Genomic DNA, 143,668 nt, shown 5'->3' on the forward strand with positions numbered 1-143,668 from the left:
TCATGTCTCTGTTGATGAAAAGTTAATACCTGTGTGATCAATGAAGCATCTGCAGCCTGCAGAATCACCCCCATGTTATTGCTCCATGAAATTATCCTGCAAAAAATCAAATGTCATTTGTATTCTGAAATGTAAATCTGTAAGTTGATCAATAAATTGTAATGTTATTAAATTCTTAAAAACTAATAAGCTTCACATTGTATGAATTTCTATATTTTGATGTGTTATAAATGCAACTTTCATATTTTTAAGGACGGGCATTTAGGTAATAAAGAGTTGCAGGAATCTGTCTTCTAAACGGCTTTACGTGCACAAATACATCGCCCAGAGAGAGAAACATTAACCGGTATATTCCAGGCAGATCTGAAGGCATGAGATAAACAGTCGCATGCCGTTTTCTCTGTTATGTTTTTTTCCCCAGATGACAGAAAAGTGCCTTTCAGTGTTTCCACTCCCTCGGGGATCAATAGTCTGCTGTCTGCTTCCTGTGGTGAGTCATCTGAACGCTGGATTTGGCCTTTACTGGGGCTGAGATGTGATCGCACCTAGTTTAGCACAGCTCGTTTCACAAACTGTCACATGCTGCGAGGCTGACCCACAAAGACAGTTAATCCTAATTATGAGTCATGTATAATATGGATTAACTCCTCCTGTCTCTGATTTCGAATCATGCCGTGTGCTTGCTCGCTGCATTCTTCTTCTAATCGATAATTGCTTTATTAAGGATTTTATAAGAACACATGAGATCTTGGAGGTTTTTTAATCGTGAGTTATCCCTGTGTCTGTAAATGTTTTGCTTCGATACTAAAAATTATCTTAGGCTGAAATGTGATTATTTGGGGAGGAAACAAGAAAATAAAGAACAACATGAGATTTAAAAATATTCTATTTCACACCTGAGTGATTGTTGGACATCCTTAAATTCTTAATTTTAAAATAATAAGCTTTTCCTCAAGTATTAGGTGGAGTTTATTTTTCAGATACATACAAAGGATCACACAGAATGACCCTGCAGAGGGCGCTGAAGACCTCACAGAGCAGTCTGCAAAAGAAACTAGCAACGTGTTTTTCACAGGGTCTCTTCATGGCAATCAATTGATTTTATTTCCAAACTAAAAGCAGGTATGTATAATGAGTAACTGTCAAAGTAAAAAACACATTTTTATAGTGTTTATTTAATGATTTTTGGGAGACTTACTGTAAATATATGCACACAGACCTACATTGTGCAACTTCATGGGATGTCCTTTATATGAGCTGTGGCTTCTCCAAAAATCACACATTGTTTTATTAGAACAGTTCGTAGAGGCAATTGTGTTTTCACAATGCAATTTGTTTCATATTATAATTTAAATATCAGAGAAAAGTCCATTTATCCATCCATTATCTATAGCACTTCAGGGATGCAGGGCTGGAGCTGATCCCAGCTGTCATTGGTCGAGAGGCAGGGTACACCCGGACTGACACATAGATACAGCCACCTTTCACACTCACACCTATTAGATTCACCAATTAAACAAGCATGTCTTTGGACACGCATGCACAGGGAGAACATACACAAACTCCACACAGAAAGGCCCATTAATGCAAACCAGGATTCAAATCAGGAACCTGTAAAGCTGAAAAGCTATTAGAACAGGACCACTTGCTGCAGCTTCATATTTACCCTACAAACATGGCAGGGGTATCAATCTTCTCATCTAACTCTTGGCAAGAAAACACAGAACAGAATTTCCAAAATGGTTAAAATAGTCCTTAAGTTTCTTTCAGATTAAGATAGTTGGCATTTTCCTCAGCTGTGTTGTTACTTCCGTCTTTTTTGTACACACGGTAAAAATACTTAACTGGACAGGGATTTATCCTGCGGATTCCCCTCATTCAGCTCATGCTGTAGTCTTTATAGGGTTAATATTTATACACCTAGTCAGTCTAGCACAGCTCAATTAATGTCTGCCATCTTATTTCAGCCTCAATACATTTCCAGTAGAGAGGAGAAAGGAGAGAAAACTGGCTGATCCACCTGCCAAAAAGTTACTGGACAAGTCTGTTAAAGTGTGATGATTGCTTACGATCTATTGAAGGGTTACTTTAATGTGTCGTTGCACCACAAACATGTCAGCCAAAAGCATAATAAACTCAATGGGAACCTCCACACACACACACCCCTTTATATAACGGCACATTAAGGCATGTGTTGCATAATGAACCCATTGTAATATTGTGAAAGAGCTGGTGACATAACTGCAGTAGATTAAATAAATGGTTGGGAACTGTTTGTCTGCTAAATTTACTGTAAGTGCAGAAAGAAAAACATTATTGTGGATGTCTTTGTTATGACAAGATTGTGACACTCACTAAAACCACAAGGGCCAGATACAGGAATCATAACAATGAATGTGGCCATCACAGCCTTGTTACCGCTGCATTTTTTAAATACTAAAGCATCCTATAGTTTAGGATCATGGTGGAAATAACACAGCGTAAGAAGTTCTTCCATATTGTGGGGTTCTGGACACACAAACTCATTCATTGCCTGGATGCTTTTAAGGTGGAAAGAAGGAGCAAGGTGTGATGTGTTTTAGTTACTGAAACTCAATAGCACCCTAACGTATGGTTTCTTCCATAATCACGTAAGTAAAAATAGACATTGAACTCAATAAAATAGTACTCAATACTAAGATGCTATCAACCTGCTTTTTAATGGAAACATGAGGGCAAGTCTAATGGTTGCAAAAAGATTTGTGTAAGAAACTCTACCACAAAATAAGCCTACTTCTCAATTGATTTATTACCTCAGTAAAAATGTTCTGTTCATGAGTTTAAGGTCTTCATCACTAGTTTTAAGTCTTCTTCAGTACAGCATGATATTCATTTTGTAAACGGAGGTCCCGTTTAGTCATCTTACAGTGGCCGACAAGGGCGATCATGCTGCAACAGCACATCAATTTCCATTCGAAGAAACAATGACGATTCAAAAACACATGCAAAAGTGCAAAACAAATGCAATGATGGAAACTTGCTGCAAATAAAAAAAAATAGACACTGAAACATTAAACAATCACAAACCCAGAAAACATATGCAAAAGACAAATGCTGCAAATGCAGTCAATACACTGGAAGTTCTCTAAGATGAGATAGATCAGTGGTTCTCAACTGGTCTCGCCTCAGGACCCACCTCCACCTCCTTAACGACAAATCGCGACACAAATTTTGAAAATTCTCAATCACTCAAATTTATTTAATAAAAACTGGTGCAGTTTGGAATTTGAGACAGAATTGAACATCACATGTCTGGCACAGTCGTACATCACAAACACTCATCCTCTGGGTCCCTTGGTGGACACGCCCCCCTTCTCTCTGGACGTCCAGTGTCACCTAAACAGACAGCTGTCAATCATTCTCACTCAAATAATAAAATCAAAGAGCATGAGACACTATTACAATACACTCTTAACTCATTATAAGAAGGACAAATACAAAGGAAATGTTTATCCCATGTTCTTCAAAATAAAAGCACAGCGTAGACTTTTTGCCACGTTTTTTTTTCAAGCACACATCCATGACCCACTGAAAACAGCTCTGCAACCCACTTTTGGGTCCTGACCCACCAGTTGAGAACCATGGATATAGATTCTAAAGCAGGGTATGCTTCAGGGTGTGGCTACCTGTGATTGACAAGTGGCTAACACAGCCACCTGTCAATCAGGATAGAGGCGTTGCAATGCGTATCCTCCCTCTGGTCCAAATTTGTCTCTTCTGGCTGCTAAAAACTTAAGTTGGCCGAAGTATCATAACAGTAGTCCACAAACCATGGATGTATCTGTTGTATGATGCTGGTGTGTTTTGTCCTTGTGTGCATAGGGTCAAATCGCCAAAATTCTAGACCTTACCTTTCCCTTTCCCCCACATTAGACGCTCCCTGCATGATGAATGCAAAAACTTTATACTCGTAGCTTTGCAGGCTTTGCAGGCTTTCTGTTATCAATGTATAGTCTCTGAAACTGAGATGGCATCACTATGGCAACCTCAGGGGTATTGGTCTCAGACTTGCTCTTGCTCCCAGAGCCATAGAAACACAGGAAGTACACACTGTACAAAGTACACTGAATATAACTCCCTGTAACAGGTATTGAACTTCATGTGCAGATTAAGTGAAGTGCTTTGAACAGTCTTCCTCATAATGCTCGCAAGATGTCTTTCCTTGTTTGAATTGTGTCAATATTGTAGCTGCCATCAGAGTCAGTTATACCATGTAAGTTCATTTAAGAATTTTGAGTTCAAAGGGAGAATAACTTATGTTTTATTAAAGAATATTTTTTTGTTTTTCGCATAAATACAATTAAGAACAAACACGAGAATACGTGTTTAAAAGGACCTGTCTAATATTTTCATAGCGGAGCCAATATTGTGTTACGTTGAGGTCACACGGCACCTGCCTGGTACTGCAGAGGATCACGATTTAATCACGTTGCTGTTGTGATGTTGTGTTCATGAAGACTGTTAAAGCTGGAAGTTTTCTTCTAACTCCCCTTTGAGTTAATGCGGCCAATGAGTTCTCATGTTTAACAGCATGTTTGACGGCGTGGATGTGCAAATAAATGCCAGTAACCAAAGGAACGCCTTGTGTTCGTGATTCAAAACAGAGGGAGCTACAAATATACTGTGTGACGCTTATTCACTCAGGACCAACAAATGCGACAAAACACAAGCTAGTCCATCACAGTCAACTACACTACAGTGAGCCCCCTGACCTCTTCTAGAGCTCATACACCCACACTCTAACACCTTTGCCCTCGCAGCATCATAACGTATTCCAGTCAGGTTATTGTTCTCCCTCCTTTTATCCAGGATAAAATAGGTGCTGCTCTTTTAAATAGGCTTGAACTTGTATTTGGTGATTGACTGTTAATGTACAAATCAATGTATAAGAGAAAACATTTTGCTTTAAACCTCTTGTTCCACATTTTGGGGGAAGTGCTCATTTGGTTTCTTGTGGAGAGATATATAAGTCAGCAACACTGTTACATATGTATTTATTAAATTAAGCTACAGCCAGGATACACTTAGCTTAGCTTAAGTAAGTGTAAAGACTAGAAGCAGCTAGCTATGCTGTAAATGTCACTCATTAAAACGTTCAGTAAAGTGCTTGTTTAACATAACAGTCATATTTGCCAAGCCTGCTTTTTGCCCCTTCTACCAGTCATAATAACAAGCTATGCTTACAGGCTGCTGGCTGTAAATGTGTATTTACTGTATCAACCCCTCCCTCACTAACTCCATCACCTGTGTCTCCTTAGCTCTCACATCTGTGCCTAGCTAATGCAATTATCTACGAGCTTGTCTAACCCCTTCTCTCCTGTTTGTCTGAGTTCTCAAAACCCTCCTCCCCCCCCAAACCCCATCCCTCTCTTCTCTCCTGTATCAACGCAGGAACCACAGGGGGGGTGCTGAATCAGAAAGTGCATCGAGACGTGCCTCCACCCTGAGTCTCGACCCCCAGGTTCCTGGCGGCTGCAGCTAACTCAACCTTTATCGACCCCCTCTCATCCCACCTTGCCTCAACCATTTATTTAATCATATCAATAAGATTCCAGCATATCTAAAGAAAGATAAAAGTGTCTAATGAATTGCTAATTTCACAAACAAGACCGTGGTGTGTTCTGAGTGTTTGTGAAGAAGTGAATGAATGATGTATGTAGGATTATTGGAGTTTTGGGGATAAAGAGGGGTCAATTGGGAAGAGATAAGTGGGGGTCAAATAGAGTCTTGATTTGGAGCAGCAGGACCCCAGGAGTTGAGACTCAGCGGGCCTACGTGTGGAGTGGGTGTGAGTTGTTAAACCCTCTAACGGCATCTTTGCTGACTTACTGAGCATGTGCAGTGATGTGTTGTGTTCCTCATGATAGACGTCAATGAAAGTTCCGTGTTATTACCCGTACAGACGTAAACTGCTTAGGATAACCAATTCGGTAGTATTGTAAAAAAGTTTATATTTTTAAGTTTACATTATATTCAGGATCTAATAAACTATTTTCTTGTCCAGAAAATGTTACGCTTGAATGTGATATTTATTTGTTAGTTTATTTGTCACGGAAAATGCAAAAGACATTGTGGCAGGTTACAGTAACATGAGACATAAGGGTTTCTAGGCAAGGCTCATTTTGCAACCCGTCCCTGGTGAAGCTTTTCTACTAAAAGGTCAGTACAAATCATCATTTAATAGAGCACATACATAAGTTGCATTCTGATACATACTTATTAAGTTTAAAAATTACAAAAATACACATTACAAACATTATTTAGTTTCAGCCCGTGTTTCACCTTTTCATTAAGTGTCAGTTTGTGTTTTTATTTGCGGTGGTGGGGCATTCCAGTAATGTGTTCCTTTTACTGAAAAAGATGATCGACCTAAAGTAGTTTTACAGTTGCAGTTTGCTGATCCCCTAGTGGCTATTCTATTGGCATTTGTTTTTTGTGACATATAAATCGAAGTATATATTGAAATGTTGTACTTTTGGGTCGGTGGGTGTGAGTGTAAAGGCCCAGAAAAGCCCAAGGTGGGGCACGACTCTATGAGCCTTCTGGTTCAGCATCCCCAAGTGCTTCGTGTGGTAACAGAGATACAGAGATGGAGGAGGGGAAGGGGACTTGTGGTTTGGGGGTGAGAGTCAGAAGTGAGAAAAACAACAGATTTGGCATGCTTATTTAGGTGGGCACGGGTGATTCAATGGCTGTGTTCCTGGAGCTTCGTGATAATAACTTCATTTATCAGTTTAATCAGGAGTTAGATAACACTTTGGAGGTTGCAAGAGATGTTTGTGTGCTTTTGAGTAAGTGGTGCTGCAGGAAATTATAAATCATGAGACACATCTGCAGGCAATCGTGACACACTGATTCATGTATCTGCATGTGTCCTTTGTTCAAACAGGCAGGAGCCTTTTTATCAGACTTGTGATCGTGCCATAAGCTTCATTACAGTGTTCCAGAGGAATACTGCTGAGGGCGGCTGCATGTGAAACTTTGTGGCTAAGGTAGTTATGATCACAGCCAACATACTTCAATGTTATGTCATAAGAAGTACAGGAGTGTTGTTATAGTTGTGTGTGTTACTGTGTGTGTAATCTTGTAGAGGCATGGTGGTACGCCCCAGACAGGGGCTGTGTGAGGAGTGTGTACAGTACACAATGAGGCAGAATGTGCTGATGCAGCTGTAGGAGTGATGGATCCAGCCCTAACCTGAGGTGACTGCTGGAGCTCAGAGGAGAGATTTGTGCCTTCCCCTCCTGTCAAGCTGCCACATGGGAGTCTGAGTGATCTCACAGTCCAGCTACCGGCAGGTCGACACCAGCACAGTCTGACTCAAACATGTCCTCACAATGTTATTGTTACTGAACCACACACAAATGTGCAGATTTTATTACCTTTAGGCAGAGTTGTGCTACTGTTTTTGTCTTTGCACTAAGCTAACATAAGCTAAGCTAACTAACTAACTGCTGGCTGCATAGACTGTACAGGCGTTCACCATACAGACATGACAGTCTCTCTGTAAGTCAAACATTGTCTTAAAACTTAAAATATTCCTTTATTGATTAGAGTGACAGTCATTGTCTCTTTACTTGATGGCAAATCAGCTTTGTGTGCAGTGTTATTTTTAGGTTACATGGAGCACGATAGTGAGTACAGGGAGCCAGCAGAACTGCCTCCAGTTAAATGCTGGGAAAACCAAAGAACTGGTGGTAGATTTTTGCAGGCACAAAACCACCCCTCCCACACCGGTGAACATCCAGGGAAGGGACATCGAGATTGTGGACTCTTTCATACCTGGGTGTTCACCTGAACAATAAACTGGACTGGACAGATAACATAACAAGCCTTTTTTAGTGTGCCACTGAAAAAGGCTTAAGGGTTTTCTACTGCAGAAAAGAAGCGTTTCTATTCCGAGTTTGATTTGTCATTCAGCGTTGTTACATCAAATCCTATGTTATTTCGCCCAGGATTTGTAGCTGCATTAAAGGTGTTATAATGCAACCCGTGCCGTGTGCACATCGGGTTGGGTCGGAATGCGGCTGGACACGCCTCTCCGTCAGAACACGGATGTTTCTGCAGCCTTTAAAACAGAGCTGAACGCAGGCAATCTGGGCGGAAACCTGGAAGAGCAGCCGTGCAACAGAGTCAGCTTCTCCACACCCAGCATCTGTCTTCAGTCATCACCAGGTAATAAAATAGTTCTTATTCATCCTCTTTTAATGCTGTTAAAAACTTCCTTTAGCTAATCAGACGGCATCGACAAAATTGTAGCCCAAATGCACGTTTTCCTATTGAGAAGAAAGTTGTTATTCTCCGGAAACTACTCATAAAGCAACAAGTCCCTGCAAGCCTATCATGCTAACATGAACAAACACTTAACGCTTTACATTATGCATATATAAACTTATTAATAATAATAATAGTTTCCTCTTGTGCACAATATATGTGACACTGTGAATCAACATCATTTTAAATTTTGATTGAGTGAAAACGTTGCAGGGCAATAATAAGATAGCAGAGACATTGGTTGTCTTGCATTGGGGAGTGGCGCTTTTCTTAATTACCAAACCAACACTGTATTGTAGTTCTGCAGTAAGTTGAGAAGACACTCCATGGCACATCAGGTGATACTTCACCAATTTATAACAACACACTTCTATTAATCACATGATACCTGAATTACAGGTTAAGCAACAAATGCTGCAGAGAAGATGGACCAAGAGAATGTTTAGCGTTCATACTTGAAAACAGACTGTTTCCTGTTAATTTCTGTCGATGAGCTATGTTTTTTTTTTTTTAAGTTGAATATTGTACTTAGGTTAGTTGATAATGAAGATGTGTCTCCTCTAAGGCCCTGAGCAAGATGGTGCACCACAAAGAGTTCGAGGCTGCAGGGAAGAAGCCCGGCCTGCAGGTGTGGCGGGTGGAGAAATTGGATTTGGCAGCTGTCCCTCATGAACTCATTGGAGATTTCTTCACTGGAGACGCTTACATACTGCTCAACACCAGCAGGACCAGCCCTCCTTCTTACAACCTTCATTCATGGATAGGTATTTAATTCTCCTCTGACCCCTCAGCCAAATATTAGGCATACCATGTTTATTCAACAGTCATTCATTGTTTGTCTTCTTGCTTCTATCTGTTATACCACAGGCGCCGAAGCTTCCATGGATGAGAAAGGTTGTGCAGCAATCTTTATGACTCAGATGGATGACTTCCTGGGTGGCACCCCAATACAGTTTTCTGAGTTTCAAAACAACGAGTCTGGTGTCTTTATGGGCTACTTCAGGAACGGCATCAGATACAAGGTGATAATCACAAACCATTCAAACATATTTTCACAGAAATAAAAAAGTAACCTATACCTTTAGGAACCCAAAGAGATTGATTTATTTGTACCAGATAACAAACTCAAGTCTTAAGTCACCCTGTGAAAATAGCTAAAGAGGTTGTTTAAAGGTTGTATGTTTACATGGGAAAGAGAACTCTCCACGGTGCTATTTTGGGAACTGTTTGGTCTTGGTCGTGGCTCCCTCAGGTTTTCCACTGAAGGTTGTCATGGAGAGTCTGAACCGGGAAACAAGCTGAGCAGGAACATCCAATCTTAAACAACAAAAGGGCTGCAGATGTCGACATGAAGTTGACCACTGTAAAACAGATTATAGCCAGTGTTGTATTTTACAAATATAAAAAATAAAGAATTTTAACATTGCAAACTAACACCTGTTAGTGTTTCAGAAATACAAGAACTACAAGACTCAGTTTTTCCTTTTGAAAGTGCTTTGTAAGCCAAATTTCTGCCAAATTTCCTTTCAGCAACCAGTTTCTAATTCATGCTTCTCACCAACTCATAGTGTGAGTGATTCTGGTGCAAAATTTGAAAAATAAAATAACAGTGAGACCATGTTTGAGTCAGAGAACAAACCTGTAGGCTGATTCTTTAAACTTTGAAAAGAACCGTCGAGCTGTTTCCCCTTGCTTTCAGTATTTCAGGACCCAACCAGGAAAAAGTCAGGTGTGTAATCCCTGATAAAAAAGCTAATTGTCTTTCTACACTTAAGTTGTTTTACATAGTAAACAAATAAGATATAGTGTGTTAAAATATAAATGGGACAACACTTAAAGGTACAATCTTGAACTTTTTCATTTAAATAAATGTCTGTTAAGTCACTATCTATCACCGAATGAGTTAACACAATGGTGACTGAGCCTATGGCCCACTGATGAAAGCCTTTGCATTTGCAGAACATCGTATTTTTATGGACTGGGTGTCTATGGCGACAATCACAGAACAAATCACAATCGCCCAGTTACTGACACGTTTTCCATCACCCAGCAGTGGTTGGTCTGCCAGACAGTCTAGGCGAAGCTAAGTGGCGGCACTTACGGTTTCTGTAAGCATTGCGAGGAAACGATGATCGATGACTGCAGATACAACTTCGAAAATAATCCAATGAAAAAGTAACAAATTCTATACTCAGATGAAGGCAAACAGACTAAAAACAAAAGTGAGCAAAATCAAAAGTTAGAACCGTGACAAAGGGAGTCAGCCATAGACGTCCAATGAAGTTGGGACGAGTGCTCTTGAAGTTACAAATTATTGCTAGTAGGAAGCGCTCAAGAGCACTAAATTTTAAATTTTAAATATTTTATCTTTAAGTCTGTTCACTGACTGATTGTTTAGACTTTGGTTAAAAAAAAAAAAAAAACTATGCTAGCTGTTTACTTCTGTTTCCAGTGTTTTAACACCTAGCCAGGAAATAATCCCAGATGAAACTGCTCATTTTCATTTTACAAAACTAGATACAATATCTTATTCAGAAAGCTTTAGAGGGAGGTGGTTTATGTTGATTTTGAAAACAGCCAGGCTTGCTGTTTCCCCATCTACCCTGTCTACGCTAAGCAAAGTTAAGCTAACAACCATTGCTGCCTCATATGTAGCATGGGCTAACGGCATAAAAGTGGTATTTCTATTGTCATCGAACTCCTGGCTAGAAAGAAAAAAAGTATATATCCAAAAATATCAACTAAATGTAACTTTTCTCCTGTCAAAGATGGGAGGAGTGAGCTCGGGCTTCAAGCTTGTGGTACCCGAAGATATCCAACGCCTGCTGCAGGTTAAAGGTCGACGATCAGTCAGAGCCACAGAAAAGCCCTTCTCCTGGAGCAGCTTCAACAAAGACGACTGCTTCATCATTGACTTGGGAAAGGTAATATATAGTGGAAGGACTTGATACCCAAAATATGTTCAAATGAAATAGACAATGCAGGGTTTCACTATTACACACTATTTTCTTCTTCTTGTCCTCTGCTAAAAGGACATCTACCTCTGGACTGGAAGTGGCTCCAATATGTTTGAACGCCTGAAAGCCATTCAGCTGGCCAACGAAATTCGTGACAATGAGAGAAAGGGCAGAGCTGAAGTCCACATCATTGAGGAAGGCAGCGAGCCAAAAGAAGTCCTTAATGTGAGCTTTGTTTTTTTGTTTTTGTTTATTCAGGAAATATCTGGCAATTTGAAACTGTGGCTTTGACAAAGGCTTTATCTGACTCATGTGGCTGCTAGGAAGGATGTAAGTTACACGTAGCAATGGGTGTGTGTTTTTATTCATAGGTGCTTGGACCCATGCCCAGCCTCCTAGATGCTCCATCTGATGATGTATCTACTGATAAAAAGAACAAGTACAAGGCATCACTCTATTTGGTAAAAGCACACAAATATTAATATTCTGGGAATGGATTTTTTACAGCTGTACCATTACCTAAACTATTCACATGATAAGTTGGGATCTTATCTCTGTTCTTTGTAGATTTCCGATGCAACTGGCTCCATGAATATAACTATGGTGCAAGATGAAAGCCCATTCAAACAAGCCAGTCTCTCTCAGAATGATTGCTACATCTTGGACAATGCAGCAGACAGCAAGTTATTTGTTTGGAAAGGTATTTGTTCATGACATCTGTACATTTCTGTGGCCTCTTGAGCTTCAGAACCACGGCACTATTAGAATTTAAGGTTTCTAACTGTACCAAACCCTAAATTGCAGGGCAGGGAGCAAGTAAAGATGAGCGTCGAGCAGCATATAAGGCTGCACTAAAATTCATCGAAGACAAGAATTATGCCCAGAATACTCAGGTAATGTGGCCATGTATTTAAAGTCTCCCGGAATTGATCCATCCTGTTTTGTCTCCCTGCTGATGAATATGCTTTTTCTGTCTACTTTGAAATGAGCAGGTCCAGATATTGCCAGCAGGGGCTGAGTCCGTGCTGTTTAAGCAGTTCTTCTTCAACTGGATGGACAAGGACGAGACCACAGGCCCAGGTAAGGCTTACACCATCGCTCGGATCGCCCAGGTGGAGCAGATTCCCTTTGATGCCTCCACACTCCACAGCAACAAAATGATGGCCGCCCAGCACGGCATGGATGATGATGGCTCTGGAAAAGTCAAGGTAAGGTTACAAGAACTAACAATGCTTGTGCTGTTAATCAGTTTCTCCAAATACCAACATGTAGACGTGAAAATGTTGGGTGTCTTTAGATCTGGCGTGTGGAAGGAGGGGAGAAAGTACCTGTGGACATTTGCACCTATGGACAGTTCTTCGGAGGTGACTGTTACCTCGTGCTGTACACCTACAACACGGGAAGCAGAGAAAGGCGTATCATCTACACCTGGTGAGTGCAATCTTTTCCCTGTATGGATTTACTTCTGACCAGGAAAAGGGCAGAACAATTGTTGCAGAGACTCTACTGACTCCCCTTTATTCAGGATTATTACACATCTTTTTTAAATACTCATCTCTGATTGGTCAATCACAGCATTCTACAGTCTGACATGTCTACATAGCAGACCTCAATGAAAACCTCAATCAGGTGCAGCAACGATTAAATTGGTCCTGCTCACCTGACCTCACTTCACATTTAATGGAAATGTTCAGTTTAAGGACCAGCTCCAGTCATGTTTTAAGACACGTAAATTGCTCTGCTTGAAATAATAAATTGTGTCCGATGTGTTTTTTACCTCCAAAGGCATCTCCTTCTTCTCCCTCATTTAAAATTCCTATATCTGCATAGTCCCCGCCCACAATGCACATCCAACCGGCCCCTCCGTCTCGAAAACAAAACATGTCTCTGCAATTGTTTAGTGGCAACTTGTTGAAACTTAGCTAGCTTGAAATGTAGTATTTAGAGGTCGTAGAGTCAATGTTAGTAGTGAGTAGTGAGACGGGCAGCTGGCTTGCGCATCACCAAAGTGGTTGCCATTGATTGCACATAATGATATGCATAGCGTCACCCCGTCCATTAATAGGATTGGCTCCTTAGCTTTGTGACATCTCAAACCTGCCAATCTAAAAACGTGTTGTTCAGCCTGTCCATGGTACACTGCAGTTTAAAAGCAGACAGGCCCAGCCATGGAGATGACTGCTTATGTTGTCCCTGATATGTCTTTTAGCACATGAAAAACACCACATGGAGATGTATACAAGGTTAAAAACACTGGTGTCTTTAATGTGAATGTTAATAGCTTAGTCTTATTTTAAGAAGACTACAGAGTTAATTGTTGCTATGGACACATTTCCATTCATGGAAGCTAACTTGCATTTTTTTAGCAGAAGAAATAAAATATAAGACAGAGCCATAAGATTTTGTGATAAAGAAGGAACCATCTTGCTAGATGTTTAACTTTAGTCGTGCAGATTCCTAGTTTTGTCACCAACATTTTATTGGTGTTTTATCCCAATTCACATATAAGAGCAGAAACTTATCTTCATTTATTCGACTGGCTTTTAAATTCAAGATGGGAGAAATGTTTAACACTGCTGATAAACAAGTGTTCCTTTCAAGAGAATATATCACCAGTCATATGGCTCAGTTCTTGTTTGAGGTATGACGACATTTCATCTTTTTGCTGTCTTTAGGCAAGGACAAAAATGTTCTAAGGACGAACTGGTAGCTTCTGCCTATCTCACCGTCAACATGGACGATACCATGGGTGGAGCTGCAACCCAGGTAATATATTCTCTGTCATAGTTATCTGAAGGGTTTTCAGGTTTTCCTTTCAAGAAATAGTTTGAAGCAACTCTCATATCTGTGTACATTTAGAGCAAACAGCTACTTAGCTTAGCATAAATACTGGAAACAGGGGAATGTAGCTAACTCTCAGCATGAAAGCAAGTAAGAAGGAAACTCAAACCCTTATTTTTGAATTTTGAATATTGGTTTATTGATTCAGTGCCTCTGGACATTAGAGTGGCATGATTTTTCTGTATTTTTAAGGAAGTTAAAGACTTATCTCTTTATTCTGTCTTTTAAATTGGTGTAAAGTTATAGCCTGAATGATCTAATTAATTGTTGTTGATAGTTTTTAATACGTTTTTTTTTTTGCATTAAAGTTGGTGTATGAGTTGAGTTTAACTTGACTACATACACCTGCCATTGAAGCATTGGGTGATCGATTCCTCTAACTGTACACATTAGTTAAGTTACTGCTATGTTTCCCTACAGGTCCGTGTCACTCAGGGCCAGGAACCAGCTCAGCTTGTGAGCATATTTAAGGACAAGCCGCTGGTCATCCACCTGGGTGGAACATCCTCAGAGCATGGCGAGAGCACACCTGCCAGCACACGACTCTTCCACATCCGCCAGAGCTGCACCAGAGCCAACCGGGCCGTCGAGGTCAGCTTTGTTTATTACATTGAATGTGCATTAACTCATGCTTTGGTTTGTAATGAATGAGTCACACCATCCTTCTTGTCTTTGTTCCTCACCCAGGTGCAGCCCACTGCATCCTCCCTGAACAGCAATGATGTGTTTGTGCTGAAGTCCCCTGATTCTGTGTTCATTTGGAAGGGAAAGGGAGCAACGGCAGAGGAAATTACTGCAGCCAAGTATGTTGCTGACCTTCTTGGAGGAACTGCCACTGAGGTGCAGGAGACCAAGGAGCCTAGTGAGTGCTGGAAAATTAGCTTTGATGTCTGCAGCAAAACAGAGTGAAATATTTCCTGTGGAAAACTGATTTGGTTCTCGTTGTCAGGTGGTTTCTGGACAACACTGGGTGGGAAGAAGGACTACCAGACTTCTGTGACCCTGGCGAGAACAGTCAGACCTCCAAGACTGTTCGGCTGTTCAAACAAGACTGGCAGGCTGATTGTAAGTGTTTGAAATGGCATCTATTTATCCGAGCAACAAAGATTATTTATTTTGATACATACAATAAAAGGTTTTTTCAACCTAATCACTTGACAGATTTTTATGCAGCCACTTTAAAAACATGTATTGTTCAATGTTTAGGCAGAGGAGGTGTTTGGCGACTTCACACAGATGGACCTGGCACCCGATGATGTCATGATTCTGGACACCTGGGATCAGGTATGCTGCCTGCACGTTTAAAGAGGGAATTTTTGATCCAGACCCTTTTATGAGAAATAGGCTGTAATGGCTTGAACATTATTCTTGGGGGGAATCTCTATTTACAGATCCAACATAAAAATGTAGAATCTGTAGGCCGGGGCGGGGATTTTTAATCCGGGAAGTGTTCTGGTTTCTGTTTGTGGTACACCAAGTAGTATTGACCAATCACGTATCAGCAGGCTGCGGCATATGTAAGAGAAACAGTCCATGTGAAGAGCAAAAGCATGCGAATTGAATTCGCCGTATTGACATATCGGCTCCTATCAGCGGTCATCTGACAATGATTTAGCTTCTTATTAATCTCTATGAACAGACATCTGCATGCTAACATGCAGTTCAACCTTAAAAATTTAACTTGAGACAAATTCCCTTGAGCTGTGTCACGAAAGCCGTTCAGCCTTTAGATTTCCCGACTTCCTCGAATGCATCAGAAATGATCGAGCCGACCTCCGTTCAACAAACAAGCATTTTAAAAGTAGTTTTCTTCTCCTCTTGAGGACAGACCTGACAAAGCTTCATTTAAAATTGTGGTAAGGCCCGTTAATTACAAGTAAATCATAAAAAAGGCGGGGTTTTTTCAGGTTTATACCATTGAAGTAAGCCACTGTGCAGCCTCTGTGTAACTTACTATTTACAGTGAAAGTGAGACTCACCAGAAACGGATGAAAATGTTTAATGAACCAAGAAATGACACTGTTTATTTTGCTGACATATCACTTTTGATTTTAACACACGGTTGCTTCTCAAGTTTCTAACTGGACTGTTAACAATGCAGCACACGGAAAAGGAAATCCTTATCGCTAATGCTGGCTAAGGCATGTTCACGGTTGTCCCCAAAGGCTATGTCGTCGTCAGACTATAGCCGATGGGTTCAGAGATTGTTCTTGGGGGTAAACACACCTGTTCAAAGGTGGTCCATTTTGTACTTTTTGCTCAGATTGTCATTAAAAGTGTCTGACAAAATTACAGATCCAGATACAGGATCCCGACAGATATTTACCTTGCGTTAAAGATGCCTTTTTTGAAATACAAAATAGCCATTAATATTAAATTATAAAATAACTATAGTGTCTGGTGGCTTTAAAGAGAGCTACTTAGAGCAGTTATTTGTTGTTTAAAAAAAGCAGCTCTTGACAAAAAGGTCTATATCTGTAGGGTTCCTTTCTGTTATGTAGTCAGACACTTAGAAAAATGCCTAAACCAAGCACTTTTAGCGGACGTATTTTGATTGGGCCCATTTTGCCCCAAGGAATAAGTTGCAGCCATTACAGTCCGTTTTGGAGCTGCTGCCGGAAGCGTTCATTCAAAATATCCAAACAAATTAAAAAGTACCGGAATTCCCCTTTTATGGAACCATTCATTCTCAGCTGTTTGAATTCTCCTTTTATTGCTGCATTATCCCAATTTCCCTGTGCTTATTTCTCTCAACAGATTTTCGTTTGGGTCGGAAAGGATGCCAATGAGACTGAGAAATCCGGATCACTCAAAATAGGTAAAACAAACAGCACTATAAGAGATTTGGAGAAATTACGTTAAAGACCCTGTTTACAAATGTGTTTCCCTTTCAGCCCAAGATTATGTCGGCTCGGATCCCTCTGGACGCCACGGTATCCCTATCAGTAAGATTAAGCTGGGAGAGGAGCCACCCTCCTTCACCGGCTGGTTCCATGCCTGGGATCCCAAAATGTGGGACAAAGATCTTTTGCAGTGCGTCCTTTCCCAAAAGCGTAGCTAGCAAAACACAAAGCAGTTGCCTCAGCATACACCGCCAAATATCCATTACTTTTATCCACCTGTAAGATATGCGAGCTTGGAATTTCAAGTTCTGTTTGGTTGGAAGATGCAGAAATAACATTATACAATGTTTTTTAAAATGTACACATTCATTGGGCAATATAAGAAAACGACTTAAACTTAGGTCATGTACAAAATGACAAAACATTTTCTTTCAAATAAAACTGTAATATTCATACAACATAGACAGGCTTGGATGATGCTCTCCCGATAATATCGTGCATCCCTCATTGAAAGCATCACAAATGCATTTGTTAGCAACAAATATGATATGTATTTTTACATAACATTTCCAATTTACAGGCTGCAAAGACAATTATGGTTGTGAAACACAGAATTTTAATAAAAGTATTTTTAGAAATCATCTTTTCTGACAAGTTTCTTTATTCTAACAGCAACATGCACTTTTACAATCAACTCTTTTTCCATGCTGTTCACATGATTAAATGCAATTATTATCATTGGCCTAAATCCTCATTCTGCATCAGCACCATGCATTGGCCATGCTAGATGGTAATCTTCGGACTATGTGCACAAGGCTTCTGCTGAGTTGCAGACCTGTGGATTAAGGTGGGAGCTTTAACACAGCCGTTACCTCCCCTCTTTTGTTCTCTTCCATTCTCTGCTGCTGGATCTGCAAGACAAACACTGACAGGCACAATGAACCAGAAGGTGGTACTCATCACTGGCTGCTCCTCTGGGATTGGCCTTGCCTTGGCAACCCGCATAGCGAAGGATGAGAAGAAAAGGTTCATGGGTAAATTTGACACATTCAAAAAGATTTGTCTTAATTTAACTGACCACTGTTTTCTAAAACTGTATCACAGGTATGTGTGTAGACTGACGAGCATAATAATTCTTTATTGTTGAAGAAATCTTGGATGTTTGGAAAAAAGGAAATTTAACAGCTGAAGGAAGATTGTGTATTTTTGTCCTTGCTGGAGGGGAGGATTGGATTCTTTAAAATTATAATCAACTCTGATGTTTATTTAATCCAAGCCTTCCTTTTGGCTGCACAGACAGTGCCTAAGCACGGATGATTCAGTTTAGATTGAGATGCAATTGGATCAAAAGTAGAGTGGCTGCAATTTTTGGCATGCAATCTTTTATAGTTGGCATTAATTATAATGTTAAAGTTTGTTGTTATGAAAGCTATTGTCGAATTTACATATCACATTATTCTACTGATACCCCTCAGCTAAAGTCTCTGCCCACATCTTTTTTCTACAGTCCCTTACTGAAACTAGACTTTAATAATGATGAATAATAATGATGAATATTCAAGATTGTGGTGATTTCAAATAATACGATTGGTTAGTGATTTTTTTGCTTGTGAACTTTATTAATCCTGAAGGAAATTATAATGCCAGGTAGCTCCAAAAATACAGTACAAATAGAGAATTGCAAAGAGCAACTCAAATATAAGTGAAAATATAAAATATAAAGTGTATGGGTTAATGCAAAAGAGACGCTGCCTAAAATGAAATACAGTTATCTAAAAAAGTAGGCAGGAAGTAATGTTGGCAGTTAAATTGACAGTAGCATTGACAGTTATAACGTAGTAAGAACTTCTTTATGAATTTAAAGATGAGATGCATAGAGATGCATGCATGATATTGAATATAATTGTACACAATCATTAAGAAAAGATTATATTGCTCTTGGTACTGCACATGGTACTAATAAATAAGCGGCAGTATTGCACATGATTTTATAAATATAAACATGAATACAAATATAAAAGTGGCAGGAATAGTATTATTGCATATAATGAACATAATATAGCCAGATATAGAAAAGTAATATTGCACAATTGTTCATAGTTAACATAACAACCTCATACTGGAAGTGTTATTGCACATGGTATCAGATCAGAAGTTGCACATGGTGATAAAAAGTCCCATCATACCTTTGTTTAGCAGGCTGCCGCCTGGGAGGAGCCAAGTCATGTCAGAAGCACCTTAGTACAGAGAAGTAGTGAATAGTGTATGTAGCCTTAAAAATGGATACTGTCTTGAGCTTTTCAATGCTATGAACAAGAGTATGAAACAAAACAAGACGTAATTCTATGTAAGTAACATGTGGCAGCAGACATTTAGAAACATAAAATAACATTAAGTCTATCTGCAGTGCCAGACACCACTAGGGATAAACTGAAAAATGTGTTATATTGTTATGAATGTGTGATAATACGTGCACTGGCCCTTTAAGTATGCTTGATGGCTCTTGATGGACTTTAAATTCAACAGAACTTCTGCATTACATAGTAAACATAAATAACACCTCTATGTGGGTTAATTGCGTTTGTTGCAGTCTATGCCACCATGAGGGACCTGAGTAAGGCTAAGGTGCTAGTCGAGGAAGCGGGTCGGTCTCTGGGCAGGACTTTGGAGATCAAACAGCTGGACGTCTGTGATGAGGACTCCATCAAAGCCTGCGTGGACAGCCTGCCTGAGCGCAGGGTGGACATTCTTAGTAAGCCCACACAATTTAGTTTAATGCACTCTGAAAGTGAAAAAAATCTGCATGTGTAGCTATTCATTGGTATTTATTCTGCACCAATACTTAACAATTGTACTGTACTTGTCATGCTTGACTTCCTGTCACAGTAAGTAATGCTGGGATGGGTCTGATTGGACCAATCGAGTGTCAGTCTATCGATGAGATGAAGACCGTCATGGACACCAACTTCTTTGGGTTGGTGCGGCTGCTGAAGGAAATCCTACCTGACATGAAGAGGAGGAAAAGAGGCCATATTGTGGTCATTAGCAGCGTCATGGGAATTCAGGGTGAGGACATTAACTTAAAGGTTTTGTTTTTGACAACAAAACATCAACAGTTTCTTACTCTGCTCTGGTTTTCAGGAATTTTATTCAATGATGTCTACGCAGCATCAAAGTTTGCAGTGGAAGGCTTCTGTGAAAGCTTGGCAGTGCAAGCCTTGAGGTTCAATCTCAAGTAAGATACTGATTCTGTTATTCTGCTTCTACAAACTCCTGTAGACTTTGATCAGGGCAGTTTGTGCTAGTTCCTCAGTGAGATCCAGACTGCGCTAACAAAGATGGGATCAGTAAGGGAAACAGATTTCCACTCCAGAGCTAACATGAAAATGCCTGCAAATCTGCACTTGTTCAAGTCTGACATATCAGCACATTCATATTGCATAACCATAGCAACCGTTGTTTATCAGTGAGGGGAAAATTGCCAAAGTATGCTGTGGCAAAAACAACCGCAGCACACCCTTTCCTGAGGGCAAGTCCTAACACATCACTCACTAACACAATATTAAAACTCTGCTACTCTGCAGGATAGTGTCAAAAAGATGCCAGTCCTTTATACAAATGTTTCGTCACTGAATATAAAAAGTAAAAGGCTCAGTTTTATCATGTTTTTACATCACATTTCTCCTTTTCTTTCCTTAGTATCAGCCTGATAGAGCCAGGTCCAGTGATAACAGAGTTTGAGCGTAAAGTCTACGATGAGGGACTGAAGACTGATCTTAGCAAAGCTGACAAAGTGACTGCTGACATGTTCACAAACATCTACCTGAAGAACTACAAACAAATCTTTGAAACCCTCGGGCAGACTGCTGAGGATGTAGCAGAGGTAAAATATTGTTAATATACAAATGTTCTTCCCTTGATCTTATATTGCTTTGATATTAATATACCTATGATCTGTACTGATGGTTTGTTTTTGTTCTGTGTTTTTTTCACCTAGCACACTCTTAAGATCATCACCATGGACAATCCCCCTTTCCGTCATCAGACAAACACGCTTTACACCCCTATGACCACACTCAAATATGCCGACCCCAATGGTGACCTCCCAATTGACACATTTTACAAAATGGTGTTTGAACACGACAAAGTCTTCAGCGCCAGCCTGAACTTCATCAAACTTCTGCGCTGGAGAAGTCGAAAGAGTTTTACCCTGGAAAAGGACAAGAGCAACTGATAGACTGCATGTCTTAGTTTTGTTATTTGTCGCAAGATATATTCATCCACGTAGAGTCCTGTGTTATTTTCCTTTATTTTATTTTAAGATGTAAGACTTATATTTCTTTAAAAGGTGAAACAAGGCTAATTGGGGAGAAATAAATAAATAATTGTGACCATGCAATCTTATTTTATGTATGTCTGTGAGCTTCTGCTGCAGGTGTTAAACCACACACTAGTCTATTCAGCAAAGTACAATAACTCTCTTAAGTCGTTAATCCTCCAAGCCCTATATTACACAAATGTCAGCAGCAAGCAACACTATGAAGGGCAGTAACAAAGTCAATGTTTCAGATGAAGTATGCATATAACTCAGATAGATACACTGTCTTATCAAGGGATGGAATGCATTTTTGGGACTTTATAAACATTAATATAAATATAAACCATTTTTAAAGATAAACCGTTACATTTATACTCAATCCATTTTGTTTTAAAAATTAAAAATTAAATCCATGTTATTACTTTGAAATTCAGTTTTGTAAGACTTAATGGGGGATTCACTTGTTTGTTCAAGCCTCGCATCACATGGACTTGAGAGATAAACACTTTCATAAAAAGATAGGCCTATTTTTTATGTTGGCTGAGAACAGATAACAATTGAGTGCAGAATATAAATAGAGAAGAAAAAAAGTGTGATTTCCTAAGTGAACCGTAGATGGCGCTAGATAATAGCAAGGTGACCTCAAACGCCTCTTGGTGACGCCATATCCGGTTTTTTGTTTGACGTTGTATCCGGACAAATTAAGCTAACGCTAAGCTAATGTTTCCCAGAATATAAAACTGCAAATTAATCTCTGTCAACCACAACATTGTTTGAATTAATTTGGTCGATGCAAGAAAGAGTAACTTGCGGTGTTGTTGGGACTTCTCTCTACTCTTTGTGTCAACCCAGTCAGCTACTTAGCCACATATGGCAGGGGCAGTTCATTGTTAGCCTAGCATTAGCCATGCTCTCACACTGCGCTTCCACTTGTCTACTGGATTGCGGCTTACTTGCGACAGGGACCAGAGCTACTAGCTAGCTTAATAGCTAGCTAGCTGAGCATATTTTTCAAGTATTTACGTTTTTGTCTTCTATTATTTGTGCTTTTGCGTGTTCCTGAAATTTAATTATCTGTCACATTCCGTTTGCCAGCAGAAACTGCACCTCTTTCGTTTTAACACGTAGCTGAAAATCGCTTTTAGCTAAGTTGGCAGTCTATCCAGCCGGCTAACTTGAGTGAAACGTCTTTTTTTGTTGTTGTTGTTGACATTTAAATTGGTGTTGACGTTGTCTTGACTGGGCAATCAACGTTAACTCCGTAAACTCAAGAAAGCCTGTAAAAATTTTCACAACTAAGTAAAGATCCGGAGCTTTCAATTCTTTGGCTTGTGTTAGATCGTCTGCCACGATGGCTTCCTCCTCTGGAAACGACGACGACCTCACCATCCCCAGAGCAGCAATCAACAAGATGATTAAAGAAACTCTCCCTAACGTGCGAGTGGCTAACGACGCCAGGGAGCTTGTGGTTAACTGCTGCACAGAGTTCATACACCTCATATCCTCAGAAGCCAATGAAATATGCAACAAGTCCGACAAGAAGACCATCTCTCCTGAGCATGTCATCAATGGTGAGTGCTGGTCTATGTTTGCCCTGTCTTTGCAAAACAACTAGTGTATTGAGGTATATGGGAGGGGGTGTGTCCAATTCCCTGCTTTGCATTTTAAACCACAGTGAATAATTATTTTGCTTTTACCTCTTATTTTGTCACCACAGCACTTGAGAGCCTTGGTTTTGCATCATACATCACAGAGGTGAAAGACGTCCTGCAGGAGTGTAAAACTGTAGCCCTGAAAAGAAGGAAGGCAAGCTCTCGGCTGGAGAACCTGGGCATCCCAGAGGAAGAGCTGCTCAGACAACAACAGGAATTGTTTGCCAAGGTATGATCTGACAATATAAGTCACTAACAATTCTATAATTCTCCATGTATTGATGTTTTCCATGAGAAATTTCAATGAGCCTCCTTTTTGGAGCCGTTTGCTGGAAATCGTGGATTAATGCAGTATGATCAAGTGCTCAATAATATTAGGATTGTTATTATGGGAATTTTACAATGTGTGGTACACAGTCTTCATGTGTATAACTTTGTATAACTTAATATTTCTTTCTTGAAGATTGTTTTAGACACTTTTGACCGGATGACCCACTGTAAACATAATTTAGTAATACATTAGTTTACACATTACGGGATTGTATACAAACAGAAAAGGAAGTAAACATTTACATCCGCAGAATAGTATTTATAAGTAAAATCTACCTTTTAACGGAAAAAAATAGGACAGTTGATCACACGTGTAAGAAATGACTAGAACTGTAAAAGAAGTGCAGACCCTCAAGTGTGCCGATTGAGATATTGTCTTGGCAGATATAGGCAAACAAACACCTCTGCTTCAGTGTCATGAATGATTATGTTGAAGTGTTTTTTGGCAGCTATGTGTATTGCCTGCAGCCTAAGACAAAGTGCACATTTTTGGAAATGTAACTGCATGCCAGGGTTTGGAAGTTATAAATTATTGCGAGCAAGCGCAAGAGACCCTTTGGTTTGGAAATGGTAGAAAGTAGAGTAGAAAACCGCAAGAGTAAGCTGGATTTTGAAAGTATCTAATTGAAAAAAATGTCAAAGCCACTTCCCCTAAAAATATGCAATCATGTAATATGTGCACTGCCTCTCAAATGCTACAGGAGGAGTCCAATAGAGTGTTGAAGTTAGGAGCTCAGTGCATTGTTGCTTTAGGGATGTAAAGAGAATTTCTACAAATGTAAAATAAATGCATCTGAAATAAATTGATTGCCCACCCTTACGTTAAGTATTTCTTTTTGTTGGAGCAAATACAAAATACAAAAAAAAAGCAACACATATCACATATTTTGTTCTTACCATGTAGCCATGGCATGTAGTTACATTTCTGTAACGGCGCACCATACCAAACATAAGATCCCTGCAGCCACTGCTAACAGGTGCCACAAAAATTCAACAAGTCCAAATGTGACACGAGTGACAAAAGTTTGAGTGACTGGAATTGCTTTTCTTGTATGTAAAGCTTTTATTGCATCACTACATGTATTCTGTTGCTATTTTTATGCTACTTAGAGGTAAATGTTCTGCACGTGTTTGTTACCATGTTCATTATCTCAAGACTAACGCATGTACCATCTTTGACTCAAATTGCTGCAATATTCAGCTCTAATTTGACACCTGATACCACTATCCTGATCCATTGTAATAACTTTTCATTTGCATTCCCTTGTCTCGTGTCTCACACTGTATTTACTTTGTTTCTGCAGGCGCGGCAGCAGCAGGCCGAGCTCGCCCAGCAGGAGTGGTTACAGATGCAGCAGGCCGCCCAGCAGGCGCAGATGACAGCAGCATCTGCCAGCGCTGCCCAGCAGGCCGGCTCCTCTCAGGATGAAGACGAAGAGGATGACATGTGATCCCAGGACGCCAACGTTCAACTTGTCTGAATCCCTTTCTGAGACAGTGTTGGCACATAAATCTCCTCGCACTGTCACCGACAGAGACATGAGATGTGTTAGACTGCTTAGTGTAACATGGATAATACACATTGGAATGAACTGTTGAAGAGACAGATGAAGGGGGATTGCCACACGTTCAGAAACCAGTTCCTGAAAATGATTTGAATTGAGAGGCTGTTCATGAAGTTTTTGATTAATCTCTTCCTCCCCCCCTTTTGTTTTCTCCAGTTGCTTCTGTTTGATTAAGTCTTGACATTATGTTGTGAATAATTTTGTAGAGGTCGGGATGTGTTTCAGACACACTTAAGGCAGACATTGCCTGGGATCTGACAGTAAATTTTGGTGGTAAAGCAGCAAGTGTTCGCTCCTTCGTGTACTGCACCAGATAGCCTACTATGTTATCTATTGTACTTGATCACTGTTGGTGGTTTAGGATGACCGAGCAGATGATTTTCTCCTTTCTTGTGGTCACACAGGATCATTTTAGGGGTTGTGAATATTGGAATATTTTTTGTTATGTAGAGAAATAAGTGGACATTCTGTTTAAATTTAGCTCATTCAGATCGTTTTTTGTTGCATTTTCTTTCTACCTTGAACCACACACAGTATTGCTAATTAGCCACACCTTTCAGAGACAGAATATTTTTGTCTAATAGAACCAAAGACGGAGAAAGACTCGCAGCCCAGACCGAGTAGATGTTTTTTAAAGGTGTAGGTGCTACTGTGATTGTCCTTGCTGACACCAGGTCAGTGTAAACAATGTTACGGATTATTAACCTATGACTTTGTATGATGCTTTGATATCCAGGCTGAATTTGTTAATTCCCTTTCTCCCGTGGGTGCAGTGTCAAACATTTGTGACTGTGGTCAATCCTCAGTGTAAAAACAAGTAAACTTGTTGTGACAAACATTCACTCGCCTCTGCTACAAAAGGTGTATTCTTTAAGCAATAAAGGAATCATGTTTTATAGACAAATGTTTTCTCTGTGTTTTAATCATAAATTACTTTTGTATTGTTCTGCTTTTAAACACAGGTTGTTTACTTCCCCACCCCCCTCTTCACTCACTCTGATGTCGATTTCTGCCTGGAGAGTCAGATGTAAGTGAACAGGTAGACAGTGGTGTAGTACTCGAGCACTAAGCCTGTTGGGACTGCGGGCGTCTAATCTTGAGCATCACATCTAAAAATTTTCTCTTCAAAGATGGCAGGAGCGATTATAGAGAACATGAGCACTAAGAAGTTGGTTATTTTGGGATTCTTTATTCTAATTTTCCAGGTTCTTTCCATCATGGTTGGAGCATTAATTGGTAAGTCAGATTTTATTTATTACAAACTGTTACCTGCGTATGCTTTGTTAAGCTTGTACCTAAAGTGTATTTTATCAGTCTTTTCCCAGTGCAGCCAAATAAGATAAATCTTTATCTTGTGGACTTAACAGACCACAATGCACAGCAGGTGATTTTTTTCCCTTTGCCGTAGCTCCCAGTCCCACCAGTGCCATCCGCTACTTGACCACCAAGTGCATTAATCGCCACAGGACACGTGGCTGGCTCATGCCGTGGGGATCAAACCGGTGCCAGCAGATCCACAGTTTTGATGAGCCTCTTGCAAAAATACTGGATGCCAACGACATTGTGTTTGCTGTGCATGTTCCTCTTCCCAACAAGGAGATGAGCCCCTGGTTTCAGTACATGCTGGCCGTTCTTCAATTTGACATTGCATTCAAAATGATCAATCAGATTGGTAAGAGTTTTTTCCAAAATTTTAATCTTGTAGATCCAAACTATACTTTAGTTGTTCTTAGGAATAGCTTGAACAGAATCTTGTCCCTGTCTTTACAGAAGATGATGTTGTCATCACTATTGATGCTGGTCTGGCACACAGGGATGATTTGAAGTCTAACTGGACCACTAAGTTTCACTCAGTGGAGCAAAGGCCACTAAGGTGCACCTTTGCAGTTCCTAAGGTATGCCTGCATGTAGATCTGCAACAAAATGATTTGCATTGTTGATAAATCTGCACATGAGCTGGGTGGTGCTGTGGTTACTGCTGTGCCCTCACAGCTAGAAGGTTCCTGGTTCTAGTCCCGGTTCAGACGTGGGGTTCTACCTGTGCATGCATGGGTTACCTCTGGGTACTTCGACTTCCTCCTAAATGACAGCTGCAATAAACTCCAGCCCCCCTACAACCCAGAACAGGATAAGCGGTATAGCTAATGGATGGATGGATATCTCTGCAGGTTATTTTGGCTATTAATCGATGAATGTTTTAGCGGATAAAATGTCAAAAAAACAGAAAAAAAAAACAATTTCACAGAGCTCAAAGTGATATTTTCAAATAGCTTCTTTTGTCCAACCAACAGTCAAAACCCCAAAGACTCTTAATTTACTCGCATTAATGACAACAAAAGCAGCAAATACTCACATTTAATAAAATTTGAAGCAGGACATGTTTGGCATTTCTGTGTAAAATGACTGAAAGGATTAACCCATGTTAAAAACTTGCTTGTGAATATTTTTTGTCAGCTGATTTAATCATAGACTGTTTAAATGTATACAGTCAAATACAATAAAATGTTTGTCTGCTTATAACCTGTCCATGCTTTTGCAGACATATGAAAATGAAGGCCGCTTTTATCACTGTGACCCCATCCCATTCATGGAACTAGGAAGTGTGGCCCACAAATATTTTTTGATTAACCTGCGCCTGCCGGTGAATGACACCATGAATGTTGGCATTGGGGACATAAAGGACATCCATATAGTGGTGAGTTTTAATTCTTATAACCTAACTAACATTATTTGATTTAATTAGAGGCAATTCCAAATTCTCTTTGTTCTCTCAGGGCATACACCAGAATGGAGGCTTCACCAAAGTGTGGATCAGCATGAAGACTGTGTTCAGTCCGTGGATAATTGTGGCAACAGTTTGGTACTGGCACAGGATCTGCCTCATGATAAGACCCCCAGTTCTTTTGGAAAAGTACGAGCCGATAGCTAAATGTACAGTATTTATCAAACTGCTTTGTCTAAGTAACAGTAGAAATGTGGAGCCACATGGAGAATATTGTTTCGAAGCCTCAGTGTTTAATATTAAATTAATAAGTTACATGATACATATCTAATAAAAACATAAATATAGAGAGAAAATGTATCAAACAGGTTTAATTTTTAAAGTAATTTTTAAGTTCGTAATTTCACTTGCATTTCATGAGGCTAGTTTGTTGCTAATCTTAACATATTTTCATATGAATGCAGAATCTGTGTGCATGGGACATTTGTAGACTCAGAAGTGTTCAGGCTTTCATTTGTTGTAAGAGTAGTAATGACCAATTCAAATGGAACAGGCTTTGGTTGTACGAATGAAAAGTGGAGATCAAAATCCCTGTCATGCTGTAAACATTGTCCAGCACACAGAAAATTAAGTGTTGGCCCAGATATCTGATAACACAAGAACCCCAGAAATCTTGGCCATCATCCCCCAGGGGTTAAATTTCTGGTAAACTTTTACAAACATGGCACAATAGCAAACAGGTTCAGAGTTTGGTTTGTTGCTAGCGAGCCTGCTTTGAGGCTGAGAACCTTTGATTGGTTTAAAAATGAGAGGGAAGGAAAAGCTGGTGACTCTACTGTCATGAAAAGTTACATTTAGAGAAGGGACAAAATGTATATGAACAACAGTGAAACTCAATAAAAGTCAATTATTTGCCTATTTGATATTAAGCTCTGAAGGCGTCCATACAATTCATGCATTGGTACAAGTTTTAATTAATCCATTACAGCCTGAAAACACCAACACATTGCAAAGTCGGAGTGAAGTTACACAACGCAGCTCAATTGCTCTCAAGTTAAAACACTGAGTGCAACCCAGGCTCTTTAGTCACTCAGGGAACTTATTGCTGCAGGTAGACCTTCTTTCGTACCTTGAAAGGTACAGAGCTTCAGGGTTGCATGTGGAGAGCAGGGGAACTGAAATGTGCAGAGTACTGGGTCAGTTCTCTGCCCACAGCTGAAAGTTACCTGTCTTTTTTAGAGCATGCCATGAAAGTGTGTATTTACCTTGTGCAGAGTGGTTTTCGCTCTTGGCATCTCCATGACGGTCCTGAACGTGCCGGTGGAGTGGCTCTCTCTGGGGTTTGAGTGGACGTGGATGCTGCTGTTTGAAGACGTTCAACAGGGCATCTTCTACTCTACCCTCTTCTGTTTCTGGATCATCTTCTGTGGTGAACACCTCATGGTAAGCACCTTTTATTGTTCTCTACTGTACTTTTCTTTATACTTTCATGCCAGTCATATAATTTCTTTCAACAACAAACCCTTTAGGACCAAAGTCAGAGAAACCGGCTCTCAGCGTACTGGTGGCAGGTTGGGCTGGTGGTGTTCGGCTCATCTATTCTCCTCATATTCGACCTGAGTGAAAGGTAACAACACAGCTGCTTTAATTATGTCCATCACTTTATGGTTATACCGTATATTTATGTACTTTAATTGTTTTTAAAGGGGGGTTCATCTGACCAACCCTTTCTACAGTGTTTGGGCATCAGAAATTGGGACGAATGTGGCAGTATCCTTCAGATATTTATACTGTATAAGCTCTGCAGTCTGATTTATATTAACATACTAAAATATGGGTCTCTTTGTATCATCCAGGCCCTTTCCTTGACTGTGATCGCAGATTACCTTCATTATCGTTGCAGGGGTTTCTGTTTCCTTGTATTTTTTCTCCCTGTGCGGCATGGTGCGGTGTGTTTTCAGGAACATTGGTGGGAAAATACAGCAGCTCCCTGCAATGCCAGAGGCTCGGAGACTGCGCTACAAGGTTTTCATTTATACCTGAGAAACAAACAAAAGAGTAATAGGGCCGTAAAAAGAAAACAAATAGGAAGATTTCTATTTTGCATTTTAAGAATAAGGTCAAAAGGCCAAGAATTCATTGTTTACACCAAACATGAGTAAAAATAAACCAGAGAAGAACATTTTTTTAACATTTAGAGAATGAAGTTGAATGTTTAGAATGAGATAAAATAGTTGGTCTGTCCTATCAATAAAGACAAAAATGCCCCCCAAAAATAACATAAAATAAAAACAAGTAAGTGAGAATGTTAAACAAAATAATTCTCCTGTGATTAAAACAATCTTCAGTCTTCAGGACATTTTCTTTACAATTTTTCCTCATACCTGGCTCTAACACTGACAGTTTGACTTGATATTTTGACTGAACTCTCAACATATGTACATTTGTCTCAAAATGCTAAAAAAACAAAAACTTTCCTCCTCCTGCTTATCTTTTGTTAAACTTAGCACTTTTACAAAAAATGTAACTTCATTTTAAAAACGTAAACCTTATTACTCAACCTTTCGAATTTATTCTAAAAATGCTAATAAAAAATCTTCCTCCTCTGATTTATTTTCAATAATGCCTGGCCCTAATCCTCTTTCATACAAATGATTTAAAACCTTTAATACAAAGATAATAAGTAGATAATGCCAATTTTTTGACAGTTTATCAACTCTTGCTGGTTTTGACAGGGTATAATCTTCAGGTTCAAGTTTTTAATGCTGGTAACTCTAGCATGTGCAGCCATGACGGTTATCTTCTTCATCTTAAATCAAGTAAGTACACATAGAAAGTCTTACTTGTTGGATCAATGACGATTGTCTTATTATATACAGTTATGACAAGCTTTGGCTGTTAAGAAATGTTCGTATTTTTCTCCAGGTGAGTGACGGTTACTGGCACTGGGGAGACTACACTCTGCAGGTCCACAGTGCTTTTCTCACAGGGATCTACGGCATGTGGAACCTGTATGTTTTCACCATCATCTTCCTCTATGCCCCGTCCCACAAGTACAACAGACAGAAGTCAAGTGACAGTCAGCAAACAGGTCTATAACGTCTCCACTCAATAGAGGAAATCCACTTCTCCAATAAAGAATTTACTTAAAAAAAATCAAGTCATGGTCAGTAGCAACAGCTGTTTGTCTAAGATTCTGTTCTCTGTTGACAGATATGGTGGAGAAGCCAGAGAGCCAAGAGACGCAGCTGACAGGTGGAGAGCAGGGGCCCACAGAGACCTACAGGATCACAGGGAAGGTGGCTGAGGAGTAACTGAGGCTCAGTTTAGTAAATTATCATTTCATCTTACTGTTTCTTTTTTTGACAAAATGATTTAATAAGTGAAATGTACATGTACATGAAATGCAACATGAAAATATCAGAAGCTGGAAAACTAGGCTAGATTACCACCAAAAGCCTCTAATTCACTGAGTGGCAATTGAACTTTGGTCACTAGGTAGAAAGTACATTTGTTTGTCAATAATTAGATGATAATATAATAATTACAGAAAATGTATAAAGCTAACATTTTAGCCAACTAACTAACACAATGAGGACCTTAAATTTGATTGATGAAGGTGAGAATGGGACACTATGGTCCCAATCTCGGTGCCCATTGGCTATCTTCTGACAGGAATCTGTTAATAGAAATAAGCCCAGCAACAAATTTGGTACAAATGTAGCGGCTAATGTAGCATCCTAAATTATTACAATGGAAAACTTTTTTAAAGCATTTGGGGCAGGGGAGTAAACGTGCATGAAATATCAATGCATAATGTCCAAATACAATAAAATAATGAACCCTTTGTAATTTATGAGTTTCTGTGTACAGTTATTTAAAGTGTGAGCACAAAATTTTTGAACATTTCAGGGCATTTACAATACTATGGAATCTTTCAACTTTGTCGTTTAATTTCTGTAAGTATTTATGACTTTGTTTTGTCGTTTTTGAGACTTGGAAAGATTATTCTTATATTGTTGTATTGCATCATTTTCTTAATTAAAGGATCTGAATTCATTCTTCACCGCATTTTTGACATGCATATTACACAAAACTAATTCTTCATAAAAAAAAAACCTCTAACCTAAAAATGTAAGTGGCCACAATTCGAGAAGGCATGAACACTTTAGTGTACAATATGACATATGATAAGGAATTTAATAACTAGTGTCAATTTCGAATTGGTCAGGCTATTAAACTGGTATGTTTTCAACTGGTATACTAATTAGGCGTTAACACACACTGGAGGAGCCAATGTCTAATCCAGGCATTATTTTAGACAGTTCTGTGTACGCAGTACGGACTAGTGGGCAGTCTACCGACAGAGGGCGCTGTTGTCTCTTCCACACAGTAGTGGAATACGAGTCCCAACCCTGCAGCTCAGCAGCCGCCAGCAGCAGATGTCCGTCTCTTCGGGTCTCCTGTCACCCTGCCTCTCATCAACAGGACTCAGTTTTTATTTTCTGCGTCTGAAACTTTTCGTACGACACAATAGGACAGCATTTTTTAATCATAAAAGCTGCATTGATATTATTTCCGTCGCTCGACTTTGAGAAAACAAACTGTGGGATCCGAGTTGCCAGGTGAGTATCAGCACAGAGATTACACGAATAATCTTTTAGCAACTCTAGCATGACATGACAGCGATGTATGGACAGTAATGATAACCTGCTGGTTAACTATGGCCTCCAGTCTATTAACAATGTCCGTACAACATTTTTGTAAACAAGAAGCAAGAGTAGTTTGGGAGAAACATGCCTTGATGTAATGTGTTCTCATCAGGTCGATGTGTTACCTGCTTGATTTAATTTGTGTGTCCGTTTTAAACGGAGGGCAAATATTATCGTGTAAATTTCAGGATTTTATGGCCTGCAGGTGTGTAATGGCAGCATAAGTGACAGGTGGTCACAAAAGAGGAATAACAGAGGAGGAAACTAGCCTACTTGCTTCTCGGTTGTATGGACATTTCTGAGAAACTTATTGATGTTGATAAATGATCCAAAGTAATTGAATATCAAGGAAGTCTACAAAATAGGTGTCTAGATAAATGATGATATCTTTCGTTCAAAGCCTACCTGTTATAAAACCTTCAATATGATTTTAAGGGCTGCAACTAACAATTATTATCATTGTTGGTTAACTTCTCATTCTTATTTCGATTCATTATTCTATGTTCGGTCTCTAAAATGGCAGAAAATGGGGAAAATGTCAGCCAGGAGTAAAGAAATGAGAAAATATTCACATTTAAGGAGCTTGAATAAGAGAATGCGGACTGTTTTTCTTAAACAATTGCTATAACCAAGTATCAAGATAGTTAGCAACTACTTGATAGTTGCCAACAAATTGGTTAATCAATGAATTGTTGCAGATGTCATGGCGTTAAAACTTTCTTTGAACTACACAGGCCCAATAACATATCATGACAGAATCATGCAAACAGTCAGAAAATTATAGAACACACTTAAAGACCACAGTGGGGACCTTAAAAGTCAGCATTATTATTAGTTTTTAATATGAAAATGGTGATTATTGACTAAACCAACCATGTCTTCATTTTAGGTTAAACATTTACATTAACAGAAAGGGCTAGCGTTGCTTGTGCCGGCAAAGTACTTGATCGTAACTACATTGATGGTCGTCTGTTTATGGATTAAAATGGTAAATGGACTGTATTTATTTAGTGCTTTTCTAGTCTTTTCCAGACTACTCAAAGCACTTTTACGCTAACCGTTAACACATGGGTGGCAAAGGCCTAAGTGCCAATTTCCTATCATTATCTATGCACATTCATACCTGATGGCTCAGTGTCTTGCCCAAGGACACTTTGACATGTGGACTGTAGCAATCGAACCACCAACCTTCCAATTGAGAGACGACAGACTCTACCACTGAGCCACAGCGGCCCCAGCAACTTGTCAGTAAAACAATGCCAAACACTCTCTGGTTCTGGTTTGTTTAACATAAAGATACACTTCTAAGTGTCTCTTGTGAAAGTAAGTTTAGTTTTGGGGTTTTGAATGGGTTTATGGAGGAAGCCATCTAAAAGCATCACCTTGAACGCAGGAAGTTCATTTTTTAGACCTATGACTGATCAATTTTTACTAAAATTATGAAAATCCTTACTTCATAGTTCTTAAAACCCTTTGTCATTTTGAAACTGGTGTACATTGTACAAATGTATGAAGGGGAAGTCATTAGTGTTGTTTTTATGATCTACAAAAATAATTTAGGCATCCATTCAAGTGTCCAGAAAACACAGGGAAAATATCCAAAGATCAAATCAGTATTGTTTTATCTAATCTGCAGCAACTTCTGTTAGAGTAACTTCTATTTGATCTAATTTTTGAGACAGAAGCCCATTTCTTTTTACCCACACTGCCTTCACATTTCGGCTGTTGGACACAGCCTGTGTGCCAGTGAAGGGTTTTCTTAATGCTACAGGATACAAAGAAATATTGAGGCAACAGTTTGGAAAAAGCCCTTTGCTGTTCCACTATCACTGAACCCCTGTGGACAAAGCAAGGTCCACAAAGACATGGCTGGACTTGCAAAGTGCTCACCACAACACAATTCAACCATAGACTGCATAAAAAGATGGACGACATGCCTAAAAGTACAGCCGTAACATCTTGTAATGTGTAATATTGTCTTGAATTGAGTGTTATGAGTGAGCTTGAACACCTGCTCTTCTCTTAGGTGTAATACATATTCATAGTTTCATGGTCTTCCTTGGTTTCAAGTTAAGTTTTATCTCAAGAATCTCTGAAAAGAATATAAACGATATAAATGCAGAAAATGTCTAACCAGAAAAAGGAAGTTAAGTGTTTTTAAGGCATTCTTGAATATTTTCCCGTTTCAATAAAATGGCTTCGGTCAGTTGAGTGTGACTCTACCTGAGTGGGTCTCTGGTACTGACGTGGGTTTGGCCGTGTTGCCTGGTTACACCACATTCAAACCATAGCGTGGTTTAATCTCGTGAGAGTGTCGCCCCCCCCCCAGTCCTCCCCCTCTCTCTATCCCTCGACTCAAATTCCACACTCGGCCTCCTTGGAGCTGGTGCGTGCGTCACTGCTCTGCTCACAAAGACGTTCAGAGAATGCTTCCAGTCAACACAGTGGAGCCTCCGCTCTGTTAGTCCACAGCAACATGTGAAATATGCTCTGACACACGTCACAGCTCTTTCAGCCTCCTCAGCGGACCGTTTCACAGTGATGAAGGTATTAAACAGTCACGGTGTGTGAGTGGATGTGTCTCACATGAAGCTGCAAGGTGCACAAAGCAAATACTGCCTATCAACAGGTGACGAAGGCTCTCTAAACCGACCCTTGAGTTATATCAGCTTTTCCTCACTAATGCTTCTTTCCATTTTTAAATTGTAAATATTTGTACTGGCAGACGAATATCCCAGCTTTGTTTTTAATCCTATTCAGATTGGAACAAATAGATACATCCTGTGTGGTAGCCAGCAACCAGTGAGCTAGCATGTCACTATAAGTTAATAAGAGCAACTTTAGATTTTATTTTTGACAGTGTAATTGTGTCTTTTTAGACCATCAAACCTGTGTCAAACCCCCCTGGTTCTCTAAATATTAATCAGGAAAGAAATAAGTCAAAAGAAAATAAAAAACAATAATTCTGATGTTTTAAGTCATTTATTAAGCAAACGTTTGGGTTCTGGACAGTTTGTCATACAAAACAACCCTTGAGTCAGTTTTTGCGTTTGGGAATTGCTGGATTTTTCGGACCTTTTGTCTTCTGATGTTTTCTCTAGGACTTAACACTCAACAAAAAATACATCTTTAGTTGAGGGCGGCACAGTGGTGCAGTGGTTAGCGCTGTCCCCTCACAGCCAGAAGGTTCCTGGTTTGAATCCCCATTCGGACGAAGTGGGTCCTTCTGTGTGGAGTTTGCATGTTCTCCCCGTGCATGCGTGGGTTCCCTCCTGGTACTCTGGCTTCCTCCCACAGTACAAAGACATGTGCGCTAGGTTCACTGGTGACTCTAAAATTGCCCAAAAGTGTGAGTGTGAATCTGTGTCTATGTGTCAGCCCTGTGATTGACTGCCGATCAGCCCAGGGTGTATCCCGCCTCTCAATGAGAGCTGGGATAGGCTCCAGCCCTCTGTGACCCTGAACAGGATAAACGGTATAGATAATCGATGGAGAAATTAGGACTGGATTTTCAGTTGATTCCTCCATCGTAAGGTAGTCTATATTTAACTGTATTCTGAGTGCATTACTATATTGCTGCAGTATCAAGGTTGAAGAGTTATTTGACTGTAATCCATCTGTATGTATAAGAGAACTATCTTAAACGTGCATCAGAATAATATTATATCCTGATTACTTTAGAAATAACAGTTTGCTTTTTTGTTTCATTTCTTTCTTAATTAAAAAAGTTTAAGTTTGTTACAATACGACTGTGTGAGCTTCCTTTTTCGAGTAGACCAAAGTCTTTATTCTGTTTGATATAGGCTTGTTTTAATATATAGGCTGCCTTCTTATTTGTACAGATCTGAAGTGTATTTGGTTTGTTGGGGAGAAGATGACGTCAGATAGCTGAGTGCTGTCAACTGCCAACTGTTGGCAAAATTAGATTAAGTCAGACCTATATAGCTCTTCTTGTATCTGTCAGTGGGTTACAAGATTGCATCGCATACATCCACACACAGACTGCACAATGATGCTTTATTCTTATTGTCCGGTTGGGTCTTGCATCTCTGAATCAAAGCAGTTTGAAGAGAGGAAACAGGTATGAGCCATGTGTTGTTTTGCACTATATATGACTGCATTAATGACTGCAGTTTAAGAACACTTTCTGTGTGCTTTAAGAGAGCGATGAAATGTTCATGGGGTTGCTTATAAAGTCTAAAAAATGCACGAAGGACTTTGTAAGAAACTCTATGACTTGCAGGAAACTCGCATCTCACTCTGCTTCTAAACACTTTGTTCTTTGATCAGACGGTGTGAGGGGAAAGTGCTGCCTCACCGTCTCTCTTCCTGTCATCACAGCAGGATGTCCCTGCAGCTCTGGGGTCATTCACCCTGCAGAGCGACACACAGGCCTGTGGGACAGCAGCCGGGTCACTGACCGGTGACACCCTGTGTACGATCACACTGACACTGTGAGACCTGTCACAGTGCTGCTTTAGGATATTTATAGAGATGTGCTTTGTGTGGTCCCACATGATATGCAGCTTAGCTGACACAATTACACAAGGCGACTCCTCCTGGTCTCCATGGAGCATCTGAGCATCTGTTGAGCATCAGGGGAATGAGGATCTAATAAAGCCACTGTCATTAAATGTAATTATCTTCTCTTTGTTACATCCTCCTGTCTACTGATTCCTCTGGGTGATGTATGCACTAATTGGTTGGTAGGGTTTCACTTTGTTCACTATATTACCAAAAGTCAGTGGACACCAGGCTATCACTCCTATATGAGAGTGTTGGATATCCCATTCTGAAACCACAGGAATAAATATGGAGTTGGATAGCCTCATTACAGCAATTACAGCTGCCACTATTCTGGGAAGGTTTTCATCCAGCTAAAGGAACGTTGTGATTTGTCCCAAATGTGTTTAATTCAATGACTGTATATAAATATGGACGACACATCTCCATCTACTGTCACAGGGGCGGCTGTGGCTCAGTGGTAGAGTCGGTCGTCTTTCAATCGGAAGGTCGGAGGCCTGATCCCCAGCTCCCTCAGGCTACATGTCAAGGTGTCCTTGGGCAAGACACTGAACCCCAAATTGCTAGTACAGTCCATTTACTGTCATTGTACAAAAGTGAAGCCAAAATACCCCTGGAAGCGGGCGCTGCCATCTTGCGTATTTGAAGCCAGAGTCTGCGTAGTAGAGATCGGCTGGTGGAGCTGCGGCCTTGATGCCCCGCCAGTTCTGCTACCCAAAACACAAATTTAACTTATTGGAAAAAATGGCAAAGATCCCTCACGGCGGCGTATTTAACAGCAGAACAGCTTCTCGTGTTGGTCTGAAGCAGATATTCATGGTTATGGAGAGTTCAGTTACTGTTATAGCTACATCTCCTCTCACCATTCCTCCTCTACTCTGCTAATCCTCAACACAACGGCTGCAGGAGCTGTATTTGTCAACCGAGCTGTCAATCATGGTGTTAGACCCTTTTTAAAGTATCAAATAAGTAATTATAACTAAACTTCTCACAAAAATCTAAACTAAAACTATAGCCATAATGACAGATGCATGTTTAGAATCACTTATGTGACGTGTATTTGAACATGGAGGAGGCGGGCTTTATGACCTATACTGCAGCCAGTCAGCAGGGGGAGATAGAGAGGGTTTGGCTTCACTTTTAGGGAGCTGTCATGTCGTGGTTGAATTGGGTTGTGGTGAGCACTTTGCAAGTCCAACCATGTCTTTGTGGACTTGGCTTTGTGCACAGGGGTTCAGTGCAGAGATGTGGACTTGAGACTTGGTGACTTGGACTTGAGTCGACTTGAGTCACTGTTTTGATGACTTGCAACTTGACTTGGCAACAAATAAATGACTTGAGACTCAATTTAGACATGCAAGTTGATGACTTGAGACTTGACTTGACTTGAGGCATGTTGACTCAGATGACTTGCGTGTGTTCATAAGTTTGAATGTTAGCTGTTAAATATAAAATGATAAAATTCAATGTTGTCAAGTTTCTGTCTAACTATCAAGTATGTACGCAGCGCGAACTGGGAATCATGATTGGCCGACTCAGAAAGTTCCCCGGTATGTGATTGTCCTGATTGGAGGACTGGCTGTCAGTCAAAGTCCTCGCTATGGGAACACTCAACATCAAAGCCCCCCGCTACCTGATGTTTTTCTCCCCAAAGAGAAGCCTCATCAGTCGTACTCATTACTACTCAATACGGTCTCAGACCAGACCATCATCATGGCTGTGTCTGTGCCAAGATAATAACAATTCACTGTCAAACTTTTTGAACAGGTTATATAAATTGGCCAATAATATCATTATTAGACGGGCTGCTAACACCTTGTCTTTTCTCTTTGTAAAGACCGGATACTACAGGTAAGAGTGCTGGATCTTGGGTGGAAAAAAAGTGACTTAACTTGGGACTTGACTTTCCTTAACTAAGGACAAGACTGACTTGACATAACCTGTGACTTGACTTGTCCAAGAAAAATGACTCGAGACTTGCTTGAGACTTGGACCAAATGACTTGAAACTTACTTGGGACTTGAGCAAAGATGTCTAGGTCACAACACTGGTTCAGTGATAGTGGAACAGCAAAAGGCCTTTTTCATTCTGTTGTCACAATGTAGTAGCCACCCAATAAGCTAAATTGTCTTTGTATCCTGTAGCATTGAGAAAACCCTTAAGCGGCACTACGTATCTGTGAGGTAGCAATTGTCTGGCATCCACTAGAGCCAGATTTGTACATAAGAATGCACGATTGTGAGCCTAAAAGCACTTGAAGATGCTCTACCTGCTTTCAGTACTGGTAGGTTTTACCCCTGTGATATATGACATTCAATTCAAATCTATAGACGCACAAATGACTGTATCAATATTCCTAACAAGGCTGTAAATCATTGACAAGTAAGGAAGCAGAACAGAAAAACCTGTATTGACACTGTGTGAGGGGAGAGGTGTAACTGCTTTGATGAAATCACAGGTAGTGACTCTTTAGATGAGTGTGCGTTGTATGTGCAGCACAGTTTTGTAAATTCTCCAAAGCTTTAAAATGAAGTCATATTCTTAGTTATATGGTATTTAGCTCCCTTCTGTCTGATTATTGTTTTTCCTGAGCTGAGACACAAAACAACCCTCCTCCACCCTGCACCGACACCGGACTGTAAATTATACACTCGATGAGGAAGTGAGAGGTTACTTAGCAACTGCAACTCAGCAGGAATAAAACATGTTTCAACATCGTACAATGACAGACGTCTGAGTGTTGGTGTAACAAATCAACAGTTTGTTCTGCGTACATTTTTGGTGTAATATACCCTAATGTCATTTACTGCAAAAATCTGAAGATGAAAACGTAATTTAAAAAACAATAACTTGTTTCTTCTTTCTAACAGTTCTCAGCTAGATCCCAGTCGTTGCCCCCAAGTGGCCAAAAGTTAGTTATTGCTGCTTTAATGTAAATATATTCTTAAAAGTAGGGATGCACCGATACCACTTTTTTTTAGACCAAGTACAAGTACTTACATTTGGGTACATGCTGATACCGAGTACCGATATGAGTACTTAATAATATCATTACAGTTCTCATAATGACTTTAAAAGCATGTTCCATTTTCATCAGATGTTCCTCACTTTCTGGCTGTAACAAAGTAAATAGACATAATGATGCAACTGTTGCTGACATTTTAACACTCAACTTTGTTTTACTTAACAAACAAACATGTCACTGCCACACATTTTACTTTTGTGTGAGGCTAACGTCAAGCCACCGTCAAGCCTCGTCGTAGTTTTACGAGTACGAGTACTTAAGCTCCGTTACCACCCAATACTGGTATCGGTATTGGTGCATCCCTAGTTGAAGGATTGCCAGTTTGCAAAATTGATGAAACTGTCATGGCTCCCTGACCTCGAGGGAAAGTCTGGTTAATAAAAAAAAAGTTTTAAATTTCTCTCTTAATAATTGTCTTTTTGGAGTGCCTTAAAAACCAGCTCCAGTCATGTTTTAAGACATACAGTATAAAATGCTCCGTGTGAAATAAGAAATTGTCAGATATGTTGTCTCCGCAAAATACGTTTAATTACCTTATAAAAATCCTCCCAAGGCATCTCCTCCTTCTCCCTCATTAAAAGTTCCTGAATCTACATAGTCCCCGCCCACTATGCAAATGTCCAACCGCTCCCTCCGTCGCAAAAACAATACACGTTTCTGCCCTCGTTTGGTAGCAACTTGTTGAAACTTAGCTAGCTTGAAATGTAATAATTAGTAATGTTAGTAGTCAGTAGTGAGTTTGCAAAAATTACGATGACGTTTACAGCTGTCTCGCGCTTCGCCAAAATGGTTACCATAGGTTACACATAATGATATGTGACATCTCAAACACTACATGGAGATGTTTACAATGTTAAACACTTGATTTTCACTGGAGGGGGTCTTTAAAATATATACTCTGTTCATATATGAGACTGTATCAGGAACTGGTTGTTGACTTCCGCAAAGTGGGGATGCTGGGAAGGGTAGAGTCATAACTTATTGATAGCAGATACCTCAGAACAATAATTTCTCACAAACTCACCTCCTAAACCAACAGTGCAACCATCTTTTCCAAATGTCAACAACGCCCCTTCTTCCTTAAACTCTGCAGGCTTCAAGTCCATGAAACAGTCCTGACAGCATTTTACAAATGTTTCATTGAATCTGTAATAACCTTCAATATAACAGCCTGGTTTGGGACCCGATCTAATGTCCATACACTAAACAAAGTCATAACAATGAGCAGTAAAATAATCGGGCTGCAGAAAGGAACCTCTAATCTGCGTTTACAACAGAAGGACAAAAATAAAAGGAATACAAGTAGCTTTAGACACCACACACACAAACACACACACACACACACACACACACACACACACACACACACACACACACACACACACACACACACACACACACACTACACAGCCAGTACAGTCACCTACCGTCAGGTCTGAGATACAGATCTCTCACCTTCAGGACTAAGAGAGTCAAGCATTGTGCTCACATCATCAGACTTGTGTACGGTTGACTTATTTATTTTAACACCACTCATTCTATTGAACCTTATTCATTGATTGCTTATATATTATTCATTATGTCTTACAAGCTTGACTTATTGTTGATTGCTCAAAGGATGTTGTATGTGATATGTATGTGGTATGTTGGTATGTATGTGAACTGTATACATGCTGATGCTTTTACACAAATGAAGTTCCTGACAGATAAATAAAGTTATTTACATTGAATTTAATTTATTTAGGACTGTAAATTATCAAGAGTTGTGACTACTGAAAGTAAGTGTTGATTGGATTAGATAGATATCCCATAGATTTAGCATGCCAGTGGTCAATATTTTCCCTAAGTGTTGGGGAAACCACTTTCTATAGTCATGTGAACGTGTCACTGTTTCCTAAGAGTTAAAAAATGTGTTAGATGTCCTGAACAATGACGATTAATCTATCTTCCTGTTGTTGAAGACTTTTAAGTTTGCTCGTTAGTAATGTCAACATCTTCTGTCTTTCCAGATTGATGCTGCTCACACAGACTGGGACCCCAGTGCATGCTCCTTAAAGTCTTCTCCCACACAGGTCAGTGTCTCTGTGAGTAGACTGGCTTGTATTTGACTCACCTGTTGCCACCAGCGTCCCCACTCTTTACTGTAACTGAAAGAAGGATCAGCTTACAAACCTTGTTTCAGCAGTCTATTCATTATTAATGAAACCCAGTCCTCACAGGTCTTTCATATACCAGTCAGATTTTATTAACTTTCTGAGAGGTGCTGCCATCTAGTGGTAAAAAAAAATGTTTACAGTGTAGTCATAAACTCATACAAGCAGGTAATAAACCCTTCATCTAAATACTATAGTTTCTTTTTCTTTTTTAAAAGAGAAATCTGTTGCATTATAAAAAAAAAATCTTCTGATCTTTGCAGAAAGTTTCTAAAAATAAAGCTATTGGTTGCATTATGGGGAATGTATGCTGCTGAATTGTTGAATTATACCCACTTTAGGGCCTTAAATTTGACTTTCTCTCTGCTGCATTGATTTACTATTATTATTTTTAAATAGTCCCCTGATGTTTGTAATGCACTACATGGAAGTGCAATACTTTACTGCAGAAGTTCACTTTTAATACACATTCATGTTGTTCAGTCTTTTTCAACTAGTGTATTTTTTTTAATAACTTTGGTTAAATGCCGGAGATGTATCATTGAAGATGCTTTATGACATTTTCAAAGAATTAAAGTTGATTAACTTTAGATTGTCTTTTAAAATCATTGACGATTGATCTTCAGACTAAGTGGAAGCTCTCAGCGCTCTGTTTGTTTGGCATGACAGAGGTGTTAACAGGATGTTACGCTGCAAAAACCTGCTGACCAAATATCTGAGTTAGAAAGTCACATTAAAATTCATGGGTTTCTTCTTTAAAAGAGGTTTAAAAACAAACACACAAACAATAATAATTTCAATGGGTATACTGGCATAAACGTATTGTTTAAAAATGATACCAGGCTACTATATTACAAGTGTTCAAAGAGATACAGTGCATAGGTAAATTACTATGTATTACACTGTCATATGTTAGTGTGCTCTTCGAAAACCCTTCTTAAAACCCCCCCGGAGATACATAAAGTATTTCTGATTCTGATCCAATCTGTTTGTCGGCACTTGAGCTGCTCACACTGAAGTGACTCTCTTGTGTCTTGTGCTACTACATTTCCTCCACATGATGGCAGTATTGGGCAGGCTATTATACTTGTTCAGCAGGTTCAGGCTACAACTTCAACATTGTAGTGCGCTACCTACTATGGTTGTTTAAGTCACAAACTTTGATGTATTACCAAACCACTGCCTTTGTCCCCATTTGGTCACAGTAATGCAGAACAGTGAACAACTGAGTCATCTATTTCTCTAAGGAACCAAACAATGTTACTTTACTATGTGTGTCTGCTTCTTTTAGGAGCTTTGTCTGAGTTTCATTTGAGAAAAACTGTGGCTGCAATATTGTCGGGTATACTGTACACATAAACAATGCATACAACACATGCAACACAGTTCTCCATGCATGTGATATTCTGCACATGTCTGAGTGGGAAATATGGAGGGGACTGGGTGGAGTAGCAGATTTGTGTCATGGTAAGGACAGGAAAATAATTCATCAAATCCATCTTAGGTCCTTAGGCCATATGAAAGGACATTTTTTGATTTTGCTTCCTCAGGACAGCTTTTAAAGAGAACAAGGTATGTGTGATTGCATGAACATCACTTGAAATGAAACTTGAGAGTGAGCATGTTGACATGCAGGTGTTAAACAAAGGCTCTTTCTGCCAGAATGCAGGTGTGTTGCTAATTATCTGCAGGATACCGGCTTATTCTGCACAGCTGCCGAACAGACAGAAACCTGCTCTCTGTTAATGAACACTGATACCGTCCGGTAGCAGCTCGTATTCAAAGGCATATTATGAATCTTAACAACACCTAATTGCATTGATCATTACATAAGTTTCATGTAGGCTGCTTGCTGAAGTGTCAGGTTTAATGAAAGTTTGGGCTGGGTGCAACTTGAGCTTGTGAGTGCCGGGGTGTGTGTTTTTACGTGTAGGAGGAGGTTTACATATTTGTTGCATTATTGTCGCACCTTAGGGAGATCCCAGGCCTCTCATGCAAGTTCTCCATCCTGTTTAATAAGGATCTGCTCATATATGGGCAACTTCCTTTCTTCTGCTCGGTTGTACTACGTCTGCTTCCTGAACACCCCCCACCCTTCCTACGAATCTTGTCGCTCCGACTCCCTCCCCAAATACACACTCCTACTCATGTTGGTTAGCGCTGGGCAGAGGCGGGAGTGTCTCTTCCCTGTGCAGGAAGTAATGTGGTTAATATCTCATTTGATCACCGGTTGTGATGCCTTGCATCCATGAGCAGCAAACCAGCGCTGGCTGTGTCCCTTTCTTTTTTGTGTTTTGCTGATGCAGGCTGCATCGTTTACTATAAGACTGAACGACCTTTAATGCATGCACATGAAGCTGTATGTTTCCCTCATGCCACACGTCACATTTAAATTATTTTGTAGAAGAGGGAGAGGGAACCTGTTTGATTTGTAACAGAGAGAACTGAATACATTTGAGACCTCTCTCTCTCGTGTGTGATATCCTTGGCGGCTTTCTTCTGTTCTCAGAAACACAATGTATTCTCTGCTGCTTGTATAAACAAACCTTACACTTCCAGAGATTTATGTGTTATTTATTTATGTGCACCTCTAATTCTGAGAATCCAAACCAGGTTCGGTGTGCACTGGGTGGCCTCAGAGTGCCCTGAGTGAATGCAGATTCCCACTTCAGATAAGCTGTCCTATCTTCACAGCTATAATGTAGACATATGTTGCCTTTGAAGTAGGACAAACAGCCTCATCAAGTTTTGCCACAGGGCACAGAAAGTTTCACTAGTGTGCAGCTGGGGCTCCTTCAATGTCTGAATTCAGCTTTTTGCTTCTTTACCTGTCAAAACATTTATCATGCAAACCACATGCTCTAGTTTAATACTAAAGATGTAATAATATGAATGTGCTTTATGAGCACAGGAACACTTCCTGTGCAAAGCTTTGTGGGAACAAAACAGACAGTCCACCCTTTGCCTCCATGAAACCATTAGCGTGAATGAATTATTACTGCAGTCTCTCATGTGTAGCTAACATTTCCCCTCCTTGTTGCCGCCTTGTGACATATTATCAGCCCACTCAACAACTAGGTCACTGCAGATCCCGTTTCCATGGCTGGGATTTTCACACAACAGCCTGCCAGGTGCTGACTTCACCTTTGTATGCGGAGGGAATAGCAAGAGAGAGTTACATGTACAGTATGTATTGTTTTTAGCCATGCTAACGTCATATCACTAGGGATGGCAACACCAACTGGTCCGCCCACCGCTTAAATCTAGACTGAAGTGTCTCAGATACAAGTGAATGGGTAAAGGAGATTTGTATATGTTTGTGGTCCAAAAAAAGTGTTGAGTGAAATGTTCCAAAACATGAATTTTAATAGGATGATATATCTCCCAAATATGGGTAGACATGTTCATGCACATGCATATTTATGTACTTATGCATGCAGCATCAACATTTTCTCCAGGGTAAGGGGCGATTATTTTAGCACACCTACAGAGCACACACAAACTATGTGTGCAGCATTATCGTTGTCAGATAAATTAAGAAAGAAGTAGTAAGCTTCCTGGAGCTAACTTTATCTGCGCCATTACAGCTAAACATTAGCAGAGAAACAATTATTAAATTATAAAAACTGTTATATTTTTGGGTTTTAATACTGGGATAATACCGGACATGGAAAACATGATACCTGCTAAATATTAACGTTTTAGCACTGTCCTGGTTAGCATGTTAGCATGCTGAAGTTAGCAATCACCCTGCATTAGCATGGCTGCAGACTTCAACTCTTGTCTCAGTTCTGATTTGTCGTTCTACATGCCGAGGCCTATGTGAGGAAAGTGCTTCTGCACAGCGACAGACTGCTGTTTGAAACCCTCTAATCATGACCGCAGGGCCCTGACAATAAACAGTCCACACAGCTTGCTTTATCTGTCTACGTGTGGCTGTGTCCACTTTGAGACGCTTCTTGTGCCACATGTCGTCCAGACAAGAATTCTTCCCTGGTCTTTCCTGCGGGAGCCGTCCAGGGAATGTCGGCCACCAGTTAACAAACATAACGGTCTGGCAGTTAAGAGAGGAAGACCGAGCAGCAGCCGGGATGACACCCTGCCCAGAAAATCTGCCCAGCCACTGGTTACATGCCTGGGATTCTTTTCCACAAGCTCCTCTTTCCTGCTTTGATTTTTTCTATTAAACGTTTTCCTCCAGCAGACAGCGGCAAAGGAAATATTTTCCAGTCTAGAAATAAGTTGCTTTTAATTGCTTTGCCTTGCAAGTATACACTTGGTGGTCTGTGCCGCTGTAAGAATGTGCCTTTGATTGATGTTCATTAGGGGCGAAACAGGGTGGTATGCTGCTCGGCATTGCAGCCGCGTTCCATTGGAGTTACACTGTTCTGAAAACAAACCGCTGCAACCGGCGCGCACATACTTTCCCTGTGAGATCCTGGCCGGTGCTTTCAATGAATACAGCATTATAATACTCTAATATGCATGACTGAAAACGGCTCAGTCATCATTTAAGCTCTGTGCACCAGACTAGATTTGAGTATCTCATAATGTAGGTCATTGTTGAGTGAGGTAATGAAGAACTTTGGTGTGGGGAAAATGGGTTTTGGATAATGCGAACGTTATCTTTACTTTAAACTACTGCCCTTTCCAGGAGCTGGCTCCTGACAGCATAAATATGCTCACTGATGTAAATCATTTACTACATCATGATGATGTGTACTCAGAAGGGTTGTGTTATCCTTTTATTTTCTGTTCTGGTTGCTCTGTCGTGGGAAAAACTGTTGAGTTTAAGCTCTAGACAATGACTCAGCATGTCACACACGTGGCACTTGAGAAACACAGACAGACATTTGGCATTAAAGCCATGCAGGAAATCCTGTGGCCGGATTTCATGGATTGTAGTAGTCCGAACATATGCATGCAGGCGTTTGTATTATAATATATCCTGCAGCATTCCTTCTCTGCAGGTATACTTGTTTTCTCTTTCTCATTACAGCAACTGTCGGTATCACGTGTTTGCATTGGTCTGCTACAGAGCATCCTGCATGCATGAGCTGTGAACATGTGCCTTTGTGCACTGGAGAGAACATACACACTTGTCTTTTGTAGCATAGTGTCACTCCCTGTCTAGACTGAACATACACACACAAGTCTCACAAGAAAGTCAAATTCTCCTTCTGGTTCCTTTCTCTTCTAGTAGAACTTGGCCATGATGCATTGTGCACAAATTACAGACTGTCTATGGTATAAAAGCCACATCCTTAAGTAGAAACGGACCTGTATTATAGAGTCTGATGGCTTTTCTTCTCCTTGCCATGTCATTAGAAGAAAGGGCTTTCCCTGCCCTGCTTGAGAACTTACTTAAAAGCCAGAGGCCCAAATGGAATTGAAAGTGGGTACATATGATGTGCCTCTATGTTTTTTTTATTTTTATTTTGGAAGATTATTTTTCTGGCCTTTTTGGCTTTATTGATAGGACAGCTTGAAGATGGACAGGAAATGTTAGGAGTAGAGAGTGGGGAATGACATGCACCAAATGATCGGCAGATGGGGAGTTGAACCTGCGATCAGTGCGATGAGGACGGTAGCCTCTGAACATGGGGCGCCTGCTCCACGGACTGAGCTAAACAGCACCCCTAACATTATGTTTTTACATTGATTGATATCATTGAATCATCATTTTGATGCATTTAGCAGCCCTTTTTTGCAAATGATTTGGTTGGAGGTTATTGTTTTACATATTTGTCTTTGGTTTAAGGTAATAAGTAGGATTTTTCAAGTAGACTTGTGTTGGTGCCTGAACCTTACCATGTAGCCTATGTGGTTAACACATAACAGAAGTGAGGTAGTTGTCATATGCTGTGTCTGAAACCGCATACTAACGTTCTGCCTACTACATACTCAAACAGTATGCACTGCATACTGCCTATTAACCTGACTATTAGGATGGCGTTGGCATCATACTCATACTCATACTCATTTTGGGGCGGTTGAGTACAACCAGTGTGCTCCCGTCTCATACTCAAATATCCGGGCCGATCTAGTAAACATCCGGGCATTTCTCGCATACACAGAATTGCATACTATGGACACAGTCGGACACACCGACTGTATAAAAAGATGGATGACATGACTGCTCCCTGAAAGTGAAGCCAAAATCTCTAGTGCCTCCTGCTGACTCACTGCAGTATAGGTCATAAAGCCCGCCTCCTCCGTGATAACAGATGGCACATGAGTCAAACTATAAAATCAAAATACACGTCAAATACATTTTTCTCAAACATGGTTTCTGTCATTATAGTTAGTTCTTATCATGCTGATTTACGTCCAAGTGTTCATTTTTCTGATAAGTTTACTTTTAATGACTTTTTGATGCTTTAAAAAGGAGGTGTAACGTCATGATTGACAGCTCTGTTGACAAATGCGGCTCATGCAGCCTTTCTGTTCCGCATTAGCAGAGTAGAGGAGGGTCGGCGAGAAGAAACGTAACTAAAACAATCACTACATTCATTGAAGTTTCCATATCTGTGAACATTAACCTCAGACCAACACAAGAAGCTGTTCTGCTGTTAAATACACCGATGTGCGGGATCCTTGCTGGGGTTTTTTTCACTGCAAGTTAAGTGTTTGTTATGGTTAGCGGAGCTGGATACAGAGGCTCCACAGGCCGATCTCTACTGCACAGACTCTGGGTACAAATGACGTCACCATCGCGAGATGGCAGCGCTGACCTCTGGGGTATTTTGGCTTCAGTTTTTTACAATGAGAGCAGATGGAGACGCGTCATCCATCTTTATATACAGTCACTGGTAGTGGTAGTATTCTTGAAGGTGGAAAAACTTGTCATGGGCCGAAATTCCTTTGAACTAAATGTTGGCATGCTAACATGCTCATATTGACAATGCTAACCATGCTAACCATTTTCACTCTCTTAGTAAAGCATGCTAGTGTGCTACCATTTGCTAATTAGCACACACCACAGAGCTGCAGGAATTTCTGAATTGCATCGTGTTATAATCACATCACATGTTTTTGCAACTGTTATAACAACTTTTAATCTGCAAATTAACTTTTAACTCGAGCTTTAATATTGACGTAACAGGTCTAACTTGTCTGTTTATAATGTGAGATAAAGAGTGCTATAAAGTTTTGAAAATTATATTATTATATTCATCCTGAAACATGTGATCTCTTTCTGCAGGAGAACACATGAAGCTCTCCCGTGTGCTCACTGTGAAAATGTGCACTTTGTCTGCCATGACCCTTGTGCAGCACAGGGTGAGGTGGATGTTTGGGATTCTTTCGCAGTTAATAATACCTGTTTCATTGCTCTGAATCTTTCAACTCCCTGTGTATGCAAATGTGCAGGCCAAAGGGCAGATTACTAATGCCTCAAGACTTCAGGTTTACAATCAGGTGGCTTCCAGACAGGGAGATGTCATGAGTATCTGCAGCCACTTGTGAAGCCTCCCTAAATGGACACGGTGTCCACCCCAGCGGCTCTTACGTCCACAGCTCTCTCCTCTGCCTCCCCCTCGGCCGCTCATTATGTGCAGTTTAGTGCTCACTCAGCTCTGGGGTGCTCCAAAGTTCACAGGAAGGAGAAGAGGGGGGGGGGGGGGGGGGAGTGTCATTCCTGTTACTGAGGTCAGGAGGCTGTGTTGTTTTTCCCAGCCCTCCCCTTTTTCTGTCTCTCTCTCTCTGCCTTTTGTTCATCATGATAAGCAGTCAGGTGGCAGCAGAGAAGAAGCCTCACTATCACCTACCACCACCTTCCATCAGTGCTGGCCATGTGCTGATTAGATCATTGTCTTTAACTCCGCAAACCACAAGCCGACTTTCATTTTCTGTTAGTTCAGTCTCTTATTGTGTGCATGCTTCAAATGATCTGTCATGCAACTTCTTACAGCTGTCTTAAATACTCCTGCATCCACTGCTTGTTGTGTTAAACTTACTAGATTTTCACAAGTATCAATAAGTCAATTTATCCTTTTACAGTTTATAGATGTTTAGTCTTCTAGCGATGAAGGTATAAAAAGCCAGATGTATGCAAAGACTCTGCAGGATTACTGTAATCCCTCACCCTAACCCTCAGAGCAAGACTAAATCATATATGAGAAGTTAGCTGTCACTTGCCTACATCGACCACGTGTATCATCATTATCTAATCGAGATTTTGCCTCTTTTGACTCAGATAAATCCAATGCATTTTAAATTGCATGGCAGAGTTATGTATTTTTTCAACCTTATCTCTATCTAAGTAGTAGTAGTGGGGAAAAAGGCCTGCAGTTGTTGCTGCTGTTCTCTGTGTCTCTGTGGTGCAGCTCTGATGTAGCTGCAGTCATTTGACGTAGACTGAAACAGCCGCAGGCTATGCAAGCTTCAATTCAAAATCTTCACGTTAATTTTATTGCAAACTAGCTACAAAACTAAACTATGAACAGTACATGGACTTCTAGTGCTTTTTTATCTTCCAACCATTTAAAGCGCTTTTACACTCACAGTCACACACTGAAGGCCAATCTCCAATGAGTATCTATGTACATTCATACCCAATGGCTATGCCACCTGGAGCAATTTGGGGTTCAGTGTCTTCCCCAGGACACTTTGTCATGTGACTGTAGCAGTCAGGGATCGAACCCCTAACCCTCCGATTGAGAGACGACCGATCCACCACTGAGCCACAGCCGCCCTGTAAGTAAAACATGACATGCATAATATGAGCACAGCAACCAGAAGCCATATAAATTTGATGTTGGAAGTAGCTTTCCAGCTTAGCAGTGTAACGGTGCGTACCAACTGAACACAAACGGACGTGGCTAAAACTTAGCCCCCATTCATTGTGTAAGCTGGCAGTGACACTTTATAACACCTTTCTCCCTTATTATGTCATAATCAATGAACCGGCCATCCTCCTGTTCCCAAGCCAAGTCTGAGCTACCGTTTACCCACCGTCTACTCTAGCTGTTTTTTCTGAGTTTCTGGCGACCAAAACAAATCCAAACAGAGTTAATATTTTAATTTTATTCACCAGAAAGCTAGAGATTTGACTCCAAATGGAAATTAATGTTGTTTCCTATCTGCAGGATGTTAAAGTTATAATCCCAAAGTTCTCAGTTTCGTTCTCTTTGGCGGCACCTGGTGATAAACGGTAATTGTGGGAGCACACTTCCTAGTTATCCAGACAGTGCTGCTTGTGTGACGTCCACAGTTGGCTCTGGCTGTAACTCTTAATTTTCCTGACGGTCGCTTTCCTTTTTAGACTGTTTCAGACTGATTCCCCTTCACGAATTGGTCTGTCGATGTCAGGGTATTACGTACCAGAATTAAGCTAGATCTATCAGTTATAAATTTTAAGTTGAAAAGGAAAAATGTGAAAAATTATAAGCACATTTAAGAGACCCTTCATTTCAGAATTTCGGACTTTAGTGGATAAAACTGGGGATTGTGGACTTATGACGTCAGTAGTCGTCAGCCGTCGCTACAGACCTACAGGAAGTTACTGTTTTGCAGCTTTGCAGCGTTGTAAAAGTGCTGCAGGACAAACTTTTCTAATAGAGTTATAATAAAGTATTTATGTAGGAACACTGTGCACCCAGCAGTCTGCACTGTGATGATTAAACCTTCCCCTTGAGACAGAATCAATAAAACAAAGAACACAAAGAAACCTTAGCATGCATCCAAATGATGACTGTGTGTGTGTGTGTGGGTGTGTCGTTGAGGCATGTGAGTGTGGGGAACTGGGGAAAAGGTGAGAGGACTAGGTGATGGTAACCTTGGAGGAATGACTTGAAAACGGCAGCTTTGTGTGTAACGTCGGAGCTGGAGAGGAAGAGCTGCTGGTGTTTACCCTCAAGCAACAGACTGTGTCAAAATAGATCATGGCCTCTTTGATTGACATGTCATTCAGTTTTTCCATGCCCTGCACACACCACTATGTGCATCCCATATTAGTGGTTATGAAGCTTGATTTGAATCAAACAGAACCTGATTAACATGCCTTGCAGTTTAAGGTGGAATGAGAGGAATTTCCTGCTTTACATTCCCATGTATTCAGACGTAAAAGAGCTGATTTCCATGCACAGAGTTGACCTTGTTTAGCAAAATGCACCAATTTCTGTTATTTCCATGAATGAATGACAGGGTGGTGCAGTAGGCTGGAGTGTAAATGCTGGATTATTCTAACAATGGGAGCTGTTTCTTGGTTGTTTGGTGCCTTGTGAGAGTGGCAGGGTAAAGGTGGTGTGAGACCGAGGGGCTGTGGGTTTACTGAATTCCTATCCGCTGAGTGGAGCATTGGTTTCTGTCTAGACAAAGCTCAGTTGTCGGGGAGACTCAGGCAGATCCAGGACTGCCTCGGGCTCCAGGAAGTATTGGTGGGAGAGAGTGGGCTCTTTTTTTTTTCTCCTCCTGCTCACTTTTCCCTCCTTGGGGGATTTCAGTGAACGCAGTCAACTGCTGAGAGCATGTTTTTTTGTTGGTGGTGGGAGTTTTTCTCCCATGATAGGGTGGAGACAGCTCGGTGCGTTTGTGCAGAGATATCGAGGGCATTAAAATCTCAATGCTTTCATGTCTCCCACTCAGCAGGAAATAGCAGCCAGGCCCACCTTTGCACAAAAACCATTCACAGGCACAGATGCACAATGCAACACACACTCAATCACTTGGGTAGAATACAATGTGCTATCAAAGAATTTGGGACTTTTTATGCGACATCTATCTACAAAAGCAGTTGTCTAGCTCTGTCTACATGGAGCCACTCTGTATAGCTCTATTGTCTTTGAGTGACTGCGTGCAGCAAGATAAGGCAAGGACAGGCGGCATGACGGCTCCCACAGCGTCGGATCAGGGAGCAGACAGGGCTGACTAAGGGCTCATTAACTGTTACACTCAGCTGTGCCCCGAGGGCTCCTTCTTGGAGCCGTGTCCGCCGTTCCACTGGAGCCGAGACAGTCGCTTGTCTTTAGAAGATTTGTAGTGATGACAGCAGAGTTATGAGGTGTTTCCAATATGTAAGAGAAGATCATACAGTCTGGAAAAACAGACCACAATAACACCACAGACCCCCAGTTCCCAAGTAATTTCTGCATGCAAGGGTCTGTTTAAGAGTGAAATTGTTCATCTAAATAGGAAACAGCACCTTGTGTAAGTAAACAACCACCTGAAGCTAGCCCAAGGTTACTTATATGTCTTATAGTGTTTTACCTTCTTGCTAGGAAATGACAGCTAATGCACACTATTCTATTACCATAACCTTCTTAGGGCCCGATAAGACAGGACGCGTTTTAGCAGCCGGGGGTGGCTTTTTTGTCATTGTTTTCAATGAGAGGGGCGCTTTTTGCGCGCTGCTTTTGCTCTGCAGAGCGCCGCGCTTTTTTCCGCTCAGTGTGCCTCGCGTTTTTGAGGAAATGCTCCGAGTGCCTCGAGTTGAAAAAACTTCAACTCAAAGCAGAAAAGAGCCCGACGGCGTTTTTTCTCATTGTCCAATCGGATGAAAGGAGAGGCAAGCCTTCTGTCAGTTTACAATGTAACGGTTAGGTTAATGACAGCTAATGATTCGGTGGTTGCCTTAACAACAGTAGGGAAAAAAGCCACCCCCAGCTGCTAAAATGCGCTCTGTCTGATCGGGTGTTTACTTCCACAAAAAAGGCAGTGCGGTGCGCCTCGCGTTTTACAGCCTGCAAAACGCATCCTGTCTGATCGGGCCCTTATGCAGTTGTTACTGCATAACTATATGTGTTTTTTTCGCACACATTACACACAGCGCTTCGTTCTTAAGGGTGGCCAAGGATGGCATGGTTTTCATCCTCATGTCCCACATGTACGGAAGCCCTAAGCTGACATGCATCCATACATTTTTTTATTCCGTTTTCCCCTGATAACGAGTCATTTCCAGTTGTTTTCTTGAGACAAACAAAGAAAAGATGGATGACTACAGATACAACTTCAAAAATTAGTGAAAATCCAAATAAAAAGAAACAAATTCGACGCTCAGATGAAGGCAAACAAACTAAAAAGGAAAGCGACCGTCAGCGAGGAAAATCAAGAGATACAACCGGAGCAAACAGTGGACGTCACACATGCAACACTGTTTGGATATTGGGCAAGTGTGCTCCCGCAGTTACCGTTTATTGCCATAGGTGCCGCCAATGAGAACGAAAGTGAGATCTTTGAGATTACAACTTTAACTAAGTTTCTGTCTACTCTTTTGACCAATTTTGATCACTTATGGCCAAAAAAAACTGATATCACAACCACAAGTGAAACTAAAGGCTTGTGTGACTTCACAGTGGTCCATTTCTTATCTACAGTCTTGTGGACTCTCTGAGCAACAAGCCAATATTACCTTATTGTCATAGAGACATGGTACAGGCATGGCTAAGACTGTTAGCATGTTAAAATTAACGGTAATAATAAGACAGCTGCTTCTTAAGCTCTTTTTATGACACTTGTTCAAAGTGAGTTTTCCGCATGCAACAGGTTTGCATGATAACTCTCGCCCACATGCATCTGTTTGACAGCATTTCTTTATTAATAGAAGCAGCTGCTGGCACAATACATCTGCCCTGCCAGATTTAGCTCCAGACATGGTGGAGCATTTCCTTTGTGTCAGCTTTTCATTTTTCCTCTCCGTCTGTCAAATCAAAGGAAATATCTCCCGAAGCCAAATCTACAGTTTTCTTTGGAAAACAATCAAAGAAGCACCGGGAGGAAACTCGGAGCACATGCATGATGATGTGTAGTAGGAGAGAGCAACACCTGGCTCGGGCCTTTTTATCTGCTTTTCTTTCATTCACTTACACGCACATGAAAGAAAAGTCACCAGAACTTCAAAGGAAGCTTTAATCCGTGGATGTTATTCACTACACCTCTCTGCAGGGTGTGTATGAAGTGTCGTAGATGAACTTATTTCTCAGGGAATCAGAAGCACGTTAGTCAATGCTTTGAACTTTTTAAACGGCCTGTGACAGTCTGCAGGTTGTGGGACTGGACACACACACACACACACACACACACACACACTCTCAGAGGAACCTGTTTTTCTGCACATGGGGCCCAGGTGGGAGGAAAGGCAGGATGACAGAAACCGGAGTGAGAATCTGTTGTCCCATATCTGACCTCACCCTGGGCTAAGGTGTTGCATGCTGCTGCAGGTGGAAGGTGCAGAGCGGAGTTACAGACACTCAGCCTGTGAGTCAGCTGCCTGGAACCCTCGTGTCCTGTTATATTCTGCAGCGCAAACACGAACGCCTCCTGTGTTTCTTTTCATGTCGGCTCACTTCACACAGCAGGTCTTTTTAACACAGCAATGATAACGCCTTGATATCTGTCACCATCAAAGCCTGTAATCGATGATGTTCTTGCACAGATTGGAATCCTATAGCATTAGTCATGTAGTTAATCTCCAGCAGAAGCGACGCTGTGTGTTGTTTTTTTTCTCTTTGGGAGGCCTCTGTCTCTTTCCTCTGCACGCCTGACTGGACAGTCTGGCTCCCAGATAGCATCAGGCTGTCTGAGATTAGCGCTCATGAGGGCGCAGTTAAACTTGTAAAAGCTCTGGACTCCTGTCCTGCTGCCTCTGTTCCACACAATGCCACACAGCAATTGTTAGTGTGGCACAATACTGATAGCCTATCTGCATTGTCACCGTGCCTCTCAAATGTGCCCTAAGCCTCCGAGCTTATTGTCGAGGCAGTCACAGATCCCGGTGCAGGAGCGGACTGTTGGAGCCTGCCGCTGTTGTTGCCATGCAGTTTAGCAGTGTAACGGACAGATAATGGAGCTGCTCAGTGTCCCATGGCCCAACATTTTTGGAACTGGACAGCTGATAAGTAATCATTTCGTCTGCAGCGCTCTGCCTGCCGTCAGACGCTGACTAACACCTCTGTGATCTGTGAGCAGAATGTACCCTGGTGTGTTTGTATTGTTCTTTATTACACTATAAACCTGATGAGGTGATAAGTAGGATATGATGCATAATAATGGAACACAGTTCATTGTTTTTATAGGTTTGTTTTGTTTGTTCAAATCTGTCATGTCTCTTTGTTCCTGTTAGTCCTTCACAAAAGCTGCGTTTTAACATTCAGCTAAATCTAATCTCTGTTTACAGATTCTACATAGAAATGTAGAATCTGTAGGAAGGGATGTGGATTTTAGGGAAGGCAAGTGTTCTGGTTTCCGTTTGTAGTCCGAGTAATATTGACCAACCACGTATCAGCAGGCTGAGGCGAAAGCAGGAAAAACAGTCCGTGTGGAGAGCAAACGCAGGCAGAATGTAATCTGCCGTAATGACGTCCCGGCTCCCGTCAGCGGTCACCTGACAACGATTTACCTTCTTATTAATCTCTAGAAACAGACATCTGCAGCAAGTTCAGCTCACAAACCGTTCTAGATCCAAAATTTTACTTGAGACACATTCCCTTGACGCTTTCACGAAAGCTGTTCAGCTTTTAGATTTCCCGACTTCCTCGAATGCATCAGAAATTATCGATACGACCTCCGTTCAACAAACATTTTAAAAGTAGTTTTGTTCTCCTCTTGAAGACAGACCTGACAAAGCTTCATTTGAAATTTCGGCAAAGGTAAGACCCGTTAATTAAAGTCAATCACAAGAAAAACATTTTCTTTTTTTGTAAACAATGCATCACGCGGAGAAAGAAGTCTTGACTGTAAGTCGTTTATCGCTAACTGCTGTCACCGCTGTCACCGCTGTCACCGCTGTCCCCTGAGACTATATTGTTGTCAGACTATAGCCGATGGGATCTGAGATTGAGGGAAAGCTAATTGGAGGCTGTTCCAGTCTGAGAAGTTGTTCAGTAGACATGTCTCTCAGTAGAACTTGTCTCTTGAATCTAATCAGTCTGTAAAATATCAGAAAATAGTTCCCAGAGCAAAAGGGATGCTCGTACTCATCCTGGTTCTTGTCCAGCCAACTGATGACCTTGTTACACTTGTCTTCAAACCGCTTGTTTTGTCCACAGTCCAAAGCTTTTTGTTTTTTTCCAGAGCTTTTTTCCTGGTTAAATGAAAAAAAAGAGATCTAGAGGCAAAGCAGGTAATCGTGATAAGCTTGTGTTGCTGCTTCTGTTAGATTAAAGACCTGTGATTTACTATATTTTGACGATACAATATTCTGGGCAATACTACCTGAAGGTGCCACAGAGATGCATGTGCAAACAGGATGAGTGTTGTCACACGGTTCATTGACCAAATACACAATCAGTGCTTTGATGCGGTGAATTTCAATAAGGTGTAAGTAAGTTATCAGTGTGTTTGTTCAGGCAGCAGATCTAAGCACCGTGCAGTAACACTACATACCACAGGGAACAACTTACTGTCATAAACTCTGCAGAACCTCCCTGTTGGCACCGTGGCAGCCCACCTGTGTAAAGCCCCACAGCCACATCAAAGAAAGCCCTCTGCTGTAAGACTTCAAATATACTTTCATCAATGCTTTCAGTGTGCCACGTGTTTACATTCACCACACGTTAAGTACACACGCTGGACGCAGACAGGCATGCCACAGCTGAAGGCATTGCAGACATTCTTTTAAAGGATCAGTCCACATACAAAGAATTACACACCCCGTGCAGTGACACATTTCCCTGCTTGTTTGTGTTTGTTTTACTGGAAGGACTCTTTTCACTCATGCATTTGTTTGCATGAGGTCTTGATTGTAAATACAACTTTACGGCAATAGCCCAAAATATATTTGTATGTTTTCCTTGTCCAGATTCAGATGTTGCGTATAATTGATGATCTGCTTCAAGCTTAAGTGTTCACTGCAGAGGTTGGTCTAGAATATTGTTGTGGTGTATTTCTTTTATGAAACATTAAAGCATTTAGCCAAAATATTTAGACCTCCATAGCTGCTGGTGGGTAGATTTTAAACCTTTGGACAGAGCCAGGTACGTCGTTTTCCAATGTTTCCAGTTTCCAGTCAAGCTAACCTACACAACCTAAAGCTTCAAATTAGGGGGCAAATTCACAGAAAAAGGATTGCTGCTGCTCATAACACCATGAATTGTGCTCAAGGGCCCGTGTCCACATAGCGCCTTTATCTGGCAGAGCGCCGGGATGAAGCGCTTGTGCGGTGAGAGAAAAAACGCTGCGCTCTGGGTTTGTTTCTATGACAACAATAATTTAAACGTATAACACAGCTAAGAACAAGCTTACAACGCGTAGGGCAATAAAAGCACAACACTTAGCAGCAACATTTAGTGCCAGGCCGATCTGCTCCCACAAATTGACTTTTTCGGTCTCTATTGTGATACTGTTTGTTTATCATATGGTACAGCTCCGAACAGCCAAAACAAGTTGCTCCTCCATGTTTGGTGGAAAGCAGGGTGACGAGTGACGACGGTGGTGACACCAGCACTTTTCTGAAAAGTTCAGAGATTTTCAACTCCAAGCACTCGGAGCAGACGCGCAAAAAAGCGCTCTGAAAAAACGGGCTGACAACTAACACACACACACACGCTGACAACTAAAACAACACACTTTTGCCATTCACTGCAATTTTCTTTGGTGATGAGTTTGATTGTGGGACCTGTTAGCACCTCCACTGTGTGCTGCATCAAGAGCCGTGTTCTGATGCTGACCGAGCTCTATCATAGAGAGATGCTTTGCTGGGAGGGTAAGGGGAAGCTTTATCCACAGCTTTATCACTGTCTATACTTTAGTCCTGCTGAAAGTTAGCAAGAGCCCTTCCCGCATAACGGCTCCAGACCGTCTCCAAACATCTGGAATAAATGTGTCCTTATGTGGTGGAGTTTAGCCGAGGACAGCTCCGGACTAATGTTACCCCTACTATGATAATCATGTCAAAAAATAGTTTGCATACATTCAGGGGCGTAGAGCATTTTTGGGCCCTTTACATAGGCATTCTCTTTGTGCCCTTCCCCACATACTGCATTTACACACAGTTTTATATCTTAGGTCACACAGAGGCAGAATTGTTTGCATTGCATTTTACCATTTGTGTGCGCTTTAAGAATTACATTGTTTGTCTTTGTGCAGTTTTACCGGCCACAGAAGCTGTGCAATCCTTTTGTGAATTTGCTACTTCGAGTACACACGTGAGAGTGGTTTTAATCTCCTCGTCTTTATCTCAGCTGGAATGTGGCTGTAATGTTCTTGCTAGTGCTACTTAGTATTTTGTCTACAGATAAGACGTCAGTTCAGCGGGTCGGTAAAACCAAAGAACTGAGTGTAAATGTGATACTTTACTGTCATGGACTGATGAGATTGATAACCTCATATTCGTGTAAGGAAAATGTTCTTTTCTTCAGTAATTGCCTCCATTGGTCTTCTAGTGGTGCCAAGTCCACAAACAAATTGTATGATGGGAACTTTATAGAGCTTTTTCAGGCTGAAATTTGCTCCCCACAAACATCAGACAGACCAAAAGTATAACATTTCTAAAGCAGAGTGTTATCTATCGTACATAGCCACAGCTAGCAACCAAGCTACAGTTGATACAAATAAAGAATAAAGCAAATTTCCCAAAATATAAAACTATTACTTCTTGTATTTTATTTTACGGCTCAAGGAGATATTCTTCCATAACATAGGCTGAAATCTACTGTATATATATAAACAGTAACAGTCTAATTCACATAGATGAGGTCCATTAAAGTAAATATAGTCTGTAAGAATGTTACAGTCCCTCAGAAGCAGCATGGTTACAGTAAAACTGGCCACCGCACGGCACAGGAACAGGGCATTACTTGAAAGTCAGCAGAGTTGATGCTTCAGACCTCACTGGATCAGACAGCTCGCCGAGAAGAGCTGCACAACAGAGCCTGTGTGTGCCCACACTGGCCCACACCGGGGGGATAAACCAATCCTGATGATGAAGTGTGTGTTCTAAACTCATTCCCCTCCGCTAGACCGACTGCTGCAGCTGGCCTGCCACATCTGGCACCTGTGGGCTGAGGGGACGAGTCTCCGCGGTCCATGATTCTTTGACTACTGTTAGAATATGCTGAGGCAGCTTTATTACTGTGGATCAACTTTTTTTACTTACCTGTAGAAGTCTGTGTAAAAGTTGTAACATGAACAAATACGCTTTTATATGCACGACAAACTGAAAGCAGTGTTAACTGGCTATGATTGCACAAAGCCAAAAAGGGGTCGTTTTACCTGCAACTTTCATCACCAAGTTCCAGCAGGAAAGGCTTTGCGTGCATTGTATTGTGATGTCATTTTTCTTCTTGGGCTACATGCAAGACTCCATGATGTGTAAGCAGACAGTGTGCCATGATGGCAAAGCTAGAAAAGAACAAAAAAACTGCTGGCATTGGTTGGGTGATTACATTTAATAAAATCTATCTTTAGCAATACATCTGTATCCTTTCTTGTGCTGTTGTGCCTTTAAGACAAGAAAGTGAAGTGTGTATCAGATATGATCAAATGTTGTCAGCTTATTAGCCTGCAGAAGGGCCACTTTCAATACAAAAGAACAACCACTGATACAACAATGGGGCAGACAAACACAACACTTAGCCTCTCAAGCGTCTTTTACAGCCTTTTATGCTTGTAGTGCCTCCTTTCCGATGTATAGAGCTTTATAGTGGCTGCTGGCGTCACACAGCGTCTCTGCAGACGTTGAAGGGTGAGGACCAGCCCCCTTGTGACGCAGCTCTCCCTTTTCCTGTGTCCACTCATGCCTGGCCGGTGCAGCTCTGGGTTTAACAACTACAGCTGTGTTTGAAAAGTAAACCACAAGTTCCCTGAAACAATGAGTGCACGGGCCAAGAAAGCAACAAGTGTGAAAGCAGCTTGTTTAGATGAGTTGTCTGACAGGAAAAATATGTGCAAATGTTTATATTTTAGGTTTTCTTTAGGGAAGCTTCTGTAGTCTCTCTGCAGCCATTTTTTCTGTTTCCGTGGTTACTGGCAAGTGTGTAGCATTTATATTTAAACCCTCCACCCCATATTTTATCATTTATACTTTAGAGGGTAACTGGGGATACTGCTTCCTGTGGAGGAAGCGGAAGGGAGTGGGCGAGGGGATTAAAGGGATGCATGGTCCTGTCTCCCGTCTGTAGTCGGTTCTGTAGTCCATGTTTCATCTCCCTTCCGTTTCAGCGTGTCCCCCTCCTCTGTAATATCCTGCACCAAAGCACAGAGCAAACATTAACCAGACCACATGTCAAAGATTATTTTTGTCAATCCCACAGAGCCACTTTGTTGCAGGAACAAGAGCTGCATGTTATCATTGCAGAACAATTATTGGGTACACAGAGAAATTCTGATTTATTGCTCAGCAGCACATGTGCTGTGTTCTGCTATAGCTTCAATACATGGGGTTGTTCTTGCATTAGAAGCTGTTCTTCTGATGTTTGTGCACAAAACAAGCTGCAACTGTGCAGCCTTTCCTCTTTAGTGGTTCAGGGAGTGACGTAATGTGGCGGTAAAAGTAAGCCATTGTGTCCTGGAAGTAGGAATTGCGAAACAGGAGTCCGTTAGGTTGGGCCACAGCTTTTACGCACATTGAGTCGATTCCAGGTTAGATCAACTGTCACTTCTTGGAAGTTGCACAGCCGTAGACATCCGTCATTTCTGCAGCAATACCTTAGTAACATTTCTTTGCTCATTCACAAAACAAAGTGCAGAGTGAATTTTGTAAGGACGATCATGGTGCCACAATTATAAATTATAAACTGTATATTTAAATCATCCCCTGTTTTTTTCTCTTGTCTCAAAGTGTGACATTTCTGAACATATACTAGACAGTTTGGCACAAATTTTGGTACAGACATGGAAGTCCCATTTTGCGATGCTCTTATTTTTAATCTACCTCCAAAATTTTAATTTGTTAACTTCTTTTTAGCGCTTATTAGCAAATATTAGCATGCGTGCATACTTAAGTATGAGTATGCTCCTTTTGGTCTCTTTTCTGCTGCGTCACCGTCTGACGTCACACACTGTCTTGCCAGTGTTGCTGCATCGTGCACGAAAATACAAAGAACAAATTTGCTGTTGCATGTTCTTCTGTATTTACGTGACAGCGGAACTTCAATGCATGTCATAGCGTCGTGCCCGAAAAGGGCCGAAGATTAGCGTGTCGACGCAGGTTTTGTGTTCCCATCAATGCCGATCGGGGCCGAGGCGATAATTACCCGGGTCTACTGCAGAGTCATTTGATCCGGATCTGAATGCCGATTGTAACCTTTCCCACTAAGCAAAAAAGCCGGGTGTTAGCAGGTGTAAGCAGGTTTTTTGACCAGTGGGAAAGGGGCTCTAGTGTTGCAGCAAGGGTCTGCAAGAGAGCATTGGGGGGAGAAGCACAGTGCATTTGGGATATAGCTAATCAAATTCAACTACCTATCCTTGCCAGTCTTTTGCAACTTACCCTGCTAGCTTGTTAAAAAGTCGACTTGTGCACAATGACTGTACAGACAGAGGTAGACAGGTAGGCCAGCCAATAATTTCATTTGATTTCAATGAAGTAACTGGACGGACTGTAACAGTCGCAGATATTTTTAAAAGATATTTTTTTCTATTTCTTATGAAAGCACTTGATTTATTGTACTATAAACATTTTAAATGTGATGAATTACTCAAAACAGAGATCTTGATAACCAACCAAAATAACCATTAACCAATGTCACACCAATACCAACATTAAGACTAAGTACACTATCCTAGTAATAGTCACAATGTTATTTTTAGCAGCAGCCTGACCTTTGTGCGTCTTTAATCCCACAGGAACATCTTGTTACCATAAATCATTTGAACAGATTTATGTCACTGCAGCTTGTTGGTTTCATTTTCATGCAAACACCTACTGCATCTCCGAGCTAATTAACACTTTCTCTAATGCAGGTGTGAGCACAGCTGTCCAGATCCTGCCATGTCATCAAAAATGCAGAGCTCCAGCAGCATAGCTCTGGCCAGACGGACGGTGCGGCAGCTGAGGATAGAGGCCAGCATCGAGAGGATAAAGGTGCCTTTATATGTGCAGTCATTCACACCACTTTCAGTGTCCTACTTGTACTGCATGTTTGTCAAGGTAGATCACTGTGTGACTGATCTCTTTGCAGGTGTCCAAGGCTTCATCTGACCTGATGCGCTACTGTGGAGAACATGCCAAGTATGACCCGCTGCTCATGGGAGTCCCTGCTTCTGAAAACCCTTTCAAGGACAAGAAGCCTTGCACTGTTTTGTAAGGTAGCCATTGAACTCTTGCTGCTTTCTTTGTTATTCTTTTCAGGAAAAATGTGGTTCACAACTCTTCTTAAGGCCTGTGTAACTTTTTCAAATGCCGGCTGCAGTTAAAGGAATGTATTCCCCTGCCTCAGAAAGCAGTTTCACCAAAGAACAGGCAGAAGTCTAACACTGTTGCTTCGGCTCAAAGCTTTGGCTCAAACAAAGATGATTAAAAGTTCATACAGAGCTTCAGTTGTTCCTCTGTCTGACGAGATTTAGAAGGCCACAGACGTCGGCCTGACAGGAGCTGTGCAATGCATGGATGGCCTAACTCTCTTCTTATCACTTTTCCATCAACAAGCCCCCTCAATCATTTGTCCAATCAGATTTAGGCTTCCAGCTTTCAACTCTAACTTTCATCAGGCTTCAGGAAACAGTTGTTGTAGTTTGTGTGCTTCTGATAATGAGTGCTTGTGATAATTCTATCCTGTCGTTGGATGAGAGAACTCGAGTGGAGGTCCATTTCCACCGATGCTCACCTCATTTTATATTCTGTCATCCACTCACAAGCCCTTTTTACACTGCGGTTCCGCCCCAGTGCCATAGCGAAGCTCCGTCCTCATGCCACCTTTTTCATTCTACATTGGACCACGCAATGCTGAGGGAAAGCCGCCCCAGTGTGTTTTTAAATTTACAGCATTACGGTGTTAAGGAAGCAAAATGTGCGTGAGGTGTAAACAAACATTCGTTCTTCAAATACACACACACAACGCTGTTCCAACCCTGCGGGCTCCGCTGTTGACACAGACGCCGTTTTGCCTCTGTTACTACCTACGATGCCGGCTCAGAGGCGGAGCGACTTTAACTCACCTTTCCGCCTCCGTGCGTTCTACATAGAAGACGGAACATAACAGAGGCTTAATAATCCCGCCTTGAACTGGCAGTGTAAAAAGCCCTACAGTCAGAAATAGTCAATGCTTAATCTTTAAAAACTAGCCTTTAATTTGCTCCAAACTTCCTTTTAAGCGTGTTCCTGTTAATGTGTTTAAATGTCCTAACATGAATATTTTCACTCTTTACAGAAACAAACAGTTCAGTGAAAATGCTGATTGTATTTTTCTTTTAAGTTACTGAGAACTGAGAAATTTACTATAGTCCAACTGTCAGAATCTCATCTGTTTTTAAAAGGGGTTTTTTAAAGAGGTTTTGATATAAGTACCAGTATAAACTTGTGAGAACATTGCACAGTTTGCATGACCTTTGACCTTTGATGTATTCCTTAATTTGTATAAAGACATGTTTATAATGAGGCAATCATTGCTGTTAAAAAAGGAAAATCTTATCAGATCTACATATTTAATGTCACTTTTAGATTTTCACTCCCAAGATATTTAATTTCTTTTTGCTAACATATTATTTGTTGTTTTTTCTTCTGCTGAGCTGAGGCTACTAACTGTACTATTCAGACACTTTTAAACCTGTTAACAACAGACGACTGTTATTCTCTTGAGTTAAAACATTCCACGTTTTCAGTTTTGTTTAAACTTGCTTTGATTTTATTATGCAAATGTATGACTGATAGTGTGTAGCTGGGATATCGATAATGTTGCAACTTTAGCTGCCAGAGCCTTAACAATGAAGTATTCAAGCTTCAATATGTCGACTACCTTTTAGTCACACAAGTGCTGTCGCCCAATACTGTGAATAAAAAAGGCCTTACATGAAGACAGTATAACTATAGGTTAACTGTGTATGACATCATTTTTCAAAAGACTGAATTAAGATATAGTATAGTATATAGTATAGTATCTGACATGTCATAAACACTGTAGCACAGTATGTTTGTCTGTGAACCACAGCCTGTGCTTGCTTTTATCTGTTTGTGTGCTGGTTCAGTAAAACCTGAACTTCAAATTTCTCTTTTAAGACACAAATTAAACTTTTTGAATCAAAAAGAAGTTTGATTTTGTGGTTTTTTTTGGGGGGGGGGGTGAAATGAAACACTTTTGGTAAAGTGACTTTGATGCATGCATTTGCATGCAATTGTGTCTGTGAAATAGCTAATAGTTTCAATAAAAGCTGCACTACTCAGTATTTTTATGTTAACTACATGTATATACTGTATATGTGTAACATGAAGGGGGTCAATCATAGTGACAAACACAGAGAGCATTATCACAACTGTGCAGTTCTACCTCAGCAACCTCTTAGCTTCTTTCAGCTCCTTTTTTTAGTTTAACAACATTACTTTTTTACTCTCACTGTCTTTATCATCTCAATTTCTAGCTGCAGCAGACAGCTGTTCAAACTGACAGCACACTACCAACACCAACCTTAAGAGACCAGCTGCTGAACTCAGCAGAACATGTAGCACCGAACAAACCAGATACAGTATACTGTAATAGTGATTTGTGGAGACCAAGACAGACCTAAATGAAGTGAACGTGCTAATAAAGCTAAAGCAGGTTAATTTATAATAATAAGATAATAATAAGCTGTTATTTAGTTATTTTATTAACATAGTATCTATTTTAACTTTATAAAGTGCTGATGTGTCAGTGCTGTGTTTACATCTCTTTCTGTTGCCAAGTGGCCAATTGATTTTTCTAATGCAGCTTGCATATAAAACATATTGTTACATAGCTCTGTTTAGACTATTGCTTTAGATTAATGTGAAATAAAATGACCACATAGGATGGTTAGTAAAGTTTTGTGTTGTCGTTCCCGGCCACATTAAACTTCACAGATTTGTTTCCCTGCAGCTTGACATCCTGCAAGTGTTCACGCGGGAAAAACTCAACCTGCTACTTAAGTCCCTTTCATTCATGTAACTTTGCCTTTAACATATATTGTACTTGCATGAAGATTATTGTGGAGCTGAAACTCTGCAATTAAAAGTAGTGTAGAATGAAATGCAATACAGTGTGTATTTGGGGCAGTAACTCCCAAACTGAGAAAGAGCCTTCCACTCAGACAAAACTACTCTGACCTAATTTGCAATCATTACCAATTATTTGCTTACAGGGCCTGTTGCTACCAATTGTCATTCCTTTTCTGGAATCAGAGGACACCATGTTAAAACAAATGGATGAGTGTCTCTCGTATCAGGTCAGGAGCAAATAAACATTCTTGTTTGCTCCAATTTCTCAGTGGAGCTTCATCTGTGCCCCCGAGCCATGGCCAGCCTGTTATGCAATAATCTGTGCTCTTTGGAGCAGCCCTTTCTCCTCTGTCTCCGTCTCCTCAGGTGTGAAGTTACATCCACAATCAGGTCAGACCATATTTGTTGGCCCACATTGATGTAATCCTCAACTCCAGTCAGATGATGGATATCTCAGGCTTTGTAGCAGTGATTGTATTACCTGTCAGTGCACAGGAGAAGCTCCAGGATAGGCCAATGATCCGGTATCTGCAATATCTCACCTACATTGGTGGCCCCTCTCCTGTGTGACAGTTTGGGTTTTGGTGTGTGAAAACAAAGTGGTTCTGTCTTTTGATGATCAAATTGGCCTTAGTTGTCATTTTACACTCATCCTGCTCTGGTATTTCTGGTATTATTGTTCCATTTTCCAAGTAAAACTGACTCTCTCACCTTTACCCTTTGCTATTTACTAAAAATGTGTCATTTTTGCTGATCGACAGCTTCCCAAAAGAAAGATGGCGGAAAACAAAACCTCTGTGTCAATGAAAAGTAGGAACTGGAGCTGAAGGGACTCTATGATCAGTTCAGTCGGGTGCAGATGCAAACTGTACCCTTTTTATTCAGTTAATTTATCACCACCAAAAACCCTCCAGCCACCCTGTCACACCCCACTATACTCTCCAGTCCTCCAGCCAGTCCTGCATTTTGACCCAGTTCTTCCTCCTCCTCTACTCTCCGCCACCTGAGAGGATTGTTGTCTCCTTAATATCGCTAACATCTCTGCTACAGGCCGGCCTTTCTGTGTGTGCTGCCTGTTAATTACAAGTGCTACTATTGTCAGCGGTCAGGAGAGGGGGACGCCTCTATTCACAGAGCTATTTTTGGCCATGAAGCTAAAGTGCTGTACAGCTCTAGCAATGGAGCTCTGAATAGCCCTGACTCATGCATCCATTGTCTTGTGACCCTCTGTGTAAAAAGCTTTGTCCCTCCCCACTCTGCGCAAGCACCAATTATTTCTGGGTTTCTCTTTTTGCACAGTCCGGAATGGGTCTTCAATTATTTTTTCCCCTCGTCTTGCCTGTGTGCTATTTTTAATCCACTCAGCAGTAAATTTAGCCCTGATTACGTAGATGCAGAAGGCTGTGAAGAATGAGCTGTCATGATGAGCCACTTCCCACTTTGGAGTCATACTACAATGGGAATTCTCCTCCCCTCAGTGTAACTCGATCCTCAAAATTTGCAAAAGGTCAACCTCTAGAAAAGTTCCCATGCTGGAGTAAAGCTGATTTCAAGGAATTGCAGGCCAGCAGCAGATTTAGCCAACAGTTGACTATCTCGAGCAGTAAATAACAAAGTTTGCAAAGTTGCAAAGTTTAAATGTGGACAATGTGGAAATCATCAATAATAACTGCCTAAAACCCAAAACATTATTTTGTTTTTGCTGCAAGAGAAGAGAGCGAGCTGCACAAAAGGTTAGAAATGTGTTGAGTAAATACTTTCACATGTAAAGTTCCAGGATGTAATCCAAACCCTGTGGGGCAACAAGCTGTGCCGGCAAGAGGCATGAACTGTTCTCAGGACGCAGTGTGACTTCCTGCAAAAACTCTAAACCTGTAGTACTTAGAAATGATCAAGGCAAGAACACTGTGAACTGTTCCTTGTTTGTTTATTTCTTTCAACGTAACAAGGCAGAATTCCATGAACTTTGCACAATAAATATAATTCATTAAATTATGAACACATAAAAACATCAGTTAATGGACAAGTCTTAACAATTGCATTGCCCTTAAAGTAATAATAAACTGTGAAAAGTTTCCCTTTTGAGTTATCAAAGTGACAAGTCTTAAATACTATTAAATAAATGTGCTGTTACAGAAATGCTTAGATTTGGTCAAAACATTTTTAATGAGGAATTGTTCAAGCTGAGAGCTCTGACTGGTCCATTCCAGTGAGGTCCAGTTCTGGGAGTCTTGTCAACTGTAGGCTCTCTGTGTGCTTTTTTCCCCCGGTCCTGCGCTTGTGCTCACCACCGAGCGTACTTGTCTGCTCACATGATTCAGTTTCCTGTAAAGGCTTCTTTCTCGGCAGAGAAAGGCGCAGTCATACGCTGGAAATCCTGGAACCCAGACTGCTGAGTCACTCCTCCTTGGCCCACAAGTTCACCCTGACCTGGTAAAAAGTTGGATCGTTTCGCTTCCTTGTGTTCTTTCTTTTTTTCTGCCCCTCCCATCTCTCACTCGAGCACTTTCCAGAGAAGTCCAACACAGACACGAACACAGGCCTTGTGCAATAACTTTTCCCCGAATGCACACAAAACATTAATATTCCAAGCAGTTTCATCGGTCAGGCAGGTTGATAACAGGCACCCATTGATCCAAACAGCGGCTGTCTCTGCAGAATCTGTTCACTTTGCTCAGGGCCGGGTCCTTCCACAATGACGACTGAGGATTCTGCAGAAAACAAGGACAAAGCAGTTACAATCTGCTACTTTATGAAATGTGCAAACAGGCTGAAAACATTCAGATTGCACAACCCCTGCAGGCAACAGTTTCTTGCAAGTAGTGGGCATAACAATTCCCTTTACAGTCTGAAAGGAAGTGAGCAATACACAGCAGTAGTTTAGTAAGCAGACATGAGTAATTACACTTACGGTAACAAGGACACAGTGCAGGTCCATGGGCTCGCCTCCAGGTTTCACTCCTCCAAGTATTTCTGACAAACGCCTCATGTTGCTCACTCGCAGGATGTTAATGTCGTTCTCACAGCAGAAAGCCTGGATCAAGGTGAAGTGAATCTGGAGAGCCACATCCTCCTCATCATCTGTGGCCAGTAGACACAGCACCACGTTGTCTGGATCCCTAAAAGTAATAACAAGAAAGAGTTGTAAGGAAAATGAAAAATATATCACGTTTATTAAGGGTTGTGTTACAACAATTATCTTAGTATAACTTACGCATTTAGAGACTTTGCTGCCTCATAGACTCCAACAGTGATGCAACCCTGAGGCAATGCAGAGCTCAGGACCTCCTCTAATGCTTTAGCCACCGATTCCATCCTGAGAGAAGAAAAAAGTGACGTTTATTAAAATATCTGCACGCAAATCACATAAAAAACGGTAAAAGAGATGTCGGACTTGAATTCTGTTTTCCAAATTAACCTTATAGGGATAGTTAAAAGCAAACGATGAAACGTTGCATGACTGATATGCACTGCAACGTGTACAAATCAATTCGAAAAAATATGAACAAAAAACATGTAATTAACAACACGAGCTTACCTTTCTGAAGAATTATCTCCACCGGTTTCTTCAAAAGTCATATTGCACATCCGAGCGGTTTGCTGGTCTATAATATCCAGAGCGGAGACTGCCTGCTTCTGTGTGCTGAGGTTCCCACTGTTATTATGCCCCGTGAGTTCAACGTTCCAGTAGTAAAAACCCTCCGTACCCCACGGCTCATTTGCATAAACCGGTCCCACTGGTCACATGGACCAACACATTGCACGGTCGTCCCCTCTTTGGGAATATAGCGACACCCTGTGGCTAAAGCAGGGTAAGAAATTGAATTGAATTGAAATATATTTCTAACATGTAAATAGAGAAACGAACACACAAAAAAGCAGACAGACAGAAATAAGTAGTATACAAAGTAGAAAATTACAATGCAGAGGGGGGAAAAAGTATTTGTCAAACACTTTGTTAATTCGATTTACACATCTGAACAGGAGTGGGAAGGAGAAGACTAAGTCTGCTGGGCAACAGGAAACTAGCCAGACTATTACAAACAAATTGCCCTGATTTTACTTTGATTTGTAATTTGAATCAGACATTTAGATGGAATTTTAGCAGCTTTAGATAGTTTTTAAAGAGCAAGCGAAAGCACCCCCTAATCTATCATTAGACGTCTGCGACATTTCAAAGTGCATAGCAATTCATATTAAATACTCAAGTTCAATTCTACATGCTGATATCTTTTCTATTTGTTCTTAACATCTCTTCTCTTTACAAACATATTGTGACAATCAGTATAACTATTTAATTGATACACCTATATCTTTTGTATCACACTTAGGCTACTCTAATTGTTAAGTGCCTGTTATTACTAACTTATGAAAACAAAGAAAAGGTGCAGAGGGAGCAGCAAAGTTTTGCACTAATATGCCAGACTAAACACTTAAAAGTATCCAAATGTCAAATAATCTGAAAGGCCTGTGTAGTTATCAGGCTCTTTTATTTTCCTGCTTCTCTTTTTGACATATAGAAAGACAGCCCTAAAAGGATTGCTATTAGTTAGCATCTTAAATACCACCAAATACATAATAATGGTATTGATCAAAGGATTAAAGTAGTTATGAATCACATACACAATGAACCACAGCACAGTAGCAGTGAAATGTTCAGTAACCACCTCTATAAAGTGTGCGAGAGAAAATAAATAACTTCCAAAATATACACATTATAAGCAAGTAATTGAATGTGAGTAAGGCCGAAGTAAGGCAGAAATGTAACATAAGAAATATATGTAGATGGATGAACTCCATGAATTCAATTTAGCTGCTTTAGTTAAACAAACTGTCACACAGTCATGACTTAAACAATAGAGCAGACATATCATTAATGTTATTAGTAACACCTGTGTTTTTCCTAATATGAAAAGTCAAATGTTTACATATAAAGGTGAAAAGTTTTCACATTAGAATCCAGAACGTCAGAGAATATTTACCTTGTTTTTCACCAAATCTGTAAAATGTATTACAGGCCTAATGCAAAGTAGTTGTGCATACAGGCCCGAGTAAGAGGATGCAGCTCCTATAAGCCACAATTTGAAAAAAAATCAGCAACTTAATGAATGTAAACTTAGAGACATGTTTAATTACTTTAGAACAACTAACATAAGGTATAGCTGCAGGATACACTGTAGACAAGAAAGGTCTTTAGTGGCAGGAAGCATGACCTTTCATTTGACAATCTTGTCTAAAATGTGTTAGAGCGCCTCTAGTGGCAAAGTAACATAGACGTTTTTTTCCACTCTCAGAGCCCGAAGTTTTCACCGCTGACTAAGGATCAGTTTCCTTTCACTCCCGCTCCCAGAAACATCATAGAGACTGACCGGAGACCAGCTCAACAAACTCAATAACCGGCTGTGACGGTCCTGTCCGCATCTTCCCTACCGGCAACGTGGCAAGAATCAACACCCTAAAGTTGTACTTTTTCCTCACGTGTGATTAACAACCCAAGCACACGGTCAGTCATGTCGAGGTGACACAGAGAAGGCGGAGAGTGTTTTATTTGCTCAACCTGAAGATGGACGTGATTTCATGTCTTGTAGCCTTGCGGGAAAGCAGCTGTCAAACTCCTCAGGGCGTGCTCAAATGTTTACTTTGTGCTGACTGAGAACACACAGGCTGGGATACAGTGCAAACAAAGTGGAGATGAAGGATTACACACATTTATAACCTGGTGGGTATGATTTTGATTTTTAAAAGTATTATTTTTAGGTTTGTTTCTTTGTTTCTTTCATTGGGATATAATTAACTATTTTTATCGCTGTTTCCTGTGCAGTAACTTCCCTTTGTTATGGGTCATGCTTATGGGTCAGTTTTGTGAACTTTATCCCCTTGTTATCATGCTAAGCTGTTATCAGCTCATGTTGTGAGTTTCCTGTAAAATGATGTGGCAGTTCTGGATGTACTTTGACTGCGTCTGGCATGTGAGCTGCAAGAACCCTAACAGAAGCTTTTTTCCTCTCTCAGAATTGCAAACTCCACCTTCTCGTTATTTGAAGGGGTCATCATGGATCACAGAGATCCTCACCACCACCGGCCCGACTCCAGCCGTCACTCCCACAGAACGAAAGACAGGGAGGACTACTACAGGTACTCGCAGCAGGACGTGAACCAGGGCTACCCACCACCGGACCCCAGAGAGAGAGACAGCAACTGGACTCATTCTGATGCTCAATACAGAGCTCAATACACCAGCCCTCCTGCCCGGCCAGAACAGCATCATTACAACAGTCAGCAGTATCATTATGGTTATGGACATCAGGAATATCAAAGACCCCAGTCCAGGTGTGTACTCCGATTGGACTGTGCATAACTGTATCTGAAATCAACTGCTTAGTTTTGACAAAATCATTGGTTTTATCCAGCAATTATCTTACTGGGATTTCCCATATTTTATGGATTGTGCCAAAGTGACTGCAACTAAAAATTTGGAGGAATTAATAATAATTTTAGTGTATGTACTCATGGAGTAAAATACAAAGTTAAAAGGTTTGACACTTCATAGTTTGCTGCACTGATTTCAGGACCAAATAGTGGCACAAAAGCCCACAGGTCCAGTGAAAAAATTGTTGTTGTTGTTGTTGTTGTTGTGTGAGCGCTTCTGCCCTCCTGTTGTGCTCTGCATGCTGGGACATTCACATGACACCTGTCATGAAAAGGGTTACATGTAGAAGGCTGAAACCTGAACACTCTGAAATGCAATATAATTTTAGGATTTTTAGTATAAAAATCTTCGCCATAACAGGTGGAGGTAAAAAAAAATCATGGATGAAACCAGATTACTTTTTATTATCATCCCAGCTTGAGTTTAGAAGGTAGAGGTGGTGTAGGTGGTAGCTCAGTCTGTGGGGACTTGGCTTGGGAACTACAGCTCTGCCCGATACGGACCAAGCTTGGAATTGTCTTTCCTGGGCACTGCTGGGGTGTCCTTGAGCAAGGCAGAGAACCCCCCAGCTGCTCGGGGTGCATGTCCATGTGCAACCCCCTCACTCTGACATCTCTCCATTAGTGCATGTCCATTGGGTTCTGTTGCATCTGTGCATTTCTGTATTTTGAGCCTTTGTGTGTGTAGCATGTTCGTAAAATCAGGATTAATAACGTAGATCTTCTTGTTCTTTACCTGCACCGACTACTGGTATTTTTAGGGTTAAATATACAGTTTTTTCATTGTGTAAAGGGATCTTAATGGTTTGCCTGCATTACTGATTCTGTGTTCGCAGCCCTGAGATCCTCTAAGGCCAGTTTTGTTTATACTTCTATCACACAAGTTAGGAAATCGAGAGCTCGGGAGCCCACCTATTTTTTAACTATGGATCGAGACTCTGGAACTTCCACAGTCTAAAAGAGAGTTACTTGTTCAAGCTTTTCAGTGCCTGTTTTGATCTATTCACCTGTTCCCATACTTTATGGGTAGACACTTTAAGCTATTCCCCTTTATTTAATGTGCAATATAAATATATTATTTTATGATTATTATTTCTAGGCATGGGTATGACTATCTACCCCACAGCCAATGGGACTACAGAGACCACTATGGTTATTACAAACATGACTACTCCAGAGGGCAGCATGGACACCAAGGTACAGTGATGCTAAATTTCATATCTTTATTTTCAGCGTGCTACTACTGTCTTGATAAAAGCAAATAAAATGGTACTTGTATGTTAATATTATCATAAAGATGCTGGACACTCGGGTCACCACGATGCCTGGAGAACAGACCAGTACCATGACAGATCATACAGACAGGAACATTCAGGGAGGTCCCACACAGAGGAGTACAGGTGAGCCACAGCTTTACACTTTTGTTTAAGTCAACTCCTTTATTAGGAATGTTAGGAATTACCGCTCCAACCTGCCCGAGGAAGACGTTGAAAGGTCATTTGTATAATCCAAAACTATAATGTTTTGTATTACAGGAATAGTTACAATATTACTAATATGTAATAACTGTATGTTACTCATCTTGCCAAAGTTACAACTTCAGGTAAAAGAAAAGGCAAAGGCAAGCTATAGAACCCTGAAATGACAAACTTTACTTTAAAATATACAGAGTGGGAGGGATGAAATGTTAAACCAGACAAAATATTAATTATTCGCATATCTATGAAGATTCAAATAAAGTTACAGAAGTGGTTTATCTGATCTGATAACACAGTCCTGTCCCATTTGGAGCTATCAGAGCTTTGGCGGATACTGGGATAAATTCTTCTGGGGGGAAAAGTCCAAAAGTGTCTCTTTCTGTGAGTCTTCTGTATGTTTGGTCAGGCATAGTGCCCATTGCTGTTCATAGCAATGATAGAAGTCTTCCTCTTCTCAAACTGATACTGCTAGTTGCATTTTCCTGCATTGTAGGATGTATCTGTGAGTTCATCCTGGAAAGACAAAGCAACTTAGTTTTGACAACTGCAAATGTAGAAAAAGCCAAAGTTTTGTAACTTTGATTTAGAATATACAGAGCAGGAGCAGTAGAAACCTTTATATGTATTTCTATGCCATATAATGTTGCTTTTATACTTTCAGGTATGACCAAGGGAGAGACAACTCCCAGCATTACTTAAAAGACTACGAGGAAAATCCCTCCAGAGACAATGAAGAGGTTTCCTCGTATTACCTGGGGACATTAGAAAGTTCCAAAAACTCAGGGATGTCCTCCAGCAGCTGCGAACTGAGTCAGTACATTAATGGAGCTGATCACAGCGAATCTCTTCACACAGCTGATGCAGGTGAGTGTGCAGGTGAATCTGGCTTCTCCCAGGTCCACCTCAGTCAGTGTTTAATATGACTCGTATTCTTTTTGTGCTTGATACCACCCCAGCGCATCAGATGTCCGCTCCTCTGAAGTTCTCCATCCCTCATGCGGTCGTCAGCTTTGGACCTGCTGGACAGCTGATACGGGTCACTCCAGGCTTGTCCACACAGGAGAACGTCAGCCAGCTGGAAATCCACTGTCTGGAGGCAGGTTCAATAAGTTTTATCTTTGAACTACTATTACTTTATTTTTAATAACACTGCAGGTGATGATGTTTGTCTTCATGTGTGCACACAGATGATTCTGAGCGACACAAAGGAACAGCAGGAGATGAGAAACTTCCCAGGGCCCTTAACCAGGTATTGCTTCAGTATTTGTTGTGCAATTATGAAACTGTAGGAAGATATTATTTGATAGCTTGTAAGACATTTATAAATTATATTCACAATTCAAAGTTTAAGTGTTGTTTGTATTGTTGTTTTTAATGTTTTTAAAGGGAAGATTTGCACAAAGTAGATGCGATAGACTTTGTCCACCAGAGGGCAGACGCCTGCATGAAAGATAACAAGCTGCAAGATAAGAGCTCTGCTGCCCTCTTGTGGAATCTATTAATACTGCTCTGCAGACAGAACGGGGTAAGTGGATCATGAATTGAATATAGCACCCTGTAAATGATACCCTAAACATTAAAGTAACAATCATAATTTTTCAGACACAATTATCTCTAATTTTCTATTGTTTCAGCAAATAGTCGGCTCCGATATCGCAGAGCTGTTAATGCAGGGCTCAAATTCAGATGGAAGCTGGCAGTCAAATGCTCCTACACTCATTGACTTCAGTGAGGGCACAGCTGCTGAAGCACCGCCTCAGAAAGGAGATGACCTGCTCACAGGAGACTGGAGCAGCTTCACCCCTGAGACCTCTGAGAAGGCCCTGCAGAGCTACACTCAGCTGCTGCTGGCTGGAAGAAAGAAGGTTTCTGTCTTTTTGACTCTCTAATTATCTGTTAATTAGTTTTTTCCGTCAAAGTCAAAGTACCCACAAAATTATAGTACAGTACTTACATAAGTGTTCAGAGTTACTTACATAAGTGTTCAGAGTTACAACATGAATAATGACACTCCATTGCAGGATCTAAATAAGTATATACTCAGTTATTCATCCTTACATGATGAAATGTTTTTTATTAGCCATTTGTAATGATATATCTTTAAGCTGAAGTTGCTGTGGGTGTCATACTGTGCAGGAGTCACAGTGTTTGTCTTCTCACACCTTCGCATGTGTTTTCCAGGAGGCCTTGGAGTCAGCTATGAGCAGCGGCCTGTGGGGACATGCACTTTTTCTGGCCAGCAAAATGGACAACAGGTCCTACACCACTGTGCTGAGCAGGTGAGAAATGGGTGTCAAAGTCATCTGAGACATGACAGCTGCAACAAATCAGTAAACAACTCTACACACGGCGGTAATTTGTGAAGAATGCTTCCTCTGACTAAACTTAGAGAGGCTGCTTGTGGTCTGCTTTAAACTTGTGTTGCAGTTAAGAGAAATATTGCCAGTATTTCTGTCACTTTAATTCTAAGTAAATCCTCAGCTTCCTGCATGTGAGTTTTGATCAAACCAGAGGAAGGCAGCTGGGCTGTGAAGGGATTTTTTGTCACAGTGTTTGCACAGAGTAGTGTAAATTGCTTGCGTTAATCACAGGACACCAATGACATGTATATATAGATGGACGACGCGTCTCCATCTGCTCCCATTGTACGAAAGTGATGCCAAAATAGCCCCGTGATAGACACTGCCATCTTGCAATGGTGATGTCATTTGGAGCCCCAGTCTGCGCAGTAGAGATCGGCGGGTGGCGCCGCCGTAGTCACTTCCACACACACTTAACTTACTGAAAAAACATCAAAGATCCCGCACGCCAGCCTGTTTAACAGCAGAACAGCTTCTTTGTGTTGGTCTGAGGTTAACGTTCACAGGTATGGAAACTTCAATGACTGTAGTGATTGTTTTTGTTACATCTCCTCTTGCCGTTTGTCCTCCTCTCTGCTAATCCGGAACTGATCGGCTGCAGGAGACGTATTTGTCAACAGAGCTGTCAATCATCCTTTTGACAGCATCAAATAACTAATTAAAATTAAACTTGTCAGAAAAATGAATAACTAGTAACTAGTAACTATAACTAGTTAAAAATGACAGAAACCCTGTTTGAGAAAAACATTTTCGGCGTCTTTTTTGATTTTATTTGACTCATGTCCCACCTGTTAACATGGAGGAGGTGGGTTTTATGACCTATACTGCAGCCAGTCAGCAGGGGGCGCTCAAAATGTTTTCACTTTTAGGTCGCTGTCATGTCGTCCATCTATATATACAGTCTTTGCACGACACACACTGGCCCTAAAAGATGTTTCCCTTGTACATAATCATTGGAAAAGAAGCAGCTTTAAGAGGGTGAATACATTTTTCTGAGCGGGACAAACCCAAAATGATCACACAGTCCAGTGGATGTTTTGTATGTTGTTTAAGTCAATCGGCAGCAAAATTGGGAATCGTACTTAAGGGGTTAATAAGGCAGGGGAGGGTTGGTTAGAGTTATAGAGGGATAGGAGTATCAAGGTAGGCCAATTAGAGTAGGGTACCATTGGCTTTACTTCATGGAAATGTATCTTTGAATGTGCATCAAGTAATCCTTAATACATCCATGGTCTTAGCCATGCTAATCCCTCATTTGTAGTAGTGTACAATAAATGTTTTGATGTGCATGGTCCCCAGAGGATGTATAATGACTTTGTGACGTTCCAGCCTCTCCTCTAATGCCACCATGAGGCTGACTTATCAGGTTTTGATTCATAATTTGAGAAACAATCTGATGTATTGCAATTAAACGTTAAAGTGGCCATATCTTTTAAATGGATATTCTCATATTTTTGGGGTTTCAGATTTTTGGGCATTTATTATTCACAGTGAAAAACTGTATAATTCCGTGTTTTACCAGAGAGACATTTTTAAAAAGGTCGCCTCTGAAATGGGCCGTTCAGAACAGCTGCAGGTTTCTACGTAGAACCTTGCTTTGGCTGAAATCGACCAATCGTCATTCACCGTCATTCACCTCAGGCTGCCTTCTTGCACCAGCTTGTAGTCAAGTTGTCAAGATTTCAACTAACCATTCCGATACCTCCTGGTGATTCTGGCTCATACATATATAGAGCAGCCATGTTTTCTACAACTTTGGAGTGACAGTGTGGCGGCCGCTCCCCCGTGTGAGATTGCACATGTGAGGGAGGGGCTACGAGGTCACTCCAAATACTGTCAGCCAATCGTGGCTAAGGTCTAATCTTTGAACTGCAAAACGGCTTGTTGGTTTCAGGAGGAAGGAGAGGCTCCGAAAAGTAATTAAATTAATATATGTATACAATTTTTAAAATGAAACAAACTTTACCAACATGATTCAAAAACACATTGCATAGCTAAAATATGTCACCTTTAAGAAAATAATTGAAAAATCAACTGACTGTACTCCCTTAGCATTTGGTAGCAGTCAGAAGTAAGAGAGATGGACCCACAGATGCTTTTACTTGTGACCTGTGTGAAAACTGGCGAGGACCATAATGAGACATTTAATCCATCCAACGAGTCCCGAGGCTCAAGCCCTGTGTCCAAAAATACTGCAGTTTATCAAACAAAAAGAGATCAGACATGTGTGAAACTTTCACATGGCCTCTTCTTCATTAACAAACTAACTCTCTTTAAAAAAAAAGTTAATTTTGTATCTTTGCACGATTCAATGGACATTACGTAGTGTGTTTATGTTATATTAGTAACATGTACTTGTTAATTTCACAAAGGTGACCATTATTTGTGCACTTGCAACATCTCATAACTTCCTTCCTTATTCTTCAGAGTTTTATCTTTTGAGTTATTTATAACTTGCAGAGTAAAGTCTTAAGACGAAACATAACTGACCGTTAACACTTTCCTGTAAATAGCCTGGCTGACATACATTAAGACCAATTAAACCTCTGCGTCAGTCACAGTCACGTTTTGTGCTGTGTGAGCGCTTGGTCTTAAATAAGGAGAAATGTTTGCACTATATCACTAAACTTAAGTTTCTGTAAACTATTTATCACGTAACCCAATCTTTTTTTTCCAGACTATTTTGGCATCAGTAGTATTTCCCACTGTAGCATATGTTACTAGAGGAATGTCTGGGGGAGGGGTGGTGGATAGCCAGGCAGATTTTGATTTGTGATCGACAAGAGGGGCAGAATTTGAGCTATCGATGTGGTGTATCACTTCTGTCCAGAGTAGCAGCAATGATGCTCTTAAACATGCTGACTTTTTTTTTAGCACACTAGCTCTCCTGCTAGCCTGTAATAAAGCTTTGAATAAGATGTGCAATGACACAAACTCTTCTTTTGGCAGGTTTACTGGACAGCTAACGGCCAGCGATCCCCTCCAGACTCTCTTTCAGCTGCTGTCTGGGAGAATTCCTTCTGTAGCCATGGTAACAAATCCAGAACATAAACGCCTCACGTATCCCAATCGTCTAAAAAAAGTCAGTCTGGATCTTAATAGCCAGTAAAGTTTTGATTGTGATGTTCTGTGTCCAGTGCTGTGGGAATGAAAAGTGGGGAGACTGGAGGCCCCATCTGGCTGTAATGCTTTCCAATGAGACAGGAGACCCTGCAATCCAACAGAAGGCCATTGTCACCATGGGAGACACTCTCGGTATGGACGCACTGACTGACACACAGGTTAAAATGTTGTTTCTGCACCGATCTATGAGCTGATTGTTTTGTGTTGCCCTTCTCCCTGCAGCCTCCAAAGGCCTCATACATGCTGCCCACATGTGCTACCTGACAGCCAGTGTTCCCTTTGGGGTGTTCACACAGAAGGCAGAGAGACTGGTGCTTCTAGGCAGCAGCCACAGGTGAGCAGGAAAACTTCTAACATTTCTATAAAAATAAACATTATCGTAAGAAGTTACTATGAGACAATGAAAAAGGTCTTTTGAACCTCCTTATTGAACTCTACAGTTTTAGAAATAAAGGTGCTAACTAGAACCATATACACATTTAACCATATACAGCATTTGTTCATAAGAGAACCCTTGATTGGTTCCTGGTAGAACCATTTACCACGCTTCGACTTGGAACCCTTTCAGTGGTTTCTACTACAACTCCACATAATGCCTAAAAACATTTGTGAAAAGTTTTGCCCACAACACCCTTTGCTAGATTCTATAGATAACCTGATGGTGTTATTGCCCTTGCCACCTTTAAGTGGTGCTAAAAATAACCCTTTAATTTTCCAAGAGTTTCATCTTGAACCCAAAGCAGGTTATTAAATCGAGAATCATTCTATATTTCAAGTAGGGCTGCACGATATATTGTTTAACAATCGCAATTGCGATGTGCTTAATAGAAAAAGTCCCAAATGATAAAAAGTATTATTGTTTATTGTTTATATGAACATGAAAACATTTATCTGGTATAATTTCCTGAATTTTATAAAATTGAAATGAATATCGCATTAATATCACAAAAGATATCGCAATGTATCTTTTTAATATCGTGCAGCCCTAATTTCGATGGTTTTATCTAAAACACACCCAGGTGGACTCTTTAATAAGCCTTTCTTTGGGTTTCACTTATGATAGACCCTTCTATGGGTTCTCGTAGAACTAAACTATGTTCATGTTTAAATTGACAAAGATTGATGATAATGATGATGAGGGTGAGGATCTTTTAACCCTGATGCTTTCAACAATCAAGAGCTCTTTCTTCCAAATATGGCTCTTTGACCCTTACTCTTACAATAAAGCGCTGACTCTTACAAATAATGTTTGAAGAGCCTTGTCTTCAAGGAGGGGTTTGTTCGTTGGTAGGAAACGGTTCTGGGCAGAACCTCAGCCCTGCAGGAAGAACCCTTATTTCTAAAAGTGTAAAATTCTTTCATGATGTTACAGAGAAGTGTTCTCTGAGATTATCTGTTTGTTATCCTGTCTTCTCCTCTCCCTCAGACAATCATTTCCACACTTTGCCACAAACCTTGCCATCCAGTGCACTGAGCTGTATGAGTATTGCCAGACACTTGGGGGCAAAAGCTTTTCAATACCAACCTTTCAGGTAACTCCCATTTACACTAGATCTCACTGCTTTCTACTAACTATACTGCATAATCCAAATCACAATTACATTTAATGAAATCTGATATAGAGTGATGTGATGCTGAATATGACTGCGTTGTGCTCAGGTGTATAAGTTCCTGTATGCCTGCCGGCTGCTGGACTGCGGTCTGACATCTCAGGCCTTTCATTACTGTGAGGTGGTTGGACAGACGATCCTCAGACAGAGGGAGCCTTTCTTTGTGCTGACGGGAGAGGTTATTAAGGTATTCACACATTATCCTGTACATGCTTTATGCTTTGTTTGAATCAATTTCTATGTAGACTTCATATGTGTGGACTTTCCCTGCAGCTGTCAGACAGGCTGAGACACTCGGAGGGTCAGTTCAGTGAAACAGGGGTTAGCGGGGCTGAACAGGAACCTGACTGGCTGAAACATCTCCGTGCTAGACTACACAGTTTACAGGTGGGTACTCCCAAATAGCTCATCAAGGGTTATTTATTACAGAAAAATGTGTAATATAAAGGAAAAAAATGAAATAGTACATCGTTTTATGGTTTTAGTTGACCAGAACTTTGGTTGCATAAAGCATTGCTGCTTTATTCCCCTTCAACAGTGCTTGAATTGGGCCTGATTGTTTGATAAGGGCATGTTAGATATCAATCCAACTAAATATTACTTCATACTTGGTAGTACCTTCTAACAAATTAAGGTTCTTATGGCGTAGGATAGATATTCTGAATGTAGTAAAAACAGTTCAGTTTTATATTCGTTTTAAACATTTGTGCACGTGTATTGCTATTTGTATTTTCTATACTAAAGTAGTAATCTGTTCCCTCACATTTATAGTAAAAATGTCCCACTATTTATGCCTTTTTTAAAATGCACATTAGATGCATGGCCCTGGAAACGACAGTGTCGGCCTGTCAGTCCACCACAGTGGTGCCAACTAAAATATCAGCTGCCAGTCAGCTTTGTCATTGCAGGCATGTTAGCACGATGACTCAAGCATTAATCCCAAAGTACAACTGCATTAAAATAGAGCTCCTGCTGCTCTTGTTTGACTTGATTCAGACCCTAAATCTGTATAACTGAGGTCTTAATTTGTTTTACACTCAGACAGGAAGTTATGACTTTACAGAAACATACCAGCCACCTCCAACGAGAAGAGCTTCAGCGCATGAGGCAAGCAGAGGTAATTTTTCATACTGTTACTTCAAAGGTTTCTTTCGTTTTCTGTTTCCCACTAGAGAGCCACCTTTTCTGCTGCTGTTTTCTTCTACATCTGTTAATGAATCCTCCCAAGATTACTTAAAAATGTTGCTTCCATTTTTTTTTGCAGAATCAGACTTGCATGACCTATGCCGTGACTTCCAGAGTCCAGAGCCTGAATTCCTTTATTACAGAGGCACTGAGGATCAAGGAAACCTTGAGCATCAAGTTGACGGAAACAGTGAGGAAATGACAGCGTCGTCATGGGACTCCAGGGGAACTCAGGACTGGTACAACAAGTGCAACAATATGCTCTATTCATGCCTGTCAACAACCTCTTACCGCACATTTGATATCAGTCCTAATGTACCCTGTTATGTCACCGTCCTCTCTCTGTTGCTCTCTCTAGGCTACCTGCCAATTATCCCATGCCAGTAACAGTGGTTTATGCTCCCCCGGCGGACACATTAGCTGCGAGCCAGGACATCAGTTATCATAACACAGATAGTGCTGAAGTTATAAATGCTTGGCCACATTGTCCTCAGAATAATCTGCCATCAGCAGCTCAGGGTGAGAATCCCAAGTGTTAGACAGTGTTCATTGCTTTTGCTGTTCAGATGTACTATGTCTCGTTGGAAGTCAGCCTGTGTTATATTTTGATTTCACTTCTCTTGCAGGGGCTGGTTTTTCCTCTGTAGCAGGCACAGTGAGTAATATGTTTAACTTAATGTATTAATAAAAAAGCAAGAAACACAAAAATGGCAAATGAAGTGTATGATGATGTCACTTTAGTCTTTTTATTATGTATTTATACTGCCAAACTTTAATTTTTGGTAAATGTTAGAAAGAAGTTACCTGGATGTGAGTTGTTGTCTGTATGCCTTTGAAGGTGGGGGGTCAGATGCTGGAAGTCGGCATTAGTCAGCCGGGGCAAAGCCAGGCAAGTGTCCCACAACATTTAGAGGCCTCCGAGCAGAACGACGAGCCCTCCAAACAGGTGGGTGAAGACCCTGTCATGCTGACAACAGTTAAACCACATCACAATTGTTTGACATACATGTCCAATATTCTCTGTGTTCTTAAGCAGAGCACCAAGGGGGGATGGTTTAGTGGTTGGTTCAAATCAAAACCCAAAGATGTTCCAAAGGAGAGTTCAGAGCAGGGAAGCCCAGCTCAGCAAGTAAGAGAAAAGTGCATCATACTCTTCTGTTACAATCACGTTTTAAATGTTTTAAATAATATATATATTTATGTATGTTTTCTCAGAAGCTACCACCAAGTACTGGCTTCTGTCCTCCTCCCCCCCCTGCCACTGTCCCTCCTGGCATGTTTCCATCCCAGCCCTCCTCTGCAGGGATCAACCCCTTTTCAAGGAAAGCAGGTGAATTAGGATGAAATGATGTGAAATGATTTTTACTTTTTTTTCACATGTCAGACAATGTTGAAAACCCGCTCTCAGGTGTCAGGTTTTAAGACATCAGAATCCATTTCAGTCTGTTTCATACCAGCGAAAAACTCCTAACAAAAGCTTTAAGTCACTAGCCATCACCGAATGAGTTAACACAAAGGTAATTGAGCCTATGGCCCACTGATGAAAGCCACGGCATTTGCAGTATATCGTATTTTTATGGACGGGGTGTCTGTGGCGACGTTCGCGGATAAAATCCCAAGTTAGTGAGGCATTTTCCATCACCCAGCAGTGGTTGGTCTGCCAGAGAGGGTAGGCAGAGCTAAGTGGCTGAACTTCTGGTTTCTGTAAGCATTTCGAGGAAAAGGTAATCTACTATGGCTGAACAAACAAAGAAAAGATTGATGACTGCAGATACAACTTTAAAAAAAAGTTGCAAAAGAAAATCCAAAGAAAAAGAAACATATTTGAGGCTCAGATTAAGTCGGTCTACAAACGAAAGTGAGGAAAATCAAGAGTTAGACCCATGACAAGAGGAACCAGCCATAGATGTCTGGTTAAATTGGGAAGTGTGCTCCATACCAGTGGGTGGCGCTCAAGAGCATGAATCTGAAATATTCAAGATTGTGTCTTTAATGTTAGTAGTGAGTTTGCAAAAATTATGACAATGGCTACAGCTGGCGCACGTGCCGCCGGGATGGTTGCCATTGGTTGGACATAGTGATTTGCATAGCGTCACCCCGTCCATTAACAGGATTGGCTTGACAGGTTTGTGACATGTCCAACCTGACAATCTGAAAACGTGTTGTTCATCCTGTCCTTGGTACACTGCAGTTTAAAAGCAGAGTGGCCCAGCCATGGAGATGACTGCTTATGTTGTCCCTGATATGTCTTGTAGAAAAACACCACATGGAGATGTTTACAAGGTTAAACACTGGAGGGGGTCTTTAAATTAACATTTACTTTGTAGTTTTGAGATTTCAACAATTTAATTCATAAATATGTTGCCAAGTTCCAGAATCCTCTCATGCTTTGGGGGATTTCTGAGGTCACTGACCTTTCTAGAAGAGCTGTGTGCTTTCTGTGTAGTTGCCATTAACACATTTGGTGACCAGCGTGTCCAATTTCATATTTTGGCAAAAACTGTCCTGACATGCTGAAATTGAATTTTTTAACACTGGGTTTCAATGATGACCTTTTACCTACATTTAACAATGCAAATGTGATCATTTCCATGTCTTCTTCATAGGCCAACAGCTCGGGTAGAAACCACTAGCCTGTGTCACAGGTAAATAAATAACTTAAGGATTCATACACATATATATATATATATATATATGTATTTCAGATTTTTTAGGAGTTCACATTTACTAATTAACTAATTTAATTACTTTTGAATCTTCTGTGTTTATAGGATCACTGACACCACTAAAACCAAAGTGGGGATATGACAGCAACTACTGGTACCATGCACAGTGCCTTTACATCTAATGGAGTTTAACATGAGCTTGTTTGAAGACCAGTAAGATCCATACCACTCCCCTGGGCCCACATTTCTTTTTTTAAGGATGCCCTTTTAAACAGCCAGCTTGCCACCTTCATGTTGCATTTTAGATACAGAAATACTCTGGACCAGCATAAGTAACTCATGTTGCAGCAACACATATTGCAAACACAGCTGAAGTGTTTGTCCTTAAAGCTGACTGCAGGGAAATTACCTGTAGATGTAGGGCATATCTTGGGAAAGGGATATCTTAATTGACCCCAATAACCATTTATGAATGAGCGACTGGACTTGGAGCTTTAGTGTGGCAGGAGAAAGTTTGGAAATGTTGTATGTCATCACACGGCTCAGGTTACCCATAATGACCGGATCGTGCTACACAGCAAGAGAACCAGCTCGATTTAAGTTATATTAAGAAGCATTCATTTCATGCTCATCATTCCATGCTGTGTTTATGCTCATAAACACAATTGACCAGAAAGTTATAATACATTCAAACATAAACAAGATCCGAACTCATATGAATCCTGGGGTAACTGATTAGCCTCACAGAAGCCATCTTTAATCTTTCAAGCAGAGTAAACAGAGTTGGCAGCCTGGATATGCAAGTCATATGCAAGTCTTGTAAATGTCCCATTGTGAACAATGTCTGAACAATATCAACCTTTGAAAGTGGTTTAAACTTGATTTTGATCTTGATCTTGATGGTGGGAGGAGGAGGGGGGGTTGGGGAAGACCTCTGCCAGGCAAACAGGCCCTATACACACCCAACCAGCAGACACTTATAGGCTCAAAGTTTTAATGTGTTGAAGATATTTGTAATGCCTTCATCTGAAAAAAAGATGATTATTTATAGTTCTATTACATAAATGTCTGATGACAAAGGTTGTGTAGGCTACTTAAAATGTATATAAAGCGCAGTAATATAATAATGTGTTACATTGTAAACATGTAATTCAGATATTTTTATTTGTCATACATGTCGATGTTTTTTTGTACCTCTGTACCATCAAATTATTTGTATTAATTACCAGTTTATCAGTATAATTTTATATGAATATAATTTCTTTTGTTTTTATTAAATGTATAAGCTGTATCCATAGTCTTTATATATTTGTATTTTAATGATATACAACTCTGATAACAGCTAAATAAAAGTCACATACTGTATAAATAAATCTCGCCAGCAAAGGCGTTTAATGTACAAGAGCAAGTGATAACACGGCAGGTGCCTTCTCCTTTTACCATTAGTCTGCATTTGCCAAGTGTCAGTGGGACATACTGGCCTGGAATTCAGCACACACTGACAGCCAGGAGGGGAGTCACTGCTTACTGCCTGCCAATAATCTGCCAAAAACATTTTAATTAATCCACTTTAGAGAGACCGTTTCAAATTGCATCCAAAAAAAATCTCTCCTAAAAGTTATGCTCTGACGTAGATATTGACCTACAAGTCTAATTTTTTATTAATTTTGTTGTTGCATATCTGACGTGTCCTTGTGATGATCCATAGCAAACATTATTCTAAATTAAAAAAAAGGCTGATGTTACTTTATCATAAAATTAGGCTTTAAAAAAACTTGAGATTCATTTTCTTTTTGAAAAACCTTTTTAACATGTTTCTTATTTTGTAATATTGTGTCCCTTTAATCCACTATAGGTTGAGCTTGTCACGCTCAAATTTTATATACAGTCTTACAAACCAATCACGCTTGTTGTGTATGGCAATATGATAAAAAAGCACCATTGATTTACAACATATTATATACATACTGAAATTCAGAAAAACAGACATAGGACATGTTTAGCTGCTTTGATTGTACCAAGAAAATTAAAGTAAAATTTAATGACTGCAGTTCTAACTTTACATCAATAGAAAGATTATAGGGACAATTTCAACCCTGCATTACAAGATTTTCATCTCAACTCAATTGACAAAGCTGTTGCTGTTGCAACTGCACATTCACCTATGCAATCACATCTTCTTAGTTTGTTTCTGCACCACAATTGTTTTAAAATATATCTTAATTTTGCATCTGTATCCAACAACTATTGCACATAGTGGGAAACACAATATGTTTATAATAAAAAATAAAGATACAATCTCAAAGATACAGTTATGTTCTCTTTGGCAGCACCTAGTTGTGATAAACGATAATTGGGGGAGTACACTTCCTACATATCCAGACGACCACGGTTTGCTCCCTTTGTAACGGTTATAACTCTCATGCGCAATGTCGCCACAGACACCCAGTCCATAATAATACTATATACTGCAAATGCAAAGGCTTTCATCAGTGGTCCATAGGCTCAATCACCATTGTGTTACCTCATTTGGCGATAGATAGTGACTTATTTATTTATTTAAATGAAAATCTTCGAGATTGTATCTTTAAACATACAAAACCTAAACTGGAAAACCATGTATCAAACAAAATGTAAATTATTGAAAAGCTATACTGGGAAACCCAATAGAACTAGTCACCACTATAAGTACAACATGTGTTCTTCACATAACAATCTCCAAAGCATTGACTGCATAGCTTCCCTGAACCATTAAAACTCTGGTCTAATAATGTGGTCACATGAATGTGTATAAGGCATTGACTGTATATTAGAAGTGTGCGTAGCCCCTTGGTATCAGAAGTGCAGCCAATGCGGAAGAGCCTTACACCTCTTGCACTGATGTAGCCTTGCATTCTTTTTACTGGTCAGTGGGGGGCATCTCCACTGGCTGCAGAAAGAAGTTCTGTTGCATGGAAACAGATGTGAAAATTAATTACCTAAGTAACCATTTTCCTAATCATTTTTGGTCTCAATCTCTAGTTTAAAGTCATTTTCAATACAGTATGATTATTTTAATTTCCCAATGGTGACCTCTCAGCCAAGATGCAATGCAAACCCAATAAACAAGATGAACGTGGCAGAACTTTTTTATACAGTCTCTTGGTGCCTCAATGGTTATGACCATTTAAGAGCATTTTTGCAGCTTTTGCTGCTTGTGCGTAAAGAAATAGTGCATCAAAACTCACTGAATGATGACAGCCTACACCTGAGAATATGTCAGTTAGGATAGTGAAATATTATGTGTGTGACAAGCATTGATAGGAACATTAAACTATCCCTCCTTCTGGACCTCTCATAAAATGCTGATTTTCAAAGCTGTCATGTATGCATGTGTGCTAATATCACTGATACTAAAGTTAGGTATTTTAATCTTTGTGTAAATATAAATTCAGGGTGAGGAAGTGATGAGCCTTCTGAAATGCAATGCTCAGTGCCATCAATATTTGAAGTGGGTCAGCATGTCCCACCATGGCCATCAGATTCAAAATATCCCAGGCATGCTGTTATATCACTAGTGGATATTCATCACGATAAATTGCCTACATTTCCTAAATACAAAGTGGCAATGTTGTAAAAGTAATTAACTGCATTTGTAATCTTAATGCTCTGCGTATGCTGTGTCAGATCCAGTGCCAATGCTGTGCTGGTGGTAATTTGTATCCTACAACATTCTCATGGGAACCCAGCACCATGGGGAAAGACAGGGTGTGCGTAACAAGTTTTAAAACTCATAAGGCATATGCATCATAAATACATACCTTAATATAAATAAACTGGTGCCCTGTGACATTGATTGGATCCGACATGTCTGGAACTGAATAGCTGAAATAATTAAATTTATATATATCTCTACAAACTAAGTGAGTAGTGCTAGCACAGTGGTGGGTATGAACAGTACCTGTCTTTAAACAGATTCACACACCCTTTTCCTTGTGGCTCAGCATATGCTGTGCAAGCTTTGTTGCACATTGGAAAGATTTGTCACACTCCACGCAGACAAAGATCCTTCCTGCACAGGTTTGCTCCTGGTGAAGCTTCAATGTGGCCAGGTGGCAGAAGTTCTTGCTGCAGCCTGTGCAGTTGTGAGGTTTCTCTTTACTGTGGATGTACTGGTGGCGAACAAGGCGGGAGGCCATGGCAAACGCCACGCCGCACTCTGTACACTTATAAGGCCGGTCTCCACTGTGAATGGCCTCATGCTCCACCAAATTGGAGGACTTTGTGAAACACTTGGAGCACACAGAGCAGACATACGGACGCACACCTGTGTGGATCTTCTGGTGCTCTGCCATACGACTTGCCAGAGCAAAGGTCTTCCCACAGTCGGGGCAGGAGAAGGGCCTCTCTCCCAGGTGCTTACGCTCATGTCGCTTCAGGGAGAGGGGTTTATTGAAGGTCTTGCCACAGTGCTTGCATGGGAAAGGTTTGTCGTTGGTATGCATGTTTCGCTCGTGCTTTCGCAGGTCAGAGGAGCGAATGAAATCCTTCCCACAGGTGTCACAGACGTAGGGCTTTTCACCCGTGTGAGTGCGGATATGCTTGCGGTAATCTGAGGACCAGATATAGGTCTTGACACAGAAGGGGCAGTGATATGGTCTTTCTCCTGTGTGCAGGCGCTTGTGCTGCTGCAGTGTGCCCTGATGAGAGTAAGCCTTGCCACATATATCACACACGTGCGGCTTGAGGCCACTGTGGGTTTGTAAATGACTTTGCAGGTTGCAGAATTTCTTGAAAGCCCAGTGGCAGTGTTTGCATTTGAAGGGACGCTCTTCTGTGTCAACTCCACTACGTTTTTTCATCGCCACCAAAAGTCGAGGGATCTTGCTGTCTTCACACTTCTTAAGTGATTTCTTAACAGGACTACTATTTACATTCTTCTTTTTGACCTTGTTCCCACCTCCACCTGGAGAATTATCTTCAACATTTCTCTCTTTGAGTTTGGATGCTCTCTGTTTGACTGGGGCATCACTTTGTATCTTATGGATCTTGAGATATTTAGAGCAGTTTCGCTCCTTTTGTGCAACATCCAAGATAACTTTATTAGATCCATATATTTCACTGTTTTCAGTATATTTTGTGCATTGTAACAACTCTCCACGGCTGTGGTCCTTGTCAACTTCAAGTCCTAATTCCTCTCCTGGTGAAAGCTCAGCAAACTTCTCCACGAGAGACCAGTTTGGTGTTTGAGGGTTCAGATAAAGGATTCCAGTGTCACTGCTCTCAGAAAGTGAGTTTACACAAATGCCACCAAATGATGACATAGTCTTCCCATTGTTGGTGTTAATTAAGAGCTGTCCATCTGGGGGAGAAGGAATGACACAATTCCTTTCTTGATGTTTTCTTTTGCTTTTTCTGTCAGACATCACTGGAGGGATTTTATCAGTCATGGTCACTTCTGAATAGGGGCATGAAATCTGTACAGGGAACTCCTGATGCTATGTGTCCTCAAAAATCCCTGAAAAATTAAATACAATTTTAAAAGCAGTTTTTAAATCATTACCATTAAACCTTTTAAATATCACCATACATGCCTGCTTGGAACTACCTTTCTGCATTCGCCAGCATCACATGCTTCACATAACCTTGCAACTAACCTCTCAAACGTCGACGTAGGTTAACCCATAGATTTAAGCGTATCTCTTCATATAAACAGAAAACCCACTAAGTACACCTGAGAAATTAAAAATATTTTACTGAGGTAGGTCTACTTACCCTGCGGTCTCCTCCCTAGCAGGTCTGGTCCAGGAGATGCCAGAAAGATATGCTGGCCCCCCGGGTCTGGTATAACTTCTATGGGAGATGTCCGGTGGTGTTTACAGGCGGGGTTTGGCAGCAGCCCTCTCAGGGTAAGCATCTATCCTGCTAGTCAGCAACAGCAATGATATCCTTACAGCTTGTCTCAGCTTACATTTCACTGACTTAGCCTACCACCCGTTTGTATATAGCCTGTTGAGTAAGTTACACGGCCAATATCAAAGGTTGAGAGTTTCACATTTCCTTTAAGACGTTAAAAAACAGATAATGTACCGTTTTGTTAGCGTAAGTCAGGTAGTGTTTTATTCAAGCCTAGTATACTAACTTGTAGGTTAAATTACTTTGCCACAGCTGTTAATTGAGTTTCTTGTATTCCTGACAGCTCTTTAATTGTTTTAAAGGCTTATAAAAGCGAAGTTTCAAATCAACAGTTTTTAAAAAAGCAGGAAGAAACGTGTGGTCTTCCGCCCCGTCGGCGTTATGAGTTTGGCTGCGCTTTTATATTTTAATTAACTGCCAGGTTATGAGGTCACATAAAAATTGGGCTAAATTCATGCTAGGCTAACATAATAATGCTTTAATTGTTCATCGAGTCTGAAGCTTTTAATGTCAGGAATGTATCACTTTGCGACAAAAGTCAGTTTTTGAAGTCAGTATTACACTAATAATGCGTTTCAATTTACAGAAATGGTATATGAACTTTCAATTCTATTTTAAATCCATGTGTATCTTCCTAAAAAGGCCTCAAGATGTCGCTGTTTACTTGTTAATTTTATGACCACATAAACAACAGACTGGAAAATTCTTCAGACAAAGAAAAAAAACTCTTATCTAAAAGCACATCTTACTGAAGTCATGTGTATCGCTCAACAAGAACAGATTGTTCTCATACCATTTGAAGAGTGTAAAAAAGGATGTTTTTCCGTTTCTTTGTCTCTATTGTTTCTCTTTTCAGGAAAACAGATGGACATAATTTTGAATAACCCTTTTTTGATAGAGGGCAAAATGTATGTGTCCAGAATATAAGCTTGAAAGCCCTGAAAGCAGAATGGATTCCAAGAACATTATGTCCTGCTGTTCTTAGACGATAAATAAGTTGCAATTCAGTTTTCTGTCAGTAGGTGACCTCGTATACTTTTCCTATTGATGGTTTGTAAACCATTCAAACTCATGTTGGAGGCATTTACTGGGGATGTCGGTATTTGTAAGCATAAACCTATGTTGGTTTATATTTAACGTTTACTACTAGGCTACTGCTTTTTTTCTTGTCTTCAGACACAACACTGGTCCTTTTTTGTACACAGCACAGACGGACAAGTTTTGAGAACGTGTTAAGTAATTGAAAGTTCTCGTGAGACTAATGTACTAATTGAATGGGCTGTACCGGTCTGCAGTGGATTTTCCCAGAAGAGCAGATTGAAATTGGACACTCAACAGATCACCTTTACAAAGCTGGGTTTAAACCAAGATGCACTTCATTTTGTTTATACGCGTATCACGTTTTGGTCTCTGTGGAGTGTCTCCTGTGTGCAGTTTTTGGGACAACACCACACACATATGTACATAGTGGAAAATTTCCAAATATGAGCTCTAAGAAATATTGCACAATGTACCTTGTGTTTGTTTATCACTTTAAGTTATGAAAAGCCATTTATGCCAGTGTGAAGAAAACATTCTGTAGGTCATGAAAAAGTGAGAACCTTTCTCTAAATAATAACTTGAGTAACAGTCATTATTTTTGAATAACGAAGTCATTATTTTGAGATAACTTTAATTAGATACTCATTTTAAGATTGCTTTTAGATTGTATTTTGGGAAACATTCCAGTTGTTTTGAGATACTAACTCTTTTTGAACTAATTTTCTCATTCGTTTGAAATACAAATATAATTATAAAAATATATAGATATATTTTTATGTAACAACAACTAATTTTTTTTGAAATACTTTGTCAAATAGTCACTATTTCGGGATACCACTCATTACTTTAAAATCGTTTCTCAGGATTTAGAGATGCTATGTTCTTATTTTAAAAGACTGAGTCATTATTTTGTGGAGCAAAATGAAGATCTTTACATTAAGGACAAAGAAGCACAGATGTGGGTTGGGTAATTGAAGATGAACTCAAGAAAAATAATTACTTCTGAAGTTATATATAACTATGCAAACGTGTGTGTTGCTTGCCATCTTGCAAGTTGCATCTTGCACTCAAAGTCCTGAACCAAAAAAAACAAAAAGGAAACATCATTTCCGGGTTGGTACTTTACCAATGGTAAACTTGTTTGTGCAGTCAAAGTGACAACACAATTCACAGCTTTCACAGTTATGTAAAACTTATGCTGGTTAGAGGAAGTTGAAATGTTCCTGACTTTGTGCCTTGGTGTTTGTCAGATTGAACCTGTCTCTGTATAGCTGCGGTGAATGTTACATAAGTGTGTTGTGGTGACGCAGTAGATTAAGCCGGATGCTGAAGCTGTACTAACAACAACTTTAAGGAGCATCACCCAGGAAGTCCCTGCTGGGATTGAAGAGTTTGCGGTTTGTTATTTTACTGGGTGTTCGTGTTTCTTCCAGACCTCCAGAGAAGGAAGTTTTTTCCCTCTTTGAGCGCCTTTAAGAAATTAAACTGCCTTAAAGGAGAAGACAAATGCACGCTTGCTTACACAAAATTTTGTGTTGTCAAATGCGTTCCATTCATTTAGTGCAACAGTATTTCTGTTCTCCCTTTCTGAACTGAAAGTAATATAGTAGGATACTAGAAGGATACTTGCAATCTGTAGGGATAATAACAGGGTTAGGCTTTACTATAAACTTGGAAACGAATCAGTACTTCATCAAAGTACAGCATATATAACTCACTGGCACACCGCTCAGAGAGAGTGCTGAGTCATTCCGCTGGTTCTTGAGTTTCATGGTGGAGTAGAGCGCCTTAATTGAGAACATACCGGACCTTGGAATTTTCCACAGAACTCTGTTTCCCTACTGTGGAAATTGTTGGATTTGTTTCGCTATGCATCGGGTTGCATAACTCGTACCCTGCCGGACATCAACACATATCGTACCACTTTAAATGCAGACTTGATGTAGTTATATAAGAGAGTATTTCCTTTCTGTGTTGCCTATTGTAGTAACTTTAAAGTAAAAGTAGTTTTATTTTGTAATAAAAACATAGTATTTTATGTTTTGTATCATTGCACCAATTGCATTGCATATTGGATGACTTCCTTTATGTCTTTATAGCTACACTTTGTGGCAAGTAGAAGTGCAGAAGGTGGACAACAAACAGAACACAATTCAGCCACAGTGACAGCATTACAAACACACATACGATCATATCTTCTGACACACAGGACAGGAAGACTGAAAAGTGGGTACTACAAGGTGTATTCAAATATATAACTGTCCCAATTATCAGATTTAATTACTGGTAATCAGTGTAAACACAAGGCCTACACCTTCACATTACTTATCAAACACGGGGTGAAGGAGAGCGCATATGTTGTGACTGTCTCTATCAGCGGCTACCAGCTTGCAGGGACACTCGGCCTCATTCTGATGTCCTTAATGACTTGCACAGTTTTTCCATATCACACGCAGGAGACCGGTAACAAGCTTGGCACTGTTAGTGACATGCAGTACTGACACCTCTTATGTGCCGTCTTAATATAGAATAGAGAACTGATACCAACGCTTCAAAGAGGACAATGCCAGTGAAGTATTACAAGTAGATTAGTGATGTCATACTTCTGAGAAGCGAGTGTTGTTGTTGTCTCCACAAGGACAGCACAGCGCTGAGAGGGCTTCAGTGTACTGGAAATTGTTATATAAAACAGGATCTTGAACCACGCGATCCTAGTTGATAGGTAGTCTCCCTTTTCAGAGTGCCACTCTGCTGCTCTCGCCTGCTGTTTGAGTCAGAAATTATAGCAACTGTGGAGGTGGGTTAAAAGGCATAATCGGAGCACTTTCTTGATTTAGCACATATGGAGACTTAAAAACTGCTTGTTGGATTTACCTCTGAGTTAAGCTGCCAAACCATCCCTCTTTGTCCTCTGTCTTTCTAAAACAGCAGTTGGACTGGTTTTGCCTACAGCTAATATTACACCTGTAGTTTCTCAGTTTACATGGATTCTTCATGTTTGCTTTCAGCCTGGCAACAGCCTTTTATTTCATCGGATCTTAATTGATATTTAAGGGCAGGACTGACCTTGCCCAAGTCTACTTGACCTTAATATGTTATTCTGCCTTAAGCAATTGAATTTGGCAAATGTGGATGGAATTATAGTTGACAAGCATCTTATTTAGTGTAATAAAGTAATAATCTCAAAGATCTCAGTTTCATTCTATTTTTGGGAGAACCTTATGGCGTTAATCAGCAATTGTCGAGTGGAGTACACTTCCCACATAACCAGACATATACGGTTGGCTCCCTTTGTCTTGGTTGTAACTCTTGATTTTCCTCGCTGACGGTCACTTTCCTTTTTACACGTTTGCCTTCATCTGAGCTTCGAATTTGTTTCTTTTTCTTTAAATTTTCACTTATTTTTGAGGTTGAGGTACAAATCGTGTTCTACTTGGTGGCATAACACAAAACAACCAAAGACTTGGAAGTCCATCCATCCATTAATTATTTACCACTTATCCTGTTCAGGGTCACGGGGGGGCTGGAGCCTATCCCAGCTGTCATTGGGTGAGAGGCGGGGTGCACCGTGGACTGATGCCAGTCAGTCACAGGGCTGTCACACAGAGAAAGACAACCTTTCACGCTCACACGGTCAAAAAAACACCCCGTGCACTGCTTGTTGGCACCTGTGTCCGACCGCACTTTAAGCTGTTTGTTGGCTCTTACTGACTTTGTTCCCTCCTGTCTTGATCGTTGCTTGTGTTGTATTAACTCTCAGATGTACGTTGCTTTAGACAAAAAGAAAATACAAATTGTCACATTGCACAGTAGTCGCACACACACACCTACGGGACGTTTTTAGAGTCATCAATTAACCTAACGAGCATGTCTTTGGATTGTGGGAGGAAGCCAAAGTACCCGGAGGGAACCCACGCACACGCAGGGTACAATTTGGAAGGCTATATTTAAAATAACTTTATGGGAAGAGTCGGAATAGAACATGGAAACAATGATAAGAACTAGAGTTGCAGGGACAGTGTTTTTTTATTTTGCTTCCCCTTGCCATCACAGAGAGGAGTTGTCTTCTTCTTGCTGCTACCTCCACACACCACATTGTAGAAGAGAACACTGGCCACTACAGACTGGTAAAACATCAGCAGCAGTTTCTTGCAGATGTTGAAGAACCCCAGCCTTCTCAGAAAGTCTTCATTAGCCGTCTTTTATTGCAATACTTCTATATTAAAAATAAAGTCTTTTGCCTCTGGGAGGGTTTTAACAGACAAAATGAAAACTTTGCAAAACCACAGGAAGTGTTTAATCATCCATCCTTCAGTTCATCCCAGGCTTTAGGGCATACAGGAACATCCCACTGTTGTCCTAGTTTTGTCATAGCACTGGGTCGCTTGCGGTACAGTTAAGTTGAGCTGTCGAGCCTAACACAAACATTAACATTGTTTACACTTTGATTGCCACTTGGACAACGAATACTTTAAATGTACACCTGATGGATCAGATCAATCATACAGTGTAACGTATACAGTTTTCCCACACTGCTGAGTGAGGTATTTTTAGGTTGTCGTACTAACGTCCGGCCCAAAGGCTCTTTGTAGCTTCTGCTCACCCTGCGCTGACTTGTGTGACCTTTGTAAAATTCCATTATCATTGTGGCTTGAGGATGGGGGTGGTGTTGCTTTCACAGTTCCTGAAGGTCTTAAAATGGGGGGGGGTTGTAAACTGCAGGATGGGATTTGACAGTGGGGGAGGAGAAAATGTTGCTTGAGGGCCGGTGAACAAAAAAGCAAAGAAAGTCCAAGTAAACAAATCAGTTATGAAAAAAATAAATCTTGCTTTGGATTACTTTTGTTAAAAATGTTTTAGTCTTTTGTATTAGCTCTGTTTGATTAATGCTGTTTCTTAATATTCAAAAAAGAAGTTAGGGGTTTACTGCTGATTAGTTTGTCCTGCAGGGCAAAGACCTGATGGTTATATGAAGTCATTTACAAAACACAGCTTTGAACCAGGCAGTGGAGTCTTTCAGACAACAGTGCTTATTTTTTTTTTTTTTACATTTTCATAAACAAAAACACATCCTCGAGCAGCATGTGCACAAAAGAGATGAAAGAGATAACTATTTGTCCTTGTTTTGTTTGGCAACTTGGCAACACTGATTTCAGCAGTTTGTGATCTGATCTAGTGAGACCAACACTGAGGTGAAAAATAGGTGAAGTTTTGACACATTTACATGTTTGCATGTGCAGGCCAGCTTACTGTGTACTCTTTTTTTAGCTTGAAACAAATGATCACCCTGACATGGATGAAACACAAAACTCTTGTGGGCGACAAAGCTAAAAATGTATTCTCCGTTTGTGTCTGTCAGTTAATGGATGGAAAACCTGATATGGCTGTAAAGCATTTCCCCTTCACATTAACTTTAAAGGCTTTCCTATTAACATGCCACCATCTCAGCTCATTTCCTGATACCAGCAGAGTATATAGTTAAAACGGTTGCACTTTGTTTAGGTTTAGGCACCAAACTATTCGGTTAGACTTGGGAAAGGCCATGGTTTCATGTTGAAATAACAAGTCAATATTTACTTTTGGTTATATACCAGATGCACACAGCAGCTTCGCCTAGCGTAGCTCAGTACTGGGGCAGAGCAAGGAGGAACACTCTTGGGAAAAAATTTGAGACTACTTTCATCTAACCGCTGATTAAGCTACCACCAGTTAGCATAGCTTAGCATAAAGACTGGAAACAGTTTTTTCTCATCCAAGTAAAAAAAAAATCATATTTCCCCAAATTTCAAACTACTTCTGTGAAGCTACAGCCATTAAACGTTTAGCTTAGCATTAAGACTGAGGTGTCATGTGGTGGATCATTCTTGTTTGGGAGTATTTGCTTCCTGGAGCCCTTGTTACAGTCTGGAGTTACTTGGAGAACAGTAGTTATTTCCCCTTTATTCCAATCTATGCTAAGCAAAGCTAAGCTAAACACATCTTGACTTAAGATTTTTATCTATCCTACAGATATGAGTGATGTTAATCTTTTTTAGCTTACTGTTAGCAAGTAAGCAATTATGCATATTTCCCCAAACTTCAAACTATGTGTTTTAGCTTAGCATAACATCAAGGCTGATTTATTGGTGGACTATTTTTCAGTTGGAAGCATTTATATCCTGGAGTCTTATTACCATTCTAAAGTTTCTAAACATCAGTGGTTGTTTAACTTGCCTACAGGATTTATATTAAGCTAAGTGAGTCGCACCTTGTCTGTAGCTTCATTTTACCCTACAGACATGATCGTGGTATTGACCTTCTCTTACAAGTGTCATCCAAAAAATCCCAGAAAGTTGAAAATACCCCTTAAAATATGAATGTACTGGATGCTGGTTTGGCTCTTTTGGTAGAGCATGCACCCCATGTGCAGAGGCAAAGTCCTTAGACGATGGGTTCTACTCTGACCCGTGGCCCTTTGGTGCATGTCATGCCCTCTCTCTTCTCCCCATATTTCCTGTCACTCTTCACTTTTCTATCTAATAAAGGCAAAAAGGCCAAAAGAAAAATCTTACAAAAAGTGAAGCTCCAGCAAAGAGACGGTGGACTATTTCTTGGTTGGGATCATTAACTACTTGGAGTCTTTTCGGAAATTGCTGAGGAGCCTTGGCTGTCACCCTTTGCCATCAGTCTTTATGCTTAGCTAAGCTAACCACCTCCTGTCAGTAGCCTGCCTGTTGCTTATTTCAGCTAAAGACTGAGGTTATGTGGTGGATCAATTCTTATTTGGGAGCATTAACCTCCTAGACTATTGTTAATAGCTAGCTAGATAGCTAGATTTCTCTTAAGATACTTGGAGTTACTTGAAGTTACCGGTCTTTATGCTGAGCAAAGCTAACCACCATCATAAAGACTGATGTGGTGGATTATATCTGATTTTAGAGCATCAACTCCCTGGACTATTGTCTGAAGTTGCTGGGCAACCAGTGGCTGTTTCCCCTTGCTTCTAGTCTTTATGTTCAGCTAAGCTAACCGCCCACATCTGGAGCTTCCTTTTTGAGAAGGAAGTATTTTTTTCTCATCTAACCCTTTGAAGAAATAAGTGCATTTTCTAAAAAATGTAGTGTATTGTGGCAATTTAAATGTGAAGAAGTAATCACTTATATAACACTCCAATGCCCTATATTGGTTTGTGCGTTTGTTTGGATAGTGTTATGTGTATCAACATGCACTGACCTTATTTGTCTGTCTGTCTTTCTGCTCTCTCATGTGTCCTATTACTGGGTCAGCTGAGGCACACGTGCGGCAGCGACAGCCAAACAAAATATTTAACACAAATTAGGACACACAAGGAATCTCCTTGTCCAAACAGTGCTGAGTTCTTTGTGCTGAATCTGGAACCAGATATGAACCCTGTTCCCCTCATCCAGTTAGAGAAAGTTTTACATTAACTTCAGAAAATCTTCTCCTAGATTAAAAAAGGATATGGTCATCTTTACTCACAAAAGTCAGGACAGTTTAAGTCTAGTCTTGATATAAGTATGTTTTATTCAAATGCTCATGACTCTCACACTTCTCACAATTTGTGGTGGTCTGATTTCAGTGCATCCTCTTTTATTCAGGGTCTCTAACCTCCATGTCTTGCTGTGCAGTTCTGCTTTCACAGCTGCTGAAGTTTCCGACCACCAGCCCAGAGGAGCCGCAGTTTTCATGTCCCCAAGGGGGGGGGGGGGGGTGTTAGACTAGACGGAAGGGGAAGGGTGGCACAGAAAACACAGCCTGTTGTCACAAGTGATAGCGGCTATAGCTGGAGCTACAGGGCCTCCAGAGTAGACGTGACTGTGCTCATGTGATGACATTAGAGCTAACCCGCCTGGGATGGTGCTTCATTTACTGATCTGACTCAAGAGACTTGATTAAGTCTAAACCTTCCAATTGAATTGCAGTTCATGTGTTTCTTTACGATGAATAGTCTGTATTGTGATGGAAAGGGCAACGTGTTATTATGAAGCGTCTTCTAATACGTTTTTGTTGTTATACATATACTTGATCTGCCTGTTATGTTATGTAATAGCCTGCCGTGGAGCCCCACCCCCGCTTCTCTTACTCACACCAGATTGCCTGAGTTAAAGCGCCATGGAAACAAGGCTCTAGGCGTAATGCTAGACCCCCTCTTTATCCAGTGTATCTTCCTAGGTTGTCTTATGTGAAACATCTATGTTAATCCTCATATTTTTGCCCATATGGCACATTCACACACTTCTACATCCCTCTTTACAGACAGTACAATGGGGTCAAATAACAAAGGATAAACTGAGGAGGGGCTCCACTCGTAATTCAATAGGACCATTTCACTTGGTTATGAAACAGTAAACATTCAGCACAATAAATGCACACACAAGGAACGGCATTGCAAGTGGACCTCCTCTTTCTCAGGCTTACCTACAATATTGCTGATAGCCATAATCAATGTAGCTTTCTGTCTCTCCATTTTAGAAGATCAAATATGACTTAATATCTGCGGTTTTGTCAGATATGTCTCTTTTCAAGTTATATTTTGTAACATTTTCTGAGCTTAGCTTGCAGACATAATTCATGGAGGCCAATGTAACATGATTTGAACATGTTCGTTTGGCAGTCAGCTCCGAGCTTGATCAGTGTTCTCAGACTGCTGTCAAAAAAATTGCTGCAAGCTACTACCCCACTAACGCTCTGTGAGTCTTTAGACATTAAAGACCATCGAGGTAAACCATGAGGAAAAACTCCAAGCTTGTACCACTAGATTATAAACCAGCTTCATTCTCAAAGATGTCAGGTTGCTAAACTCTTCCTCATGTACCCCAAAAAAGGATAGACACTTACCCACCAAAAAAGAAAAACATGCACAGCATGTATGAGCCGTTTTTCTCTTAGTGAAGCAATAATTCAAACACAAATGTCTATTGTCTCTGTACGTTTTTAACCCTTTGTCGTTTGTTGTTTTCCTCTTACTCTGAGGTCTAGGAAAAGGGCATTTCGATCCTCTGTATGCCTGTGCTAATGGCAAAATTGACAATAGTTAAAGTTACTTGAACTTGAACTTTACAAGATGTATGATATAGTACCTATACCTACATATGGGAATACACTGAAATACACTAAACTGACCAGACAAATTGTTGCAAACTTTTTGAACAGTTTCCATAATCACAATGTTACAATGTTACAACTTTATTTAGCAGACACTTTTTTCCAAAGCGACTTACATCTGAGAGTTAATACAACACAAGCAATGATCAAGACAGGAGGGAACGAAGTCAATAAGAGCCAACAAACAGCTTCAGGTACGATCGGACACTGGTGCCAACAGGCAGTGTATAGGGTGTTTTTTTTAATTATTATTATAATAATCATCATCAGCAACATCAACAACATCAGTATAGTCTTCATCATCATCATGAAAATCCTAGTCAGCATAAACTACATCCTCGATGTCATCATCAGCAATAGCATCAATATCATGAAGGTCAGAGGTGTTCATAAAGAGCTGGGTCTTTAGCTTCTTCTTAAAGGTAAAAGGGACTCTGCGGACCAAATGGAGTTTGGGGGACTACTGAGGAGAAGAGTCTAGTTAGCGACTTAGGGCCCTGTTGTGATGGGAGTACCAGGCACCTTTCATTGGCAGAGCGTAGTGGGCGGGACTTAGTGTTGACCAGGACGAGGGCATTCAGGTAGGCAGGAGCTGTTTTTGTTGCTGTTTTGTAAGCCAGCAACAGGGTTTGAATTTGATGCGAGTGGCGACTGGGAGCCAGTGGAGGGATATGAGCAGTGGAGTGACGTGCCGTTTTGGGTTGATTGAAGACCAGTCGCGCTGCTGCGTTCTGGATCATCTGCAGAGGTTTGAATGTGCATTCAGGAAAGCCTGCCAGTAGGGAGTTGCAGTAATCAATGCGTAATCACACAGGCAAAATGTATTTCTGACTACTCATAACCACATAATCAAATAGTTTATAGCAAATACATGCACATGCATCTCAATTTGTGAGTTTTTTCCTGGTTATGAAACATTCTGATGCCTCTATGTCGCCTACAAAAGCAAACCAGACAGCAAAATTGACACAAACCGAAAGTTCCTCACAGGAGCTTTAAGTTCTTGGTCATATTTTTGTACAGATTAACAACTAAAGCACGGCATGAAGTTATCCCTGTGCCCCACCAACCCCTGGCACCCATTCTTTTGGATATAAGGATCAACCTTTCCTTTGTTCCCCTTTTTTTTTGCTGTGATGCTGCAAGTCTTTCGTTAACAGTCTACAATCTTGAAACCCTAGCAGTTAGCAAGGTTCAGTGTCAATGCTCGAAGGCCACTTAGAATAGACATGGCTATTACAGAGTCTGAACGTGAGGGGAAACTCTAACTGCAGAGGGTTTCTAGGTCACACTGTCGCCTTACTGATGCCGGTCATGGCCCTTTGACAAAAATAGACCCTCAAACGTGACCGTTCAAATCTAATGTAGGCTAAACGCTTTAATAAGACATAAATCATTCAAAGACTAATTTATTCAACTTAGAACAAGTTTTGTACTTTCATTTCTGCAGGTAACATTACTTTAATGCATTGTGAACTTGTGAAATTATGCTCTTATAACTACTCTCACAAGTATGCAGCCTCTTAAGATCAAAGCAGACGTGATTTTCTCTGTGATGAAAGACTAAACTTAAGCATGTTTCATATCCTTACCAACTGAGTTTCATGCTAGACATCTAAAACACGTTTTTGAGAAAATATATGCAGGAATGCAACATATTAAACTTTCAGTAAAAAGTGAAAACGGGGGAAAAGTGGGGTCTTTTAAAATGGATAAAACTGAAAGTGAAATTAATGAAAAATCCTCATGATTTCACAGCAAACTGTGTTTTTATGTGGTCAGCCTTTTTCCAAATCCAGCGTGTAGCAATACTTTCAATATGAGAGGCACCATATGACATGTTGCAAATCCAGGGAAACCACCAGCAGACACAACTCTGACTCAGACAGTTTAAGCTACAATAAAAACAACACGGTGAGGAGTTTAAAAGGATAATACAGTACAGTTTGCATGCTACATTAAATGTGATGTGAAGGGTTTATAATCATTCTTGCATTAAGTCACTAATTATTAAATTATATTAGCTGATACATTTGTTAAAGGGGCCAAATTTGATAGAGTGAACTAAACTGTACAACCAAATGAAGTGCCATACCTCTCCATACTTTCTCCCCTTTTTTTCCACTTCTGACCTACTTCAAAAACTAGTACATAGGTTATCTGGCCATGAGTCAAAAGAACATACCAGAATGACAGTTACACACACACTGATTCGACCTTACATGACCAAAACGTGAGCAGTCTGCAGAGCCAGTGCGCTCACGTGCATGTTGTCATTGGCTGTACAGTGAAAGATAAGGGCTCCAAACGGTTGACGTCATGTTTATTAAAGTTCATAGACCCACTTGGTCTGTTTAGCAGTTTAAAGTAATAGGTCATTGAGGTTTGCTTGTGTTTTTGTTAAACAATACAGTCAACTTTAACCTTAATACTGGAAACGTTTTTCACAGATTAACAGCTGATGTTTATGTAATTATGCTGCTGTCTTACTGCCAGAGACTGATACACCGAGCCCCCCTCTCTCTGCATGTAGGACCCAATACATTTTGTTACTTTGTTTATACTATGCTATAGAAATGGAGATGCTTGCTACAGGCTTTTCAGTATTCAGCTTGAAGATAGAACCAGTCAAAAGTCAGATATAAAAATGTTAGCTTTTATTAAAGGTTTTTTTTCTTTTTCGCAAGAGACAATTACAAGTGAACAAAGCAGACATGCATTTTCTTTTAAAAAAAACATACAAAAGTTTTCTGGCTTATATAGAGACCTTATCTGTGCACAACATGATAAAAACCAGCATTGTGACAGAGGCCGAGACTGAACAAACATTCAAATGCCTTTGGGGTCCTTTGGGTCAGAGAAACCAAGATCTACAGCAAAATCCTGCTGCACTCAGTTTTCATTAGTACAAGTTAAACACATTACAATTTTATAGTTCTATACAAATGATCAGCTATCCTGACAAAATTAGTTGGCAAAAAGGCAGTGATTGTGCCAGAGGTAAAGTCTTCCTGCATACAACTGAATGCAGGAATCTCTAAATTATTTCATCCATCAGGTAAAAAAAAACATAAAGTTACAGATAAATCCATAAAGTTTTGAAGGCTAAATACAGTACTGGTCATGACAGTTGGTCTTAGACTGTTCATTTGTTATATTCTGTTGTCTGTTCTCCCTCTTCTTTAAGTAAGCACGTGCGCACCAGCGCCTCCGTGACGATGTAAGGGTTGCAGTTGGCGGACGGACGGCGGTCTTCGAAGTAGCCCTTCTTGTCTTGCCCGACCGCGCGGGGAATGCGGATGCTGGCGCCACGATTTGCTACGCCGGCAGAGAACTCATCGATGTTTGAGGTTTCATGGCGACCGGTGAGGCGCCTGGCATTGTCCAGCCCCCCTTTGGGATCGTAGGCCCGGATGTGATACATGTGTCGCTTTGCCAGCCTTTCGATCGCCTCCTCAATGACCCTGTGAAGAAAACAGAAACAGGGAATTAGGAACACGCTTGGAAATCCAGAATAATAACACATTTAGAGTACACCATTTCATACACTACAACGATGACAAATCATTCTTACTTTAGTCCGCCGTCCTCTCTCATCTCTTTTGTGCTGAAGTTGGTGTGGCAGCCGGCACCGTTCCAGTTCCCAGAGATTGGTTTGGGGTCAAATGACACGATCACACCGAAATCCTCACACACTCTGTGGAGGATGAAGCGAGCAACCCACAGGTGGTCCCCCATGTTGATACCTTCACAAGGCCCAACCTGGAACTCCCACTGGAACATGGAGACAGTATTATTAACTGATCTAACACAATTTGACTGAAAACTAAAATGCCATGAAAGTAGAATAAAAAATGTAAAAAGGAACAGGCCAATACCTGAGCTGGCATGACTTCAGCGTTGGTGCCACAGATCTGAACCCCAGCGTACAGGCAGGCTCTGTAATGGGCCTCCACTATGTCTCGTCCATAAGCCTTATCTGCTCCCACTCCACAGTAATAAGGCCCTGATCAGGTGCGAAGAAAACCCATATTAATATTCAGCAGGCTGGTATATTTCAAACAATGAGACCCGCCAGAGACATGAAACTCACCTTGTGGTCCTGGGAAGCCGTTAGAGGGCCAGCCGAAGGGATGTCCATCTGTGCCCAGGAGAGTGTACTCCTGCTCCATACCGAACCACGGGTGGTTGTTCTCCACCATGCTCATGATCTGTTTACAGGTGTGGCGCAGGTTGTTATCTGTTGGAACAATGACAGAAATTAGTGGAAAATCTTTAGACAGCTTTAACGGCACAGACTTCAGAGTTTGTTCTCAATGGTTTACCGTCTGGCTTGTGGTTGTACTTGAGCACCTCACATAGCACCAGCTTGTTGGGGTCTTTCCTGAATGGGTCCCTGAACATGGCAGCAGGGATGAGGTACATGTCGCTGTTGGAGCCCTCCGACTGGAAGGTGCTGGAGCCATCAAAGTTCCACTCCGGAAGATCTAACAGAAAACACTTGAAATCAATGATCTACTTAAAAATATCTTCAACAGTGTTTGCATTGCAAGGATGTTGGTATTGATCAATTTTTTTCTAGATCTTACCCTCAATTGTCTTGGGTTCAGAGTCCAAAGTCCTGGTCTTGCAGCGCAGCCCCTCTCCTGACCCATCTATCCAGATGTACATGGCCTGGACCTTGTCCCCCTGAGGGAGAGCCATGTACTGCTGTTTAACAGCTTTGTTCAGTTTTGAACTTGTTGAGGTGGCCATTTTCTTGACCCCAAAACCTGCAGAGGGGAGAGGACAGATGGTAAGCTTCAGAGGAGCCACTGTATCTGAATGTGCATGTAATTACTAGAGCAGATGTATGGAAAAAGCACATAAAACTGACACAAATGTTCAACGGAAAGTATGGGCAGGAAATATCAGAGCCAAGAACTGCATGATGGATTATTTTCAGTTACACAATACGTACACATGTTTCCCTTTCTTGTCTTTTAACATTTTTTCCGTTTAATTTTAACATTCTTGTCATATTTTCTCATCCATGCGTTTGTATTTAATTATTCCAGTTTTCCTCTGTGAAGCACTTGACTTAGACACTTGTTTTTTCATGTGTTCTATAGATGAGTTGACTTGTCATGACTTCATCTGTTGCTCAGACTAACCCAGTAAATATAAACTCATTCGAGACAAGAGAAGTGAAACATACACATATCATAGCATTTGCATTAGAATAAAGTCAGCAGTTAACGGTCAAAGCCACACATTGAAAACAAAGGGAAACTTGTAGCAGCAGCACACAAACAGGAAACAGTTTTCGCCTTGTAGAAATGCAAGCAGCGAAAGAAAAAAAACGTAAATGTAATAAATCTCTTACCTTATGTTAAGTATAAAAAAATATCAAAAGGTTAAAATAGTCGCTAGACGTGTCGTCTGTGTGAATGCTTCTATTGTTTTTCATTCCTGCTTCCTCTCTGCTTCCACCTTGTTTTTATAGCGCTGCTGAGCTTTAGAGCTGCCTCTGATTGGTCGAGCCGAAACGTGATCAGCCCGTGATGAGGAGATGAGCAGTCAATCGGTCACTGTGTTGAAAAACAAAGGCGGAAACCTCGCAGACAGTCCTTTATCTTTAACTTACCCTATATCAAGTCAGGTAGCGCATTTAAAGAAAACAAAAACGGGAGCATATGGAACAGGGGTTCAAATGTGGAACACAAAGAGAGACGGAGACATATTTTACTGGTAATGGTAAACAAGCGGTGCGCCCTCTTGTGGCGATAAACCTGATTCTTCCCAAAAACACTTACCAGAAGTTCAGCTATTCACTTTCAAATTATATTTAGTATTCATTTATCATTTGATTTATCCACATATGTAATATACCTTCTGTCAAAGCTACTATGCTATTTCTCTTATGTAAGGCTACTTTATACGACATTACATTTTAAAGGAATATTTTGAACTTTTATTTAATAACATTTGTCTAACAGCTCTAATTCCTATTTATTGAAACATTTTCTCCACATCTGGATTAGGTTCGGAAGGATTAGGTCTTCCTTTATGTGTTGAGAAAGTTCTACTTGGCTACTTAGCAAAATGAACAATTTAACCCACTTTCAAAGTCTATTTTGAGCAAGTTATTAGCAAATAGCATAAAACATTGGCTAAATGAGCAGAATAATCTCTTAGACCTAAAACCTGCTCATGTTGTAGCTAGTGCACTCACATAGTTCTGCTTATAGGTCAAGATACAATAGTGGCCGTACCAGTATTACAACTAAATCTATGCCAGTGCTGTACTTTGCACAAATGCACCATTTAATTTGCAGTCAGTAGCAGTAAATATTACTAAAGTAAAAGTGCAGTAGCATTGTCAGCAAGATGTATCAAATGTATTTTCTACTGGATTATAACGGCTCATTTATATAAGGTGCATATACTTTAAAAACCTTTGTGTAGAAATGTGTCTTGTTTACAAAAATGCATTTTGTTTTATAAGCTAATCATTGATTTTGTAAGGACTTAGGATCTACAAAGGGATAACTATGACCATCAAATTGGCTACATTTAGTGCAGTAAAAAGAACAACATTAGTATGTTAAACATAGTGGACTCTAAGTAAAAAGTAACAAAAAATAAAATTTATAGTAATGCACAAACACATCAGAAACATTTTAATGTGGCAGTTTAAGAATGATTTAAATTTGACCTACGTTTACACTCTTGTGAGTTTAATCCAAAAATGTATCATATTTTATAAACTGATCATATAGGTTGTGTCCTATATGTTTCTAAAAGCAGTAAAATCAAAGTATCTATAAACCAAAACTGTCAAATAAAGTCAGTATGAAGAGAAAAAGAATTTGACTAGAATAGTCAATCGTAGAATATAGTGAGATGGAAATATTGGAAGTAGCATAAAACGAAATACTCAAGAAAAGTAGCTCAAAAAGTAGAGCGCAGGTCACTTTTGTATGCTGTACATTACTGAACCTCATTTACATTTGCAATAGTACTTATAAACAAGTAGCAAACCAAAGCAAAAAGCTTTACAAATAAAGAGAGAAACACAAAGTCAGATGCTTGTTTGCAGAGCATAGTGGGTCATTGAATGGTATGAAACTAGGCTAAGTAAATCATGAGCTTTGATCCACATTTTCCCCACAGCTCAATCCAACCATACACGTGGAGTTTTTGGAGACACATGTTTGACCGTGTTCTCCAAAATAAACAAGCAAACAAACAGATGCAGGCTTATCCTTTGGAAGAATGGGGTGTTGGATTTATGACAAGCTGTTGGTTTACACTTTAATATGAATCTTTATTTAGGTTTCACTTTGTCTTCCATCTATATGTCTGTGGAATGCAAGGAAGTGTTAAGCTTTAATACTCTAACACAGAGAACACACGTTAGCATCACAAAATGATGTATGCAGTCAGATATTTCCTGTAGGTCTTTATTGCTTAATGTATTTGGCACATATGCTGCATCCATGACACATTTATCACATGTACTGAGCTGTAAGATGCAGTCCTAAAGGAGCTCATGATATTTGGAAGTTGTACAGAAACATATAAAGATACGATTAGGAAAACTCTGATAAAGGAGCCATTATCAGTGAAAGAAAGGTGGACTGAAGTAGGTCATGTGTGCAACCATGAGAGACTAAAGATGGCACGTGATGTTTTAGACAAGTTTTAACTTGTCTCCCCGCAAAGGGATACAAAGATGTATCTATGACTGAAGCATGTTTATGCAGGGCCTTTTATGCATACATACATACATGCATACACTGTACGTGCGCTCCGTGTGTTCTGCTTAGGAATTCAACGATTAGAGATTTTGATGGTACGATTATAGGAAAAATCATAGTTTCACAATTATCACGATTATTATGCATTAATTAACTTCACAAAATTTGTTATGTATGTAATCTTACAATTTCATTTAGCAGACGCTTTTGTCCAAAGCGAAATACATCTGAGAGTTAATACAACACCAGTAATGATCAAGACAGGAGGGAACGAAGTCAATAAGAGCCAACAAACAGCTTCAAGTGCGATCGGACACTGGTGCCAACAGGCAGTGAATCCTAGTCGGCATAAACTACATCCTCAATGTCATCATCATCAATAGCATCAATATCATTAAGGTCAGAGGTGTTCATAAAGAGCTGGGTCTTTAGCTTCTTCTCAAAGGTGAAAGGGACTCTGCGGACTGAATGGAGTTTGGTAGCTCGTTCCACCGTCGGGGGACTACTAAGGAGAAGAGTCTAGTTAGAGACTTAGGGCCCTGTTGAGATGGGAGTACCAGGCGCCTTTCATTGGCAGAGTGTAGTGGGCAGGGCGGAGTGTAGACCTGGATGAGGGCGTTCAGGTAGGCAGGAGCTGTTTTTGTTGCTGTTTTGTAAGCCAGCAATCACATGAACATTCTTTAAAAATTTAATTGTGTAATTTATTACTGCCTTTTGAAACAGAAATAACACAGTAATCAAATAATACAGTCCAAAAATACTAAAGATAAACAAAAAGTGTTATCTTTCCTTTTTGAGCAGGAAAACTTTCAGGTATAATAAATAGGATTTTCCTAGAAAAATAAGATATAGACTTTTACAAATATAACAGGAATCATCATTTATGGGCCTCTATACATGTGTGTTGGTGAGTGTGTTCAGACCCTTGTGAGACCCTTCCCCCTGCATCTATTCAGTTGTTTTGCTTTGCACGGGACGGTTATCAGGAGGGGCGCTGTTGTGGTTCCCGGAGCCAATCACAGCGTATAGGTGAGTGTGGGAGTGTTTCAAATTAGCAACTGGGCCCCATTCAGAGCGGCGAACATGGCGAAAGAGCGATGCAGAGTTGGCCTTCTTTCTGTTGGACAGGTAGGTGCCTCAAACTGGCGGTTAGCATACTAGCGCAAAGGTAACTGTGATGCTGTCGGTGTTAGCTCGGCGGGGTGGGCGTGTTCTCGCACAAGAGAGTGAGAGTGAGCTTCTGGTGACGAAGAGCCCAGGAGGAGGGGCCCAGTTTGAATTTGTTGTTGACAAAATGCAAGGAATCCTACTTATTATACCTTTAAACTGTTGCTGCCCTTTGAAGAATAATTGATAGTAAAAAAGTGAATTGAAGTGTTATTGTCATCAGCTGTCATCCAGGTCATCCTATATGTTTCTAAAAGCAGTATAATTAAAGTATATTTTAACCCAAACTGTCTAATAAAGTCAGTATGATGAGAAAAAAAAACTTCAGTAGAATATAGTGGGATGGAAATATTGGAAGTAGCATAAAACTAAATACTGAAGAAAAGTAGCTCAAAAAGTAGAGCACAGGTACAGTTACTTTACCACTTTTGTATGCTGTATTTTGTTTACGTGGGCAATTGTACTCATAGAGCAGACCAAAGCAAAAAGCTTTACAAATAAAGAGAGAAACACAAAGTCAGATGCTTGTTTGCAGAGCATAGTGGGTCATTGAATGGTATGAAACTAGGCTAAGTAAATCATGAGCTTGGATCCACATTTTCCCCACAGCTCAATCCAACCATACACGTGGAGTTTTTGAAGACACATGTTTGACCTTGTTCTCCAAAATAAACAAGCAAACAAACAGATGCAGGCTTATCCTTTGGAAGAATGGGGTGTTGGATTTATGACAAGCTGTTGGTTTACACTTTAATATGAATCTTTATTTAGGTTTCACTTTGTCTTCCATCTATATGTCTGTGGAATGCAAGGATGTGTTAAGCTTTAATACTCTAACACAGAGAACACATGTTAGCATCACAAAATGATGTATGCAGTCAGATATTTCCTGTAGGTCTTTATTGCTTAATGTATTTGGCACATATGCTGCATCCATGACATATTTATCACATGTACTGAGCTGTAAGATGCAGTCCTAAAGGAGCTCATGATATTTGGAAGTTGTACGGAAACATTTAAAGATACGATTAGGAAAAACTTGGCTGAGAGCTCCAATAAAATAACACCTGGCTCCTCTGAAACAAGTTTGTCAGCTGGGTTGTTGAACAAAGGGAACGCTGTAAGACTCTCTGAAGAGTCATTATCACTGAAAAAAAGATGGACTGATGGAGGTCATGCATGCAACCGAGAGACTTAAAGCTCCTGTGAGGAACTTTCAGTTTGTGTTGATTTTGGCGCCCCCTGTGGACAAAGCCTTACCTCTTATCACTTTGCTGATTTTGTCCTATGCATGCTTTTTAACAAACAATCTCATCCTGGTTTCTTTAACAGTCATATGTATCACTAACTTTAAATTATTGTCCTGTAAAATGTAAACAAAGGCAGCGTGCAATTAATCACTTCGTCTGACACCCAGCCCCTGCCATCAGTTTCAGGCATTAAATATAACTATACAGAAATCATCATTTTTGTCTCTGATGGTCTGGTTTGTTTTTGTATGTCATGTAGAGGCATCAGAATACATTTCAGTCTGTTTCATAACCAGCGAAAAACTCCTCCCAGGGGAGATGGAACGTGATGTTTTAGAAAAGATTTAACTTGTCTCCCCGCAAAGGGTTGCAAAGATTTATCTATGACTGAAGCATGTTTATCCAGGGCCCTTCTTACACATATGTACATACGTGTGCTCCATGTGACGCTGTGATGAAATCTCACAGTTGGTATGTTTAGAGGAGGTTTCTGTCTGAGAATGAAAAGATGAATGCAGGTACAAGCTGGGAGCGCAGGGCTATGAGAGGCAAAGAAAAGTAATTATAATTCCAACTGTCAAAGTAACTCAATCCTGTTTGTGGAATTTTAACATATATATTTCACGTTGACATGTAAACATCACTGCATTTGAATATTTGACTGTACTTTACTTTTGTTCTTGACTTTTTTTATTTCAGAATAAAAGCCCCCCCAAAGTTTTTGAAATTGCAAAACATAAATCTTTCCCAAAAGGTTTCAATGACTCAAGTGCAAAAACTGGATAAGGGTCTTTACTTCTTAACATTCTTACATTATAAGCTCAAAAATAACCAAACAACTTGTTTAAGTTACAAGTAACAGCAAAATAATACATGTAAACTTTACTGAACAAGCATTGCAGGGAAGGAAAGAAAACACCTTTAGAGTAAGACATACAGCAATGCTCAACAAATCTATACCTTCAAAATAAAAGCTTACCTTTAATGTTGCATACAAGCTACACAAAAACAACAAAAAAAGTCCCTACAAACATTTAAACCAAACCCACACGTGCTTTACTATTGACACAATTTTGTTTAAAGTTCAAGAAGGGTAAATCTCACTTTAGTAAAAGTAAATCTCACTTTAGCAAAAGCAGGTAGAATTCTAATTTGTCTAGCTGTTGGAGTAGTGGTGCTGTTTATTTAAACTTCCCAATTGGTGTCGAGTGAGTTACAGTAAGGCATCATGTTTCATACGCTGTTTAAATATTTTGTACGTATAATCTGCACTTAAATTGAAAGCAAGAAAAGTGAAAGTACTCATTCTAAAGCAACAGCTGTTGTATTGTTGTAATATAAGATAAACATGAACGCATGCAAACAGCATTTTGATGTTGTGGTGGTTAGAGGTGGAGTTAGCTGCAGAGGTTTATGAAGTACAAAGACCTTGTTGTTGTACTGAAGCAGAGTTATCAGGTATCTGTACTTTACTTGAATAGGCCTATTTATCTTTCTGATGACATTTAACTCTACTCCCTAGTTTTTAACACATTTTAGGAAAATGATGAATTACCTTTAGACTGACTTCCACCCAAAAAAGGTTGAGACAATAACACAAAGACAAGAGGATTCCTTGGCGAATCCGTCATTACATACCACTCATGCAGATCTACATTTTTTTTTAACATACTGGTCTTTTCTCTTATATGATATTCGAGTGATTAAAGTTTGATATTCTCCCAAATATGAAATGAAGTTCAGTTGACTTTGCACAGAAACAGCCTGTAGACATTTTCCTTCAGAGAGCAGCTTTTTACTTTTATACTGCGAGCACATTTCAGAGCCTGTACTTTTTTACTTTATGAAAGAAGCTCAGTCAATACTTCTACTTTTAACATAGTCTTTGTTCACACATCTATCAGTACTTGTCGGCCTTTTTGACTACAGAATGTGTGTACATTTGCCCCCCCTGGTTAGCTGAAAGGAATATATGATATACTTAAATCAAGATGGCCTGGGCATGCGGCATGTAGAGATTTAAAGATGGTACAGGACATTTAAGATGTGTTTTCTTCTGTCTACCTGCACAGCATCACAAAGATGAATCAGTCACGAGGATGCTCATGCAGGGCCCAGCTACACGGGTGAGTGTTGTGTTGTGATAAAATCTCAGAGTTGGTGTACCTCGTGTTCGATTTCTGTCTAAGAATGAAAAGACTCATGCAGGTACAGGCTGAGGGCAGAAGGAAATTCATTTTGTCTCGGAATTTGTGGTAACAAAAAAAAGCCCCTAATAAGTTTTTTTACTGCAAAATATATATTTACAGTTAAAGAAAACATGCACAAACTTGACAGCAAAGGCCTTGCAGGGCAGGAAACTCCCGTATGAAATCTATACCTTCAAAGTAAAAGCCTTCATATCAGCCTTTATAGCTACATAAACTACAGAAGCAAAGAGTGCTCTCTCTCAAGTCACAGGTTATGTCAAGTCAAGTCGAGTCCTTAGTTAAGGCAAGTCAAGTCCTGAGTTAAGTCACTTTTTTTCCACCCAAGACACAGCACTCTAACCTGTAGTATCCAGGCTTCATAAAGAGAAAAGACAAGGTATTAGTAGCCCGTCTAATCATGATATTATTGGCTAATTTATATAACCTGTTCAAAAAGTATGACAGTGAATTGTATCTGTATTATCTTGGCACAGACGCAGCCATGATGATGGTCTGCTCTGAGACAGTATTGAGTAGTAATGAGTATGACTGATGAGGATTCTCTTTGGGGAAAAAACATCAGGTAGCGAGGGTCTTTGATGTTGAGTGTTCCCATAGCGAGGAAGGAACACCTATGGTGACAGGCATACGGACAGCTTGCCATCCATCCTCTGCTTTTTGTTGATCAGAGTCCTCACTGCAGCTGCTGACTTCCTGTTGCGTCTCAAAGTGATGCATATCTGTATATTTTAGCTAACACAAGCTGTGGGGTCTTGCCGACCAACATTGTTCTCCTATGGTCACGGAAAGGATACATTTCTGGCATGCAAAGACCTTCACTCAGCTCTGGTCAGTGGTATTTCACAACTACAACTTTAACACATGCTGAGCACCAATTATTTTTGATCAAATTAAATGTAAATGCTCAATTATTTAACTCTATAATATAATAAATCTGCTGTACACAAGCAGGAAAACATCTGGACAATGTTCGCTCAACCTTCTCTTTGTTAGCAAAACCAACAAGAGATCTGTGGTCAGACAGCGACCTCTAGTGGACAAACTGAAGAAGAGCAGAAATTGCTCCATTGGGCTGTTGTTTGAAATCATTTCACAACTTTAAATGTATATATGATTCTAATTCATGATCCACCTCTCTGTGTTGAGCAGTTGGTGAGTAGTTTCATTTGTTGTAGGGATAACAAATAAGTAATCCACTAACCGCCCAGCTTCAAATTACTCACATTACAGCGTGGTGGTTGGATTTAAATGGATTTGAAATATGCAATGTATATATTTGAAACACAGCCAGTCATAGAGCCAGTTCATATAAATACAAGGAGGGACATGTATGTAATATGTTTCTTGTCGTTCCTCTGAAGACAAATAGAGCAGAGCTGGACTGTACTCTTTGTTCTATTATTTACAAAGACCCAACATGAATCCCCCATCAGCAAGCACTTCGCAACATTTGGCAACAGAGGCAGGAAAAACTTCCTTTTAACAGGCAGAAACCTTGAGCAGGAACCAGACCCATGTTGACCAGCGGTCTGATTCGACTGGAAGGGCCGAGAAAGTGGGATAGAGGCAGTTTTAGAAAGAGAGATGGGTAGAGACAGACAAAATGATAGGGGGACATACACATAGCCAAAAACAACAAACTATACCGACTTATGGTCTAATATCATATCTATATAATATGTATAATATCAGCAATAACAATTATAATAACAATAATGTAAGAATGACTGGTAGTAATAATTGTAGCAGTAAGAGTCAAGCCAGTCCACGGGCAGCAGGCGGCCCACAACAACGATCAACAGGAGCCTGCGAGTTGAGAGAGCACGAAAACTCCTGGGAAGATATATAGATTCAGTAACATGCTTTACTGAAACAACATGCATACAGATAGAAAGAGAGAGAGAGAGAGAGGAGGAGGGGAGCCAGAGCTCTGTGTGTCAAGTCCCCCAGCAGCCTGTAACAGCATAACTGGGGACTGGTCCAAAGCAAAGCCTGAGCCAGCCCTAACTATAAGCATCAATTCCTCTTCCTCTGTGTCAGAACTGATTCATTCAAGTCTTCACATACATACACATATCTAACTTTGGCAGCACATAGTGCAATGGGCCCTCATGGTGTTTTATATACATGAGACAATGTCTGATTTCAAAATCTGGATGTGCTTATAAGTTTTATCTTTGATAAGTTCCGCTGACACAAGATGACTCCTAGTTGCACTTGAGGTTATTTTTTGCCACACTTGTGTAAGTTACATATTGGACCCTGATCGGCTTACATACTGTGGTCTAAAAAATCCTGCTTGTACGCCCACGTGTTTAACTGAGTGATACCGAGAATCTTTCCTCCTTTAGCAGATGAATACTGAACGAGACTCTAGTATCAAATTCTACACAGACATCATTCTGTACTGTCAAACATGCAAGCACTATTGTGAAAGGGGCGGCTGTGGCTCAGTGGTAGAGTCGGTCATCATTCAATCGGAGGGTCGGAGGTTCGATCCCCAGCTCCCTTAGGCTACATGATGAAGTTTCCTTGGGCAAGACACTGAACCCCAAATTGCTCCCGGTGGCATAGCCAACGGGTATGAATGTGATATCTGATTGACAGTTGGGCACTTAATGTAGCAGCCTCTGCCATCAGTGTGTGAATGGGTGAATGTGATATGTAGTGTTAAAGCAGCTTTAAGTGGTTGCAAAGACTAGAAAAGCGCTATATAAGTATTTACCATTCACCAAAGAAAACACATTTTTGGGTCAAGTGAAGCCTTCAAAGAGTCTTTAAGTTGGTCATTTTAGCAGCTTTGCTGTTTTCACAATGGAGTTAAAATTGGTAGAAGACTGGATAGCAGACTGGATCAGCAGTAACAAAATATTGAATGTGTCAAAAACAATAGGCTAATAATTGGAACCACTTATTCTCTGTGCTCAAAACCAAAACTCAATCTCAGCATAAATAACATGGTTATAAAACAAGTAGAAGACACTAAACTTCCTGGAGTAATTATAGAGAAAAAACTTTCATGTGACTGTTAACTAACCTATTTGTGCATCATCAAAAGGTGTGCAAGATATCTGACATTACAAACGCAACCAGTCATTCAGGCCTTGTTTTTGTATCACCTGGATTGCTGCTCTGCATGTGGTTTGGTCCAGTATTTCACAAAGTAACCCAAAATTGTGGGTTGAAAACAACTGTTATTAAACTGCATGACACTCTGTCTTGGTAGTTAAAATGGATTGTCGTAATCATTAATGATTTGCTTGAGGAAAGTCATAACAACAAAGACAAAAAAGTGTCCTTCAGTACAGATACACTCACCATTACCCAACAAGGCACGCTGCTGGAGGTTGTTTTATGTTACCAAAATGTAAAACCACATCAGGTCGGCGTTCAGTAACATACAGGCAAATGCAAGAATAGTATTCACTACCAAATGATATTGCACAAATAAATATATATATATTTTTAATGACTAAAGGGGCATGACTTACAGAGAAATTTCAGTCGTTAATATTCATTCTTTATGCTGTAAGGTGTCTTTCTTTGTAAACATGATATTTATCTGAGGTTATGATGAATTCTGATGGAGCTTGTCTGTTATTTTATTTTGCTTGTTGTTTTGTTAGATGTGATGTATGACATGTTATGTGTTTGTATTGTGATGAACTGTGTCAAAGTGAATTTTTTATCATCACACCCCAGGAAGAATGGGAATCTAAATAAACAAACATCTCACCACAAGGTGGCGCAATCACTCTACCGATATACAGCAAACAGCATTCTTACTCTTCTGAAGGACTGAGACAAAAAGATCAGGTACGCCACTTTTGATTCTGTCTAATGAACTTTATTTTAGAAGGATATGGGTATTTAAACCCCAAGTTTATGTTCAAGTTAAACATTTATTTTCATCAAAAGCTTTTTGTGTTTAAGTGTGCACTATCATACGCAGTGATGAAATACAACAAATAAGTTTGTCATTTGCAGAAAATTCAAAAAGATCATGTAATTCCTTTACAAGAAATCCACCAATGCAGACAGACAAATGTTGCACTATGAGAGATTCTCTTTCTATCTGTGGTGTTTAACAGTTATTCATGTTTGAGGACAGATATATTGGCCTGGTAATTTGCTCTCTGTCCCTCTCTTTTGGCTTGGAATACTAAATATTTTGGAGGGGATTTAAAAAACCATTAAGTGGGCCACATAAAAGAGAGCCAGTCACAGTGATGGTCATTCCTCCCCTCAAACAGAAATGGTAATTGGCTAATTTCTGCTCTAACGTGTGCCATAAAAGCCTCGGCAGCCCTTTTAATTATGCCTCCATGAAAAGACTTGCTTTGCACAATAAAAAATGGTGTCAATTAGTATGCAGAACAATGTTTAACATATCAGAAAATTAATCTACACAGCACTTTGAATTAAAAGTTTCTTCCTGGAATAACTAGGGCAGGCCAGTTGAGAATGCTATTGTATGTGGTCTAAATTACTCCTTTGTTACCGCTGTTGAAAAGCAATTAAAACAGGGATTCGAGTGTGGTCGTATTCTCCACAAACCTGTCAGCCTTATATTCTAGAAAAAGAAAAAAGCTCTATGTCTACTATCAGGAAGCTCGGGCTCATTTATGTCGAGCCTTGAAGTGAATTGGACTCTGAAAGGAGAAAGAACGGAGAAATTGGAGCGTCTGGGACGATTCTTGCCAAAGGAAGTCCTGTTTACTCGTGTTATTGTTACGGACGAGATGAGCTTATCTGATACCTTGCTCTTATTAATGATGAGAGACTGTGCGGCTTGAATTTAAAAGCAGCCTGAGGCCATGTTTTTATGCAGCTGGACTATATTTCTCCTCCACTCATCCTCTTCTTGCTTCATGACTGTTTTACAGCATCACGTTAAGATTTTTATTGCAGAAAATTAAAAACTTTCTGCTTTTATTTGTTGCTTTTCTAATTAGATACGATTTGATAAGGTTATATTGCTTCCTACATATCTAAATGATCAGATTAATAGATAATAGGACAACTAATGAGGTGTAAATAGCTGAAACAATACAGTTTTAAACAGGTCTGAGGACTGATCAATGTCACCCAGCCGCCCATTTCCTGCTGAGAAGCACCCCACAGGGCGTTCCTCCACAGCGGCTCATTTCCCTAAAACACACTCTTTTAATTAAACAAACGAGTATCATAGAGAGAGAAAAAGAAGGAGAAGCTCCTGATATTCCCGTGTGAGGAAAAGTTCATTAATATTTAGGAACCCTGTGGGCTTCCACACATTTTCTGCCACTCTGCTCGGCCTATGACAGTAATAAGGCGGCAGCATGCTGGTATGCAGTGCTGAAACGACGCATTACTGCACACGTGATGAAGATACTCTGGATTAGTCTGACTGCTCTGCTTTCTGTTGTGATTTGCAAATATCTGAGTAAATAAGGAGTTTGACATCTTGTTAAATATGTTATATGTGGTGACTGGGGCTTTTATTTACCTCAACTGCAAAGGGTACCAGATTTTTATTTGAATCAGTATTAGAAGTGAGCCTTTACTTCTAAAGCCTTTCATGCCTTTAGTGGAGTGAGAGGACAGTGGATAGTGTCGGAAACAGGGGAGGAGAGAGTGGGGTTGACACACGGCAAAGGGTTGGAGTCGAACCCAGGACCGCCACATCGAGGACCGCTGCCTCTGTATTTTTCGCGCTATTGGAGCGTAACCAGCGCCCCCAAGGCCTTCTTATCTGCTCACGTTTGCCTTGTTAAAGTTCTTGCATCACACTGTCATTATGAGCTCAACTCTTGTTGTATTTGTCTCAAATCAAAAGCCCTCTAGTTTTTCAGCTGACAGAATCCCTTTCTTTTTTAAACAACACTTATTGTGTAGTAATATGTAATGGATTAACACATTACGCCAAATGTTTATAATTCAATGTTTTGCATGGTTCCTTTCCAGCACTTGAAATTTAGCTGCTGCCATCTTGTGGCGCTTGTATGATACTACAAAATACAGTTTGTCATACAAATTTTAAAAAATGATTGGCAAATGGTTTGATTATATTATTAGATTTATTACATTAAAGTAATGTAAATGATGCTTAGTTGGCACCCACATAATATAAAAATCAGCATTGTTCATAATATGAAAACATGTTTTCTCCCTGGCTTATGTTTGGGACTGGTCTTTTGTTTGTTCTCAGTGCCACCAGCTATTATTCAAGCCAGCCTTTATTTGACTGCTGGCTATTATTAAAGGAAATACAGTATTTCCCTGTCGCCTGCAGTTTGATTGTCAAATAATTTCATTGTCATCAATCGGTTAAATTTGAGCTCAAAAACAGATAATTAAAATGTATAGTGATCGAAAAGTAGGTGGTTATAAACAAGGGCGACAGTTTTCATTGTAACATTGTGGGGACGACAACTGCACTCTCCCTGCCTTTTGAAGGAAATATGAATCCACAAACAAAAAACTATCAGGTGATTATTGTTTCATCACTGCTTGAGACAAGAAGGAGGAAATGACTTAAGTATATGAACTATAATCTCGCAACAGGTTGTGACTTTTGATACCACACGCATTCATGATAAGGTGTTTTAATTTCAAATGTCACGATGTAACCAAAGATGTTAGGGCAGCAATATTAATTATTTTTATTTATAATATTTAAACAAACTGCACTCATCCAGGGAGAAAGAGAAAAGGAAGGAGAGTGGGCGTGCACTTGGACAGCATGGACGCAAAAACTGGTCATTTGATGATGAGACAAGTTGTTGTATTTCAGTTTAGTGAAGTGTATGAACTGAACAGTAGACTGAAGTCCGTTTACAGTGACACACAGAGTGATGTCATATGAGTGACTCCTCCACTGGTTGAAAGTGCGACAGTTACACGTATCATATATAAAAATCCCTTTTGTTAATTTCATTTTCTGCTTTCTGCCTCGTTCACCTGGGGTGTCCCTCACGGATTGACATTAGGTCCTCATTTATATTCCACACAACATGAAATTTCATGTGTATGCTGATGATACACAACTGTACAACTCCCTAAAAAGTTCCTCAACATGGTATTCAATCATCCAACATAAAAATAGTTTGCACAAAATCTGTTAAAATTCCCTCCAACCTATCATTTGAAAACAAAGTATTCACGATTGTAAACTACAATAATCCCTCTTTAAGCTAGCTAGTCGCTAAAATTAAATCATATTTTACAGTTTAGGAACTTGAGAAAGTAGTCCCTGCAATTATGTCCTCTATATTGGACAACTGTAATTCTCTATACATAAAAGTGCTCACCTACAGCTCAATCAAAATGCTGTTGTAAGGTTTTAAACAATTTCTTGGAAAACTGAACAAATCACTCCATTCTTGTGTCTTTACACTGACTCAGTTTAAGACTTCAAGATTTTGCATCGATTTTAAGACATTTGGCATGTTCAGGCTCCTAATTGGATTGTTTAAATCAGTCGTTCTTAAATTCTGACTAAATAATAAACACATTTTTTGTAAGCTCCCAATTGTTTTACTGACTTTTTCTTCTGTAGCAAATTCTCATTATTTTAACATTTTTGGGCTAGTTAGTCTGTCGTTGTTGTTGTTGTTGTAGTTGTTGTTGTGTTGTTAAGTGAAGTGTATAAACTGAACTGTAGACTGGAGTCCTTGTTTATAGTGACACACAGAGTGATGGCTGTCTCATATGAGTGACTCCTCCACTGGTTGAAACTGCGACAGTTACACGTATCATATATTACTTTTTGGACAGAATATTGGTAAGGACAATTCAGTAATTTCTGGATAATTGGTCGAGACATGTCCCTACCGTCCTTACTGAATTCTTCACCCGTGGTTATAAATGAATCTTGTAAATCTCATTGTCTCCGGTTGCAGCACTCAGCTGTTTTTCAGCTAAAAGCTTTGATTCACTTACAACACATTAATTGTGACCAAAACTGAGCTAAAAGGAGAGTGAATATTGGGCTTATTCATCAGGTGGTCATAACCGTGGCTCCAAATGAATGCTAATCTTATGTCTGAAAGTAAAAGAATAACTATTTGCATACAAGTGCGTTGGTCATATGAGATGATTATATGTCAAGATTGGGTTTAAAGCTTTCCTAATGTAGAGCTCAAAACTGTTTTGTTTGCAGGTAGAACAGTATTTATTTTGAAATCTATTTTGGGAGGTTCAGTTCAACGTACCAGAAGAAAGTTCACAGACTTAAGCAATATATGATACCAATTTTTGTGTTCAAATGCAGTATTTTAAGTACCTAATAGAGCAGGACTGAGGGGAAGGTTTCTGAAAATAACGCTGTCATTTCTGCTTTTTGAGAATACATCTGATACCCGTATTATTCCTCCTTTGGGGCTCAATGCAACTTTTGAAAAGCTTTGCAGTAAACCTGACTTTGATATCAAAGAAAACTGCTGTTTGTGTGGGGCGGACGTTCCATACTGTAGGCTTGTTGTTGCCTTTGTAGTCATGTTGCTGCTTGTCTCTTAATTGACAGAGAAAGTAGACCAGGATGTTATGGATTGTGGGTGTTATCTCCAGTCTAGCATCCCCTCAGTGCACCGCACAACTCATTTCTCACTTTGGTTGGAGGGGCTTGGAGCGCGTCTCTTTCTTACAGCCCTCAGAAGTCAGGTGGCCCTCAGCTATTCCAGCTGTCTGTCGGGTGTCATTGTGCATCAGCGTCAGGCAGGGGTGTAAAAGACAATCATAGAGTTTTACATGCTACATTTGCCTTTAATCGAGGGGAAATCGTGTGCAGAGCCGAGCCCCAAATAGAAATCTCCAGCAACACTTCTGTGCATGTGTAATTAGGACAGTAAATCTCCTAATTAGCTTGTTGCGTTGTCAGTGGTTATAGAAGCATCCGGATGGGGTGGTGGGTGGGGGGGGCCTGGTGATGGTGAGGGGGGGATCCAGCAGATGGCTTCATGCTGTCTTCCAGGCAAACAGTCGTGGAGCGGAGAGGCTGAGGCTGTGTCAGACGTTCCTCCGTCAGGCCACTGCCAGGAGCCCACCGACCCCCCCACCCCCCAACCGCAATGCCCTCAACCCCGCTCTCCTCCACCCCCAGCCGCCACAGAAGCAGAAGTTAAGAATAGAGGAAGTCTTGTCACATTGCATGTAAAGGCATCCCGGTTCTGAGGGGTGATACATTCTGGAAACAAACAAACGGCGCACAGCTCTGCAACCCTGATGTTTGTTTCTTTCCTCTAGTTATTAGTCCCTTTTGGTCACATACTGTCACAGATCTGCACTGCTTGCTCTGGAGTTTAGGCCTCAAGTTGACATAATCCAATGTGGGCCGTATTGTTGCATAGTCTCTGAATATACTACTGGATTATAGTACCTTTTCAGATATCATTAAAGATTTTATGCTGTCGAATCCTCTTTGTTCAGTATTTTATATTGTTTTGAGCAAGGACGAAAATGTTTTAATGAGGTGACAAAGATGCTTTGTGTGACTTTTTCCAAAAAGTAGCACCACAAAGGTTTTGATAATGAGGGAGTATTCTGAAGTGTTCCAGTTTAGGGAATACAGATGTAGAAATCCTAATTCTGTTAATATAGACAGAAGCTGTGTAAGTCCTCCTTAGTAGGTTGCCATTGCCAAAATACACCCTATTTAGGGCGAATCATTGCAGCTGCCCCGAGTCTTGCCTCAGCCAGTCTGAAATCTGTTCTGACGCAGAGAACAAAAGCAGTTTCAGGGACTTCTTTCTCCTCCAGATGTTGAACTTGATTTGAAAAGAAAAGGTGATTTTGAGGGGGTTGGGGAGAAAAGGGAGGAGGGAAGAGGGGGACGACAGCAACGGCAGCTGCTACAAGAAAGAGAGCAGACAGCGACGGAGCATTACAGTTCGATGCCAAAAGGTGAGACAAAACAACAAAAACATTTCAGGGCAACAGACGCATTGGGCAAAGTGTGCGCTTTGTTTGTCAGATGTTGTTGTGGTTGATGGATTTCCTGTGCACTTTCTTGTTTTTCTCTCTCAAAATCAAATCTTATCCTTACATTTATAAAGCCCATACAAATATGATAATCTGGAAAGACGGCTGCTTTTGTTTGATATAAAAAAAAACAAAGACCAGCTTGTTGATGAAGTCTTGGTTAATTAAATGGACACGATATTTTAGATTGATATATTTTTTAATGTAGATCAAAAGTGTTTGTCCCTTTTGTTAATTTCATTTTCTGCTTTCTGCCTCGTTCACCTGTGGTGTCCCTCACGGATCAACATTAGGTCCTCTTTTATTTTCCACACAACATGACATTTCATGTGTATGCTGATAATGAACTGTACAACTCCCTTAAAAGTTCCTCAGCATGGTATTCAATCATCCAACACAAAAAGGGTTTGCACAAAATCTGTTAAAGTTCTCTCAAACCTATCATTTGAAACTACAATAATCCCTCTTTCAGCTCAGAATGGTCACTTCAATTAAATCATATTTTACAGTTTAGGAACTTGAGAAAGTAGTCCCTGCCATTATTTCCTCTATATTGGACAACTGTAATTCTCTATACATAAAAGTGCTCACTTACAGCTCATTCAAAATGCTGCTGTAAGGTTTTAAGCAATTTCTTGGAAAACTGAACAAATCACCCCGTTCTTGTGTCTTTACACTGATATATGATGTGTGTTCCTAATTGGATTGTTTAAATCAGCTGTTCTTAAATTGTGACTAAATAAAAAACATTTTTTGTAAGCTCCCGACTGTTTTACTGATACTTTTTTTTCTGTAGCAAATTCTCATTATTTTAACATTTGTGGGCTAGTTAGTCTGTCGTATTTTCTGTCTTTCTGTTTGCTTCAGAGTCAAGCAGGATAGGGCTTCCTTTTACCTTTGTCATTGTGTAAGGCTGGGCTCTTCAAGTCTCAACATTTGATCGACTTTTTATGCCTTTAACCTCTAAAGTCTAAATTAATGACAAACCTTAAATTGCATTAGTATGTTAATATTATCATGTTACTTGAGAGTTATTGTAACATCCTTATTTTACTACAATTAATACTTTAATGACAAGTTTGACGTGAATATTATTTTGTCACATGTCAGTCTGCCAAAGGCACAAATATTCCGAAAGTGTCAAAACCTGAACACAGTTTGAGGAGCGCTGTGTCCTATATTATTTCTCATATAGTTTAATTAAATGACATCCAGAGATTGAAAAAGATATAGTTTCAATTAAAGAGCTTTAATTGAAAAAGGTCATTTCAAAAACTAAATGTTCTATTAGAAATTCAATTACCTCCCAGAGAAAAGGAATATAATGTAATTCCTCATAATGGACTCTGGAATGTAATAAGTCGGCCAATTAACTATTTTTTATTTGATTTAGGTAGATTTTATGATCTTTGTTCACAATATCAATTACACGGAGAGCTTTGTGTAGGCAATGTTCATAATGGCTGCAAATGGCAGAGGAGGAAAGAACCCTTGACTAATTAATGCATCCCTAACCAGCTTTCAATTATAACACAAATCATGCACTAACACACATCTAGGTCAGGATTCTCAGCCTTTGTTCGATGTGGAGTTTTACTACAGAATATTTGTCTGTTTCAAACTTCAGCTGACTTTTACATTAAACAAAGCACCATTATAACCAAATATATTATTAAACGTTACAATGCTGCATGTTTACTCGTGTTATGTTTAGTTCCTGAGGTTGGAATGGTGGTTTAAACATTGTCAGGTGAATCTTTGCTCCGTCTGGCTGCTTGTTCACTTTTGACAGATATCAATCAATCCAACAGATGAGGTCAGCTGTTTTAATTTGCTCACGCTGCGTCGGGGGAAATGAATATTCAGCACTTTGACGATAAAGCTTTGCTGTTTATGCACACTGAAGACTTTAATTTGCTGGCACCATTACTTTTTTTCCTCAGCACGTTTTACACAAAATAGTGTTACGGGCGAGGTTGTGCTGAGAAAAATTTTAAAAAGCAGGAAAAAAATGAATATTTTAAGGTGCCTTTCAAGCAATTTTCTTTATTTACGCAGGGTGGGCTGCTCTTGTTTATTATGTAGTCTGGTGCAAAAAAATGAGCTAAATAAAAAGAAAGAATCCCACATATTGACTTCCTCATTGACTTTTCACCACAACGCATATATGAATAGTTCTCACTCAAATAGATAAAATGAGAGAACTGCTCATTTGACTGCAAATAAAACGACACCAAGAACATGTTCATGTATCTTAAAGACCAAGGCAAACATAATGTACTTGTGTGTAAGATAAGATGTGTAAAAAATCAATTTAATTAATTTTACAGACAAGATAGCTGTTTACTTTCTAGAATACAATATTTTATTATTGTGTCATGCATACAGGTATTTCCAGCCTGCATTACAAGACACTAATAATTCTTTATAAACCAGAACGTGTTGATACTAGTAGATATATGACATACATAACCAGTCAGGAGTCATTATAGGGCATGCAAAATGTTATTGTATTTCTAATAAGTGAAGAGTAATAAGCACTGTTTCAAAGCGAATCATTCTGTTGGGAAAAAAATTAACGTTGTATTATATATGGATCTTAAAGCTCCTGTGAGGAACTTTTGGTTTGTGTCGATTTTGGCGCCCCCTGTGGACAAAGCCGTACCTCTTATATCTTTCCTGATTTTGTCCTGTACATACTTAAGTGGTGGTTTAACATATAGTCATATTTATCACTCACTTTAAATTTTAGCCTGGGAAAAAGTAAACAAAGGCAGCGTGTAGTTAATTGCTTCGTCTGACATCGACCCCCCACCAGCAATTTCATGCATTAAAAATAACTATATAGAAATAATCAATCTTGTTGCTGATGGTCTGGTTTGCTTTTAGAGTAATCCGAATTAATTTCAGTCTGTTTCATAACCAGTGAAAAACTCCTCACAGGAGCTTTAATGTAGTCAAATATACTGAGTCTCATCATGTGTCAGGTTATAAATGTAAAATGTTAGGCTACTTCCCCCTATGGTTCACAAAAACTTTTTGGGCAGCTGCAAAAAAACAAAAAACAAAAAAAAATCAGAGGACACATAGACTTTGGATCTGAGTCTTTTACTTGTAACAGAGTATTTTTAAAGAGTAATATTATAACTGTGACTTCAGTATATGATCTTCTTTCACCCCTTCTGTGTTGTGAAAAAAGGAAAAATAATTCTCATGCTCGTTATGGACCTCCTTTGTTACTTATTTGGTAAATGTGACATATAATCAAAGACAGTAACATTACTGTCATAAAACAATTAAATACAAGGATGCCTCAAAATTGATCAGAAGCACACCTCTCTTTTTCTTTAACACAAAGCAATGAGAGGGAAAAACAGCATCCACTGAGTGCAGAAGAATGTTAATTCATGTATCCAGTGTCTTTGTTAGGGAGGGACTTCAGATTTAATACTAATGCCCTGTAAGACAGAATCATGTGACAAGTTTGCTTGTGGCTATAAGCTTTGTGATATCCAAAAGATCCAGCATCAGATCTATGAGGCGAGTTTCCTCTGATCCAGTGTCTGAATAACTTTAACAGGCTGTGTTGATTTGGGATATTTGGATTGTTGTTGTTTTTTTAAATATCGACTTGGTAGTTCTACACTTTTTGTTGTTTATAACCCAACAAGGGAAGTATTCCAGTAGAGTTTTAAATCTGCTTTCATTGTACTCTGAATGTAACCAAATCCACATGGACCAAAATCGTGATGTGGAATCATATGTTTTATTTGGAAATTGGGTAAGTTTAAAACCACATTTGGCTCTGTGGTGTAGTAAGTTTGACTGTATATAAGGACTTTATAAGGAACTCAGTGGAAGGAAGATGTTAAATGTATATTAAATATTGTGCATATTTTTCATCACCTAGAGCTGAAAGCATGATCAATCAGTCAACACATTTTTTTAACCTTTTTTTTTTACTCAATTCAGATCAATTTACACACCTTCTCAAGTGCGAAGATTTCTGTTTTTCTCAGTTTTATATGTTTCCAAATGGTCGATTTCTGTGTTTGTACAATGAGAGCAATGTCAGACCAGAGTTACATTTCACTTATTCGACACATACCAGGCCTAAAGCCTATTCTGATTCTGAAGATGTCTCCTGGAATCATATTTTTTAAATCCAACGATTATTTGCTGATTAAGAAAACCATTTGCAGATTAACTGATGATGAAAATAATCGATACTTGCAGCCTTACTTTCACTCTGTTTGCTGGAGATGAAACTTAAGTATTGTAGAATTAGATCCAAAAGATGGCAGCAGATGGCAAAGTTTGCCAGCAGGGGGCAATATGAACCAGGGAGGGAGGAGAATATAGGAAGTAAGGAGAAGATTTTTAACTACAAACCAAAACAGTGGAATGAAATTATATGTTGCGTGATATCAAATTAAACTCTACCCCAGTAAAATAAAGAGATTTACTATGATGCAGTTGGTTTACAATGTGCAAAAATGATATACAGACCGCAATCATCTTCTCCTTAATGATGAGCATCCTCTTTAAATGTTCCAGTGCTGCAGCAGAGTGAAGAGTGCTTAAAATGATCACATCTTCTTTGTGAAACGCACAAAGTAAACAAACACCTGCTTCACAGAAAAGAGACGCTTTGATACCTGATAAGTGACTGATGCTGCAAACAAACCAGCGTTATTACACGTTTAGTCTCAAATCCCCAAAGTGAAAGTTTGAGCTGTTTGAAAGACATGTTCTCACACACACACACACACATACACACACGATGTAACACTGCATATTTCCGTACAGTTCGTCAGGCAGAGAGGAGTGAGAGCAGCGCACGAGCAGTGGATTGTTTTCACTGCATAATGTAGTTTCACCTTCGTGGCTGAGACACAAGTGCCGTATAATTATTCACAAGTGTTACCAAAACAACAATCCAAAACATTAACATTATTAACATACTGTATGATGGAGACAGTGGAGATGATACAGGTCGGTGTCTTATGAGTACCTTCAATTTGCATCCATATCCAGATTGATGATTGTTCTGGTCTTTACTTTAATTCCTTGTACTGCCTTATTCTTTTATTTTGAAAGTAACTACTGAATACTGTACATGAGTATGTTTTTGTTATATCTTCTCCACTTTATTTCAGGGGGAAATATTGCTCTTTTTATAGTGTTAGAGTATAGTATAGTAAATGGACTGCACTTACATAGCGCTTTTCCAGTCATCTGATCGCTCAAAGCGCTTTTACACCACATGTCACACACTGATGGCTTTTATGCAAACTGCCAATCTCATATCATGTTCTAACTACATTCATTCACTGAAGGATATGCCTGGGCAAGGCAAGGCAGGTTTATTTATAAAGCACCATTCATACACGGAGCAATTCAAAGTTTTTACCCATGTGCCATCAAGGAACTGAATGCAGTTAAGAAGTAGGACTAAATATTGGGCATTGAGTGCAGTTAATCAAGACTAAGTGCAATTAACTATTTATTGCTATTTATTTATTACTGTTGTGCTGTGTAAATATTTATTGTCATTTTTAACTTGTGCAATGACAATATTCCATTCTTTTCAAAGTGTGTTACACAGTTAAAACACAAATAACACATTAAAATACAGAATACAAAATATAGTAAAATATAACAACCTGTCCGGTCAGAACAATGCAAAAGCTTCTTAAATCTACTGAATTATAACTCGTCTGTTATAATTTTCCTTAGTTTTTAGAATTCCCAGACTCAACACTTATAAAGCTGCAGTGTTATACATTTCCAAGTGAGTTCCCTGAACTTTCCTCTTAAACGGCCCCAGACCTGAATTACTGCTTGTCTAACTGAACTCGTCAGTTAAGACACTTCAACATGTAGACTGTAGCAGTGAGGGATCGAACCACCAACCTTCAGATTGCGAGACGACCGAGTCTACCACTGAGCCACAGCCGCCCCATAATATAGTATAGTAGTTTATATTCCTGTTCTGATATTCATTTCCTGTTTTACTTTGTATTTTGTCACTTTGTCTCTGGTGTTGATCCACTTCCTGTCTTTGTTTCTTTTTTCCTGTCTTTGATGCCATGCCCTCTTTATTTTCACCTGTTAATTAGTTTCTCCTGTCCCTGTTTACCCCCTGTGTATATAGTCGTCGTCTTCCGTCGTCAAACCTTTGTCTAGTGAAACTCATTTTTTGGAATGACCTTTTGTTGGATTTTCATCACATGGACTCTTTTGCCTTTTTTGTTTAAATATCTGCATAGTCTGCAGCTGGGTCCTCTACCTTTTTGTTTAAAACTTGAAGCTTGAGAATAGTATAGTATAGCATAGCATAGTATAGTATATTATAGTATAGTATATTATAGTTTAGTATACTATAGTTTAGTTTAGTATAGTTTAGTATACTTTAGTTTAGTATAGTATAGTTTCGTATAGTATAGATAGTATACTATAGCTTAGGATAGTATAGTTTAGTATAGTTTAGTATAGTACAGTACAGTATAGGATAAAAGTTGGTCGTTAGTTAAATGATTAAACTTTTCATTAAAAAAAACATAATCTGTAAAATACGATGCATTTTTCATGTATGAACCTGTGACTGCAGCGTGACCGGCTAAATTACTATGTTGCTTGCATAATAATTCATTAGTAACAATCACAATACAATAATAAAATAAATGTGTAACATACAAGTAATTCAACAGCAATAATAATAGTAGCAACACTTTTTAAAAACAGGACTTTATCATGTGAACGTGTCCTTTTTTTTACTGATGTATTGGATCTGTGTCTTTCAACACTGCTTCTGTTTCAGTTGATATTATAACAAAAATATTGCTAAACAGTACAAATACCATTACAAGAACTAAATGGATAAGATAATTGAAATTAGAAATGAAATGAGGGAAATAATCTTGTGTTAAATCCACATGTTTACTGTATAAGTGTGTATTCTGCTGTTTCTTCTTCTTTGTTCTTCCTCTGTCTCAGCCGGGCCACGGGGCGTCTGTCAGAGTTAAGTCGTGGAGGGAGATTAAGCCTCTGTGTGTGTACGTGCACATATTTTCTGCATGTATGTGTGTGTGCGTGTGTATGTGTGTGTGAGTGAAGGGTCGGGGCGGCAGCTGGCCGAGGCTTTTTTTCACTGCACCCGCCTTGGGGAGCCCCCACTCCAGCTGTGATTGATGCGCTCCTGTTGCTGACCGTGCAGAGGCCAGAGCGCAGGGACCGGCTGAGGCTGATGTTTATTTGTGGTCAGAAACCGCCTCGGTCAGGGGGCCCTGCTCGTCAAACATCTTAATCCTCACAAACGCTGCTCTGGGTCTGATTTTCTCCTCAGAAAGGACACATCAAGTTCTCTTTCTGTCGGTGACTGTAGCACACTGAGCCAAATCTATAATGATTGTTATTTTTTTTTATATCAGGAAGAAATGCTGCACTTTATTCTTGTTTTTTTATGTTTTGGAAGGAGTAATGTCTGTATTTAATTTCCCCTCCACATGAAAAAAAAGTATGTTGAGAAACCTTGTGTGCTCTCTCTGACACAGCCAAATATAGTAGTAGACAGAGGAGAGTAAACACTCAGGACTTATGCTTCTGTGGGAGAGTGGGAGAGTGCCAAACACACTCATGTCTCTTTGATCACGGTGGACGTCGGGCTTCTCGGCCCTGAATGAAGAATGTTTTTTGTATGTGACATTCTGGAGCACTTAAAGGAAATGATCGGTCAAAGTGCAATCAACAGGCGCAGGCAGCGCTTCATACTGAACTCCCTGAGGGGCTATCGAGGTGAAAAGCAGCAGGTCTGAACTCACCGGGGGGAGACGGACTCGGACGTTTGTTTTTGTTTCAGTCAAGTTGTGTTCACATGGGGAGAAGAGTGTTTACAATTATGTTAGTGTTTGCAAAGAGCTTTTATTATTCAGATCGTTGCATGTGGCTCATAATGCAAAATGATCTAATTATTATCTAAGATAATGAGAAAACAGACTTTACAGTTAGGAACACTCACTGCACAGCTTATTGGTCTGTACGCTAATGATAATAATAAATAACCATGGTAAATCTCACACAGTGAAAAATCAACCCATCATCCATCTTTCCAGCACACATAGGACACTGCATGAGGGACTATTTTATTCTGTGACAATGGTTGTAAATATGTAAGCACGTTTAAAGCTCCTGTGAGGAGTGTTTCGCTGGTTATGAAACAAACTGAAATTAATTCTGATTACTCTATATGACCTTTAAAAGCAAACCAGACCATGAGCGACATGAAAGAGGGGGTAGGTGTCAGATGAAGTGATTAACTGCACGCTGCCTTTGTTTACATTTTCCAGGGCAAAAATTTAAAGTGAGTGATGCAGATGAGAAGATAAGATTTTATGTTAAAAAGCACCACTTAAGCATGCACAGGAGAAAACCAGCAAATATAGGTACGGCTTTGTCCACAGGGGGCGCCAAAATCAACACAAACAGAACATTCCTTACAGGAGCTTTAATCAACATAGTACTTAACTACAAGGTAATCTTACTTAACTTGAGTAATTACTTTTTTATAATTTAATTTCATATTATAATATATGATTTTTAATTTGATTCTACTAAATGATGAAAAGAATGAAATAAATATTGTTTGAGGAAAGTGGCGATACTTTAAATGGAAGTATAGTCCTGTGTTGAAAAAGATTCACTGCAAAAGTTCTCAAGATGTAGAAAAATTACCCCTCTATATATTGTGCTGATGCTAATTATATCATTGGTATAGTAATATATCATTATATTACTGATGCATTAATATGTAAGTAGCATGTTACTGCTATTGGTCAAATACATGCAGTGGAGTAAGTACAACATTTGTCTCTGAAACAGTTCAGTAGAGGAAATATCCAGAAATGGAAATACTCAAGTCAAGTACCTTGAACAAGTCTTTGAGTAACTTATAATTTCAAGTTATACTTCACTATGGCTAGCAGTTACTTTTCAGATTTAACTAATTAAATTAATCGTTAAATAAACCTATGATAGCATGCATAAGACACTCAGCAATGTAATGCAGTAGTTTGAGTTAGCTCTATTTTGATTGCATGATAAATACTTGGATTGCAGTATTTTCACTAACTTGTTATTGAGTATTTATTTTTTATTTTGGTATTTCTACATTGACTTGAGTAAATCATCTGCGTACGTCTTCCTGCTGCAGTAAGAGAAGTATCTGCATGGTTATTTGTTTTTATAGAGACCTGCCATACCTTTATCATCTCACATTACTCTGCAGGTTAATGGTTGACTTTTAAAATTAACGACTCCTGAAGATCTACAAGCTCCCGAGGTTAAATGCATGATGTATAATTTCATGTCATCATTACCACCAGCCGCAGTTTGCAATCTTTAGCCCAAAGCTAAAGTGTAAAATCTGTATTTGTTTTGCACGTATTGTGCATAGTTTTTATTTAGAATAGAGGATAAATATGCATCAGCTTTCCTTTTGCCTTAGCTTCCCATAATTGTTATCTGAATTGAGTCACTCTTTAGAGATGTGGGGGCTATACGAAGGCTAAAATAAATGCAAAGTGATTTGAGGCCTGTTTTATTGATTAAGATCACACTGGGCCCGCATGCTGCTGCACGGTGACAACAGATGCTATACATCCTTCCAGGTTCAAATTAAGCTTCCTCCTCTTGGCATGCTAGAGCGTGACAGTGATGCTCCCGCTGCACTGTCTAAAACATTCAGTGGATTACCAGGAATAATAAAACCAGCACCAGCACTTTAAACTGGATGTGCCTATCTGATGCAAGGGGAGGAGATTGATCTCCCATAATGCTTTGTCTTGATGAGACAATGAAAAATGGCCCTAGCCGGCAACATGTCAATATCAGGGCTGGAGATGCACCGACGGTCCGGGGTTCTTATTTAATCCGGTTTTCTTTAAGATGATAGCTCTTGTTACATTTTCACTGCCTGTCTGTCAGCTTGACATCGCAATATTCCCCCTCTCCTCACTTTCCTGCTCGGTTTCATTTATTTTAAAACGCCATTTCACACACGGCTGACTTTAACAAGGCATTATACAGCACTGAGGGAAGGTCTGGGAGATAGAATTGTGACAGATACAACATTTTTTATGGGGAAAAGACAGAATATTGTAAACAGCAGAGTGTATAAATGTGGCAGAGTTCAGGGAGGAGAGCTGCTCATGTATGTATAGATGTCATTCAGTCTCCTCCTCCTTGTGGAAATGATGTCTCATGTCAATACTCCATTCATTTAGGGTTTAGAGGCAAGAGCAGAAGCAATTGTTCATGTTTCGTATATTAAAATGCAAACATTATAATTCAGATATTACTGACTACTGTGTATTGATTACGTGTCATTTAGCTACAAGGTGTTATTGGAAATACATAAACTATGTCACACAGACAAATATATGCAAATAGGCAATTTCACCAGCAAATATTCTGTGACATGCAGTATTTTTCCTGCCAAATTGCAGCCCATAAACCCTGCGAGCAATGCTAACAAAATCAGGGTCATTTACACTGCGAATGCCAATAAAACGGTTGACCCAGCAAAGACAGAGAGGCCAAAAATACAAACATTTTGCAAATAATGTTGCAGGTCATATCACTATTCCAATGAGATTACCCAGGAAATAGCTTCACCCTGATATTAACGCTTTCCCTCTCTGTTCTGTTACCACAATGGCGTTTTACTGTGAGAGTGCAGTGACAGTAGGGGTGTAGTAGCTCGCTGCACCCTCCACGGCGCAGCTGTGGGTGAAACATGCCGTGGCTGACATATCAGTGATGTTTATTAAGAGACGAGTCTATCAGGTCTCATAAGCCAGCTCTCGCAGGCGGCAGATCTTTTGTTTCTTCCGGAGGGTGTCATCAATCTTGCGTGGCTGCGCTCTCCTGAGCGCTTGATGGGAGATCACGGATTCCTCCCTCCCATTGCAATGGGTTCAGTGGTGGAGGCAGGTAGACAGCACACACACACACACACACACACACACACACACACACACACATGCACACACAGAGAAGTCTACATGCTCTGCAGAGCACCTCCATTCTGGGATGGAAAACACTGGGGGAGGCTCTGTGGTAGACATGACACTGTGATTCTCTCTGTGCTACTAAGCGAGAAAACCCTGCAGATAACAAACAATAAAAAATGCAGTATACACATTTTTGTATCGACACACTATAAGGACTTTAAAGGTTCTCAGACAGTGTTTCATTTTCAGAGATGTGGCTGAAACTGAACTTTCATGCTACTCTCATTTCTTTGGGTGAAAATCCTCAACTTAGAAAGAAAAAACAGACAAATGGTCTCATTTTATTCTCTAAAAATCAGAGCAAGAGAGGGCGTGTTTATGGATGAAAGAAGGGGACCAATCATGAAGGGCAATAACCTTTGACATTAGGTTACACTACAATAAGATTTTGTGAACCAGTATAGGGTTTAACTGTTTTTACTAGCTGAATTAGTAAAGTGGACATCAACACCAAATTAAGAGATGACTATAAAGGGTTACCTAAATATGTGCTGCAGCCGAGTGTAAGCTTCAAGTCTTTGTAAATGATAACAGCAGGTTTCTTGCCGTCATGTTAGTCATTGTAAAATGCTGGCATTTTAAACAAATAGAAAGGTATCTTGTGCATTTTACTGCAGAGGTTGTCTTGTGGAGAACCCATTAAGATGAACAATAAAAGAAATTGTTCAAGTCACATATAGAGTATTGAGAAAGGGTTGTGTGATGTGTTTTTAATTCAAACAGACTGACTATGTCAATTCTTTGTGTTAGCATGTGTTAGCATACCAACCATTATTTTTGGCTGACCACCGGGGTCATGAATGTGACTGACTGACTGAGTGAGTGAATGACGGTTCTTTCAGAGCCAAAGAAAGTAAAAAAACAACAACAACGGCCCGGGAAACACTTCAAAATAAAAGCATTGTGTACAAACCAGGGGAGTCAGAATTCCAGACCGGGCTTTTACTTTGAAAAAGCATACGTAGTAGTGTTCATCTACTTTACTCTCCATGCCTGTGACTTTTACTACAGGAAGAGATGTTAATATTGCTGTCAGAGATCAACAGGACTCATCACAATTAATTTTCACCGTGTATTTTGGCCGAGAAACGCTCGTGGTAAAAATAGGCGAGCCTCTACATTTTCGGCGCCAGTCGCGCAAGATACATGCGTGTCACGCCAGAATTGTGAAGAGTCATCTGTTTTCATGCATTTCCAATGAAAACGTTCCACAGCCGACAGGCCACGCTTCTAGTGTTGCCCACAAAAGCGCACACTGATGTGATGCGGTCAGCCACATACTAGGTTTTGACCTAGTCTTGGTAATGATACTTTTGGTCATAAACCAAAGTATGGGAAAGAAGAAAAAATTTACCTGACAATGGCACGACAGAAATATAGGGACTAACCAAAGTGCATACAATTTTTTTTAAGCAGAACATACATCACTGCACTAGTGCTGCACAGATATCAGTTACATTGAGAGCTGGCTAATCCTTGTATCAGGAGGTCTGATAACACGTCTCGTGATACAATCTGCAGGTGGCACTACATGAAAAGGGGATCACAAAAGTACTATGATACATCTTGGGGCTATGAATGTCTGTACAACATCTAATGGCAATTCAGTTTCCATCTATTGAACAATTATCATTTTATTTAGTCTGAACCAAAATGGTGGACCATCAACTATTACCATTCCCCCCTGAGAGCCCTGCAGGTGTAGCAAAAAAAATGGAAATTTAGTGACAAGTGAAAGTCACAAACTCAATTCAACAAAGAGATTTTAAAGGTGGACTCTTACACGTAAAACTACTAGTCATTTACTAGTCATAATGAGCACAACCCAGCCTGTAAAAGGCCGTTTTTAATTTCTGTGGCTCTGGATGAGATTTGACTAGCTGAGAAAACAACGCTGACAGTTTCGAGACTACAAATCATTTAAGGAAAGTCAAGCTAGAGGAGTGGCTGACCAGAGGGATCCAGAGTTTTTGGAGCTAAACTTATATTAGGAAAAAAAATTCACTACATATTTGCCACTGCAGCTTTAACTTTGGCCATTATTTTTAAAATCTGTCCCCTGGATGCAGCTCATTGTGACTCTGCTTCTGGATTTCTGGCAGAGGTTATAATTTAACCAAGATTCTCAACATGAGTCACACTCACACCAGCCAAGCTACAGGAGAGAAGCAAACAAGATAGCAGAGAAGACAACGTCTAAAAACCCAAACAAACCAGAACATGACTTCAAACTAACAAAGTCAACTCCACACTGACATGGAGATTGTTAAAAGTGTCAGGAAACTGAGTCCAGAGGAGAATGGGAGAGTTCCAGAAGGGGGTGTTTCAAGAGCTAAAAGAAGTGCTCGAGAAGTGCAGGAGAGAAGAAGAGGAAAGAGAGAAAGCACCTGAGAGATTGCTAAAAGAAAAGGAGAGAATTCAGGAGGAGAAGATGAGGCAACAAAGTCAACACAACACTGAAATGGAGATCGTTCGAAGTCTCGAGAAACTGAGCCCAGACAGAGAAGGAGAGGGTTCCAGAAGGGGGTGTTTCAAGAGCTAAAATAAATGCTTGAGAAGCGCAGAGAGAAAGCAACTGCGAGATTGATAAAAAAAGAGGGAGAGAATTCAGGAGGAGAAGAGGAGGCAGGAGGCCAAACAGAGGGAAGAGGAGGAGATGAAGGCCAATGAAGTAAAGGCCTTAGAGCCCACCACAGGGCCCAGACTCACTCTGAGTGAGCTGAAACAGGAGCAGCAGAGCAGGTACAAGGAGGCTGAGCTTTGCTGCCTGCAAAGAGTGGACATTGTAGCCAGCTGTAAGTGCCTGTCCTCTGTGCTAAAGGGCCACAAGCAGAGAAGAAGACACACTCTGTTCAACAATGGGATTGGAGAGCAGAAAGCAGACAATGAGTCTGATGAAGAGGATCTCCACCCAAACGGCTCCACAAGCCCCACATTGTCTGACAAAGCCCCCCTCGAGTGTGAAAGTATGTATCTCATCTGTATTCAATTGTTTAAAATACCAAATAACTTTTTTACCTTTACTGTGTTATTGATCTTTTATTTTATTTGAAATTCCAGAAACACATAAATCCTCTGGGTCTCTGCACTGGCTGAAGAAGCTGAGCTACTGGTTGGAGAAGTGTAAAGATCACATGGAGAAGAAGAAGGAGGCTCACAGGCTCAAAGCAGAGGAGCGCTATGTTAAGTGGACCGCCTGCAAAGAAAGACAGCGCTGTTTGTCTGAGCAGTTTGACTGCTACACAGAAGGCTTCATCATGTCCAGAAACAGCATCCTCAGAAAAGCCTTCCGCTAAATGTACATTGTATTGTTGTTTCCTGTATGTTATTATAAATGTGTGTTGTGATGTGAACATCTGAGATGAACTTGAGTTTGACTTACTTCAGATGTGCTGAAATATACAAAAATTATGGTCATGATTTTGGAGGGGTGGCCTTGTGTGGTGATTAAACAACCTCAAGAATACTGTCTTAAAAGTGTTTTCTGAGTTAAAACACATTTTTTCAATTGTGACCCATAAACCCTTTAAGTCCCCTCTGACATAGGACTGGAAGCAAACGTCCCTGTCAGGGAGGTAAAATTCTAATATATGTTGCTGAGGGGGGTCAAAGGTCAAAGTAACAGGTAAGCTTCAAGTCTTGAGTCAATCTAAGTCCTGGACTTTGTGTCCTTCTCCCACACCAACACCCGGTTAACTTTCGGAAATTTAATATGTCTTTAAAAAATAATGTTGTTACATTTGGTGCAGACGTTCTGATGTCTCATGAGGACAAATCGAACAACCTGAGAACATTTATCTCTAAATGTCTTAAAAACATTAGATTGTTCATCTGCACCTCTAAAAACTGTCAACAAGAAACTGAAAATTACATATTTGAAACATTTTTACACCAAGGCACAAATTATTTGATATTTCTTGAGTAGAAATCAACAATTGGGTTGATGGTGAAGCTAGAGAAATTATTAAATGGACATCAAAGCAGAATGATTCATCCTTGAGTGACTCTGTATCAACAGTGAATTTAAGTCATTGGCCAGTGCTGAAAGATTTCAATAAAAAGATTTGACCTGAGGCGTCACTCCATGAAAGGTCAAAGGGTCACCAACATCGTAACGATTCATCCTCATGGGGTCATGCTGTCTATATACCAAACACTACAGCAAACACCGACATGTGTTCCTATGTTGGAGGAGGAGGGTGGACCGGCATGAGTGCAAAACAATCATGATATGATTGAAGTTTTCAGCTCTGTTAATTTGGCTGCAAAGGAAAGCAGAGAGAAACAAACTAATAAAACCTGCAGCACTTTACAGCAGCAGCAGATAAATGATGAATAATTACAGTTTGAAATGAGACAATACTTCCTGCTGTAGATGGATATATAGACAGACAGGCAGATAGATAGATAGATAGATAGATAGATAGATAGATAGATAGATAGATAGATAGATTGCATATACATCACTGGATAAAATAAATACATAGCAAATAGCAGTAACACTAATCCTACTTTACAAAATGTCAGATTTAGTATTCTTGTATCAGCTAGCAGAGAAACACAGAAATAGAGTCGGGCTCTAAAAAATGTAAAGATAATTTTAAATAGATCAATGACAATATAAGATTAAAAACGTTTGCACCCTCTATTATAACATAAAACACAAGAAAATATAAACACAAGACACAGTGAGACAGACACTGTGTTACTATCTTAATAAGAGGTATAATGTTAAAGTAGCAGTAAAAAAGAAGTACATTACAACTACAGTAAGTGCCTATTGAACTGTTTTTATGGTGCGGCAGTGCAGCGAGTGTCTCTTCTCTCTAATATGAAATTGATAGACTTGGCATGTGGACTTGGATAAAAAGTGCCCTCTGCACCAGCTAAAACCAAATGAAAGTAGATAACAGCATCGACTGGGAGCCTCCTGCAGTGTCATAACTTGTATGTAAATCTCCGTGGCTGGGATCGCAGACCTTCATTAAGTGCGCTTTAGTAGATTTATGAAGTGATCTGTGCCGGAGTCGTTTGTAGACGCTGTTCGCTTCAGACCCGGACATGATGAATATACTCCACTTGGCTCTGGCTGGACTGCTGAATCTGAAATTGGTGCTGTCCTGAGAACGCTGCTTGTTTCTAGAGCGGGATGGAGCACTCCTGTTTGCTCTCCGCCTTTACTCCACCGTGTTGACCTTTAGCAAAATACGCCACCACTCCTGCAAAGGGCATTCATTCCTTTAAGTATTTTTCAGCCATTATGATTCTTTTACAGTCTCAACATGGTTTCCTTTGTCCAGATAATAAGTGTATAACATTAAGCAGCTCTCTGTGCATTAGGTCTTCTAACAAATGGTGTTGAATCCACATAGAAAGGTTAGCGTGTTGGGCCCTGATTCCTCATCTCTCTCCCTATAGTAATGAATTATAGGGATCATTTCATGCTAATTGCTTTTTCAGGATGATAATACAAGCAATAAACTGCAAAGAGGCGTCGCTTGTCTGTAGGGAAATACGCCCCAATGAAATAAACACCCGTTCACTTTTGAATCAAATGTGTTCGGCCTGAGAACAGCCTACACGCCGGTGCCTGGACAGAAAGAAGGCGAGGAAGTTTGAATCAATATTTCCTATTAAAGACGCTGATGCTTAAACCAACAATGACCCGAGCTGAATGAGGTCCAAAGCTTTGTGTGTTCAGGTGCGCGGAGTAATTGAATTCTCTGTTGAAAAGGCTCCTCTGATTAAACTGAAGAATAAAAGGAAAATGCAATCAAAGAGACGGTTAGTTGGGACAAAGAGTTACCTTCAAAGTTTGTCATCAAAGTTATGTTGATTAATGTGGGACTCACTTCCTCCAGCAGAGCTCGGAGAGCAACTAACTGAGAATTATTATTTATGCTGGCACGGCTGTTGCGAACTTTTCCAAAATAAGTTATTTAAAAGTTTTTTCCTAAAGTATATATTTTTTGCACGACATGCGTGATGATTGCGTGCGCTATGCTCTCATTCATGTGTGTTTATCGCTGCCAGGTGGTGCATTGTGTTAATAGACGGATAAAAATCAGCGAGGAAATGGCCCTCCCAGCGCTGACCCTTCCTCAACCCCGGCTCTATCTGTCAAGCTGTCCTCCCTCTGACTTTTCACCCTCTGATCCCCATCTCCTGCTCTGAGTAAGAGAAAACAGACCGGCACTCCCCGAGCACACTGCAAGCCACTCTAAGAATGCATCAGAAATGCCTTGAAACACAGGCCTGCATTTATAAATGCACACTGTTTATATGGTTATATTCTCAGTCACTTGGAGATAAAATAAGACTGAAATGTTGATTTTGTCTCGTTTTATAAAAATGCACTACAGTCACATGTGCATATTATTCCATCTTTCAAAATAAGATGAATCAGTTTGTGGACATATTTGTGTCTCTAATTCAATCAGTAGTTTGGTGTTTTCCATAGCAGTCATTGACTGACATTTAGGAGCTGTCATCTACAGTGGTGTGACACTCTGTGCAGAACATCCTGTAAAAAATATGTTATGCAAGACATTTTCCCATTTCTCAACACACCTGCATGGTGTTGGTTTTCAGTGGTGACGTTGCCCCTTTAAAACATGCAACATTTTGGAAAGACATGTTGCACAGTTGAGTTTGTATCCAATCAGTAAGTTAGCCAGACTAACTACGTTCAATCAAAAAGTGGGAGTTTATTAACCCAGCCTGCTAACTTCAGCACAGAAACCACTAGATGGTACTTGTCTGTTATGTTATGCATACATATGGATTGCAGTTAATCATAGATGGGGCTAAGCAACAGCTAAATATCTTAGATGTCTTCCTTTGCTTGTTAGAATATATTGTAGCTGATGTCCACATTGGAAAAACCTTTTAACAAAGGCTGAAAATTAAGAAAAGAAAGTTGTGCGGTTGAGGAAAAGTCCATAATTGATCAATAGATAAAAGGAAAATGAAAAGAGATTAAGCAAATAAACGATGACCTAGGCTACATGAGGCTTCGCTTCGGCTGGAATAATGACAAATCTATCCATTATCTATCCCGCTTATCCTGTTCAGGGTGGCGGGGGGCTGGAGCCTCTGACAGACAACCTTTCGCACTCACACCCACACCTATGGGCAATTTAAAGTCACCATTTAACGAGCGTCTTTGGACTGTGGGAGGAAACCGGAGACCCCAGAGAGAACCCACGCATGCACGGGGAGAACATGCAAACGCTGCACAAAAAGGCCAACTTTGTCCAAACCGGGGTTTAAACCAGCGGCCTTCTAGCTGTGAGGCAACAGCGCTAACCACTGCACCACCGTGCAGCCCCATAATGACCAATCTGCAGAGGAAAACCTCATATCTTTCTAAAATCATTAAAGAAAAAACCAACAAAATGCTATATCTCTTAATGTATTCTTATTCTTCTTTATTTTATTTTTTTTTATATTTTTTTTGTTTTTAAAACCAGTTTGAGGTTTAAATGTTACTCTTTAAACTACGTTGTCATATTGCAGCACCTTCTTTTACAAAGATCTGATATAGGTATGATATTTACATAGGGATAGAATAAGTGCCAGATACTGCTATTCTCAATGAACCAGATGTTAACGTTGATATAACTGTAGTGGACAGAGAGAATTTGGTTTAAATTTACACATGAAGTGAATGGAAACCTGGCTACTGTTATTTGGAGCCAGCAATTCAGGCCTGCTGGAGAACACTGTTGTACAGAGCTCTGCACAGCTGAGAAATAAATAAAACTAATTTCAGTTCGACTTTAAATGAGCTGCAGTGTTGAAATTGGACTCTGAGGAATAAACAGCAAACAGTTCGTAGCATACAGTTGTTATTCATCCGGTGCATAATGCGCAGGTAGGATCTGATTTGATCCTGGCTGTATATTTGTGGAAATCTCTCCTCGTGTCCTCCGCTCCTCGGATATCTCTGCATCAGTTGTAGATAAAATTCAGTGTGATAAAACGCTGGTGCAGGAGAAAAGTAAGAATTGGTTGCTGTGCTGATTGCTTTCCTCTGCCTGTGTGTCAGATAGTGGTCAGCAAGAAACTCTTCAGAGTGCTTCATCCCGGCTCCACCTGCCCATCGCTGTCCGTCTGTCTGTCTGCAGCTCATTCTGTGGGCCAGGCAGAGCAGAGACGAGAGGAGAGGACTGAATGGATGTCTGGAAGGCTGAGGGAGACCTCTCTTTTTAAATTCCCATCTGATAGGACAGGCACAAAGGAGCCAATCACAGTTCTGCTGAAGTCGGTATATTGGACTCACATACATTACAGGGTTAGCAGGCGAAAGAGAGTAAAGGTGAGAAACGGAGGTATTAGTCCTTCTAAAAACAGCTGGCAATGTAGTTTTTAGCAATCTGAATTTAAGTGGAGTAAATTGTGTTTGCGCTTTTAGGGCACTATTTTAAGCAACAGTTTAATATACTATCATATACCATACTTTTTGGATTCTTTAGTCTTTATTAATATAGCGGGGGGGGGGGGGGGGGGGGCAGAGTACAGAGGGCCCTTATGTGAGAAGGACCCAAAACGATACAATAATTAAGAGAAGAGGGGCCCATAGAGAAGTCTTTTTCCACAGGGCAACAAATGTTCAGCCTCCCTGAGCCAGGGCCTATACAGCTATATTGGACTTGATATTGGAACAGAATCTAATCAAACATTTCAATTGGTCAAACAAAAAGATTTTTTCACAATGTGGTTTTTACTGTATTTTATGTACATCTTGCACCTGAATTGCTGTATCGCTGCAGTGACATAGTAGAGGATCTTTATAAAATAAAGGTCTTTGTCCTCATGAAATAATCAACCAGTTGTCAATATCAAACATCAAATATCTAATTTAAAGCACCTGTGAAGAATTCTCATTTTGTGTAGATTTTGGCGCCCCCTGTGGACAAAGTATGTGGTCCATTTAGGGAACTTGTCATGCAGATTTGGTAATCATTAAAAGTCTGTATCCTGATCAGGTTGGTCAAACCAGCTTTACTTTGAAAAATCAGGACAGCAGTAAAATGGATTACCTGATCCTGGATAGAAAAAAATAAAAAAGTCTGATCCAGATGAAATGTTCTGAACAACTCTGTACGAGTGATTTAGGCAAGATAAACTACAGTGCCTTACGTCATCATAATAAAGGAACATGTTTGCCCATTGCAACATTGAGGCAAGTCTTTGGACAACAATAGAGTTCAATGGCACAGAGTAATGAGATATATATTAGGTCTTGGATACAAACACACAACCTGTGGTCATGAGCTTTGGGTAGTGACTGACAAAAAGCAGCCAATATAGATTATACAGTATAGGGAGAGCCTGGAGAAGAGATGCTGCTACTTTGCATTTAAAGAAACCCGCTA

The 143,668-nt window shown here is 40.1% G+C and overlaps 9 protein-coding genes across 9 annotated transcripts; 6 read left to right on the forward strand and 3 right to left on the reverse strand.

The window, feature by feature from the left end:
• The first annotated feature begins 8,135 nt into the window (after window positions 1–8,135).
• On the forward strand, window positions 8,136–17,595 carry scinla (scinderin like a). Its single transcript, XM_069680482.1, has 17 exons — window positions 8,136–8,214; window positions 8,879–9,077; window positions 9,181–9,335; window positions 11,082–11,237; window positions 11,346–11,495; window positions 11,642–11,731; window positions 11,838–11,970; window positions 12,075–12,163; window positions 12,263–12,478; window positions 12,568–12,701; window positions 13,946–14,036; window positions 14,532–14,702; window positions 14,799–14,973; window positions 15,061–15,176; window positions 15,318–15,395; window positions 16,869–16,929; window positions 17,006–17,595. The coding sequence occupies exons 2-17, from the start codon at window positions 8,891–8,893 to the stop codon at window positions 17,170–17,172; spliced, it is 2,169 nt and encodes a 722-aa protein (XP_069536583.1). The 5' UTR covers window positions 8,136–8,214; window positions 8,879–8,890; the 3' UTR covers window positions 17,173–17,595.
• A 296-nt stretch (window positions 17,596–17,891) lies between these two features.
• Window positions 17,892–21,238, forward strand: LOC138607830 (retinol dehydrogenase 8). Its single transcript, XM_069680486.1, has 6 exons — window positions 17,892–17,988; window positions 19,545–19,706; window positions 19,841–20,020; window positions 20,096–20,189; window positions 20,654–20,837; window positions 20,952–21,238. Exons 1-6 carry the CDS (start codon window positions 17,892–17,894, stop codon window positions 21,186–21,188), a joined length of 954 nt encoding a protein of 317 aa, XP_069536587.1. The 3' UTR covers window positions 21,189–21,238.
• A 739-nt stretch (window positions 21,239–21,977) lies between these two features.
• dr1 (down-regulator of transcription 1) lies at window positions 21,978–25,709 on the forward strand. Its single transcript, XM_069680489.1, has 3 exons — window positions 21,978–22,843; window positions 22,990–23,153; window positions 24,559–25,709. Exons 1-3 carry the CDS (start codon window positions 22,624–22,626, stop codon window positions 24,703–24,705), a joined length of 531 nt encoding a protein of 176 aa, XP_069536590.1. The 5' UTR covers window positions 21,978–22,623; the 3' UTR covers window positions 24,706–25,709.
• Window positions 25,710–25,949: 240 nt separating this feature from the next.
• Window positions 25,950–30,855, forward strand: LOC138607225 (protein wntless homolog). Its single transcript, XM_069679801.1, has 12 exons — window positions 25,950–26,055; window positions 26,228–26,491; window positions 26,590–26,714; window positions 27,359–27,514; window positions 27,594–27,730; window positions 28,816–28,984; window positions 29,071–29,168; window positions 29,248–29,311; window positions 29,423–29,566; window positions 30,277–30,360; window positions 30,467–30,614; window positions 30,755–30,855. Exons 1-12 carry the CDS (start codon window positions 25,950–25,952, stop codon window positions 30,853–30,855), a joined length of 1,596 nt encoding a protein of 531 aa, XP_069535902.1.
• Window positions 30,856–62,818: 31,963 nt separating this feature from the next.
• Window positions 62,819–63,134, forward strand: gng12b (guanine nucleotide binding protein (G protein), gamma 12b). The gene is made up of 2 exons (XM_069680491.1): window positions 62,819–62,911; window positions 63,009–63,134. The coding sequence occupies exons 1-2, from the start codon at window positions 62,819–62,821 to the stop codon at window positions 63,132–63,134; spliced, it is 219 nt and encodes a 72-aa protein (XP_069536592.1).
• Window positions 63,135–67,905: 4,771 nt separating this feature from the next.
• Window positions 67,906–69,645, reverse strand: gadd45ab (growth arrest and DNA-damage-inducible, alpha, b). The gene is made up of 4 exons (XM_069680490.1): window positions 69,534–69,645; window positions 69,210–69,311; window positions 68,907–69,114; window positions 67,906–68,706 (listed from the first exon to the last, which is right to left on the reverse strand). Exons 1-4 carry the CDS (start codon window positions 69,581–69,583, stop codon window positions 68,593–68,595), a joined length of 474 nt encoding a protein of 157 aa, XP_069536591.1. The 5' UTR covers window positions 69,584–69,645; the 3' UTR covers window positions 67,906–68,592.
• A 2,006-nt stretch (window positions 69,646–71,651) lies between these two features.
• sec16b (SEC16 homolog B, endoplasmic reticulum export factor) lies at window positions 71,652–86,068 on the forward strand. Its single transcript, XM_069680479.1, has 25 exons — window positions 71,652–71,714; window positions 72,008–72,325; window positions 73,524–73,621; window positions 73,722–73,824; window positions 74,564–74,778; window positions 74,859–74,998; window positions 75,090–75,151; window positions 75,289–75,427; window positions 75,537–75,767; window positions 76,084–76,181; window positions 79,212–79,293; window positions 79,400–79,517; window positions 79,608–79,719; window positions 80,812–80,917; window positions 81,045–81,182; window positions 81,269–81,382; window positions 82,037–82,112; window positions 82,260–82,419; window positions 82,539–82,699; window positions 82,807–82,835; window positions 83,019–83,126; window positions 83,214–83,309; window positions 83,396–83,510; window positions 84,787–84,825; window positions 84,952–86,068. The coding sequence occupies exons 2-24, from the start codon at window positions 72,048–72,050 to the stop codon at window positions 84,801–84,803; spliced, it is 2,796 nt and encodes a 931-aa protein (XP_069536580.1). The 5' UTR covers window positions 71,652–71,714; window positions 72,008–72,047; the 3' UTR covers window positions 84,804–84,825; window positions 84,952–86,068.
• Window positions 86,069–88,802: 2,734 nt separating this feature from the next.
• Window positions 88,803–89,687, reverse strand: znf648 (zinc finger protein 648). Its single transcript, XM_069679802.1, has one exon. It carries the CDS (start codon window positions 89,685–89,687, stop codon window positions 88,803–88,805), a length of 885 nt encoding a protein of 294 aa, XP_069535903.1.
• Window positions 89,688–103,542: 13,855 nt separating this feature from the next.
• On the reverse strand, window positions 103,543–106,337 carry glulb (glutamate-ammonia ligase (glutamine synthase) b). The gene is made up of 7 exons (XM_069679480.1): window positions 106,253–106,337; window positions 105,477–105,659; window positions 105,213–105,374; window positions 104,981–105,127; window positions 104,766–104,893; window positions 104,462–104,661; window positions 103,543–104,351 (listed from the first exon to the last, which is right to left on the reverse strand). The coding sequence occupies exons 2-7, from the start codon at window positions 105,640–105,642 to the stop codon at window positions 104,033–104,035; spliced, it is 1,122 nt and encodes a 373-aa protein (XP_069535581.1). The 5' UTR covers window positions 105,643–105,659; window positions 106,253–106,337; the 3' UTR covers window positions 103,543–104,032.
• Between the last annotated feature and the right edge of the window lie 37,331 nt (window positions 106,338–143,668).

The sequence above is a fragment of the Semicossyphus pulcher genome, unplaced genomic scaffold (assembly GCF_022749685.1).
Source record: "Semicossyphus pulcher isolate SPU_LCO1_2020_fin unplaced genomic scaffold, fSemPul1.0.p SCAF_4, whole genome shotgun sequence".
Classification (NCBI taxonomy): Eukaryota; Metazoa; Chordata; class Actinopteri; order Labriformes; family Labridae; genus Semicossyphus; species Semicossyphus pulcher.

Excerpts from the sequence above, each read along its gene's own strand:
- LOC138607225 (XM_069679801.1), top strand. The coding sequence starts at position 25,950 with ATGGCAGGAGCGATTATAGAGAACATGAGCACTAAGAAGTTGGTTATT. Across the intron at positions 29,169-29,247 it reads ATATTCGACCTGAGTGAAAG|GGGGGTTCATCTGACCAACC; the intron begins GTAACAACACAG and ends TTGTTTTTAAAG. Across the intron at positions 30,615-30,754 it reads GTACAACAGACAGAAGTCAA|ATATGGTGGAGAAGCCAGAG; the intron begins GTGACAGTCAGC and ends CTCTGTTGACAG.
- dr1 (XM_069680489.1), top strand. The coding sequence starts at position 22,624 with ATGGCTTCCTCCTCTGGAAACGACGACGACCTCACCATCCCCAGAGCA. Across the intron at positions 22,844-22,989 it reads TCCTGAGCATGTCATCAATG|CACTTGAGAGCCTTGGTTTT; the intron begins GTGAGTGCTGGT and ends TTGTCACCACAG. Across the intron at positions 23,154-24,558 it reads AACAGGAATTGTTTGCCAAG|GCGCGGCAGCAGCAGGCCGA; the intron begins GTATGATCTGAC and ends TTGTTTCTGCAG.
- glulb (XM_069679480.1), bottom strand. The coding sequence starts at position 105,642 with ATGGCCACCTCAACAAGTTCAAAACTGAACAAAGCTGTTAAACAGCAG. Across the intron at positions 104,894-104,980 it reads CGGCTTCCCAGGACCACAAG|GGCCTTATTACTGTGGAGTG; the intron begins GTGAGTTTCATG and ends GCACCTGATCAG. Across the intron at positions 104,352-104,461 it reads AGAGAGGACGGCGGACTAAA|GGTCATTGAGGAGGCGATCG; the intron begins GTAAGAATGATT and ends TTTTCTTCACAG.
- znf648 (XM_069679802.1), bottom strand. The coding sequence starts at position 89,687 with ATGAAAAAACGTAGTGGAGTTGACACAGAAGAGCGTCCCTTCAAATGC.
- LOC138607830 (XM_069680486.1), top strand. The coding sequence starts at position 17,892 with ATGAACCAGAAGGTGGTACTCATCACTGGCTGCTCCTCTGGGATTGGC. Across the intron at positions 17,989-19,544 it reads TGAGAAGAAAAGGTTCATGG|TCTATGCCACCATGAGGGAC; the intron begins GTAAATTTGACA and ends CGTTTGTTGCAG. Across the intron at positions 19,707-19,840 it reads GCGCAGGGTGGACATTCTTA|TAAGTAATGCTGGGATGGGT; the intron begins GTAAGCCCACAC and ends TTCCTGTCACAG.
- sec16b (XM_069680479.1), top strand. The coding sequence starts at position 72,048 with ATGGATCACAGAGATCCTCACCACCACCGGCCCGACTCCAGCCGTCAC. Across the intron at positions 81,183-81,268 it reads TGACGGGAGAGGTTATTAAG|CTGTCAGACAGGCTGAGACA; the intron begins GTATTCACACAT and ends CTTTCCCTGCAG. Across the intron at positions 82,700-82,806 it reads TCTGCCATCAGCAGCTCAGG|GGGCTGGTTTTTCCTCTGTA; the intron begins GTGAGAATCCCA and ends CTTCTCTTGCAG.
- scinla (XM_069680482.1), top strand. The coding sequence starts at position 8,891 with ATGGTGCACCACAAAGAGTTCGAGGCTGCAGGGAAGAAGCCCGGCCTG. Across the intron at positions 11,971-12,074 it reads CAAGTTATTTGTTTGGAAAG|GGCAGGGAGCAAGTAAAGAT; the intron begins GTATTTGTTCAT and ends CCTAAATTGCAG. Across the intron at positions 15,396-16,868 it reads TTCTGGACACCTGGGATCAG|ATTTTCGTTTGGGTCGGAAA; the intron begins GTATGCTGCCTG and ends TTCTCTCAACAG.
- gng12b (XM_069680491.1), top strand. The coding sequence starts at position 62,819 with ATGTCATCAAAAATGCAGAGCTCCAGCAGCATAGCTCTGGCCAGACGG. Across the intron at positions 62,912-63,008 it reads CCAGCATCGAGAGGATAAAG|GTGTCCAAGGCTTCATCTGA; the intron begins GTGCCTTTATAT and ends ATCTCTTTGCAG.
- gadd45ab (XM_069680490.1), bottom strand. The coding sequence starts at position 69,583 with ATGTGCAATATGACTTTTGAAGAAACCGGTGGAGATAATTCTTCAGAA. Across the intron at positions 69,312-69,533 it reads GGAGATAATTCTTCAGAAAG|GATGGAATCGGTGGCTAAAG; the intron begins GTAAGCTCGTGT and ends TTCTTCTCTCAG. Across the intron at positions 68,707-68,906 it reads TGCACTGTGTCCTTGTTACC|AATCCTCAGTCGTCATTGTG; the intron begins GTAAGTGTAATT and ends TGTTTTCTGCAG.